The sequence below is a fragment of the Dasypus novemcinctus genome, chromosome 11, assembly GCF_030445035.2.
Source record: "Dasypus novemcinctus isolate mDasNov1 chromosome 11, mDasNov1.1.hap2, whole genome shotgun sequence".
Lineage (NCBI taxonomy): Eukaryota > Metazoa > Chordata > Mammalia > Cingulata > Dasypodidae > Dasypus > Dasypus novemcinctus.
Window position 1 is genome coordinate 7,234,846 of NC_080683.1, and position 113,672 is coordinate 7,348,517.

General features: G+C 50.6%; 1 protein-coding gene and 1 pseudogene across 5 annotated transcripts; one reads left to right on the plus strand and one right to left on the minus strand.

The window, feature by feature from the left end:
• Positions 1-1,618: 1,618 nt before the first annotated feature.
• On the plus strand, positions 1,619-97,854 carry PPARD (peroxisome proliferator activated receptor delta). 5 transcript variants are annotated; one of them, XM_058306614.1, is made up of 8 exons: positions 1,619-1,779; positions 5,490-5,573; positions 83,748-83,978; positions 91,963-92,117; positions 92,819-92,957; positions 94,257-94,459; positions 94,586-95,036; positions 95,737-97,854. In XM_058306614.1, exons 3-8 carry the CDS (start codon positions 83,849-83,851, stop codon positions 95,982-95,984), a joined length of 1,326 nt encoding a protein of 441 aa, XP_058162597.1. In that variant the 5' UTR covers positions 1,619-1,779; positions 5,490-5,573; positions 83,748-83,848; the 3' UTR covers positions 95,985-97,854. The 5 variants fall into 5 exon arrangements, with proteins under 5 accessions (XP_058162597.1, XP_058162598.1, XP_071074527.1 ...); XM_058306615.1 differs by lacking the exon at positions 5,490-5,573; XM_071218426.1 differs by lacking the exons at positions 1,619-1,779; positions 5,490-5,573 and adding an exon at positions 22,918-22,940.
• On the minus strand, positions 43,416-45,071 carry LOC101429023 (eukaryotic peptide chain release factor subunit 1-like; annotated as a pseudogene).
• Positions 97,855-113,672: the final 15,818 nt, after the last annotated feature.

The window sequence follows — 113,672 nt, forward strand, 5'->3', positions numbered from 1 at the left end:
TGTGTGTGGGAAGAGGGATGGGCAGGCCTCAGGCAGGGCTGAGCTTCCTCTCTGACCTTCTGAACTGTGGGATAGCAACAGCCCTGCAAAAGGAGGAGCCTCTAAGTATTTAGGAGAATAGAAATCCAGGGAACTTGGCAGAAATCCTAGGGAGGGCTTTGGGCTTCCACAAGCCATGGAAATTAGGGATTTGAACAATTCTTCAATCTCCAAGGGCAATGCGGTTGACATTTAGATTACAAGAGCAATGCAGGGAAGCGGACTTGGCCCAGTGGTTAGGGTGTCCGTCTACCACATGGGAGGTCCGCAGTTCAAACCCCGGGCCTCCTTAACCCGTGTGGAGCTGGCCCATGTGCAGTGCTGATGCGCGCAAAGGAGTGCCCTGCCACCCAGGGGTGTCCCCCGCATAGGGGAGCACCACGCGCAAGGAGTGTGCCCCGTAAGGAGAGCTGCCCAGTGTGAAAGAAAGTTCAGCCTGCCCAGGAGTGGCGCCGCACACATGGAGAGCTGACACACAATATGATGCAACAAAAAGAAACACAGATTCTCGGTGCCGCTGATAAGGATAGAAACGGTCAAAGAAGAACACACAGCGAATGGACACAGAGAACAGACAACTGGGGGGAGGGGGGAAGAGAGAAACAAAGAAACAAAAAACAAAAACAAAAGCAATGCACACTCGTTTCAAAAAGTAGGAAGAGCAGAGTAGGTGTAGCTCAGTGGTTGTGCACCAGCCTTGCATGTACAAGGTTCTGGGTTCAATCCCTGGTAGCTCCTTAAAAAAAAAAGGGAAAAAGAGAATTGGAAAGAAGAAAAGCATCACTCATAGCTCTGAGCATCCAGTTAGAGATGTGGCCTGAGGGTGCCTGCCAGAGGGGAGGGGTAACCTGCCCTTTATTGACGGTGGAAATGAGGGGGTTATCCACTGATTATATGCATGAGAGTGGAGTTTTGTTCATTGCCACATGACAAAGTCAATTTCTCCCAGCAGACTGCCTCCCAGTTGCTAGCTACCTTTTCAGTGCATATACTAAGGGACAAGCTGGGATGAAGAATTCCCTTTCAGGTCCTAAAGACCTTAGTTAAGAAATGAAAACGAACTTTTTACGACAGTAGGGAGGATGTTCCCCATTTAGATGGAGCATATGAAATCAGCACATGGGAAGATAGGTAAGAAGTTCAGATCAGCAGTTTCCAGTTGTAGAAGCCTCTGGAGAGAGGAAAGCCCTTTTATCAAAATTACAGGTAGCCTGGTCTTGTTTTCTCCTTTGGCTTAGAAGTATGGAGAAGCAGGGGCTAGTCCTAGCTGTGAGGCTATGCTTCTTCACTGGAAGAACGAGAAGCTTGTTCTAGACGACCTCAAATTCCCTTCCAGCTTTAAATTCCCTTTTGTGATCCTTGCCCAACTTGTTTCACCTGCGCAGGAGGTCCCCGGCCCCGCCTCCGGCTTCTCTCTCAGCCTGCTGCGCCCACAGCCGGCAACAGAGGGCGCCGCAGGCAGGCCCGGGGCAGCGTGAGTGGGCGGAGTCGAGAAGTCCGGGAAGTGGCCGGGAGGCGCGGTGATTGGCCGCGGCTGGGGCGGAAGGGGGCGTGGCGAGGGCGGGCCGAGGTGCGCGGTGATGTCACTCTGGCGGGGGCGGGGCGGGGCCGCGCAGCGTCTGACGCCGCGGCTGCCGAGCTGCTTGGGATTAATGGGAAAAGTTTTGGCAGGAGCTGGAGGTTCCTGCGGAGCCTGCGGGACGGCGGCGGCGGCGGCGGCGCGGGAGGCGGCCGGGACAGGTCAGTCCGGGCCGGGGGCAGCAGGCAGGCAGGCGGCGGAGGAGGGAGCAGCGGGGCCGGGCCGGGGGCACTCCAGGCTCGGGCGCAAGGCCCGGCGGGGGCTGGGGGAGCGGTGCGCGGACCCGAGGGCCCCCGGGCGCCCGCCGCGCTCCCCGCCGCCCGCCACCCTGCGCCCCCAGGCCTTGGACCTCGCATCCTGTTTGAGTCCGAGCCCCCTCCCTCCCACGCGACTGTCCCCCCCCCGCCCCGGGGCCTCGTGATTCCGTCTCCCCCCTCTGCGCTCCGGTAGCTCGGTCTTGCGGCCCGGGGTCCTCTCCCTGTCCCCACCCCTGCCTCTGACCCCTTCTTCCAGCCCTTCTCTGGTGCCCCCAAACCTCTGGACTTGGAGACCCAACTCCCCCACCTTTGCCCAGTGCTCCTTGGGGACCCTCTCCCCTTTCCCCCTCCTTATCCTTGTCTTCTGTCGTCGCCCTCCCATCCCCGCTCTCTCAGGCTTTGCTCTCTTTTCCCATCCGTGTCCTCCGTTGCCTGGCCCCTCCCCAGTATTGCGACCCCCATCCTTTCCTCGGGGTCTTCCTAGCCTATTTCAAGCCCTGTGCCTTCAAACCCTGCTTACCGAAGCCCCTCCTACCCTGGCTCCCTCCAGAGGCCCTGTTTTTGTCCCGCTCTGATTACTTTCCTATCAGTCCCTTCCCCTGCGTGCCTCCCCTTCCTTCCTCTTCCTTGCCTCTGCTTCAGGGAGAAGCATTAGCTGTTGACCTGCGGTGGAGGTGTCCCTGCAGTGGGGTGGGGGTCTTTAGTCCCTCAATGAAGCAAGAGGCTGAATGAATGTCTTGAGGTGGTAGCAGGTCTGTCTGTGTGTGGAGAGAACTTGCTGGGATGTTGCATGAGGGTTGATGTACAATTCGTAGGCAGCTCTTCTAATCTCAGCGTTGATACTTCCCCTCTGTGGGCCTGTGGACTTCCAGGAACCCTTGGGGAGAGCCTGCTGCTGAGCTGAGTGTGTGCCAGGAAACCGGAGGCCTCCTCCAATTCCTTTCCCCTTCCAGGAAACAGGGTTCCCTGCCCTTCCATCCTGTCTGTGTCCAGCATGTTTAAACCAGGGTACCCTAGCCCGTCTCTGCCATTCACTCCCACCCTCCACCCTATGCCCCATCTCAAACAGCTGAAGGAAGTCTCTAGGAGCTATGCCCCAGAGAACGCCTGTGGTCCTTAACCTTTTTCCTCTGTACCATCTCCAGAACATTTTTTTTCCTGTTTGAGTTTTGAAATCGATTGCTGGCCTGATAGCTCTGGGGCTGGCAGGCATCTGTCCCTTTTATTATTGGCAGTTTGGAACCAGCCGCTGATTTTTCTGTCACGCATCTCCGATCGAATGTGCCAGGGCCTCTGCTGTCGGGCATGAGCAGGTTTTCTTGCAGGCTCTTCCCCTTCTCTTGCTCCGGGAGCATAATTTCCTGTGGATTCAAGAGGGAGGTTGGCACTAGTGTTGTTTTCCTTTGCCCAGGTGTAGCATGGGTTGTCAGGTTGATATCTGCCTGGGCAGGTTTTGGGGCTGCATTATTTAGACCATGTCAGGAACTTGAGTTATCTGCATTCAGTCACACAGATATTCGTTTCTGGGGCTAGAGCACCTACCGCCTTCGTAGTGTGTCTGGGTGTTTAACCTTCTTGCCAGTCAGAAAGTACTCTTCAGGTGCCTTCAGTCTGAGCTCCTTTATTCTGCGTTAGTCCCCTAGAGAGAGCTTCAGGAAATAACATATCCTTTGTTTCTGAACAGTCTGATCCTGGAGGATTCTGAAAGCATGACCCACTCCCGTGTTAGGAAAGGAAGGCCCGTTGTTCCACCTGGCTCCGGGTTTCTAGGTCTTCTCTTTTGAGGATTGTGTACTCTTGTCTTTGTGCTAGAATTGGACGCAGAACTGGCAACCTTTGGGAGCTGTGGTGGCGAGCCAAGCGAGGCAGCTAGATTAGACACGGACGTTCTGGAATCCTCTTACGCACTGACCCTTTTCTGTGAACGGAGTAGGATCACAGTGGCTGAACTGGTCCTCTTCTCTAGTGACCCCTGAAGCCCCCTTCTATATAATACTTGGAAGGAAACTGGGTAGACTGGACCTGTAGGGGTCCCCTGTGCCTATGAAAGACATCCCTCCAGGGTTTTAATGGGTCTTCCTAGTGAGATTGAGGTTGAGTATTTGGCAGTAAATTAATCCAATCTCTGGCTCCCAAGAAAGACTTTGCTTGAGTCTTTTGAACAGTTTGCTACTCCTCTGTCTTTGCTTACTAGCCTCTTCCACCAGTGCTGAGAAGGACTTGAGAAGAGGGTAAGCCAGGAGCAGCTTGGGCACCAACAGCCCTGGCTGGATAGCTGCTTGCCATTTGGCCACTCCATGGTCTTCTTCTGAGTAGGTGGTCATGATGATCAATTACTAAGTCCCATTCAGTGATTTTTGTACGCCTGCGTCAGCCAGCCTCTCTGTTTCAAAGGCAGGGCAGATAGGCCCAAGGCATTATTTTACAGGTGGTGGTCCATCAGCTCCCTAGGTTAACAAACTGACGGCACTTTTGTTGGCTGCATTTTCCCTTTCCTCTCTGTCGCTGCTTTTTTCCCTCTCTGGTATATGCCTCAACCCCTCGGCCTTCCAGCCCCACCTGTGGTCCCTCCGAGTCCTTCCCCGAGGGCCTGGTGAGAGGACAGCCAGCACCGGGCCTGGCCTAGGAAGCTAGCAGGCCTCTGCTCTGGACAGAACGCAGCCATGGTGCAAGCTGTCCTCGGAACGTGCGGGCCCTGGCGTGACCTTCGAGAGCACGCCTCCTCTCTCAGGAAGAGTTGGACCTGTCACTTCTGAGCACTTCTGCTCATCCTGTGGCCAAGGCCCAGCTACCTGAGCACTCCCTGCCAACTGGAAGCGTAACTGTGGCGACCTCGTCCAGCAGCTCTGGAGGGCCTGGAGGAGCCAGCCCCTCTGTCCAGCATTGCTGTGCTGGAAGCACCCTCTTCTTCCTTCCTACCTGACCTGTCTGAGAACTTGGTCCTGCCAGGCCCTCACATGTATCTTGTTAGAAGGCCTCTGCCTGATGCCCTTGCCTGTGCCTTGCCATGCCAGATTGCCTGGTGGCTGCTCTTTCGAGATAACCTGGCACCCCTGAGCATTTTTCTCAGCCTCTGGAGCCAGGGAAAGGGGCTTTCGCAGCACTTGGCTTCCAGCGAGGCCAGGGAAAGCTGGGCATTTGGCTTGAGCCTGGCATGGAGGAAACGGCCCCTTGCATCAGATTTCAGACCTGTGGGTCTTCCTCCCAGGCAGCCGGTTCCTGGCTGTAGTAACTCAGCAGGCTGGTGATGAGGGCGTGACCTCAGGCCTGTCTCCACAGTCAAGCATGACTCAGGGCGTCGCCGCTCCCGCCCGTGGGGGGTGTCAAGCCCAGCTCCTTCCTTACCTTTGCCAGCTTCCTGTGCCCCGCCCGGGTAAAATCAGCAAAGCTGATAACTGCTTACTTGGAATTGAGCAGACTGTACTTACAGGAGTGAGAGAGATTTGCTGACTCAGGCTCAGAATAACAGCCTGTCAGGCTGGCGGAGCGAGGGACAGGGAGGAGCCGGCTTGCCTTGAGAGTACTCTCTGAGTGGTGTTTACTTAGATCAGGACTGTCCTTTTGACCCCTGGCACTTTTCCGCTGAAGATATTGGGTCTCTTTCTATCCCGCAGTGTCGCGTGGTGGTGTGGGCATGTGCGTGGTACTCACACAGTGGCTTCTGCTTACCAACAGATGAGGACAGATGCACCAAAGAGGTAATCCTGTTTCCTTAACTCTGGGTCCTCTGACAATTCACTGACACATCCCAGATTTAGGATCCTGGCCTAGAAGATGAAATAATTTTACAGGGGCTATGTCCCAGATCCCATAGCATCTAGTACTTAGCACTTGCACATAGTAGGCACTTATTAAATGATTACTGAATGCCTATGGCTTAAGTCGTTAGTTTTACTGGGACCATCAAGATTTTGTCCTTGCGCCCAGTGAGATAGAAACTTCACAAGGCCAGAGACTTACTTTGTTTCCTCTTGTGTCCGGGACAGTGCCAGCAACTGAGGAGACACTGAATAAGTATTTATTGAATGAATGAATGAATAAACTTTCTTCTCTGCCCATCTGAGTGTCTGGGGTGCCAGGCACAGAGATGGTATCCATCATTCTCTTTCATTTATGGAACACATGTTTTTGAGTGCCTACTGTGTGCCAGCTATAGTACTAGGTGCCAGCTCCAGTACTAGGCACTTGGAAAATGATACAGTCCCTGCCTCAGAGGTCAGTGAGAGCTGGGCCTAATACACAGAATTGAGTCTTCCATCGCTGCTGGGACAGTGGCTCCTCGCCAGAGTGTGAACAATGCTCCACGCTTCCCATTGCTGGGTCCCTGTTTGTTCTCAGGATGCCTGGCTCTCAACTCTGAGAAGGGCAGCTCCAGAGATGCTCATTGTCTCATGAGCTTGGGACGTGGGCTATGGTGGGGTCCCTGCTGGGGGACAGGGGAAGCTGGGACTCCTGTCTGGTTTCTTTTACTCTCTGAAGCTCAGTGGTTTCAGCAGCTGTTTATGGGCTTCACTTCCCTTGCTCTGCCTTTAACACCCTGTGGGTTTTCCTGTTGCCAAACAGGGTGCCGAGCCCATGTGTCTGTCAGTCTGTGGGGGTCAGATTGTTTGTGGATCTTTCCAGTAAAGTCTCAGGCAGGGGCCCCTCCTGTTCTCAAACCCCTACCAAGTCCTTTCCTCTGAAGGAAAGAGATGGAAGAGAGGAAGAAGGGGGCTGGAGAAGGCTTCTGAGGTCCCCTTAGCGGGGTGAAGTGGACGTTCCCCGGCAGCAGTTAGAGTTACTGAGTTGAGATGATCGGCTTGGTCATTTGCTGCAGCCGCAGCTAGCCACAGTGGCAGCAGTTGTTTATGTCCAGTCCATCTTTGAGCTTTCAGGTTTCAGCCCCAGCTAAGTGTTTTCTTTCTCAGTTTCTGCTACGAGGTGAGACTATAGCTTTATCAGATTTTTTCAGTGTTCATCTCAAAAAAGCCGTTGTTATCTTACTCTATTAGGGTTCTCCAGAGAAACGTAACCAATAGGATATGTATATTGTAAATATTATGAGATTTGTTACAGGAATTGGTTCATGCAGCCTTGGGGATTGGCAAAGCCCAATTCCGTAGGGAAGGTTGCAAGTTGGAAACTCGATAAAGGTGACATTGGATTCCCCAGGAGAAGCTGACTGTCTGGAGTAGACTTAGAAATTCATCTCCTTTTAAGGCCTCCAACTGAGTGGATGGGGAGACTTCTCTCATTGCTGAAGGCAGTTTTCTTTGTGGATTGTAGATGTGATCAGCCATAGATGCAGTCAACTGACTAATGATTTAAATCCACAGAATACCCTCACGGTAACCATCAGGCCAGGGCTTATTTGACCAAGCAGCTGGACACCATAACTAGCCAAGTTGACCCAGGTAATTAACCATCACAGTCCACCCCTTGTCAACTTGGCATCCACACATATCTTCTTAACCCATACATAATCTCTAAATAAAGACAACAGTGTAGTCTTACTTTGGCCTCATATAATATTCACTCTTTTTAAAAAATAATTAATTTTTTTTAGATTATTATTATTTTTTTATTTCTCTCCTCTTCGCCATACCTCCCCCCGCAGTTGTCTGCTCTCTCTGTCCATTTGCTGTGTGTTCTTCTGTGCCCATTTGTATTCTTGTCAGTGGCACCGAGAATCTGTGTTTCTTTTTGTTGTGTCATCTTGCTGTGTCAGCTCTCCATGTGTGCAGCACCACTCCTGGGCAGGCTGCACTTTTTTTTGTGCTGGGCGGCTCTCCTTTCGGGGTACACTCCTTGTGCGTGGGGCTCCCCTAACAGGAGCCTGTGTGGCACAGCACTCCTTGTGTGCATCAGCACTGCACATGGGCCAGCTCATCACACGGGTCAGGAGGCCCTGGGTTTGAATCTTGGACCTCCCATGTGGTAGGCGGACACCCTATTCGTTAGGCCAAATCTGCTTCCCTGACTTATTTTTTTATTTATTTTCGTTTATTTCTCTCCCTTTCCCCTGCCCCAGTTGTCTGCTTTCTGTGTCCATTCGCTGCATGTTCTTCTGTGTCTGCCTGTATTCTTGTCAGTGGCACTGGAAATCTGCATCTCTTTTTTTGTTGCGTCAGCTCTCCGTGTGTGCAGCACCACTCCTGGGCAGGCTGTGCTTTTATCACGTAGGGTGGCTCTCCTTACAGTGTGCATTCTTTGCGTGGGGGACACCTCTTCGTGGCATGGCACTCCTTGCATGTATCTGCACGTGGGCCAGCCTCACCACACGGGTCAGGAGGCCCAGGGTTTGAACCTTGGACCTCCCATGTGGTAGGTCCATAATTGATAGATTTGGCTCTGTCCATTGAGCCAAATCCGCTTCCCTAATATTCACTCTTAAACTTGATATTTTGTAACTTGTATTAACTTTTATGTTCTATGGGAGGGGTTAAGTGAGGGAAGAAAACAAAGATATTTGTTTTATGTATATATACATATAACAAAACAAGGAAGAAACACCCATAACCATTACAGTCCTCATTTCTGCAACTGGTCATGTGGTCAGAGCTCATATTTTTAACTACTCTTTTCCATGTTTCCTTTACCCTCCTCAAGCTCCTCAGCTGGTCATGGTTCTTTGCCTGGTTGGGTGACCCAAACCTTCATTCCTGAAGGGTCTGGCCATTAGTAGTCCTGCCTGGATTGGGTTGTTATAGTTTTCCATGGACTTTATTCACAGGGTATGGTAGTAAACAGAGGCCCAAGGGATCTCCTGTAGTCTAGGAAAACTCTTCTTTACCGCCACTGTGTGTCACAGGCCTGTTTCCCCTTGGTAGTCAGCATCAGTCATCCCAGTCACTACAATAACTCCCTTCTTTGCCTGTTGATTCAGAGGCATGAGAAACCCAAAAGTGGCCAGGTGGCAGTCTTAACTTCCAGTTCAGTGGAATCATTGTGTCTCCTGTGGAAGCACTCCTCCTTTTGGAACTGAGACCTCTAAACTAGCAGAATGAAAGTTGCAGGGACAGGAAGCAAAAGTTTTTCCAGTGATGCACTAGAGGCAATAGTGAGTGACGCCCCTTCCACTTGCACTCCGTGATTCCTGGATCCTTGAATTCTGGCCATGGGAGAAACAGCACCATAGGTGGGCACTGATTTAGAGCATACACAGCCTCCTGGAGAACTTTGCCCCAGCCCTGGAAGGTAGCGCCACTCAGTTGGTACCATAATTGAGTCTTCCACAGGCCATTCTGTGGTTCTGCCAGTCCAGCTTCTTCAGGTTGGCCTTAGTGAGTGGATGTCCATGTTGCTGAGCTCGTGCATAGCCTCCGTCTTTACCACCATGGCCACTTGGTTTATGAGCCTACTGGGCAATGACAGGAGTTGCTGGGAAAAGAGACTGATTGCTATCCACAGAACATATCATCATATCCACTTGATTATTAAAATCCTCCTCTGCTGAAGTCACTGTCTGGTGAACTTTCACATGGGACACATAAATCTTCATGTTTTTCACCCATTCAGAAAGGACTATCCATATTCTGTCCCCCAGACCTCTTTGTCACCAATTTTCCAATCATATTCCTTCCAAGTCCCGACCATGTAGCCACACCATCAGCCATCGCCCATGGATTGGTATATACACACACACCTCTGGCCACATAGCCTTCCAAGCAAAATGAAAAACTAGAAACACTGCTCCGAGTTCTGCTTACTAGTTGGATTTCCCTTTACCTTGTTTCAGGAATGTCCCAGAAAGAGCTTGTAGTGTTGCAGCTGTCTACTTTTGGGTGGTACCTGTATATTACACAGAGCTGTCTGTAAACCAGGCCTAAGTTTGCTCTTCTTCAGTCCCTCAGAGGGGACTTCTCAAGAAGCCGTAGCTGAGGGTGAGAAAGAGAAGGTAATGTGGCAGGAGTGGGGGCCGTGGGCATTTGGGCCCCTTCCTCGTGAAACTCAGTTGTTCCTTCAGGGCTGCCCAGCCTGATCTCGTATATACCACTTGGTTTGATGGAGTGCTGCTGTGCACATCCAACCTTATGGCTTGGTGGACCAGACAGTTCATGATGGGCTACTCAGGTCCTGGTAGCCTGGTGGACCATGGTTAAATGTTTGGTCTCTTAGAAGACTGAATAGCAGGCCAAGAGCTATTTCTCAAAAGGCGTGTGGTTATCTGCAGAGGACGGCAGGGCTTCGCTCTAAAATCCTAAGGGTCTGTGTTGTGATTCTCCTGTAGTGGCCTGCCAGAGGCTCCAAACATCTCTATCCTTGTTTGCCACCAACACTTCCTAAGCAATTGGATCTGCTGGATCATATGGCCCAGGTGGCAGCTTGCATGGCAGCCTGGACCTGTTGCAGCGCCTCCTTTTGTTCTGGTCCCCACTTAAAGCTAATCATCCTTACCAGCAATTGTTATTTTCTGTTTTTTGTTTGTTTGTTTTTGTTTTTAATAACATCCATTCTGGTGGGTGTGGAAGGGTATTGACCATCTCTTTTTAATGTCAGGTGTAGTAGAAGACAGTTGGGTTTTATTATCTGCTTCTGTATCCAGTCTCTGCTAATGTTTTGTTTTGGCTGAAGGATATTAGAAATACCTGGATTCAGACAGATATGGATTTCAGAAAGGGAGGTGTATTTTAATAGCCTTTTTAGATAATTATATATATTATTCTTTGAGACTATACCAAAACTTGACAATTGGTAGTTTCTTAAAAGGTGGTTGCAATGTGGGATCTGAAAGCGTATCAACAAACTTCTCATACTAAGTGACATTAAAATTCATTAGTTTTATTTTGCACTTAGAATGGATCTTTTACCCATTCATGATTTTTAAGACATGCATTGGTTATTAAGCAATATTGGCTTCACTGAGTAATGCAGATCTTCCAAATATTGGCATATTTCATACTGTATAGTATCAAAAAATCACATTCATTAATTCCACAACTGATCTCATTAGAAAAGTCTTCAAGTATTGGGAAGCTGTCAGGCTCACAGTGGTGGATACAAGTTTTCCGTAATTTGGATTTTCTCTTGCGAGCTTGGTATTTTTCATCGGTAACATGCTCTCAGTTCTTTTTCTTGTAGTGGCAGTCTTCATCCGTTTTCAAGAAAATGTCTGTCAAATGCCTGAGTCTAAGTTATCATGCTTTGTCTGTTAGTCTTTCAAGTGAAAAATGGTGTTCTGTGAGCTTTCCAGTTTAGCTTGCTACTCAGGCATACAAGTGCTTTTTCTGGAGACAATCATGTTAACTTTTTTGTTCGTTTGTTTGTTTGTTTTTGGTGGAAAATGTGGGCATCGATCCCTCTACCCCTCTCATGTCATGTTTACTTTTATCACACAGAATATTCAGAAGACATCCTCAGTGCTCAAGATTTAATAAAGTCAGTTTTAATTGGTCCATTTAGACATCCTGAAGTGAAATAGGCTTCTCTTCTTTTTCTTTTTCCATCTGCAAGTATATGTGGTGAAAAGTACCATGCTGACGACAGCCGTCTAGTGCCCCTGCCTTGATTTATGCCAAGGCATCAGCAGTCTTATCCACCAGTACTTTTGCACTGTCAGTGCCAATGTCAACACAGTTGTTGCAGGATAAACTGCCAGATTCAAAAACATTATTTAGCCCTTTGAATGTGTTTGTGTTTGTTTCCAAGGCCTTTGGTGATTAACTGGTGTAGGTACCAGGCAAATACAAGCAAAACAGCAAGTCTGTCCACATCTGTATAGCTGTCCATTTTAAAGCAAAAATATAGTTCTTTGTGTTTGCCATCAATTCCCTGGGAGTTATATCTCTCCATCGAGACCCACTGCCCTAAAACTTCTACCTTATAAAACTCTAGAAAACACAAAAATAATACAAGTACATGTTCCATTAGCTCTCAGAGTGATAGCACATCTGTCATACTTTAGCCTCTAAAAAACTGCGTTGGGTGAAAATGAGAATGATAAAGGCAAATAGCATCTTAGTATTTTTTAATTTATTTTTGAAAGTTTTGACTTTGTAGACCCCTCAAAAGAGGTCACTGGTTTGTACTTTAAGAATGGAAATTGCAAAACATTCACATTTTTTACCATTAATCCAACAATCCTGAGTTCAATTTTTTTTGTGTTTTGGAAAGGTATGATTCAGCTGGAACGGATTTTCCAGGTGGGTCTGCTCTTGCTGCCACATAACTGGTAGATGAGTTTGGCTAGGGGAATGGCTGGCTAAGACAGAAGGTTGGAGAATCGTAGGATGTTGGAATTAGGAGGGACCTTAGGGATTTGTTAGTTGAAGCTCCTGCCCAGAACATGAATGTGTTGAGTGGGTTGATTACCATGACAAACCATCCCAAAATTTAGTGTCCTAAAACAATACTTTATTATTATATTATTTTTTAGAGATTTATTTACTTACTCCCCCCGCCCTCCCCCCCACCCCCGTTGTCTGCTCTCCGTGTCCATTTGCTGTGTGTTCTTCTGTGTGTCTGCTTGTCTTCTCTTTAGGCGGCACTGGGAACCGATCCTGGGACCTTCCAGAGTACGAGAGAGGTGCTCAGTCTCTTGCTCGACCTCAGCTCCCTGGTCTGCTGTGTCTCTTACTGTCTTTCCTCGGTGTCTCTTTTTGTTGTGTCATCTTGCTGTGCTAGCTCTCTGCTCAGGTCAGCTTGCTGTGTGGGCCAGCTTGCCCTCACCAGGAGGCCCTGGGAATCAAACCCTGGACCCCCCATATGGTAGACGGGAGCCCAATTGTTTGAGCCACAGCCGCCTCCCAACACTTGATTCTTGTATTTCGTGGCTCTGTGGGTTGACTGGGCTCAGTCGGGCACTTCTGGCCTGGAGGCTGTCATGTTGCTGTAGGCAGATGGTGGCTGGGGCAGGGTCCCCTGAAGGCTCAGCTGGGCTGGACCTCGTGGTGGCTGGCAGTTGGTGTTGGCCGCTGACTCGAGTGCCTTTGTGTGGCCTCTCCCTGTGCGTGGGGCTTCTCACAGTGGAGGCTGGGTGCTGAGCAGAGGCCTCCCAAGAGCGCGTGTGTGGAATCAGCAGGAGCAGCAGGCTTTCTAAGGACCTAGCTACAGGAGTCACACAGTGCCACTGCCTCTCTATGCTCTTGGTCACAGGACAGCTCAGACTCAAGGAGAGGACTGCCCAAAGTGTAAAAAACCAGGAGACATGGTTCATTGGGGTGGAGGGAGAGGGCGGGAGGACCCTTCATGGAGACGAGATACTACCTCTCTTTAGCATCCCTTCTGGCTAGCATATGAATACTTCAAGGAGAATCAAGTGCGCCTTCTCACAGTTTCCATTCCTGGAGACCATTGTTGTTTGGGAACTTCCTACTAGATTGATAGAGACCATTGAATGCCTCGTGAGGGGGTTTGCACTTTGTCCTGTGGGCAGTGGGTAGCCGATGATGGTTCTGGAGCAAGGGTTAACATTAACACAGTATTGCAGAAAGGTGGATTGACTGGAGAAAGAGTGGAGGTAGAGAGGTTGGGTAGCAGACCACCGCACTGTTCTAAGTGTGAGGGAATTCTTCCTCTCGTTAAATCTAAGGCCCTCTCGTTCCCTCTCGTTGCAGTAAAGCCATTGCTTTTGATCTATCAGCTACACAAATTAAGGACTCAACACACCCCACCCCCTACTCAGGTCTATGGTTTCACAGGCGAGGTTAATTCAAGAGTTCACAAAAGTTACAAGACAACTAAATTTAGGCTTTATTGTCAAGACACATCAAAAGGTAAACATAAATTATTCAAAAAACAAAAAAGCAGGAAAGATAAACCCTTTACCACCGCTAACAGGCTTCAGGTGCACTTCAGTTTTGGTATCACAGACCGTTAAGAAGCCACGAGAGGAGCGGGAGGAAGAAAGGGGGCATGTTAGAGAATGTAGGGGAGGGACAGAGAGGAGAAGAGAAGGGGATCAAGAGGAGAAAACAGCTTGAAGGACGAAATCAGGGGCGCTGTTGGAGGAAGCCGGGAGGAGGCTCTGTATGGGCGGAAGTGTTAGAGCCAAGAAAGAGTTAGGTCCTTTCCGGTGGCTGCCTGGGCCCTGGCTCCTGGATTTTAGCCCCTGGCGCCCTTGCCTTTCTCTCCAGCCCTTTCACTGTCTGGGAAGAGGCCTTGGGAAGAGCCTGCATGGATTTGTTTGGTGGTGGTAGCAGGCCTGGGTGTGACTGTTAGCGCTAGGGTTAACTGGCAGTCTAACTCTGGGTTTGTGACTTAATGTCCTGAGCCTTTGCTTGCCTTTCTGTAAGAATGAAAATGAACCCCAGTCCGTGCTGGTTTGGCCCCTTCCTGCTGGGTTGGCTTCTGCGGCGGTGAGCTCAGGGAGAAATGACTTCCTGCGCCAGCTGAAGGCGTCCCTTCCCTGATTCACAGGGTATGGCCGGGAGCCCAGCCTCGAGGTGGGGGCAGGGGGTGGCCTCACGTCCTGGCATTCAGGGTAGTACATTGCGGCACCCTTTCTTGAGTCCAAAGCACCCAGTCTTCAAAATCTAACTTCCACCTAGCCTTGTTGTCATCTCCTGAGTCTTCACTCCTTCGAAAGACTTCTCTTATTGGGAGAATATTGAAGGAAGAGGCTCCCATGTGTTGTAAGAAAATCATCTCATGCTGAAGTTCTTTTCTGTGTCATTACATTAACACAGAGGTTCTTAGCTTTTTTTGTTCCTTTGCCAGTCAGGTGAAAACCACAGACCCTTTATCAGAATGTAGCGGCAGATAGTTTTGTGACAGTCAACTAGCGTCGGGTTTAACAGCTACTGTAATTTAGAAGTATGGATGAGCATAAGCAATTTTTTGAAATATGTAACAACTGTAATGTGATATGAAATGAATACTGCTGTAATTTATCGCATGCATTCCTAAATGAAGGAAATGCTAGATTTCAGTTAGAGGTCAGAGGAAGTAAAGATTATAGGGTGATTTTTTTTCAACTCAAGCTCACAGACCCCCGTCCGTGCACCTCTGGTTAAGAACCCCTGTACAATGGGCTCCACAACCAGAGTTGCATTGCTTTAGTTTGTGGCCCGCACTTTGCCCTTGATCCTTATCTTCTTCTCACTGCTCTTGGCACTTCTCTCATCCAGGAGTTGTGGTCTCAGAGGCACAGAGTTACTGGGCTACCGCTCCGACGGAAGTTCAAACCAACTTTGCTCTCCTGCAGTTTTAGCCGAGCAGGCTGTTCTGTGTACTCAGAGATCTGGGAACCCACCTTCTCCTCACAAGTTGGCTCATTCACCGTCCTTGAATTTGCCAGAATATGTAGTTCTACATTATCCCCCATCTCCCAAACAAGTGAGCAAGTTGTGTTTTTCCTCAGTTTCCCTTAATTGTCTAAAATATTTCCTTATTCTGAACTCTGATTTTACTTTCTTTGACTGCACTTCCATTTCCTCTAGCCCAGGGTTTCCCAGCCCAAGCACTATTGTCGTTTTGGGTCAGATGATTCTTCACTCTTAGGCACTGTCTAAATGTCGTAGGATATTCAGTGGCCTCCCTGGCTTCTGCCCACTAGATGCCAGTAGCACTCCCCTAGTCGTGACCCCCAAGAGTGTCTCCAGCATTGCCAGGGGTCCCCTACGGAGCAAAACCACCACTGGTTGACCCACTGCTCTGTCATTTCCCCACTGAATATTGCTGGGCACCTGGGCCAATAGGTGACTATCACATCAGTAAAACCAGCAGGATAAGCAGATTGTTCTTACATTGGAAATTAGCCCTCCTCAATTACCTCATATGGCACTTGAGGGCTTTGGGGAGAGTGAAATGGTTCACAATTAGCAACACGTGCCATCCAAGTAAGAGACCATATTACATCTATCACAGAGGGGCATGGCTCAAGACACAAAGCCATCTCCTGGAGGCTACGCTTCTCCAAGTCTTTCAGTGTCTGGGCTCCCAGAGATGCCATCTAGAGCATAGGTGGTGTATTAGTCAGCCAAAGGGATGCTGATGCAAAATACCAGAAATCTGCTGGCTTTTATAAAGGGGATTTATTTGGGGTAGAAGCTTACGGTTACCAGGGGCCATAAAGCACAGTTATCTCCCTCACCAAAGTCTATTTCCACATGTTGGAGCAAGATGGCTGCCGACGTCTGTGAGGGTTCAGGCTTCCTGGGTTCCTCTCTTCCCAGGGCTTGCCTCTCTCTGGGCTTAGCTGCTCTGTTATCTCTACAAGGCCAGCTGTAGACTCTTAGGTAAATAGCTTGTTTCTCTTCCTGGGCCCTTCTCTCTTTCCTCACGACCAAGCTATGTGCTTACTTCCCAGTGCTCCAGCTCAAGATTCTAACATCAAAACTCAAACTTCAAAACTCCAGCTAACGCCTCTACTCTGCCCTGTAATTTTATCTTGGTGAGCAGGGACTCAGCATCCAACTGGTGTGGCCCAATCAAAGCCCTAATCATAATTTAATAATGCCCAGGTACAGACCAGTTTACAGACGTAATCCAGTATCTATTTTTGGAATTCATAAACCATATCAGACTGCTTCAGTTGGTAACACACAGCATATGGACTGCCATTAACTCATCCATTCCTGATATCAGACATTGCCAAACCATCATGGCACTTTGATCACAGCACTTGGTCTTTTCTCCAAGCCCAGAGGGGTTTTCAGAATCCTCCACCCAGGCAGCTCTGCCAGGTGGCTCCTAAGAGGAAGCACATCTCCCGTCCCTGATCTAGAGGGTTGGGTCTAGACCACTCCTCTGTGCTCCCTCTCCTGTAAGAGCCTGTAGCACAGTTCAAGGATCCTGATGGGTTCCCCTTGACTGTCAGCACATGCATCCTGGAGATAGCCATTGGGGGCATTACGTGAGAAGAGGAAACTACCCTTTCCTTCGAAAGAGGCATTCCAAGAGTCCTGCTCCATACCTAATAGGTGATTAGAGCAAAAGAAAGACTCTGGTTTAGGTGTGCTGCAAAGACTCCCCATCGACGCTTCTCCCACGGACCAGAGATCTGAACTGTGTCTCCTCCAGAGTCTTTGAGATTATTTTCCTTGGTGGTAGGTTGAATAATGGTCCTGAAAGATATCCAGGTCCTAATCCCTGGAACTGTGCATGTCACCTTATATGGCAAAATGGATTTTGCAGATGTGATTAAGTTAAGGATCTTGCGATGGGGAGATTATCCTGGATTATCTGGGAGGGCCCTGCGTGCACTCACAAGCGTTGTCACAATAGGCAGAGAGAGATTTGACATGGAAGAAGCAGCAGTGAAGCAAGATGCTACCCTGCTGGCTTTCAGGATGGAGGACGGGGCCAAGAATGCAAGGCATGCAGTTCCAGAAGCTGGAAACCGCAAGGAAACAGATTCTTTCCTAGAACTTTGGAGGAAGTGCAGCCCTGCTGATGGCTTGATTTCAGCCCAGTGAAACTAATTTGGATTTCAAGCCTCCAGAGCTTTTAAGATAACAAATGTGCATCTTTTTTTTTTTTTTTGAGATACCGGGGCTGGAGATTGAACCCAGGACCTCTTATATGGGAATCCGGCGCTCAACTACTGAGCCACATCAGCTCCCCTGGGCGCTAGTTTTTTTTTTTTTAAGGCAGCACCGGGTCCAAACTGGGTACTCTATGTGGGAAGCAGGCACTCAACCACCTGAGCCACATCTGCTCTCCTCTATAGCATTTTATTTAGTTATTTATTTTCTCTCTCCTCCCCCTCCCCCGCTGTTTTTGCTGTCTGTGTCCTTATGCCGCGTGATCTGTGTTTGTTTCTTTTGGTCTTCTCTTCTCATTTTCTCCTCTAGGCTTCACTGGGATTTGATTCCGGGGAACTCCGATGTGGGAGAGAGGTTCCCTGTCATTTGAGCCACCTCAGTTCCTGGTTTCTCTTGTGTCTCGCCTTGACTCTTCCCTGCGTCTCTCTTGTTGTGTCGTCATCTTGCTGTGTCGCTTGCCGCGCGGCCCTGACTCACCACACAGCCCTGACTCTCCTTTACCAGGAGGCCCTGGGGATCAAACCTGGGTCCTCCCGTGTGGTAGATGGAAGCCCGACCACTTGAGCCACGTCTCCATGCCTGTGTATCATCCTAAACCACGGTATTTGTGGTTGTCTGTTACAGCAGCAATAGGAACCAGGCTCTTCTCCTTCCAGCACAGGTGGCTGATCCCTGTTCTTCCAAGGCAGTCTTAGAGCATCCCTTTCACAGCACTAGGAGGTTCTGGGCCCATCCCTATTCTGAGCTAAGATTTGAGACGATCTGCACTGTTGAGGGTGGCAGTCCTGAGGGGGTTCTTGGTAGGAAAAGAGCAGGTCTCAGATGATGTCTGACCGTTGCTTTTGGAGCTCCCCTGCACCTTTGATCGGAAAATTGATGAAGGGCTTCTTTCCAGAAATTAGTTTCAGGATTGGCTTCAGCTCTGATTCCATTTCCATCTCCCCCTTCCCTCTTCCTTGTTCCATTCAGTCAACACATACCAACTGGGTACTGTCTTCAGAGTGGTTGGGAGCTGGGGGAGGGGGACAGAAATAAGTAAAATAGCGTGTCACGTGATGTTAGATGCTAACAGAAAAATAAACCCGGAAGGGGCAGCAGTGGCAGTTTCAGATTGGGGCTTGGGGAAGGCTCTCTGAGGAGGTGTTATTTGAGCTTGAATGAGGAGAGTGAGCCAGTGAAGGAAAGCAGGTACAGAGATCCTGAGGTGGGAACATGCTGGCGTGTCTGACGCATAGGGGAGAGGGCAGTGTGGCTGGAGCAGAGTGAGGGAGAAGTGGGAGAGGAAGTCAGAGATGCGGCCAGGGCCAGGCCAGACAAGCCCTGAGTGCTCTGAAGTCTTTCACTTTGCTTAACCCTTGGCCCTTCCCCCTTTGCTCCCTCTTCTCACCTCTAGGTCTCTCTGGTTTGTATTCCTCGATTTCCTTCCATAGGCTCTTTGTCACACCACAGCCAGGGAACTTCAGCAGGTAAAAATAGTCAGCATAAACCATTCGGAGAGGGAAAGAGCAGCAGCCTCCTGTGTCTGAATGTTAAGAGCGGTTCTGCCTCCCCCTGGAAACACAAGGGCCACTCTTCCCTGGGCAGCTCTGAGGCCGTGTCCCGAGGTCCCTCCTCACTCCCGCCACGTCCTTCTCAGCCCCGCGAAGACTCCAAGGCTCCGAGCCTGCTGTTTCTTTCCACGTTGCCCCTCCTGGTCTGCCTAGTGTGGTCCCACAGTTGCCCACCTGACTTTTTTTAAACAAATCAGTTTTCTTGATACGTATTAATAAAGCATACAATTCATCCAAGCGTACAGCCGGTGGTATTTGGTGTAATCACATAGCTGTGCAGTCGTCACTTCAGTCTGAAATGCTTTAACAGCCCCGGCCGCTCCCTGTCCTTCCCCACTGGCCCACCAGAGGCACCTCCGCGGAGCAGCTCCACAGTGGCCTCCCCCGTGGCTCATCCCGGGCGACGTGGGGCTGCGGAGCAGGAGAGCACAAGTAGCCAGGCTGGTGCCACTGCTCAGTTCTGCTGGCATGTGGGCCCTCAGCTCTCACAGGTGCTTCCACACCCCGAGCAGCTAATCCCCCCGTTCCTGCTTGCGGCTGTGCCAAGCCTCGGGCCCCTTGTCTCCCAGCCTCATAGGTGCTCGGCTTCCAGGCTCATCCTTCCCTCCCCTCTGCCGCCACCGGTGAGTGGAGCCCTCCTCCGCGAGAGCTGCCCCTCTGCCCCCCCGGGTTCTCACAGTGGGGCTTGGGTTTGTTTCTAAGAATCGTATTCCAGAAGATGACAGAAGACCCTGGATGGTGGCTGCATGAGAGCTCTGGTGTCAGAATTCCCCGGTAAGCTCCGTGGTCATCTGGGACCGCGGTAGAGTTTGTCTTCCTGGATTAACTCCTCCGTGCCTGTCCCTGTGTCCCCAGTGACTGTGCCCCCAAACTGCTTCAAATGATAGAACCAAAAAAACTTTAGTTATAAACAACCGGTAATAGTTTCTAGGTCCCAAGTAAAAACTGCTAAATAAATAGAACCTCAAAGTATGGAATCGATACCATTAAGATAATACTAATCCAGCCTTGTTTATATTTCCATCGCAGCGTGTGATTTCTGTGACTTTTCTTTTGCAATGAAAAGTAATTTTATTGGCATTTAACTCTGGTGTACTTACAACATGTATCTACAATTTGCCTTTCATGTCTGTATTTGTCTCCTATGACTGTGGTAAAAAAAAAATGATCACAAACTTTGTGGCTTAAAACAACAGACATTTATTCTCTCACTGTTCCAAAGGTTAAATGTCCAAAATCAAGGTGTGGCCCGGCCATACTCCCCCCGAAATCTCTAGGAAAGAACCTGTTCCGCGCCTGTCTCCTGGCTCTGGGGGTGCTGGCAATCCCCGGCCTTCCTTGGCTAGTGGCGGGGAAACTCCACTCCTGCCTCCATCTTCACGTGGCTGTGCTTTCTGTCCCTCAGTCTCTTCCTAGAAGGATACTGTTCCTCTTGGATTACAGACCCAGCCTGCTCCAGTACGACCACGTCCTTTTTTTTGTTGTTGAGGTACTGGGGCTGGGGATTGAACCCAGGACCTCGTATGTGGGAAGCCGGTGCTCACCCACGGAGCCCCGTCAGCTCCCCTCAGTTGGTTTTCTCGTTTGTTTACTTGCTGTTTGTTTTTGTTTTTAAGGAAGCATCAGGAACTGAACCCGGGACCTCCCATGTGGGAATCAGATGTTCAACTGCTTGAGCCATATCTGCTCCCCTAACCTTACCTTCCACCCTCCCAGGTAGCTTCCTCGTGTTTGCTAGTTGTCGCTAGTTGTTTTTGCCGGTTGTTTGTGCTTGTGGTCTGCTTGTTTTTTCTTTAGGAGGCACCAGAAACCGAACCTGGTACCTTCCATGTGGGAGGCGGGCGCTCAGTGGCTTGAGTCACTCCATTCCCTGCTTGGTTTTTTTCTTTTTTTTTTTTTTTTGGTCTTTAACAATGGGAATTTATTAACTTACAAGCTCACAGTGTTGAGGCTGAGAGAAATATCCAAATCAAGGCATCATCAGCTGATAGTCTTTCCCTGAAGACTAGCTGCTAGCAATCCTGGCTCCTCTGTCACCTGGCAAGGCACGTAGTAGCATCTGTTGGTCTCTTCCTTCTCTTCCAGGTTTCACTGCTTTCCGCTTCTTGCTTCCATGACTTGCTCTTTTTCAGAATTTCCTTCTCTTATAAAGGACTCCAGTAAAAGGATTAAGCCCCACCCTTTTCTCCTAAAAACGCAGAGATCTCTTGGTGTTAAGTGTGGTCTTGAGGATGGGTTCTGGCTAATGGAATGCAGGTAAAAATGAGGTCCACTACTTCCAGCCATAGGACATGTGAATCCTCCAGTGCCATCCTCCATTCACTCTTCCTCTGCCTCTCAATCTCTCTGTGCTTCCCCCACAGGACACAGGTGCTGCTTCCAGCTGTTCCATCACTCACCAGTTCATTGTAACACAGAGAAAATCTTCATGCAAGAAGCAAACATTGCATTAAGTATGTGAGCTGCATGTGACTGTGGAGATGCACAAGTCCAGGTTCCACAGGCAGGCTGAAACCAGGGGCTCCAGTGAAAGTCCAATGAAGGTTCTTGATGAGTTCTGGGAGACATTAGCTGTCCAAAGATGAGCTGGGAAATTCTCCGGTTTTTTTCTTTTCTCACTCTTTTGCTCATTTTGCACTCAGCTGCTTGAGCTATATCCACATCCCCTCTGCCCTCCCTCCCGACCTCATCTTAATGGAACTAATTCCATCTGCAATCCTATTTCCAAGTAAGGTCTCATTCTGAGGTACTAGGTGTTAGGACTTCAATATATCTTTTGGGGGGACACACTTTAACCCATAAAAATGCCCTTGCAGGGAGCCACCTTTTTGAAGACAGCTGAGCCTGTTTGCTAACCCGTCCCTGACCCAGCAGGCGTGCCTGCACCCAGCCTAGCCCTGCCCCTGTCTCCCCGAGCCTTGTCTTGACCCTCACTCGCAGGCCCATCTGTGTCTGACTTGCTTTCGCACCCCCACTCGGGCACGTTGCAGATAACCAAGGAGCACGTTTCCAGGCCCGTCCCCGCCCTCGCGGAGCCCCTGCCCACGTGCTGCTCTCTCTCTGTGGGCTGCCGCCTGCACCTTGCCTCCACCTCCGGTGTCCCCTGCGAGTCTCCCAGGGCCCTCGTGGAGTCGCAGGTGGCAGCGTGCAGTGCACAGTCCCGCCTCCGTCTGAGGCCAACTCCTCCAAAACGGGACCCTCGGGAGGGCCCTCGAGTGCCCCGCACACAGGCGCTCTCCAAGCCCGTGTTGGCTGGACGGAAGCCTGGCTGGCCCCGGCCGGAGCGGGAGTGTCAGGGGCACTGGCTTATGCCAGAGCCCTGCCCGGAACCCGCTCCATGGGGGAGCAGTCAGGCTTCCTTAGACGACGCTTTTGCTCTGCAGGAGCCTCCAGACAACCTGTCCACCCCAGCATCCCTCTCCCGGCTGTCCCTCCCTTTAGTTTAAGGTCGGTGGAGACGGCTGAGGTATTTGACTTTGGCACGGCCCTTCCCAGGTTCAGCCGGGGCAGGGCTGGGGCTGTGGGGGGGGGCTCCCTGCCCCCTCCTCCGGCTTGGCACCTACCATGGTGTATGGGAGCTCGTGCTTGGGTTCTTGGCTCTGCTATTGGACTGAGATTCCGGAGCTGGGCCCCCTCGTGTGTCGTTCCCCGTATCCCCCCGTCTGGTCCTGTTTTCCACCCCCAGCAGAGGCCCTGCAGCACATGCTCAGTAACTGAGCTGAATCTGGCTCCCAGGTGCTGAGTACTGATCACTTTACATGCCTCCGCTTGCGCAGTCATGCCCGCTTTACAGAGGAGGAAGCTGAGGCTCCGACTGTTAGGAACATTCGCTTAAAGCTGCGCAGCAGCGTGGCAGAGCTGGGATGTGAACCCAGGTGACGACAGCCGGTGTCTCCAGCCACCACACAGCAGGGCTGGCCTCCCGACTGCAGAGGTACGGCTGGCTGAATCTAATCGTTCCAGTTTGGAAAATACCTGCTGGACTGGCCAGACTGGTATTGGCTTGAGAGAACACTCCCTGCTTTTCAGCACAGCAGAGCCCTTGTTGATCACTGAGCAGAGAAGCAAGACTTGGGCAGGCCTGGGGGCCCCCTGCAGAGTCGCGTCCCAGGTCAGTTTGGCAGAGGAAGCCCTGAGAATGGCCACGCTTGGCGACGCCCTGGATCTGCCCCAAGGCAGTGGGCAGCCCCCCAGGGCCATGAGAAAGGAATCCGCGGGCATGTGAGCCAGGCCTGGGGAAAAGGGAGCGGGCCATAGCAGGAGACAGCAGTCTCTCCTCCACGTGATTAAGCAGCCCGCTTGCAGTCTGACGAGGGGCTCGGAGAAGGAAAAGATAGCCCAAGTGTGCACAAAAGGACAGAGGGAAGGAAGAGAGATTGCCTTGATTTACTCCTCCCTTGGGCCAGGTTTTTGTTTCTCCCCGGATGGACCCACTTCGCCTTGCACCAGCCTGTAAGATGTGGGTATCGGTGTTCCCATTTTACAGATGAGGATGTGTAGGACCAGAGATATTAAGCAGCCTGATCAAATTGCACAGCCAGCAGGTGGGTGAGCTGGGGGTCAGGCCCTTGGAGCCTCTGTTCTCAGCTTAGCAGCTCTGCTCCTCCCGACGACGTCACCCGTAGCCTGGGCTTTCGGGCACGAGAGCGCGCGTGTGTGTGTCACAGGCTTGTGAGCGGAGACGGAGGGGAATCGGGGCTCTTGGGCACCTGTCCTCAGCATCACGGGTCCCACCCAGACTGGCAGGACATCCTGTGCTCGAACCAGCAGTTGGCATTATGTTTTTCTCCTTTCTTGCACCTTGCTGTCCCTGGTTTATTTTTAGAGCGCCTTTTCTATTTCTGTACCCACTTCCTGGCTGGAGGCAGGAGTAGGGGTGCAGGGTGGCAGGCTTCGGTGGCATCTTGGCGATTGCCTTGGCTGGGTCCTGGGGACTGCGCCCACTTTGCCGGCTCCTCCTCGGGCCAGCTGTAGGCACAGGGGATCCTGGGGCTCGGACACCCAGAGGCAAGGAGGGAAGCCGAGACGGACGTTAGCCAGGCTCCTCCTATCTGTGGCTCCTCGGAAGGAAACAAGCTTTCCCCCAAACAGAGCAGAAAGTAGCATCTTTTCATCCGTAGGTCTCTGCCTATTTCTGAGGGTAAAAACCGCGACGCAGTGTGGGGCAGTGGTTAAAAGCGTGGACTCAGGCGCCAGACTGCCTGGGACTAGATTCAGGCTCTTCTAGGTTGTGGCTGAGTGACCTTGGGCAAGCCTCTTTATCCCTGGGTGCCGCGGTTTCTCATCTGTAAAAGGGGGGCAATGACAATAGACTAACACTCAGGGATAAGGCGAGGGTTAAATAATGAGCTAACAGCTGTAAGGCATGGAGGGGGCACTCTCTGAGTGTTGACTGTTTTTATTAGTAACGTGCCTCTGAGTCCTTAGCATCCAGCACAGTAGTGGATGCGTAATTGTTGACCGGACTGAACAAAACTTCCCGTTTGTCCTGTTTGCATTTGTTTGTATGTCGGCTCAGTGTTGCAGACCCAAGTCAGTGATTGTGGGTCCCTACAGGCCGCTCACCAGTGGCAGCCTGCTTCCCCCTGGCCCCTCACGCCAGCCCCCGGGGGCCCTGGAAGGGGCAGGGAGGGAGGTGGGGAGTCCTCCAGCCTGAGCCCGGCGGGAGCCCGTCAGGCTGTGTTTCCTCCTTTGCACCTGGCTGAGGTGCTGGGTTTTGGACGTGAGCTCAGGAGGGGTGGGGGCCTGTGTCCCACGGGTGCAGACGCAGCCCAGGCGATCCTGGGCACAAGTAAGAAGCAGTGGAAGACGCCTTTGGAAACTTGTATTTGGGGGGTTAGATATTAATCAGATGCCACCAAAGGCCAGGATTGTGGGTATTTGGGAAGGAGTTCTTCAGGATTTAAAAACATTTAGCTGTATAAATCATGCTATTCATTGTAGATGATACAGATCAGCATCGAGAAGGAAAAAGTCACATAATCACACTGTCAAGTGTCTGTTCTGAATTTTGGTAAATTCAGATTTTACTATGTGTAGATCTATCTACTTTTCTTTTCTTTCTTTCTTTCAAAAATGGGGTATTGTTTAACACTGAGTTTGTGACTTGCCTGTCCCGTTTTTCAGGTGGTTTCATTGCCCTCTAAACTGATCTTCCCTTGTGGGCGAGCAAGGAAAGGCATCTGGCCCGTGGGGAGCGTTTGAGAGAACCGCCTGGCTCTTCGCTGGTGTTGGTGCTTGAAGGGGGGGGGGGACATGAAGTCTGAGCGTCTCCCCATCCTTGTCTGTCCCTGTGGCCCCCATTCCCTCTTCTTCCTCCGATTCCCCATCTCTTTGTTTCTCTATCTTTCTTTCTCTCTCCATCTCTCTCTCTCTTCCCCCCCATTCCCCCCTACCCCCCCCCCCCCGACTCTTTTCTGCTCTCCCTATCCTGCCTTTTGCCTTTTTCCACCTTCCATACAAACCTGGAAAAGGGCCCCACCTTCAGTCTGCAGTTTCTTTCCGTGGCAGACTGAAGAGATTTCCAGGGAGAAGTTTCTCAGGAGCCCAGAAAAGAAGTTGCCCAGAGAGGAGCTGGGAAGGGTGACGGCCTCAGCTGAGAGCGGGGTCTTGAGAAGAGAGCGAGGAGGGCGCAAGGCCCCTGGCTCTACCTGGAGGCAGTGAGAAGAGCCTGGGGGCAGGCTGAAGGGACAGGACCGGCAACAGTTGGCTCTTTTTGCTGAGTAACAACCCCTAACAGTTGGCTCTGGGAACTTTTTGCTGAGACAATGAGCAAGCTGGCCAAGTGGAGACCTGGAGAATAAAGGGGCCCAAGAAGAGGCCAAAGATAGGGAGACTAACATATCTCTTGATGGTATTAGGCTCCCCACTCAGGCCCTGCTCTTTTCATGAAAACTTCCCAGAGTTTTTCCCTGCTTCCGGCTGGCCTGTGTTCAGCCTCCCGGCCGTGCCCAGGCCAGGTGGTTTGACAGATCCCTGTGTAACCAGCCACTGTGCCCTGCCAGCACCTGTGTGCCAGCAGCTGCACGGCTCCTTGGCCCTCCCTGGGCAGTGGGCAGGGATCTGAGCATAGTGGTCACTGGCTAGCCTGCAGGCATGGGGAAAATGTTCCCAGGATCCGTAGGACCCAGAGCCTGGATTCCATTCCAGAAAGGTAGTTCAGAGCCAGGGAGGGAATGGAGGGGGGCGCATTTGGGGGGACAGGCTCTGCATCCTCCTCACTTCTTACAAAATGAAGATGGGGTCTCTGGCTTCCCTCCGCCCCGAGGGTGTATGAAGTTTGGCATCTTGCCTTTTTTCCTGGGCAGTTTGGGCCTACACAACAGGCTGGTGCGTGGCTGGGCCAGCGATCCACACCGAAGACCAGGCTGATCTCCACGAGCTGTGCGTTCCCGAGGGCCTGACTGGGTCACACTGGCTTCCCTGTAGATCCCAGTCCTGGCCAGAGCCGGCAGCCACCCTCCCAGAGCTGCGGAGCAGGACCGCTTCCTGCCTACCTCCTCCCAGCTCGCGCCACGCCCCTCCTCGCCTCCTGAGCTATAATTAAGGTCCTCTGTGAAACCGTATCCCTCAGCTGACACGCTGTAACCACAGGCCCGATCATTGGGCAGCTCGTCTGGGGTGACTCCTGGGGCTGGTGTCTCCAGACAACACTGGGTGGGGACCTGCCAGCAAAGGGCTGGGTGCAGCGAGGCAGGGCCAGGCCTTGCCCCAGAGCTGGGAGGTGGGAAGTCATGGGAGAGACAAAGGGGTGGGTGAGCAGCCAGGGAGTGTCAGGGGGCACGGAGACGGTGGAGACGGACAGGCAGACATGCGGGTGGGCGGGGGTACGCGGGTGTGGGCTGCAAGCTTGTGACTCACTGCTGAGGCAGAAGGTGCGCTGGGGACTTAAAAAAAAAATTTTTTTAAGGATGCACCTGGGATCGAACCCAGGACCTTGTACATGGGAAGCAGGTGCCCAACCACTGAGCCACATCCGCTCCCCTGAGCAGTTTTTTTTTTTCTTTTTTCTATTAAAAAATATATATATACTTTGGTTATACAAATGTCACATAAAAAGTATAGGGGATTCCCATATGCCCCACTCCCCACACCTCCCACGTCTTCCCACGTTAACAACATCCTTCATTAGTGAGGTGCGTTCATTGCAATTGAGGAACACATTTGGAGTCTTGCCACTAAGCGTGGATTAAAGTTTGCATTGTCGTTGACACTCTCCCATACAGTTCTGTAGGTTATGGCAAGATATAAATGCCTGCATCTGTCATTGTGCTGTCATTCAGGACACTCCCAAGTCCTGAAAATGCCCCCATATTACACCTTTTCTCCCTCCCTGCCCTCAGCACCTCCAGGGCCACTGCCTCCACATCAATGTTGTAATTTCTTCCATTTCTAGAATCACAGTGACTCTATAGTCGAATACCAGTAAGTCCACTCTAGTCCATAGTTCATTCCCCAGTGTTTCTTTTTACTAGTTTGTGACATGGTGAAAATTCAGTAGGCATTAACTCCTTCCCTCCCCAGGCCCTCGGGCCCCTGGCTCCCCGTCTCAGAGGCAGCCCTCTTAACCCTCGGTTTCTGAGCATGCATCTTCAGTAGTCTCTGTTTTTACATCGTTACTTTTCACATAGATGCCTGCTTCCTGCCTCGCTGAACTGTCCCTGCCTTCGCTTCTTGTATCCTGGCCATCTTTGCAGATCAGTACCCAGAGAGCATCCTTGTTGTTTTTCATGGCTAACTCATTTGTTGTATGGCTGTGCCATTCCCATAGTTACTGATGGATGTGTAGGTTATTTCCAGCCTTTTGCTGCATAACCTTGACCTGTCATTTCGCACACAGATGGACACATTGTTAATAAACAGTGTGGTGGCTGTAGCAGTGATGGAGATGTTGAGGAACATTGTGGGGAGGAAGGGGAAGACTTCCAAGGGAAACTCTCTACTTGGCAGAGCCTCAAGAAGCATTGGCATCTGAGCTGGGCCTTGCAGACTGGGCACAATTTCAGTAGGCCGAGACGTTACAGGAAGGGCAAGTGTAAGTAAACAAGCAACAGCTCAGATGTGATTAGGGAAATCAAGAGTATTAGTTACCTATTGCTGCATAAAAAAGTACTCCAAAACTTAGTGGCTTAAAATAATGTTATTGGGAAGTGGATTTGGCTCAACTGATAGGGCATCTGCCTACCACATGGGAGGTCCAGGGTTCAAACCCAGGGCCTCCTGACCCGTGTGATGAGCTGGCCCATGCACAGTGCTGATGCACACAAGGAATGCCTTGTCCCAGTGTAGGGGAGCCCCATGCACAAGGAGTGCACCCAGTTAGGAGAGCTGCCCCCAGTGAAAACAAGTGCAGCCTGCCCAAGAGTGGCGCCACACACACGGAGAGCTGATGCAGAAAGATGATGCGACAAAAAGAAACACCAATTCCTGGTGCCACTGACAAGAATACAAGTGGACACAGAAGAACACACAGTGAACGGACACAGAGAGCAGACAATGGGGGGGTGGGAGGGAAGGGAGAGAAATAAATGAAAAATCTTTAAAAAACAACAACCATGTTATTGGGAACAGCTGTAGCTCAAGCAGTTGAGCTCCTGCTTCCCACATACGAGTTCGATTTCCAGTACCTACTAACAAAAAAACAGCAAGCAAACAATGAAGAAAACAAACTCAGGGAGCTTCTGGAGCTCAGTGGTTGAGCTGGCTTCCCACATACGAGGTCCTGGGTTCAATCGCCAGCCCTGGTACCTCAAAAACAAAACAAACAAAGACACCCCACAATATTATCTTGCAGTTTCTCTGTGTCAGGGATCTGGGTGCAGCTTTGCTGGGTCCTCTGGCTCAGGAGGCTGCAGTCAGGGTGTTGGCCAGGGCCTCAAAATCTCAGGGTTCCTCGGGGGCAGGATCCACTTCCAAGCTCTCTCCGTGGGCGTTGGCAGTCGTCCTGGCTGTTGGCCCAAGGCCACTTTGCCACATGGTCCTCTTCGTGGGGCAGCTCTCAGCGTGGCCGCTGGTTTCATCCAAGTGAGCAAGCAAGAAAGGGTTCCCAAGGTGGAAGCCACAGGTTCCTAACCCTACCTTGAAAGTGACCCCTCATCACTCTCGATAGTCACTAAGTCCAGCCCATGCTCACAGGGAGGAGATGACGCAATGGTGTGCCCTTCGGGAGGTGAGGATTGTTAGGTGCCGTTTTAGAGGCTGTTTCCTACAGCAGGCTGCAGTACGGGCAGATTTGGCCCCAGAAGGCCAGGGCAGCAGGACAGAGCCATTACAATAGCTGTTCTTAAACTCTTGGCTGAGAAGTTGGGATTTATCTGAGAACAGTGGGAACCATGGAAGATCCTTGAGCAAGAGAATAACTTGATAACTTTCTCCTACGGCAGTTAGCCTGGAAGCATTCGGCTGGATGGGCACAGTGAATCTGTTTGTAGTAACCATAGCTATGGTTACTCCTTACTGAGCACTTCCTCTCTACGTAAGCACTTGAACTGAATTTTCTCTAATCTTCGTAACAACCTCAAAAAAGGTGGTATCGCTGATTGATATTCAGTTTGCAGCTGAGGAAATTTAGCCGTCGGGAAGTTAGGAGACTCAGTCACTCGGCTGGTAGGTTGCAGAGAGGCCTCAGGTCTGGCTGGTGGTGAAGACTGCCTTTTGCTGGCCCGGGGCATGGAGGGGGGCTGCCTGAGGGATGAGGTCTTGACCCTTCCCTCGTGCTGACGGGAGGCAGAGGGGCCTGAGAGGTCGGCCCTTTGAAGCTGGGTGGCTGGGAGAAAGGTGGGGGGACGGTCCATCATCCTGGACCGTGGGGAGCTGGTTGGCAGGGCCCTTCCCAGTTATAGGGAGAGGATAGATAGTTCCTGTCCTTTGTTTATGAAGATGCACCTTTGGCCCCTGGGAAAAGGGCTCTAAAAGTAAGTGTTTTGTGGGTTGTTGTTTGCTTGAACCTTGGCTTTGCTGGTTCCCTTGGCAGCCAGTACACCATGCGGCAGGGCCTTGGTGACACTTGGGGACAGCATAGGTCTGTGCAGGCAGCGACAGCATCTGGTATTTAACCCTGCTTTAGACTTTCAGATCCCTTTCTCTTCTCCTTTTGAGCCTCAAAACAACTCTGTGAGGTTATCTTCCCAATTCGATTGATAAGGAAACCAGAGCAGAGGAAAACGATTTCTCAAGGAAGACTGGTATTGCAGTTGCCTACAGCTGTGTAATATACCACCATAAAACCTAGCGGCTTACTCAATGATTTACCCTTTCTCTGATAAAGTGGGCTGCCTGGGCACAGGTGGCGCTTCTCCGTGTGGTCCAGGGGCCTCGCTTACTTGGCTCAGTGAGCTGGACTGAAATGGTGACGTGGCCTCTGAGCTCTGGTAGCTAGCCTGCACTTCCTGACAGCAAGGCAGATGGGGGCTCCGGAGGTTGGACCCGGAGCAGCCAGTCCTGTTAAGGCCTGGGCTCAAAAAATGTCACCTCAGCTTCATCCTATTGGTCCAAGCTGTCACAGCGCCCGCCCAGATTCAAGGAGGGGAACTAGACCCCACCGGCTCACACTGCATCCCTTTCTGCTTCTGACTCTGGGAGCTGCGAAGCTTGCTGGCTGGTGCATGTTGGCCGGTTCCTTTTGGCCTCCTAACGTGGAGGTCACACTGGTTGCCTCTTTTCACAGGTCAACATCCACGATCACTGGGCCTGAGGGCACAGAGCCCAGTGAGGCTCTGCCCGTGGATTTGCTAGCTGCGCCTCAGGCTTCAGCGCCCATAGCCAGACAAGCATGAAATTTCCCCATGGAGTTTCCCTTCCTGTGCTCAGTGGCCTTGGGATACCCAGGGCTGGCCGTGTGGGACACTCCCCGTGTTGCACCCAGATATGCAGGCTGGCCCTGTGTCATGTTGTCCCAAGTGATGTTCAGGCCAGTGATTCCCACACATGGCTGGCAGATAAACTGGGGAATTTTGGAAAAAAATTAGGTTTCTGGGTCTTACCCCAGGCCACTTGAGCTAGAATTTCCAGGAATGCAGCCTAGGAATTTGCGTTTTAAAGTTCCCTGTTGATACGGGATGCAGCCTGGTTGAGGAACTGCTGAATTCTTGTCAGTGTCGTTCTCCCTCTGCTTAGCTCTCTCAGAAGGATATTTTTGAGGCCACTGGGGACCTGGGAATGATTCTTCCCCAAGGGTTCACGCTTTAAAGCCAGAAAGTGACTGCTGAAAGTTTCCAGATTTCTGACTGAATCTGCCCAGATCTTTAATTTTTTTATTGAGGTACCTGCTGTCAGTGTTTGTATCACAGCAGGTGTGGCTTAAGCAGTTGTGCACCCGCCTCTCCCACGAGAGGTTCTGGGTTTGGTTCCCAGTGCCTCCTAAAAACAAACACAAACAAAAAGCAAAACAAATGAAAAAATCAATTCAGGGAAGCCAATGTGGCTCAGTGGTTGAGCACCTGCTTCCCACATACGAGGTCTCTGGTTCAATCCCCAGCCCCAATACCTCAAAAATATTTTTTATACCGCACGCCATTTGAATATAGCTTTCAAGAATGTGTTTCTGGGGAAGTGAACTTGGCTCAATGGATAGAGCATCCGCCTACCACATGGGAGGTCCACGGTTCTAACCCAGGGCTTCCTTGACCCTTGGGGAGCTGGCCTGCACGCAGTGCTGATGTGCGCGAAGGAGTGCCCTGCCACGCAGTGGTGTCCTCTGTGTAGGGGAGCCCCACGCGCAAGGAGTGTGCCCTGTAAGGAGAGCCGCCCAGCGCGAAAGAAAGTGCAGCCTGCCCAGGAATGGCGCCGCACGCATGGAGAGCTGACATAGCAAGATGACAAGATGACGCAACAAAAAAGAGACAGATTCCCGGTGCTGCTGACAAGAATATAAGCAGACACAGAAGAACACACAGTAAATGGACACAGAGAACAGACAACTGGGGCAGGCAGAGAGGGGAGAGAAATAAAAATCTTAAAAAAAAAAAAAAAATGTTTTTGCCCTGTATGTACAGTGGCAACACCTATTACAGTTTTGAAAAGCAAAACATGAGAAAATTTTTTTAATGATATTTTTCATTTTTTTAATACCCCAATTTATTTTTTGCTTCATTTTAGTTTTTCTAAATTATTATGTATTTTGTCTCTAATCTTTAAACCTATCATTACTATTTCATTTTCCTATTAATTGAAGTTGGCAATATGTTAGGCTTCATTTTTGAAGAAGTTTTGGATCACAGGAGTTCAGCTATGGCACAGGAGGAGCATTGGCGAGGGGTGTCATTGATGGGGGATGCACATATGGCAGGGAGCTCTCCAGGGTATGCATATAGGGTATAGATATGTTCAGGATATGCATATAGGGTATAGATATGTTCAGGATGCTCGTTGTGTATTGGCATAGTGGGTAGAGCTTCACACAACAACTGAGGGAGTGCTGGGGAGCTCTGTTGCATTCCCCAGTGGAACAGCAACAAGTGCAAGGGCAAAGACCAGTGAAGAGAATGGTCCACTGATGGGCCCTTGATACTGATGACTCTGCTTACAGCCTGTGTGCTTGAAACTTCAACTTGGCCTAGAGCTGCAGGGTGCCTAAGAGTTACCTCTTGAGAGCCTCCATGTTGCTCAAATGTGGCCACTCTGTAAGCCAAACTCAGCATATAAATGCATTACCTTCCCCCCAGTGTGGGGCATGATTCCTGGGGATGAGCCTCCCTGGCGCTGACTGATTACTACCATCACCAGCTGGTGATGCAACTAGAAAAAGACCTGAATAAAAGGGGGAAATGGGAAAGACAAATGAGTTTATATGTCTAAGAGACTTTAAAAAGAGTCAGGAGGTCATCAGAGGGGTAGCACTTATGCACGTCTCAGTAGGATCTCAGAGACAGCCAAAGTAGGTACAACTCTAGGTAGTGGTGCTCCTGAGGGCTACGGAGACACCCAGGTCCTATGGTCATGGCAGATGGCTCTGGAGTTCAGTGCCTTGCCAGTGGGCCGTGCTCTGGAATTTGTGCTCCTGAGTGGACTCACATGTGACTTCTCTACACATGCCTCTTCTGTCACTTTTACTGAACCTGTGGTTGGTTCTGGGGTTGGTATATGCCCAGGAAACTTGAATCTCTGGACTAGCCATGTGCCAGCTGGGCCCTGAGCCTCAGCAGAGTTGCAACACCTACTCTCCAGTTCATTGGATTTACCCAGGTCAGCTAACGAGGTGAGGATGGTCAACCACCACACCGAGGAACTGAGAGTCTACAACTACAAGCAGGAGAATCCCATCCACCAGCCATGTGGGATCTAAGTCCCTTCCCAATTTAGAGGTGGAGTGGATATCGCCATCCCAGGGTCCTCAGGAGGAGGAATCAAATATGGATTAGAGTGGGGGGAATAGTGTTTTTAATGACTGAATAGTATTCCATATTATGAATGTATTTGAGCTCATTTAACTGGTCCTGCTGATGGACATTTAGGTTATTTCTAATCTTTTGCTACTATATCTATTGTGAACATATTTATCTATGACTCTTTATGTACATCTCCAGTTGTTTCCTTACGCTCAGCAGTGGGTTACTCAGGGTCAAAGGGCATGTGCTTCCATCCTCTTTGCCAGCTCCTTCTCCCTCACTCAGCCTGTAAATTTCAGAGTGAGCACCTCAGGGCCATGTTCTCGGTGCCTCTTTCCCTTTTCCCTCGAGATTCCTCCCGTTTCCTGGCTTTGCCTGCGACTCCACAGTGCCTGTCTCCAGTGCCGTACCCTGTGCCCCACATCCGCTCATCCACTGGCTGCTGGAAGTCACTGGGAGCCATGTTAGTTTCCCTGCTGCTAAAATGAATACCGAACAATGGGGTGGCTTAACAACAGGAATTTATTGGCTCAGGGTTTCAGAGGCTAGAAGGCTTGCTTCCTCCCAGCATTTGTATTTCCTGGCTGGCCGGCCGTCTTAGGGTTCCTGGGCTTTTCTGTCACATGGCAACACACATGGTGGCGTCTTCTCCTTTCTCTTCTGGGTTCTGTTGAGCAGCTCCTGGCAGCTCCTCGTGGCTTCTCTCTCTACGTCCAATTTCCTTTTCTTATGAGGACTTCAGCCGTATCAGCTTAAGGCCCAGCTTCATTCAGTTTGGATGCCCCTTAACTAATAGCATCTTCCAAGCTCCTGTTTATGAAAGGGTTCACACCCGCGGGACCTGCGCTGGGGCTCTGAGCGTGCGTTTTGTGGGGGGCATGGTTCAGCTCCCAGCAGTACCTTAAGCATCATCTGTCCGCGCCTGCTCTTCCCTCTAAGGAGAGGAAGCTAGTTGCTCAAGAAGAAAGCTTAAGAGTCATTCCCATTGCTCCCTTCCCCTCACCTCCCACATCCAGCCTGTCAGCAAGGCCTGTTGTCTGTGTCCTCAACAAATATCCTCGTCTGTCCTCGTCCCTCTCCACCTCCATCTCTACTTCCTCCTTCGTGTCACCACCATCTCTCCCCTGGGCTCTGGCGAAAGTCTCCCTATTGTTCTTCCCCATCTTCTCTCTCTCTCTCTTTTTTTCTTTGCATCTATCTATCAATTCGTTTGTTTTTATTAGAGAAGTTGTAGGTGTGCATAAAAGTCATGCATAAAATAGATAAAATAGAGTTCCCATATACCATCCTATTATTTCCACCTTGCATCAGTGTAGTTTATGTGTTACAATTCACAAAAGGACGTTTTTATCATTGTAGTTCATCATTTACAATAGAGTTCACTGTATTGTACGGTACAATTTTTTTTCAAATTTTATTCTAGTAACATAACCTAAAATTTCCCCTTTTAACCATATTTGCATATGTAATTCGGTCCATTATTCACAATGTTATGCTACCATCACCACCATCTATTATGAAAATGTTACAGTTAACCCAAATAGAAACTCCACCTCACCTATTGATCACCCATCCCTCACCCGCATCACGGTCCCTGGTAACCTATAGATTGTGACTCTGCGAGTTTGCTTATTCTAATTATTTCATATCTGTGAGATCATACACCATTTGCCCTTTTGTGCCTGGCTTACTTCACTCAACATGATGTCTTCAAGGTTCAACATGTTGTTGGACGTATCAGAACTTCATTTCTTTTTACAGCTGAACAAAATTCTGTTGTACAGATAAACCGTATTTATCCATTCACCAGTTGATGGACACGCGAATTGCCTGCATCTTTGGGCATTTGTGAATAATGCTGCTCTGGACATCAGTGTGCAAATATCTGTTTGAGTCCCTGCTTTCAGTTCTTTTGAGTATGAATCTAGAAGTGGAATTGCTGGGTCGTGTGGTAATTCTGTCCTTAGCTTTCTGAGGAGCCCCCGGACTGTCCTACACAGTGGCTGCTAGGTGAATGTTGTTATTTCTCCACATCCTAACATTTGTACTTTTCTGTTTTTTTTTGTTTTTTTTTTTTTTAAAGATTTATTTATTTATTTAATTTCCCCCCCTCCCCTGGTTGTCTGTTCTTGGTGTCTATTTGTTGCGTCTTGTTTCTTTATCTGCTTTTGTTTCTTTGTCCGCTTCTGTTGTCGTCAGCGGCACAGGAAGTGTGGGCGGCGCCATTCCTGGGCAGGCTGCTCTTTCTTTTCACGCTGGGCGGCTCTCCTCACGGGCGCACTCCTTGCGCGTGGGGCTCCCCCACGTGGGGGACACCCTTGCGTGGCACGGCACTCCTTGCGCGCATCAGCACTGCACATGGGCCAGCTCCACACGGGTCAAGGAGGCCCGGGGTTTGAACCGCGGACCTCCCATATGGTAGACGGACGCCCTAACCACTGGGCCAAAGTCCGTTTCCCTTTTCTGTTTTTAATACTAGCCATTCTAGTGTGTGTGAAATGGTATCTCTTGGTGGTTTTTTTTTTTCCAAACTGTGCAATAATTGTATTTGGTATAATTACATAGTTGTGCTTTTATCACTTCAATCATTATTAGAGGATTTTCATTGTTCTAATAAAATCAATAGTAAAAAAAAAAATTGCCACCTCTCAATCTCCCTATGCTTCCCCTGCTGTACATTGCTGCTATTTCTGGCTATTCTTGCACATTTTTGAAAAAGCAGTTTTATTGAGATATATTCACATACCATACAACCTATGCAAAGTGTACAATCAACAGCTTTTAGTATAATCACAGTATTGTGCATTCATCACCACAAAAAATTTTAGAACAGGGAAACGGACTTTGGCCCAGTGGTTAGGGCGTCCGTCTACCATATGGGAGGTCCGCGGTTCAAACCCCGGGCCTCCTCGACCCGTGTGGAGCTGGCCCATGGACAGTGCTGATGCGCGCAAGGAGTGCCCTGCCACGCAGGGGTGTCCCCCGCATAGGGGAGCCCCACGCGCAAGGAGTGCACCCGTGAGGAGAGCCGCCCAGCGTGAAAAGAAAGAGCAGCCTGCCCAGGAATGGCGCCGCCCACACTTCCCGTGCTGCTGACGACAACAGAAGCGGACAAAGAAACAAGACGCAGCAAATAGACACCAAGAACAGACAACCAGGGGAGGGGGGGGGAATTAAATAAATAAATAAATCTTTAAAAAAAAAAAAATTTTAGAACAATTTCGTTACTCCAAAAAGAGAAACTCCACACCACTTAGCAGTCACCTCTCAATCCCACTGTCCTTCCCCAGCCCTACGTAACCACTAATCTAAGAGGATTTATATTTACATTTTATGTCAATGGAATCATACATCATGTAGTACTTTGTCTTTTTTTCTTTCACTTAGCATAATGTTATTTTTTTTGGCCTGATAATTAACATCTTGTAACATTAACATGCATTTGTTACAAAGAAAAAGTCTTATTATGCAACATTAGCCATATTCATAGTTCACATCTCATGGTGGTTTTGATTTTCATTTCCTTATTAGCTAATGATGTTGAACAGCTTTTCATGTGCTTTTTGGTCAATTGTATTTTTCTCATCGGAGAAATGTCTCTTCAAGTCATTTGCCCATTTTTTAATTGGGTTGTTTGTGTTTTTATTGTTGAGTTGTAGGCTTTCATTTTATATTCAGGATAGTAAATCCTTATTGGATATGTTGTCAAATATTTTCTCCCACTGAATAGGTTGTCCTTTAACTTTCATAATAAAGTCCTTTGATACACAAAATTTTTTAATATTGATGAGGTCCTATTTATCTGGTTTTTCTTTTGCTTTAGGTATAAAGTCTTAAGAAACCATTGTCTAACACAAGATCCTGAAGATGCTTCCCTGTGTTTTCTTCTAGAAGTTTTATAGTTCTGGTTCTTATATTTAGGTCTTTGGTGCATTTTGAGTTAGTTTTTGTATATGGTGTGAGATAGGGATTCCCCTTTATTCGTTTGCATATGGAAATCCAGTTCTCTCAGCACCATTTGTTGAGACTGTTCTTCCCCATTGAGTGGACTTGGCAGCCTTATAAAAAATCAGTTGACCAGGATGTGAAGGTCTATTTATGAGCTCTCAGTTTGATTCAATTGGTTTATATGTATCTATCCTCATGCTAGTACCATGCTATTTTGACCACAGTAGCTTTGAAGTTTTAAAGTCAGGAAGTATGAGTCCTCCAACTTCGTTCTACTTTTTCAAGATGTTTTTGGCTATTTGAGACCCCTTTCCCTTCCAAATTAATTTGATGATTGGCTTTTCCATTTCTACAAAGAAGGCTGTTGGAATTTTGATTGGGATTGCATTGAATCCGTAAATCATTTTGGGTGCAGTTGACATCTTAACGATACTTAGTCTTCCAATCCATGAGCATGAAAGTATCTTTCTATCTGTTTAGGTCTTCTTTGATTTCTTTTAGCAAAGTTCTCTTTTCCATGTATAAGTCCTATAGCAATCCTTGGTTAAATTTATTCCTAGATATTTGATTCTTTTAGTTGCTGTTTGGAATGGAATTTTTTTTTTTCTTGTTTTCTTCTTCCAGTTGTTCATCACTTGTATATAGAAACACTACTGATTTTTTGGTGTTGAGCCATGCCCTGCCACTTTGCTGAATTCATTTATTAGCTCTAGCTTTGTTGTGGATTTTTCAAGATTTTCAGTATATAGGATCATATCATCTGCAAATAGGGTAAGTTTTTCTTCTTCCTTTCCAATTTGGATGCTTTTTTTTTTTTTTTTTTAAATGCTCTGGCTAGAACTTCCAGTACCGTGTTGAATAACAGTGTGTGGCAGTGGGCTTCCTTGACTTCTTACAGATCGTAAATGGAAGTTTTACAGTCCTTCACCCCTATGTATGATGTTAGCAGTGGGTTTTTCACATACACCCTTTATCATGTTGAGGAATTTTCCTTCTATTCCTATTTTCTAAGTGTTTTTTTATCAAGAAAGGATGCTGGATTTTGTCATGTCCTTTTCTATGTCAATTGAGATGTCTGTTAATGTGGTGTATAACATTAATTGATTTTCTTATGTTAAACCATCCTTGCATACCTGGGATAAAAGCCACTCGATTATGATGTGTAATCCTTTTAATGTGCCGTTGGATTTGATTTGTAGTATTCTCTTGAGGATTTTTGTATATATATTCATTAGAGAAATTGGTTTGTAATTTTCTTTTCTTAGGGTGATTTTGGCCTCATAGAATGAGTTAGATAGTGTTCCCTCCTCTTCAGTTTTTTGGAAGACTTTGAGAAGGACTGGTATTAATTCTTCTAAAAAGGTTTGATGGAATTCATTTGTGAAGCCATCTATCTGGTCCTGGGCTTTTCTTTGTTGGGAGGTTTTTGATTACTGATTCAATCTCTTTACTTGTAAATTGGTCTTTGAGTTCTTCTGTTTCTTCTAGAATCAGTGTAGTTTCTTTGTGTGTTTCTAGGATGTGTCCATTTTATCTCAGTTGTCTAGTTTTTTGGCATACAGTTGTTCATAGTATCCTCCAATGATTGCTTTTTATTTCAGTGGTAATAAATCAGTAAGTAATGTGCATCGTCTCATTTTTGGTTTTATTTATTTGCATCCTCTTTCTTTCTTAGTCTAGCTAAAGGTTTTTCAATCTTAGTGATCTTTTCAAAGAGTCAGCATTTGTTTTTTTTAAAAAATATTTTCTATTGTTGATGTTTTTTATTTTCAATTTCATTTATTTATGCTCTAATCTTTGTTCTTGCTTTTTTTCTGTTTGCTTTGGGTTTTGTTTTGCTGTTATTTTTCTAGTTCGCCTGCTGAGTTCGGGTGCACTAATCTGTATATGTCTGTTAGGACTAGTTTATTTATCATGTAATTCAAGTTTTCTGTTTCCTTGTTTTTTTTTTAAGATTTATTTTTTTATTACCCCCTCCCCAAGTCGTCTGCTCTCTGTTCATTTGCTGTGTGTTCTTCTGTGACTGCTTCTATCCTTTTCAGTGGCACCGGGAATCTGTTTCTTTTTGTTGCGTCATCTTGTTGTGTCAGCTCTCCATGTGTACGGTGCCATTCCTGGGCAAGCTGCATTTTCTTTCGCGCTGGGCGGCTTTCCTTATGGAGTGCGCTCCTTGCGCGTGGGGCTCCCCTACACGAGGGACACCCCTGCGTGGCAGGGCACTCCTTGTGCACATCAGCACTGAGCGTGGGCCAGCTCCACACGGGTCAAGGAGGCCTGGGGTTTGAACCATTGACCTCCCATGTGGTAGACGGACGCCCTAACCACTGGGCCAAGTCCGCTTCCCTCTGTTTCCTGGTTGATCTTCTGCCTAGATGTCCTATCTATTGATGTGAGTGGTGTATTGAAGTCTCCAATGATTATTGTAGAGGTGTCTGCTTCTCCCTTCAGTTTTGACAGTTTGTATCCTGTATTTTGGGGCACCATGGTTAGGTGCATAAATATTTATGATTTATATCTTATTGGTGGGTTGACCCTTTTATTTAGTGTCCTTTTTTTGTCTCTTGTAGCAGATTTAACTTAAAGTCTATTTTGTCTGATATTAGTAAAGCTACCCTAGCTCTCTTTTGGTTACTATTTGACTATTTGCATGGACTGTCTTTTTCCATTCTTTTACTTTCAACCTATTTGTGTCTTTTGGTCCAAGGTGAGTCTCTTGTAAACAGCTTATGGTCGGATGGTACTTTTTTTTGGTACCGGGGTCCAGGGATTGAACCCTGGACCTCATATGTGGGAAGCCAGCACTCAACCACTGAGCCCCATCAGCTTCCTGGGATCGTGCTTTTTTATCCATTCTGCCACTGTGTCTTTTGACTGGGACATTAAAAATTCTTCGTTCAGTGTTATGACTGTAAAGGCAGTATTTACTTCAGCCATTTTGTCCTTTTTTTAAATGTCATATCTGTTTTGTCTCTCTTTTCCTTTTTTTCCAGCCTCCTCTTCTGTATAGTTGATCTTTTATGATGTATATGACTTGTCCCTTTCTCATTTCTGTTTCTGTATTTTTTTCTTAAAGATTTCTTTCTTTTCCCCCCTTCCCCTCCTCCCACCCTGCTGTTTGTGCTGTCTGTGTTGTCTTCTCTTCTCATTTTCTCTCCTCTAGGATTCACCAGGATTCGATCCTGGAGACCCCTGATGGGGAGAGAGGCTCCCTGTCAATTGCGCGACCTCAGTTCCTGGTCTCTGCTGTGCTTCACCTGGACTCTCCCCTTGTCTCTCTCATGATGTGTCACATGTTGCTGCGTGACTCACTTGCGCAGGGCACTGGCTCGCCAGGCGTGCACTCGCATGGGGACTGGCTCATCATGCAGGCACGCTTTCTCTTCTTCTGTTCACCAGGAGGCCCCAGGGATCGAACCCCAGTCCTCTCATGTGGTAGGTGGAAGCTCCATCACTTGAGCCACATCCGCTTCCCTCTGTATATTTTTTAAATACTTTCTTTGTGGTTATTACCCTGGGTTTGTATTACACATCCTACCTTATAAATTTGAAAGACACCAACTTAGCCTCAATAGCATGCATGTTCTCTTCTCCCATATCCCTTCATTTCCCTCTTTATATTGTCTTTCTCCTATATTGCCTCTATAGTTTGCCTCTCCATTATCAGGAAATATGACTTTTTCTTGTTCAATTGTATTCTGTACTTATACAGAAAAAGTAGAGTTCTATATTGAGGATACAATACTATCAGGCTTACATTTGCCCTTTTAGTTACTGTACTGAAGGTCTTCACTACTTTGCAGTACTCCAGTCTGTCTCTCCTGCCTTTTCTTTTCAACCTGAAGAATTCCCTTTTGTAATTCTTTTTTCTTCTTCTTCCTCTTCTTTTTTGAGGTACCAGAAGCAGGAATTGAACCCGGGATTGTGTATGAGGGAAGCTGGTGCTCAACCACTGAACTACATCAGCTTCCCTGAGTTGGTTTTTTTGTTGTTTGTTGTTTGTTTCATTTTTAGGAGGCACTGGGGATTGAACCTAGGACCTCTTACGTGAGAAGCAGGCACTCAACCACTGAGCTACATCAGCTTCCCTGAGTTGGTTTTTTTGTTGTTTGTTGTTTGTTTTGTTTTTAGGAGGCACTGGGGATTGAACCTGGGACCTCTCATGTGAGAAGCAGGCGCTCAACCGCTGAGCTACGTCTGCTCCCGTTTAATAGCTCTTGAAGGACAGGTGTTTGTTGACAAGCTCTCTCAGTCTCTATCTGTTAATATTTTAAATTCTCCCTCGTTTTTGAAGGACAGTTTTGCTGGACAAAGTATTTTTTGCTGGCAGTTTTTCTCTTTCAGTACCTCAAATATATCATACCACTGCCTTCTCACCCCCATGGTTTCTGCTGAGAAAACGGCACTTAGTCTTATTGAGGATTCCTTGTATGTGACAGATCTCTTTTCTCTTGCTGCTTTCAGAATTCTCTTTATTCTTAAATATTGTAGTCTTTTTTTAAAAAAATTTGTTTTACTTATTTCTCCCCACCCCCTTGTTGTTTTTCACTTGCTGTGTCTGTTTATCTTCCTTATTTCTTTAGGAGGTACCAGGAGCTGAACCCAGGGCCTCTGATATGGGAGGAAGGTGCCTAATCTCTTGAGCCACTTTAGCTCCCTGCTTTGTTGGGTCTCTCATTCTGTTTTTCCTCCGCATGTCACTTTTTGTGTCATCTATTTATGGCAGCTCACTGTGCCTGCCCATTGCACCAGCTCGCTGTCTTCTTTAGGAGGCACTGGGATCCAAACCAGCAACCTCTCTTGTGGCAGGTGGGAGCCCTGTCACCTAAGCCATATCTGCTTCCCACTTAAATAGTGCTTAATCCTCTTCTCCAATTCTAAACATCACAACACCAGATTTCACTGCTTAGGTTCTCATAGTGGCTATGGGGAATGCAAAGACTAAGTTCTTCACTTCCTTTTATTTATGTATTTGTGTGTGTAAGGTTTTTTTAAATTATTATTATTTTTTATTTTATTTTATTTATTTCTCTTCCCTTCCCCGCCCCAGTTATCTGCTCTGTGTAAGTTTAATACCTGTCAGTATATATTGATACACATCAATATATAATGCAACATGTATCAACAAAGAGAACACATTGGTTAAAGAAATTCAAAAATTTGGCATCATTTCCAAACTTTAATAGTAAAAAACTGCAAAAGGTGAAACAACAAGCATATTCAAATTTCCAGCTTCTCTGGTCTTGTCATATCACATTAGACCTATTTACAATGGCCAAACCTTAAGGTACTGCTATGGAGAAAGCATGTTTGCTTGCTCTTGGGTTTTCTGCAAACAAACATCAGAGCCCAAAACAGCAGAGCGCAAAGGAAAAGCCTGCCCCGGTAAAGCCTCCCGCATTGGTAAACACCAAAGAATGGACTCTTCTCTCTTGGGGTTGAGACAGCATATTACATGTCGACAGACAGTCATTTGGACCTCAGAAACAGAGAGCAAGAGAGAAACGGTTCCAATATTTCACCACATGCATTTCTTCTTATGCTATCTAAACTGAGAATGACATGCAAATGGGTCACTGCGAAATGCAGCAATTTAATTTTTCTCTTTTAATTATAAGAAACAAATCAGTTTGCTCTCACTTCTGTTAATTTAAAGGTTTATAGTAGTTAAAGTATTTTTCCTTCTTTGAATGAAGGTTAAAAAAATTACTTTTTTCCCATAAATACAAGAGCTACCAATTTCACCCTCGAGTAAAAGTAAAAATTGGCATTCTTTTTAAAATTAGTCCCAAGTAGCATTTAGGAATTCCGTTGTAGGCTGCCGTGCTGACATGACAAACCAAAATGTAGGATTGGGTCTGATTTTGTTTTGGTTTTCTTTTCGCTGTTGAGAGCTCATGGATTGAGTTCTGGAAATGTTCCAGTAGTAAGGCGAGGATCTTTTTGGATTCCACCGTGAGTGTGCTCCTTGGGTTGAGACATAGGCCCATGATGACTACCTCATAGTTATCAGGGTGAAAAAAATCATCATCAGGAGAGGATGTGGCTCAAGCAGTTGAGCACCCACCTCCCACACGGGAGGTCCCAGGTTCACTTCCCAGTGCCTCTTAAAGAAGACAAACAAACAATGAGCAGACATCGAGCAAAAACAACAAGAAAAAAAAAAGAGCAGACAACAAGCAAAAAACCAAGCAGATAACATACAAAGAAAAACAAGGAGCAAGACAACGGGTCAACAGACAACAAGCAAAAGCAAGCAGGAAGCAAAAGTGACTCAAGCAGTTGGGCTCCTGCCTCCCACATGGGAGGTTCTGGGTTCAGTTCTCAGTGCCTCCTGAAATAAAAACAGACAACAAGCAGACAATGAGCAAAAACAACGAGCAGACAAGAAGTGCTAACAGCAAAAACAGCAAGTGAACAGATGAGGGAACCACCTCATGGGTGGGGCAGAATTCATGATCTCCTTGGCATTCCATTCCCTGGAAATCTACTTGGTACTGCAAGATACCTCCAATTCCACCAAATCCTCTCACAAACTGGGATCCTTCTTGTGACTTATCTGTGACAATTTCCCATGTAGCTCCAAATTTTTTATGGTTGTTAGCACACCATTCCAGCAGGGGCGTGCTCTCAATGACCTCATGTTCCCGTCCCGCCTCTCTGTCTGTGAAATGAGGTGTTCCCTTCTCTTGTTCTGGAGTTAGAGAATTTTCTCCTCTTCTGTGCCTTGGCGATGAGGAACATCTCTCATTATATCCAGATTTTCATAGGCTGTTAGAATTTCTGCAGCTCCCATTTCTAAAGCCTTTAGTGTATCTTCAGCTGCAAAACAGTACTTGCCCATGTCCTGGTTAATTTAATCAAAATATCGTCCTTTTAATTCTTTTCAATAAATTTTACGTCAGAGAGAGCTTCAGTAGATAACACAGTAGCTTGGATGAATTCATTTTCACTGCCACAGGAGATTCCAACTAATTTTAAAATTTTTGATTGCAACCTCTGATCAAACATATCAGATTGACTTAGTTCCGTTTTAAAGTCAGCTGATCAGCTAAAATGAGACCAGCCACATTCACTGTGTCCCCAGAAATGAACAGCTACACAGCAGCCCCAGCTACTTTCTGAACAAGTACGTCGTTTTTCCATTCTTAAACGGGCAAAACGCAAGGCAGTCTGCCCTCCTCTGCCGTGTTTGTTTGGGAGATCCACAGTGAATGTGTGCAGGACTTGTCTTGTGCTTCCTTGGAGTGTGCCGAAAAGCGCACCGCTACCATCTATTACATTGAAGCCAAATTTGCTGTCGTACAAAAGTAGTGTTGTAAGAACCTCGGTATGGAATTTGTTGTCACACAAATACAACGCTGTAGTAATTGGTTTGAGAGGCTCAAAGTCAATGTTGACTTTCTTTTCCTTTCCTTCTTCTGTTATATTTGTTGCACAGTGAACAATCAGACCATTTGGAGGTACTTTGTTATAAAGTTCGCTCTAACGGCTCCCAGCAAAAGTGGTTTACTCATGACGTAATATTAGATGCGATTGCTAACATTTTTGCCACGTGTGAAATCTGGTCTTTGGGAGAAATGATGAATGAAATGATGTTTGTGCCATTGCTTGGAAGGTCATTCTGGGTGGTTCCTTTTCAAAAAAGGCGGCTCTGAGCTGCTTAAGTCCCTAAGCACTGTCGTAAGTGCTTTCCTCATCCAGCTCTCTTCTGGGTTTAGAAAATGCAAGTGTAGTGAACTCTTGCTGATACCCAGGGGTCCGGTAGGTGGGAGTTGGCTAGTGCCTGCTTCTGCTCACAGGCCGTGCAGCACAGGGGTGGCCCTCCTGCGGGGCCCAGGAACCAGGAGGACGCTGGGGGTGGGGGCGGGGGAGCGTGGGGCTCACCTGCTGGCTGCCCCCAAGCTCTTGGGGAGCCTCTTGCTCTTCCAGAGCGCCACGTTCCAGTTGGCAGCTCTGGTGTCGTCTGCCATCTTTGCGTCCTCCTCCCTAGGGACCCAGTCCTGGGTGGCAGTGGTTGCTTCTCCCTGGCGGTGGCAGCTTTTGTAGGACACCAGCTCCCTCTCTCCAGCAGCTACATGTGTTGCAGTCCACTCACATGGAGCCTGTGACATCACTTTCTCTGCTAGGGGCAGAGTGTCATGATTCTCTTTTTTTTTTTTAATTTCTTTTCCTTCCCTGTCCCCCCCCAATTGTCTGCTCTCTGTGTCCATTTGCTGTGTGTTCTTCTATCTGTTGAGCCAAATTTGCTTCCCAATAATTCTCTATCTTTGGTGTTTGACATTCTGATTAGTATGTGTCTTAGAGTAGTTCTATAAGGGTTTATTCTGTTTGCAGTATGTTGAGCTTCTTGGACGTGTATATTTATATCTTTCATAAAAATTGGGAAATCTTGGGCCATTATTTCCTCAAATATTCTTTCTGTCCCCTTTCCCCTCTTCTTTTCTGACACTCATGATGCATATGTTTGTGTGCTTCATGCTGTCACTCAGGTGACAGTGCTCTTTTTCTTTTTCTTTTTTTTTTCCTCTTCTTTTTTCTAACTATATGATTTTGATTTTTCTGTCTTCTAGTTCACTGATTCTTTCTTCTGGCTGTTCAGATCTGCTGTTGTATGTATCTAGTATATTTTTAATCTTCATTATTGTACCTTTCATCCCCTTAATTTGTTATGTTTCTTTTTAAGCTTTCTAATTACTTTATGCTCACACATTGTGATATTGTCTTCTTAATATCTTTTTTAAAAAGTATTTATTTCTTCTCCCCACCCTCGTTGTTTTGCACTCACTGTCTGCTCTCTGTGTCCATTCACTGTGTGTTCTTCTGTTTCTGCTTGTCTTTTCTTTAGGGGGCACCAGGAACCAAACCTGGGACCTTCTGGAGTGGGAGAGAGGCACTCACTCTCTCGCGCCACCTCAGCTCCCTGGTCTGCTGAGTCTCTTATTGTCTCTCCTCTGTGTCTCTTTTTGTTGCGTCATCCTGCTGAGCCAGCATGCCATGCGGTTCAGCACTCCACGTGGGTCAGCTCATGGTGTGAGGCAACTCTCCGCCCAGACCAGCTTGCTGTGTGGACCAGCTCGCCTTCACCAGGAGGCCCCAGGAATTGAACCCTGGACCTCCTAAATGGTAAACGGGAGCCCAATCGCTTGAGCCACATCCGCTTCCTTTCTTATTATCTTTTAGCTCTATATCCACCATTAGTTTATGGCTATCCATAGTTTCCTTTATCTCTCTGAATTAATTTAAGAGATTCATTTGAACTTCTTTGATTAGTTGTTCCAAATCTGTGTCTCCTCTGAAGCTTTAATTTGTAATTTGCTCCTTGCCTGATCCATATCTTCCTGTTTCTTAGCATGACTGGTAATTTTTGCTGATGTCTAGTTTCTCCCTCTTGCCTAGGGTTTTATTGTGGTTTGGCTGTGGGTTAGGGCTCTTCTTTGGTGCTTGTTCCAGCTTACACTGGACCTTTAGAGTAGCCCGTGTTTAACTGTTCAGATTTTCTCAGGTCTTCGGCACCTGTGTCGTGCCCTGGATACGTGATACAACTTTTAGGATTGCCCTTTCATATGCAGTTGTTTCGCCTCCAGGAGAAGGCTCCCTTTCTTCTCTTCTCTGGGAATCCTGATCTGTTCTGTTTTTGTATAGAATTTTCTCCTCAGTTGCTATAATTTATATAATTTCTCTCCCTTACTCAGTGCCCCCTTTTTATTACTTTTCAGTTCTGGACCCGTCGTGCCTTATAGCAGTTGAGCCCCCTTCCCCTTTTTTTTCTTTGAGACTTTTCTGCTTCTGACTCAATTTATGAAGGAAGGCCTGCGGTCCTTTGGAATTACACCACTCTCTGGACTAAGCAGTTAGTTTGGAATCGATGCTGACAGCCCCTTTCCGTGGGCCGCCAAAGGCCTTCCTGCTGGGTAAGATAGTGTGTCTGGAGCTCGGACCCCCCGGGGACACGCCGTGGCCCTTGGTGTGGCATCACTTCCTCTTTCCCTAAGGGAGACTGTGTGTTGTTTTCTCACCACTTCCTCTATTATATGTCGATCTGTCGGGAAGTAAGTAAAGTTGGGTTGGTAGAGTACGTCTGAGATGCTGGTTCCTGCCCCCCATCGAAACGCCTTCTGAAGTTGTCGGGAGCACTGCCGCTCTGGAAGCTGTGTAGCTCCAAAAACAGAAATGAAGAAATCCTTCCAGGAAGTCTGCTGTGATCAGCCCACTCTGCCCCCTCTAGAGATGGTGGGCACCCAGACCCTTGGCACACGCAGCCTGAGTCACCCGCTGGCCGCAGTCCCTTCCCCTTTCCACACACTTCCTGTCTAAGAAAGCTGCCACGCGCCCGCGATGAAGAGCCGCCCCAGAGAGCTTCCAGGAATTGGAGCAGGTCTCTCCAGGTCACGGGAGCAGCCTCTTGCTGCTGGGTTTCACCACAGTTCTTCTTTCCAAAAACGAATAGTTGTGGCATCTGCTTGGTTTTTTAGGTAAATACGTGGGTTATTGCACTTGGGAACTGAAGGAAGAGCTGGCTGGCTGAGGAGCTCTCTGTGCCCGAGCACGCGTGTGCCCTGTGGGAAGGTTCTAGAAATCCACCTTCTCCAAAAGCAGTGCCCTGTGGTGATGGGTCCCCCTTCTCCCATGGTCTTCCTGTAACATTCCCCTTGGGGTTCGCCCCGAGCCTTCCCGACTCGCCCCCGTCCCTCTCAGAAGGTGATGCCTCTTGTAGCTTCGCCGAGGCTGCAAGCATTACGTATGCCCTTGTCTTCTTTTCCTTGCATCTCAGAATTCTCCCACACGTTTGTGCTCTCTCACGGTGTTTCTATTTCAGCGGTTCCCGGCGCCCGCTCTGCGCCTCGTACCTCCTTAGATGAACACGTGTAGAGGAAAGGGCCCGGCGGGGGCCTGGGGGCCTGAGCCTCTGTTCTCCCCGCCTCCCTCTCCCTCTCTCAGACCGTGCTTTTGCCGGGCTGGCTCCTCTTCTCTCTCCGCCGCCCGCGTGCCCTCCCTCCCCTTCTCTCTTGACTCCCTCGCCACGCGTGACCCCCGCTGCGGCCGTGGCCGTCTCCTCGTACACTGAGCGCCGAGCTTCGTGCCCCAGATCCTCTCGTCCTGGACACCAGATCCACCTGATCCCTGCCTCCAAGGCAGAGCTCACCCGTCCCGCTCCTCGTTCTGTTCATCGTGTGCTGTCCGTCAGTCCTGGGGAGCCTGACGCAGCGTAGCCCGTCCTCCCCTCGGCCGTCCACAGGTTGTCCCCCCTGCTCTCAGTGCCTGTCCCCGCTCTCCTGATTTTACTGCGTGTAGCGAGCTGAATGGTAGTTCCCCCAAAGATAGGCCTGCGTCCTAATCCCAGAGTTCACGACGGTGACCTTGTTTGGAATAAAGGGTCTTTGCAATATGATTAAGTTAAGGATCTTGAGGTGAGATCATCCTGGATTATCTGAGGGGTCCCCAAGTCCAGGGAGAAGAGATGCACAGACCCATGGAAGAGGCGGGGGCGAGTCGACCCCAGGGACAGAGGTTGGAGCGACGCAGCCGCAAGTCCAAGAGTGCCGAGCGCCTCCAGCAGCTGGCAGGGCAGGCCGGGGTCTCCCCAGAGCCTCCAGAGGGAGTGGGTTCTGCCAGCACCGCGACTGCCGGCCGCCGGCCCCCGGCACGCGAGCGAGCACTTTTCACCGTCTGCAGCCACCTAGGGAGGGGTAGCCCTGGGAAGCTAAACCACGGCCCTGCCCGAGGTCAGGCCTGTTCGCCTTTCTCCTGGGCGGTCACCTGCGCCCTCGTGCTGGTCGGGCTGAGGCTTGACGCAAACCCCCAAGCGTCTGCCTTAAGCAGGGTAGCCCAGGCGGCACTCAGGCTGGCAGTCCAGGGCGGCCCCGTGCTCTGCAGGACTGGGAGGGCGCCGCCCCCCCTGCCTGCTCAGCTGTGCGTTCTCCACGTAGCTCCATCTGGAGTCCTTTTGCTTCCTTGCTGACTGTGTCATCTGTGCCCCAGGACGTTAGCCTGGGAGATTAGCCTTGCTGCAGTATCCCTGGCGCCTAGAACAGTGCCTGGCACACACAGATACTAAATATGGTATTTGTTAAGATGATTGAGGAATTGGGGTAGTGGAGAGTTTTGAATGCCTACTGAAATGGAACCGGCAGCTTGCTGGAGCCCCGCAGGGGTTCTTCCCTGAACTGCTGCTGTGCACAGCCCTGTGTTCCCTGTCCCTGGTATCCTCTCCAGCCTGCAGTCGTGGCAGTGCTTTCAGCCTGCGCGGTGATTGCAGGCTTATGACTCTGACGCGTCTTCCTCCGTGTGGAGGCAGGTGAGGAGGCGGGAAGGCTGTCCCAGCAGCTAAGGCTGTGGCCCGCAGTGTGCATCTGGGTCTTCTCCCTCCGCTTAGCACTAGGCACAGGGGACCTCAGTGGGCGACGGAGCTGATGACCTAGGAGGCGCCTTCGAGTCACGTGCCCATGGGAGGCAGGGTGATGAAGGGCTTAGGCCTGGGCTCAAGTTCAGGCTCTAACCCCGCCTCACTGGCCTTGGGAAAGCTGACCTCTCTGAACCTCGGTTTCCTCTTCTGTAAAATGGGAATAACAGTGGTACACACGTTAGAGCAGGGGTTCTTAACCCTTTTTGTTCCATGGACACCTTTGTCAGGTGAAAACCATGGACTCCTTACTAAGTCCACACTATGCTGTGTATTATTTAATAAATATATCACACGCACACCAACACGTCCCCACAAGAATAATGTGGGGTTTTTTTGCATTTCACTTCAAGCTCACGGACCCTGTATTAGTCAGCCGAAGGGGTGCTGATGCAAAATACCAGAAATTGGTTGGTTTTTATAAAGGGTATTTACTTGGGGTAGAAGCTTACAGATACCAGCCATAAAGCATAAGTTACTTCCCAAAGTCTATTTCCACGTGTTGGAGCAAGACGGCTGCCGACGGCTGCGAGGGCTCAGGCTTCCTGGGTTCCTCTGGGCTCAGCTCCTCTGTTTCCTCCAGGCCAGCTATAGACAATGAGGCTCTCTAGGCTTTGCCTCTCTCCACAAGGCCAGCTGTAGACTACCAGGTGAACGGCTCTGCCTCTCTGCCTGGAGTTCCAGCTTCAGCATCAAACTCCAGCATAGCCCTCAGCTCTGTCCTTTGCCGTGCCTGTTATCTGCACCCTAATGACGTGCCCCCGTCAAGGCCCTAATCATAACTTAATCATGCCCAGGTACAGACCAGATTACACACATAACCCAGTGTCTATTTTTGGAATTCATAACCATATCAAACTGCTACAGACCCCTGCCTTAAAGGGTGATAATTAAATGAAAGCATGCCCATAAAGCATTTAGCACAGGCCTGACTTTTTGAAATCACTTAAAACGTTAGGTTTCATTGTAAACCACCAGCTTCTGCTGTGCAGAGTGGTGTGTGCATTGAGGCCCCAAGCCACTGGGCTGCTCAACTGCAGGGCTCGTGGAATTCCTGGCACCCGTGGAATTATGTAACAAGGGGGCATAGAGAAAGGACATTTCTAGTGTTGCCTCCTCCGTGAAATCGTGATTCTTCCCCTGAACCACACTTGGGATCTTTCCCTTCTTTGAACCCCACAGCCCTTTGTCTTTCTCTTGTGGTATTTGTCAGTCTTGTGTTGTGGTTACCCTTCGCTCAGAGCAGGACTGGCCGCTGGGTAACTCTTAGATTACCTGACTTGAACCCTGGAATTCAGCCCGGTGGAGTGGCCAGCTCACTGGTAGTGAGCTGTAAGGACCCCTTGCTCCTGGCCTTGTGCTCTGGTGCGTCTGCTTCTCCCGTGGCTGCTGGATGCAGGGTTCTTCCATCCGAGAAGAGCTCTGCCCTGCTTTATGCACGGGGCCCGAGTGCCTTGGGGAACCCAGGGTGCCACTGCCCTTGGAGTCTGGCCCGTCTCCTCTCCCCTGGCCCCGCGGGAGCAGAGTTCACATGGCCGGCCCTTGACGGGAAGCCGGGGTCACTGCTCAGGTCATGGTTAGGCCTGAGGTTTGGGTTTGGGGTTTGTTCGCTCTTTCAGTTTTTTTTAAGAAGGAAAAAACGACGTACATTTTTATTATAATGTGTTGTAAAGAATCTTCTGGGAAATCCCAGAAGAGCCCACTGATTAAGCGACTGTATCTTTAACTTGTTAAAGATTTTTATCAGGGGTCTCCAGAGCTTCTGAAACTCCAATGCCCTAAAAGGACCCCTTACATTTTCCCTCCACTGCTGCTCTTCTCACATAGTCCCCTTGATGGGAGCGTCACCAGACGCCGTGTCCCCTGAGCATTACCCTCCGTTTCTTGCTCTGCAGTGCCTCTTTTAATCAGTCCCAGGTCTTGCTGATTCTTCCTCCTTAATACAGCTACTGCCTTTTGCCTTCAAGTCTGGTGATAACACTGCTGGCCCGGCTTTTCATTGTTGTTTCTGTTTGCCTCATATTTTCTAACTTTCTGTGTCATCATGTTTTAGGAGTTTCTTTCTTAAACATAATGTGTCTAGATTCAAAAATTTTAAATCAAATCTGAAAATGTGTCTTAAGTGAGTTTATTTCAGTTTTAGGGCTTAAGTATATTATGATTTTTTGTACTTTCCACATATCTTCCTTTTGCCATATTTTTTCCTTTCCTGCCTTCAGTTAAATTGATTGAGCTTTTTTTTTCCCCCTCTTTTCCCCTTTTCTGGTTTGAAAATTATGCATTTTATTTCTTCTTTAACTTCTACATTTTTTTCTCCCCCCATTTTTTTTTTTTTTTTTTTTTTTGAGGTACTGGGACCTTGTATGTGGGAGGCCAGCACTCAACCGCTGAGTCATATCAGCTCTCTTTTGTTTGCTTGTTGTTTTTGTTTCTCTCTAGGAGTCATAGAGAACAGAACCCCGAACCTCCCATATGGGAGGCAGGCACACAACACACCGCTTCATATGTGGGTTCAAAAGCCCGTGGGTCATTGTGGTGTCAGTTCCACTACTCCTCATGTTTTGATTTTTCTGGCACATTTCTTTCAAATTTGACTGTATGTTTAAGGATATCATTAGTTTTATTTCATCTGGTGTTTTTATGTGATTGTTGTAGTGGGAAGGGGCAGCTCTTTTACTAATTCAGTTTACTGTATTGCTGCAAGTCCTTGTCCAAGTCCTTAGCATAGCGTACCGGACCCTTTATGATCCCCGTCTGCCTCTCCTGCAGAAACTTTTGAACTATTGAACTATTTTGAACATTGAACTATTAGGTTGGTGGAAAAGTAATTGCAGTTTTGCATTGTTGAAATCTGCCATTTGATATTGGCATACATTCTTAAATAAATGTGGTTATGTTATACATCATTTAATGTGCATTTCTCACTTTATGTTTTTTTGATAATGACATTATTTTTAGACTGTGGAAATCATGTTAGACAAAAAGCAAATTTGAGTGGTTTTCTTATTTGAGTTCAAAATGAGTCATAAAGCAGCAGAGACAACTCACAACATCAACATTTGTCCAGGAACTGCTAATGGGCATACAGTACAGTAGTGGGTCAAGAAGTTTTGCAAAGGAGACGAGAGCCTTGAAGATGAGGAGTGTAGTAGCCGGCCATTGGAGGCTGACAGTGACCAGCTGAGAGCAGCCGTCAAAGCTGATCCTCCTACAACTACACGAGAAGGTGCCGAAGAACTCCATGTCAGCCGTCCTATGGTCATTCGGCATTTGAAGCAAATTGGAGAGGTGAAGAAGCCGATAAGTGGGTGCCTCATGAGCTGACGGAAAATAAAAAAAACTGTTGTTTTGAAATGTCATCTTCTCTTACTCTACACAACAATGAGCCATTTCTCGATCGGATTGTGACGTGTGATGAAAAGTGGGTTTTATATGACAGCCAGCGATGACCAGCTCAGTGGCTGGACTGAGAAGAAGCTCCAAAGCACTTCCCAAAGCCAAACTTGTACCAGGAAAAGGCCTGGCCACTGCGGCCACTGTGTGGTGTCTGCTGCCGGTCTATCCACTGCAGCTTTCTGAATCCCAGCAAACCATCGCATCTGAGACGTAGGCTCAGCAAATCGATGAGACGCACCCAGAACTGCAACAGACGCAGCCAGCGTCGGTCAACAGAAAGGGCCCGGTTCTTCTCCATGCAGTGCCTGACCCCACATCACACAGCCAGCACTTTCAAAAGTTGAGCGAATTGGCTATCAAGTTTTGCTTTATCTACCATATTCACCTGCCATCTCGCCTACTATGACTCCTTCAAGCATCTCGACAACTTTTTGCCGGGAAAACGCCTCCACAACCAGCAATGTGCAGAAAGTGCTTTCCAAGAGTTTGTCGAATCCCAAAGCACAGATTTTTACGCTGTGGGAATAAACAGATCTATTTCACTTTGGCAAAAATGAGTTGATTGTAATGGCTCCTATTTTAATTAATAGAGATGTGTTTGAGTCTACTTATAATGATTTAAAATTCACAGTCCAAAACCGCAGTTCCTTTTGCACCAACCTAATATTTGCATACCATGTACTATAAGGTTTAAAGTTCAGGCTTTGAGTCTGGCTCGGAACCCATCTCTATCCTTTAGTAACTTAAGATGTTGGGCAAGTATAAAATGGTAGTGATTTTAGCTCCTGCCTTTTAGGTTTGTTGTGGGGAATAAATCCGATTGTCTGTGAAGTCTTTAGGGAGTGACTGACACAGAGGAAAGCCAATCCCTGCCCGTGTGCCTCAGCGGTGGCTGTCTCCAGTAGACCTCCCTCCTTTGTACACGCTTCTCCCTCCCGGGGAGTGCCCAGTTCCCCTTGGCTGCTTGCCTCGATCCCTCTAGACACAGCAGCCTTTCCTGTTTCTAGGCTCGGGGTTCTCTTTCTACAGTAACTACCACTCCATGGGTTGCAGCTTGGTTGCACATGTCTTTCCTTACCAGACTCTGAGCCCCTTGAGAGCAGGGTCTTGTTTTTCTTGGTACTTGAACCTCCTGGCATTTGTTGGCTACCCGGTGTTGCCTGTTAAATTGAATTGCATTGATTTTCCCTGGTTGAATGGAAGCAAAAGCTAGGTGTGGTGTGGGACACGGCAGAGCAAGTTTGGTTTTTTTGTGGATAGGTGGAATGGAAGTGTGAATCCAGTGTGGCCAGGAATGAAAGCAACAATTCTCAGGCTAGCTGAGGGTGCCCAAGACTTAAAGAAGCCAGTGCCAGGAGGAGCCACTAAATCCTGCAGATTAAAGGGGCCGCTAGCCTTCAGGACGCAAGTCCAGGATTCCCTGCCAAATTCATCTTCTCTGAGTACCAGGCAGAGGAACACAAGCTCACGATGATCCCTAGTAGGCAGTGAGAACGCTTAATTTTAGAGTAAGGTTGCTCTTCTGAAAGGGGCAGTTGCTTTGGGAATGGATGATTCTATGTGTTGGGGCCCTCCAAGAAAACCGGGTATGAAAGCTCAGTACCCTGGTATTTATAGCTGAATGCTGTCTGTATCAGTCAGCCAAAGGGGTGCTGATGCAAAATACCAGAAATTGGTTGGTTTTTAAAAGGGGTATTTATTTGGGGTAAGAGCTTACAGATACCAGGCCATAAAGTATAAGTAACTTCCCTCACCAGAGTCTATTTTCACGTGTTGGAGCAAGATGGCTGCCGACGTCTGCAAGGGTTCAGGCTTCCTGGGTTCCTCCTTCCAGGGTCTTGCTTCTCTCTGGGTTCAAGTTTCCTTTCTTCCTGGGTCTTGCTTCTCTTTCCTCTGTGTGCTTACTTCCTAGGGCTCCAGCATAAGACTTTAGCATCAAACTTCATCATCAAACTCCAAGATCAAAACTCCAACCTTAAGAACCCTCAACTCTGTCCTCTGCCATGCCTTTTATCTGTGAGTCCTCACCCACCAAGGGGCAGGGACTCAACACCCTAACGACGTGGCCCAAACAAAGCCCTAATCATAACTCAATCACGCCCAGGTACAGACCAGATCACAAACATAATCCAATATCTATTTTTGGGCAGCGGACTTGGCCCAGTGGTTAGGGCGTCCGCCTACCACATGGGAGGTCCACGGTTCAAACCCTGGGCCTCCTTGACCCGTGTGGAGCTGGCCCATGCGCAGTGCTGATGCGTACAAGGAGTGCCCTGCCACGCAGGGGTGTCCCCTGTGAAGGGGAGCCCCACACACAAGGAGTGTACCCCGTAAGGAGAGCCGCCCAGCGCAAAAGAAAGTGCAGCCTGCCCAGGAATGGTGCCTCACACACGGAGAGCTGACGCAGCAAGATGACACAACAAAAAGAAACAGATTCCTGTGCCGCTGACAACAACAGAAGCTGACAAAGAAGACACAGCAAATAGACACAGAGAACAGACAACCCGGGGTGGGGAGGAGAGAAATAAATAAACAAATCTTTAAAAAAAAAGAAAATATCTATTTTTGGAATTCATAACCCTGTCAAACTGCTACGCTCTCATACCCGTGGCTGCCCATCACTTCCCAACCCGGTAAAAGTTTCCACTCCACTGAGATTTCATCAGCTAAAAAGGGAGGATTGGATAAACCTTGGGCAGAGCCAGACTGGACCTGTACCATCCCTTCTCTGCTGTGCCTGAATTCTGTGGACTTGGAATATCCTCAGCAGAGAAGGAAGTTCGACCTTTAAAGATCACCCAGGAGTGTCATCACACAGCAGTCTGCTGGGAGTGGTGAACGCTGTCAGCACCGACTCTCAGCCCCCTCCCCTGGGGTTTCAGCAGTCTTGAGCTCAGGAGTTGGCACAGGGCTAGGGGGTGGCGGATGCTTCAGCCAACACACACGATTCCTGCTTGTTCTTTCCTGATGTCTCTCAGACTGTGGTCATCTACGAAGGACCTGTGTGGTTGGTACTTTTCTGGGTGCTGTTGCTGAAGATATTGAAATAGTAGTGTCACAGTTCCTCTCATCTGAGAACCCGCAGTCTTGTTGGAGAGAATTCCTAGTACACAGGAAGTGACAGCCAGTGGTGCAAGACAGTATTTCTGTGTGATGCTGTTTGCAAATGGGCCCCTCTGACACTTCGGTGCTTTTGCTCAAAAGAAACTCTATTCTCTTTCTGAGGATTGGGCCATCAAGTTGTTTTCTCTTGGATGATTTGCTAACACCTAGTAAGCTGGTCTATTACTAGAATTACCTTTTTTCTAAAGAATGTCCTAAATATGTTCACTCTTGGCCTTTATGAACATTTCCTTTCTCCCGTTTCCATAAATAAAGTTAGGGTAATTCTACAGTGTCATCTGCTGATCAGCAAGGTCACCAGCAGTTTGTCCTGTGGACCTTCAGACTGGTTTTTTTGCCTTTTCAAGTCTGACTTTCCATTTTTCTAGCACAGTGCATCTCCAAGCGATTGCTGCATCAGAATCTGTGGGAGTGGGCCCTGAAATCTGTTATTGAAGACCAGAGGAAAATGGAGCAAACTGAGGTCCAAAGCAGTTATGGGTGGACTCCTGGGTGGGAACTCCAGCTGGGTTAGGTCGCCTGTAGTCCCAGGCTGGTGTGCAAGCGCCGTTAGGTCATGCGCGACCAGCTGCCTTTCAGTTCCCTGGTCTGCCATCGTTAGTGTGTGGTGGTTGTTCTCATGGTCCAAAGCAACTACTGTGGTTCCAGCTATCTCATTTCCAGGCCAGGGAGAAGCATGGAGGAAGAGAGAAGGATGATGTCCTCCCTCCCTTTTTAAAAAATTCTTTAAATGTTTTATTTTGAAATAATTTCAAATGTATAGGACAATAGCAAAAATAATACAAACCCCAGATACAGAGTATTAGGGTTTTCTAGGGAAACAGAACTGACAGGAGATATCTGTAAATAGTATGAGATTTTATAAAATTATCTCCTGTGTCTGTGGGGATGTGCAAGTCCAAATTCTGCAGGGAAACCTGCAAACCAGGGGCTCCTATGAGTCTTTGATGACTTCCTAGGAGACACTGGCTGTCCAAAGTAGACTGGGAATTCTCTCTGAATGCTGAAATAACTTCCCCTTTTAAAGCCTTCAACTGATTGGCTAAGACTTCACTCATTGCTGATGGCAGTCTCCTTGGTTGATTGTAAATGCAATCAGCCATCTCTCTGCAGTCAACTCACTGATGATTAAAGTCTGTGGAATGTCCTTGTATTAAGTTAGCCCAGTGCTTGCTGCTCGCTTGACCAAACAACTGGGCACCATTACCTGGCCAAGTTGGCATGGCCTAACCATCACATACAGAACTCCAACATACCTCCATCCAGATACCCAGATCTGTCAATTTTAAATTTTACCACATTTGCCATATCATTCTATCCATCCATTCGTCTATCATTCCACCCAGCCATCTGTCTGTTACTCTCTGAATACTTGTATCTACTACATCATGATCCTCAAACACTTAATATTTCCATGTACATTTTCTAAGAACAAGGATATGAAACCACACTAAGTGTACTTACAAAGTTTAAAAAATTAACATTGATATAAAGCTCGTAGTCTATATCCCAATAATGGCTTTTTGAGCCTTTTCTCCTCCATTATTGGATTACAGTCCAGGATCACATATTGCATTAGGTTGTCATTGTCTCTAGTTTATCTTTCTTCCTTTTTTTAAAAAGTTATGGAAACATATATACAACATGAATTTTCCCATCTCAGTCCCTCCCAAGCATACCATTGTGGGCCTAATCACATATACAATGTTGCAGTAACTTTACCACCATCCATTTCTAAAACTGTCCCTTCACCCCCAACAGAAACCCTACACCTTTTACTTTGACTCCCTTTGCCTTTGCCCCCCACCTCACCCCTGGTAACCTGTACTCTACTTTCCATCTCTGTGAGTTTGCATATTCTCTGATAGTTTCTTTGTGGTTACCATGGGACTTAAATATATTTAAAAATCTCATTTGCTTTGATATCAACTTAACTTCAACAGCAAACACAAATTATGTTCCTTTACCCTTCTATCCCCCCCACCTTTGTGTGGATCTTGTCACAAATTACATGTTTATACATCCTAAGTCCAAAACCATTAATTTATCATTACAGTAACTTTATGCATTTGCCTTTTAGATCCTGTAGGAAATAAAAAAGTAGAATTACAAATTAAAAAATACAATAGTATTGGTATTTATATTTACCTATGTTATTATCTTTACTGGAGATCTTTATTTCTTCATGTGGCTTCAGTCAGGTGTCTTAGTAGTCTTGCCTTTCAACCTACAGAACTCGTTTTAGCATTTTTTGTAGACCAGTCCAATGGTGACAGAGTCCTTCCATCTTTATCTATCTGGGAATATTGTAATCCCACACTGAGTTTTGAATGAGAGTTTTGGTGGATGTAGAATTCTTGATTGGTGATTTTTTTTTCCTTTCAGCACTTTAAATATATCATTCTCCCATCCAAGTACTAACCAGGCCCGACCCTGCTTAGCTTCCGAGATCAGGCGAGATCAGGCATATTCAGGGTGGTATGGCCGTAGACTAAAAATATCATTCTACTGCCTTCTTGCCTCCATGATTTTTTATAGAAAATCAACAGTCTTATTGAGACTCCCTTTTATGTGACTTAATAGCTCTCTCTTGCAGCTCTCAGAATTCTCTCTTCACCTTTGGCCTTTAACAGTTTGATGATAATGTACCGTGGTGTGGTTCTATTTGGGTTTGGAATTTATTGAGCATCATGGATGTGTGTATTCATGCTTTGTTAAATTTGGGAAGTTGTCAGCTTTTATTTCTTTGAGGACTCTCTGCCACTTTGTCATTTCTTTCTGGAACTCCCACACTGAATGTATGGCACACTTGGTGCCTGCAAAGGTTCTTCAGGCTCCGTTCACTTTTCTTCAGGCTTTCTTTCTTCTGCTGTTGAACCCCTCTAGGGAATTCTTAATTTCTATTACTGTGGTCCTCAGCTCTGTTTGGTTCCTTTACATAGTTTCCATCTCTCTACTGATACTTTCTTTGTGTTAATCTGTCATTTTCCTGATTTGTTTTGGTTCTTTGTCCATGTTTTCCTTTAGCTCTTTCAGCAGATTTAGGATTTTTTTTTAAGTCTGTCTGGAATATCCCCAGTCTGATCCCCCTTACTGATGGTTCTAATGCTTTAATCTTATTTGCCTGGGGCATTGCTTCCTGTTTCTCTGTATGTTTTGTAATCTTTTGTTGTATTTTAATATGTTATCCCTGGAATTTAGACTCTCAGGCATCTGTTCTTTAAGCTTATATGCAACTAGTGTTATGACAGAGCATTCTTTGAATGCCAGGAACTAACCGAAAAACAAATAAATAAATAAATAAAGAGGAGGAGGAGGAGAAGGAAGAGGAAGAGAAAGAGAAAAGAAAACCCTTTTGTCAGTCTTTGCAGATTGCCCTGTATAAGTGCTTTTCTTGAGGACTTATCCACACAGTGAACTTGGAGACAAGCTCCAGGCCAGTGCAAGGCTGCCTGGCCCTTCACGTGTGTTCTGTCTCGGGCATGTGTGCCCGGCCATAGGAACTCCCCTGTGGATGTGGATATGAATGTTCCCTTCCCCCTGGGTCCCAGGCACTGCACTGTATGTCCCACGGGCAGCAATCCCTTGTCCAGGCATCCACTAGACTGTTGTCCCACAGTGTTCTGTAGGCAGTTCTGGGACAGCAAGTCCTTCAGGCCACCACCAGTCAGACTGGGCCAGATGTACATGCTCCCAGTATGTACACAAGGGTCACTTCGCTGTCTCTGGAGCTGGGACCAAGGGTTTGCAGGCACTGGGAGCCTGGGCTGGCTTCCTGAGCTTAGCCAGTAAGGGGTGGAAGAAGGGCCAGCCAGGGCAGCAGATCCTACTGCTGTTTTTGTTTTTTTTTTTAAAGAAGAGTTCAATTTTTATTTGCTGCTTTTGCTTTTGTCTGCACTATTACACATTCAAAGATGTCTTTTATTTTTGTGCTCTTTTTTTTAAAGATGATATTCTTTTTTTTTTTTTTTATCCCCACCCCCTTCTGGTCTGTGTGTCCATTTGCTGTGTGTTCTTCTTTGTCTGCTTGCATTCTTGTCAGCAGCACAGGGAATCTGTGTCTTTTTGTTGTTGTTGAGTCATCTTGCTGCATCAGCTCTCCATGCTGTGCGTCACCATTCCTGGGCAGGCTGCACTTTTGGGGCGGCTCTCCTTACAGGGTGCACTCCTTGTGCACGGGGCTTCCCACCGTGGGGGACACCCCTGCGTGACACGGCACTCTTTGCACGCGTCAGCACTGCACGTGGGCCAGCTCATTACACGGGTCAGGAGGCCCTGGGTTTGAACCCTGGACCTTCCATGTGGTAGGCGGAAGCTCTATCATTTCAGCCTAATCCACTTCCCAATCCTACTGCTTTTAAGTAGAATGTGTCTTTTTTTGTACTTGCCCTGCTTCTGCAGTCCTTTGACTGTTTTCTAGAGCTTTGAGAGAGATGGTTCTGGAAGTTATTGCTGGTTGTTTAAAGTTTCTCTGCGGGTTCAGAGTCCTGAAACTTCTCACTCCACCATTTTGATCAGGGTGGGCACATAAACTCTTGTGCATATGTGTTTTATCCTCTTTCTTATCTTGTTTCCTGTGGCAGTGGGAATCATACTACATAGTTTTGACACCTAGCTTTTTTCACTTAGGTATAGCTTGGCTATGTCTTTCCACTTCAGCACATACAGATCTACTGCATTCTTTTTTTAAACTTTCTTATATATATACAATTTTCAAGCTAACATTTATATAACGCTACTCAGTTACTCCATTTTTTAAAGGCTGCAACCTTTCCATTATATAAATGTACTTCCATTTATTTAGCCTGTTTCAGTTTGCTAAATGCTGCCAAAGCAATATACTAGAAATGAGTTGGCTTTAACAATAGGGATTTATTAGGTTGAAAACTTACAATTCTGAGACCATGAAAGTGTCCGTATCAAGGCATCGTCAGAGGTGCTCCCGCCCGAGCTGCAGCTGTGGGCAGTCAGGCACACGGCTGCATCCTCTTTCTCTCTGCTCTCCTCTGGGTGTTCAGCGTCTGGCTAAAGTGGCCGCCTCTCAGCCACTTGGTTCCATTGATTCCAGCTTCTGGTTCCCAGGGCCTTCTTGCTCAGCTTCTGGGTTCTTCTCTTTCTCTGCAGCTTTATTCTGTATCTGTGACTTTTTATTCCTCTGTTCATAAAGGACTCCAGTAAGAGGATTAAGACCCACCCTGGATTGCGCTGTCTAATCAGAGGCCTTAAGTGGTTTAATCAAAAGGACCCACCTACAACAGGTTTGCACACACAGGAATGGATTAGCCCTATGAACAGGATTTTCTGGAGTCCACAAAGGCTTCAAATTGCCACATAGTAAAACTCAGTAGACTCACATTTAGGTTTTTTTTTTCACTAGTTCTTTGCCCAGGAAAAAAAAAAAGGAACATGCCCAAAATGCATGTCTAGTTACTCGGATAACAGAGTGTCTAAGAGCAACTGCCTGTGGTTGAGTTTCAGCTCTTCACGTGAGTGTTGCAGGACAGTCCCTCAGGGGTCTCTCGTGTGTACACACCTTGTGAGCAGAGGCACTGCCTGCCTTTCTTTCATATCATCTTTTCGGCAAGATCCGTATAGCAGCAGCCTTGGAAGATGTAGTGTCTCTGTCCAGGGTACAGAGCAGGCATGCCCCTTGCCTGTTATGAAAGACTCAGGTTCACTAAGCTCCCTATGTCCCACTCCTTTAACACAGCCTACTACATGTGATGGTATCAGCTGGCCATCTGCGCTTTGCCCTGTTGGAGCTGGTGCTTGGGAGCATGGCACAGAGTTTGGTAGTCTAGCTACTGCTTTTGCTATCAGTAATAAATTGTCCTTTGTCTCTGACCCAAGAATCTCATGCCTTCTGCCAGCATCCATGATGTGATAATAGGCAAACTTGTTAGTTTGAAAGTAGGGGGAAGCAGATTTGGCTCAATGGATAGAGCGTCCACCTACCAAATGGGAGGTCCAGGGTTCAAACCCAGGGCCTCCTGACCCATGTGGTGAGCTGGCCCACACGCGGTGCTGATGCACGCAAGGAGTGCTGAGCCATGCAGGGGTGTCCCCTGCCTAGGGGAGCCCCACATGCAAGGAGTGTGCCCTGCAAGGAGAGCTGCCTAACACAAAAAAAGCACAATCTGCCCAGGAGTGGTGCTGCACACATGGAGAGCTGATGCAGCAAGATGATGCAACAAAAAGAGACACAGATTCCCGGTGCCACTGATGAGAATAGAAGCAGACACAGAAGAACACACAGAGAATTGACACAGAGAGCAGACCACGGGGTGGGGGGGAGAGAAATAAATTAAATTAAAATCTTAAAAAAAAAAAAAAGAAAGTAGGGTAAAACCTCAGAGCCTTCAAGTTCTTAACACTGGACAGCATTTATCTTTGGTCAAGTCACATTACTACTCTGTGCCTTCAGTTTCCCTTCTGTAAAATGGAGATAATAAGTCTCTATCTCATGAAGTTGATAAGATACTTAAATTAGTCAATATGTGGAAAGTGTTTATATCCATGTCTGGCCTATAGGCATGGTACACAATAGATGTTAGCTGATATATATATATATATTTTTTTTTTTAAGATTTATTTTTTATTTATTTCTCTCTCCTTCCCCGCCACCCCCCAGTTGTCTGCTCTCTGTGTCCATTCGCTGTGTGTTCTTCTGTAACCGCTTGTATTCTTGTCAGCACCATAAGGAATCTGTGTTTCTTTTTGTTGTATCATCTTCCTGTGTCAGCTCTCCGTGTGTGCGGCGCCACTCCTGAGAGGTTGCGCTTTTTATGCGCGGGGCGGCTCTTCTTGCAGGGCACACTCCTTCCACGTGGGACTCCCCTACGCGGGGGACACCCCTGCGTGGCAGGGCACTCCTTGTGCACATCAGCACTGTGCGTGGGCCAGCTCCACATGGGTTAGGAGGCCCTGGGTTTGAACCCTGGACCTCCCATGTGGTAGGTGACGCTCTATCAGTTGAGCCAAATTTGATTCCCTGATAAATATATATATTTCAAATATTTTTATTTTTTTATTAATTTTTTAAAAAATTTCTCTCCCCTTCCCCCGCCACCCCAGTAGTTATCTGTTCTCTGTGTCTATTTGCTGCGTGTTCTTCATTGTCTGCTTCTTTTGTTGTTAGCAGCATGGGAATCTGTGTTTCTTTTTGTTGCATCACCTTGTGTGTCAGTTCTCCGTGTGGGCAGCACCATTCCTGGGCAGGCTGCACTTTCTTTCACACTGGGCAGCTCTCCTTACGGGTGCACTCCTTGCGCGTGGGGCTCCCCTACGCGGGGGACACCCCTGCATGGCAGGGCACTCCTTGCACGCATCAGCACTGCGCGTGGGCCAGCTCCACACGGGTCAAGGAGGCCCGGGGTTTGAACCGCAGACCTCCCATGTGGTAGACGGACGCCCTAACCACTGGGCCGAGTCTGCTTCCTATATATATATTTTTTTAACTCAATAGTTGAGTACCTTTCCCACAGCACATCCTACGTTCTGTTGCATAAATATCAAGGTCAGTACAAATATAAGGTGTTGTTATTTGTCAGGCTGGACCATCTATTGTTTTTTTCACTCATTCATTCAGCAGTTACTGAGACGCTCGTGTGTGCTTAGCACCACACTTAGTTCTTTGGGAGGTACATAGTAATCGACTTGGTCCTTGTTTAATAGGGGAGACCAGAGACCCTCATAAAGCCAAGGAACATCCCAGGCTATCCAGGTGGGAGCGGTACCACCCTCTGCACTCATCGATTGTGCCTCAGTGGTTAGGATATCAGGTTCTTCAATGGACAGACCAGAGTTTCAGTCCCAGCTCCCTCCCGTTCTAACTGTCTGACTTTCAGCAAGTACTCAAACTCTGTAAGCTCAGTCTCTGCATCTGTAAAATGGGGATAGTGTTATGGACCTTCTCTGGAATTTGTGAGAATTAAATGAAACACCACAAGTAAACTGCCTATGCCCCTCCTTAAAGATGTTTTCTGGTGTGATCCTTGTAGCCCTGTGAGGAAGACAGAACAGCAAACACTTTTGCAGCTCAGGAGTTTCTGTGAACAGTGAGGAAGTAAGAGAAGTTGGTGCTCATTTAATAAAGGTGAAAACCGGTCTCTCCTTTGAGAGGCCGAGACAGGTTGTCTGGGGAGTGGGATCTAGCTGTGCACACACATCTACTCAGAGACCATGTGCAGGCAGCCCCTGCCACACGGCAGGCAGGCAGCTGATGGCGGGGAGCTGCAGGGGGAGAGCTTCCCAAAGGGGATGGAACTTAAGCCAAATCTTTAAAAAAAGGGTGGGGAGGAATAGATATGAGATGAATGGGGAGGGGTGCATTTCAGGCAGGAGAGCAGCATGGGAACGCACCGAGATGCAAACACCTGGCAGGGGTCAGGGCCCACGGGCACTCTGCCATCCCCTTCGCCACCACCCGGGCTCACCATTCAGTCAGCAGGCGCTGAAGTGCCTGCTCTGTGCCCACTCTGTGCTAGGCCCTGGGCACACAGAGGGCAGCAGGCGCAGCTCAGGGCCTGCCTCGGGGGCACTCTCCAACTGTAGCATAAGCAGCTCTAGACACGCAAGAGACCAAACTAAGTGACGGTCTTAGACGTCAGAGTCGCGGTTTCCTCACTGACTGGGAAGGGGCATGAGGAACTTTCTAGGGGCTGAAAATGTTTGCTCTCTTGACCTGCATATGATTTTGTGGAGGTGTATAACTGTAAGACTTCACCAGCTGTGTACCTGAGTTTATACAGACTTCATCCTCTACTGTAGGTGTGTGCCTCAGTTATAAAGAAAGCAAGTAAGGAATACATTTAATAGGCACCAGATAAATAAAATGCAACTGGAGGAGGGTGTGGGAAGGGCTGTAACTAGGGAAGTACAGGGACTTTAGGAGCACGTTGCAGAAAGCGTCTCTGAGGAAGTGGTATTTCAGCTGAGACCTGAAAGATGAAGAGGCTTGGGTCAGGTTTAGAGGGGGGTGAGGAGTCCCAGGTGGAGGAGCAGTCTGTCCCAGGGCCCAGAGGTAGGGGCAGCCTGCTGTGCTGGCAAGGTCAAGGTGAACAGAGTGTAGAATTTTGAAGGCGTGAGAGGCGAGATTTCCAACCCTCACCCTGAATTACTATGTCATTTCAGAAGTCCACTAGCAGGTCTCTCTGCTTCTACTCCTTCTCACGGGCACACCTCCAATTCTGCTCTCTTCCTTGCCTTAGAAATAAGTCCGCACTCCTTAGTGAATAGGCAGCCAAGGCCGCCGTGTCCTGGCCCCTTTTTTCCCATCCCTGTCCTTCAGAGAATGGACACCCAGCAGAGGGGGCAGCTTACCTGTCCCAGATGTGCTGCGTGTTCTTCGCCGCCTTGCCTGGCTCACGTGGCCTTCCCTGAGAAGCCTTCCCCACCCCTCCAGCCCAGCTAAAAGAAGTACTACCTGCCCCGTCCCACCCCTAAAATTATCCCTGCTTCTCCCAAGTTGGAAATAGTTCTTTCTCTGCAGTGTCTGCCTGCCTCTTGCGTGCCTTCCTGCCCCCCTCTTCAAGGGCAGGCTCTGTCTTACTCCTTTTGGTATCTTTGTGCCATCGTGTCTCTGTCCAGTCAGTACCCAGATCAATCCCAGAAATGCTTTTTTAATTGAATGGAACTGGGTAGGTGGAAGGTGCCGCTGCAGTTCGTAGTCAAGGCTGGCTGAGAAAGCGTCAAGACTGTGGTGTTTCCAAATTCCTCAGAGTTAATAACTTCTAGGATTTGGGAATGAGAAATAGGAATTGCTGGGAATTTCCAAAATCATAAGTTATTCTGCATCTTTCGTGATACTTTATTTATGAGTCTTTAAATAAGAATGGATGACCATAAGAGTAAACTGTGAATTATTTTTTCTGTGATAAGGTTATACAGAAGTTTCAGAGGTTTTCTGTTACAAAACAAAAGATGTAATATTAAATTCATGGCTTCTTACTTTATGAACCAATATATTGTGGCAAGATTATATATTCCAGTGACACGTAAGAATGATCTAGACCTGGTGCTTAGTATTGTCAGTTTTTATTTTACTTCATTTTGTGTTGTTTTAGCTATTCCAATAGGTGTGTAGTGATATTTCATTGTGGTTTTATTTGCATTTCCCCAATGACTGATACTGAGCATCTTTTCATGTGCTTATTTACCATCTGAATATCTTTGGTGAAGTGTCGTTTCAAATCTTTTACCTTTTTAATTGGGTTGTTGGTTTTCTTGTTGAATTTTGGGAGTTCTTTGTATATTATGAATGTAAGTCCTTTGTCAGGTGTGTGCTTTGCAAATATATATATATATGTTTATTTTTTTAATGAAGGTATAGGTCGAGATTCTTCTTTTTCTTTTTGCATTTGGATTGTTTCAATTGTCTTAACACTATTTGTGAAATTCTCTCCTTTGAATTGCTTTTTACTTTTGTCAAAAATCAATTGGCCAGGAGCGGATATAGCTCAAGTGGTTGAGTGCCTGCTTCCCATATACAAGGTCCTGGGTTCTATCCCCAAAACCTCTTAAAAACAAACGAACAAAAAAAACAACTCTTGTTGGCGTGTGGATGCAGCTCAGTGGCTGAGCGCCTGCGTCCCATGTGCAAGGTCCTGGGTTCAATCCCTGGTACCTCCTTAAAAAAAAAATCAATTGGTCATATTTGTGTGGGTCTGAAATAAAAATTTTAAATCCACAAAGCATTAATTGTCCTTTCTGATACCTTTGATCCTTGTCACAACAAATATTCCAAATGTAGAAGAATTTCTTTCATTCTGTATTGATGCTGGTCCAATTGTGAGCATGAATCCAAAAATATCTTCAAATTAGACATTGTAATAACATGTTGCTTAGTATAAGCTCATTTTCTTTTTTAGTGATGAAAACATTTTGACTACTTGCCCCAGTTTTTTGGCTTTGCTGTTGCAATCAATACTGGTTTTGCTAATTCAGAGTTTTTGTGTGTTACAGTAAAACTTTATTATACTGAAATTTGGATTTTATATAATTTTCATGTGTCATGAAATATTCTTCCTCTGATTATTTTTTAACCATTTTAAAATGTAAAAAAAACATTCTTAGCTCATAGGTCATACAGAAAGAGGCAGTGGGCTGAACTTGATTCATAGGCCATGGTTTGCCAACCCCTGGTCTAAACTACAAGAGACCTATTTTTTTTTTTAATAAAGATTTATTTTTATTTATTTCTCTCCCCTTTCCCCCGCCCCCCCACCAGTTGTCTGCTCTCTTTGTCCATTCACTGTGTGTTCTTCTGTGTCCGCTTGTATTCTTGTCAGTGGCACTGGGAAACTGTGTCTCTTTTTGTTGCATCATCTTGCTGCATCAGCTCTCCACGTGTGCGGTGCCACTCCTGGGCAGGCTGCACTTTTTTCAGGCAGGGCAGCTCTCCTTATGGGGCTCATTCCTTGCACGTGGGCCAGCTCCACACGGGTCAGGAGGCCCTGGGTTTGAATCCTGGACCTCCCATGTGGTAGGCGGATGCTCTATCAGGTGAGCCAAATCCACTTCCCAAGAGACCTATTCTTTAATCAAAGAAAGAATATTGAAAATCAGAAGCGTACAACTAAATTATCACTCTCCTAATACCTTGCTCACTCTTTGGTTGATGCAGCCCTCACTAGAGTGTTCCAGCCTGGGTGGCCTATTCTGTAATATCATCTTGACAGATTTTAATGGTCCCAGCCCTTTCTAAATAAAAATCTATTTAATGCCTTTTAAAGAAAGAGGGCCAGTGCCAACTTTTAAAAAACCCAAAACATTAGCAGAATGTTTTAAAACATTTGTGTATATGTATTCAACAATTTCCACTACCCAGCTAAATAAGTAATCTTAGCATCCTAAAACTGAAAAAGTACACACACACACACAAAGCATAAATCCTTTAAGATAAAGTATTATTTGCAGATAAAATCCCTTAAGAATAAAGTAGATAAACAAGAATCACTTTTGCTGTGAAATATGTAATTCTTTCTCTGTATTGAAACTTATTTTTTAAAATAATATTCCATTAGGTCATGTCTGCTGCTATGAGTTACATCCATATAGAATTTCTCACGGACATGTACCGCATAGTACATTTGCAATAACTTCTACCTTATTTAAAGTGATCAGAACTTAGGAGGAAAATAACCTTTATTCCAGGGGTTTTAGTAACAGTAATGGGCATGAAAGCCTCATAAGGCCACACATAAATAACCCCAGACTTACTCAGCAAGTTCAAAGCCATAGGCACAGCAGCTGTGAATACCGGGCTGATAGACAGCAGGCACTGCGCTGGCCACCGAAAAGGAGACAGACAAGGAAAAACTGAGTGAAACCAGCCAAGTCCTTTGGCTCCCTCAGAGCCGGGGTTAGAGGACCAGGTGCACCAGAGACGTCATCACTATGGCTTGAGTGATCACAGCCTTAGTTCAGATTTTAGATCAGTTTCTGATTTTGTGTCTTAGAATTCCATCACATGCGCATCCTCTCTCTGCATTTTTTTTTCTGTAGCAAATAATCGAACACTAGAAAATGCCAGTGAAGATTATAGCCTAACATTCAGATCTCCTAACAAAGTTTTAACAGTGCTTTGCAGAATTGTGTGTCGAAATGATCAGTTAAAGACTTGTTTTGTTTCCAAATTTGTTATTTCTTAGAATACCACTTATAGGATTTATGTATACCGTATGTATAAACTTATTAGTATTTATTTCATTTACAAGAATGACTCCCTGGGAAACGGACTTGGCCCAGTGGTTAGGGCGTCCGCCTACCACATGGGAGGTCTGCGGTTCAAACCCCGGGCCTCCTTGACCTGTGTGCAGCCGGCCCATGCGCAGTGCTGATGTGCGCAAGGAGTGCCCTGCCACGCAGGGGTGTCCCCCGCGTAGGGGAGCCCCACGCACAAGGAGTGCACCCGTAAGGAGAGCCGCCCAGCACGAAAGAGAGTGCAGCCTGCCCAGGCATGGCGCTGCCCACACTTCCCGTGCCGCTGACAACAACAGAAGCGGACAAAGAAACAAGACGCAGCAAATAGACACAGAGAACAGACAACCAGGGGAGGGAGGGGGGAACTAAATAAATAAATAAATCTTTAAAAAAAAAAAAAAAAGAATGACTCCGCAGCAGCAGCAGCCAGGGACGTGAACATAAACGTATACATGACAGTCACTGCTCGTCTCCTTCGCTGTCCTGTCCTAGTTCCTGGAACTGTCGGCCTTAACCTTCAACTCTGCACGTTAGAGTTCTTTGCTCTTGCTTTGACTTGACATCAATGGATTCCTTCTAGCCAGTACATCTCTAGTCTTATTGCTAAGCTTTAATTCTCACAGGAGGATTATAATACTTTTTCCATTTTCCCAGTTTCTCAATTGATGTTTCTAAGGATTTTGTATTCAGTAAAAGATATAATTTCCCCAAGGAAATATTAAAATGAATTCTTGCACAGAAATACTAGTCAAGAGGCGTCCTTAGGCGAGGTGTGAGGAAAGCCCAGTGTTGCAGTGTTCCCTGTCTATCACAGTGTCTTTGGGAGCTCCATAAAAGTGGCTGGGTAAACAGTGAATGAATGGCATTCCAACCAGTGGCTGTTGGGAAACAACTTTGGTTGTAAACACCATTGGCCGATGAAGATGATTTGGACTGTAGAGTTTTGTGGAAGGTAAGGGTTGTTGAATGACAAGCAGGAAAGCTTAGATTTTGATCTTCTAGACACTGGGAAGAGAATCAAACTCAGTCCAGTTGTGTCTTCTCTGGTTTAGAGCCATGGGGCGAGCTGAAGGTGGAACAGCATTGGTCCTCACTGTCTTTTATATAATAAAAAAAAGCCAAAGCTACAGACAAGTTGAAAGAATAGTCCCATGAATTCTGTATTTCCTTCACCAACACCCACTAATTAAGTTTGCTGTGTTGGCTCGGCGTGGGTGGTAGGTCGCCCCCATTCCGTGTTTGTTGGCTTTTCCCTTGTGATTAGGCTTGGGTTAACCTTTTTGGTGGGAACCCGCATGGGTGATGGGAACTTCTCGTTGCTTCACGTCATCAGGAGGCGTGATGATTCCCCAGTAAAGGTGATGCTGGCTTTGTGCACTGGTTGAAGTGGTGTCTGTGAAGTGCTACTTCTTTGTTTTAAGGCAGAGAACTTTGGAAAGAACTTTTCAATAACTTTTTGGGAATAGCTGACAACCATTTTAGAAAAGGGAGCACTTCTCTGTTGGTTGTTACATTTGAGAAACATCCTGGTATAGTTTTTAAAAAAGCCCGGGACTGAGACCCCAAGCTCTACAACCACCTCTTCCTATGATTGTAGACAAGTTACTTCGTATCTCTGAGCTGCATAAATGTACACATAAGGAAATGGACGCTCAGAGAGGTGAAGCAGTTTGCCCAAGGCCACTCAGCTTGGGAGTGGCAGAGTTAGAATTCAAACCCAGGTCTGCTTGGGGCCAAAACCCTGCCCCTGTCCTCATGCCAAGCCCTAGAGGGAGCTGGTTGTCATTATGGTGGCCCCACATTCCGGGTGCATCAGGAGCCACATCCCTCCTCGCCGCCCTTACAGGAGCTGTAGACAGAGGGAAGGAGGAGGCTGTGTCGCCGCTCCTCGCCTGTGAGGAAGCTGGTGGGAGGGCTGCTGGACGCTCCCCAGCCACCTCTGGAACGCGTGCCTTAGCGCTTGTGTTACAAAGGTGAGCTGGCTGCTGGCACCCTTCCAGCTGCACCCGCCCGAGGGGGAGGTGCAGGCCACACATACCGGGCACCCTGGCCCTGCCCACGGTAAGAGTCGGTGCCCAGGATCCCCAGATTGGCTCATAAATCCCAAGGGCAGTCTGGGTGGATGGATAAAGCACTGCCTCGGCCTGCCTGGGTTCCCTGGGGAAGGGAGGGACCCAGGAAGCATTAACGGGGGAGAGGCGTGCAGAGCCCACCAGGCTGGTGGCCGCGGGGGCAGAAACCCTGCCTGCCCCCGATGCCCTGGGACTTGGGCGGAGGTTCTCGAGGAGGCAGCCAGAAAGGAGGCCTGTGTCGGGGACTCCGGGGCCCCCAGGGCTGCTCTGGCCAGCTGTGGCCTACCTACCAGTCCCCAAACTGCCCTCCTCCCCCAGGCAGCTCTCTCCCAGGCACTTGGTGAGTAGAAAGACCGGTGTTTGCTCCTCCTCTGCCCTGCTGGCCTTCCCTGGAGCAGTTGTTTTGGAGAACACAGTGGCCCAGGCAGAGTCAGGAAGTGGCTCTTTGTCAAGGCCGCATGGTCAGAGTCGCTGTGGAGGGGAGAGGCGGGCGGCCAGAGCTGCAGCGCCTCTCCCTGCACTGTTCATCCCTCGGCCTCCAGGGGAGCAGCCGTTCAGGGCCAGGGCTGGAGCCGCCCGGTGCCCCGCAGGCTGTGCTGGGTGGGCACCGTGCTCGGGAAGTCAGGCGGCCCCCTGGGCGCTGGAGAGGACTCTGGGAACCATGCAGGCAGGGCCGGGGGCTCCCTGGAGAGAGCGCACCCCCGAGGCAGTGGCATTCCCCGACAGACCCTCCTCATCACTGGCTCTGAAGGCGGCAGCGCTGCCTTGGTTCCTTCCAGGGAGCCCCTTCTCCCTCCGCCAGTGGGCCCGAGATCTCTGGGGAATGACGGGCGGGCGGTGAGGCCTTCCACACCCTGCGTGAGTTCCCCGAGTCACCGCTAAGTCACCTGCCTCTGGCATTTCCCGGTTCCCACACACTCCTCCTCGTGGCTCTTGGAGTCCTGAGGAGCAAAATTGCAGTTTTTTGACCCAGTTTCTTACCGAGAGCTCCCAGGCTGTCAGGGAGGCGTAAAATCCAGAAGCTGCTGGCAGAACAGTATGGAAATTGGGAGGTGAGGGCATGGGTCGGCTCTGGACTCTTCAGGGCGCTTTGATGTTTTAAAAGCCTCTTCTGAGCTCCCTGAGATTTGAATCCTCTTGTTTTATTTGTCCTTGCACCCCCTCACCTCTAGTTCTCCCTTTCTTCTTAGAGACTTGATGTTTTAAAAATATTTGTTAACGAGGCTCTTCTCTGAGACTTTAAAAGACAGTTGAGCACTAGGAAAGGGAAGGGAAACCAAAAAGCAAATACTAAAACGTCTTTGAGATTCGACACCAGCAGAGCCTTGTTTTTTACCTAATGACAATATTTGCCCTAAGTTCCTGAGCTGCTTTCACTCAAGCAAGATCCAGAAGTTTTTGTTAGGGAGAAAACAAGTTTTAGCACAAGGACTCCTGGATCTTCTCCTGTTTAATTTTATTACAAAAAGTATAGATAGATGCTGATTTTAAAAACAAAACTATAAACTTGTATAAAGGTAAAAATATTAATCTCCTCACTGCCCCGCTCCTCCTCTCCTACCTCCTGTTCCCAAGCTGTCCTCTTTTCACAATTGTTTTTATTGTTAGGCAATTGTGTAGAGCTTTGTGTTGTTCTCAACAAAATGAGCACGTGGCAGACGTGCTGCTCAGCCGCCTGCTGCTCTCCTCTGGCCCTGTGTCACTGCTGTCCTGCCATGGTGTGACATCCATGTCACCTGCTATCCTCGAGGGTGTGCGGAGAATTCCATGACTCCGATGTGCCTAAACTGTTGCATCTGGAGGTAGACATCTTCACCTTTTTTTGTTTCAATTTGCTACTCTATGATAATAATGATGCCTCTCATTTGTACCATGTTTTTAAAACTTTTTGTTTGTTTGCTAAATAGCACCTGTTCATTAGAGAAAATTTAGAAATGGAAAAAAAAATTACCCCTAAGGGATAGCCATCATTAACATTTTGGTATGTAAATCGTATAATACTAATGTTTTTCACAATATCTCATCGGAGCCTTCCTGCCTCCATTAGGGAAAGAAGGGAGGTATTTGTCCCATTTTACAGCTAGGAAAACGAAGGCACAGAGCGGTTAGAAGGCTGCCCAGGGGTACACAGCACAGTAAAGACAGAGCTGGGGGCAAACTTGTCATATTGTCCAGCACTGATGTTCTCGTCGTTGTGCTCCACCGTGTTCTCACCTCCACGCAGGGAATGGGAACGCCGGATATCTGATTTCAGAAAGGCCTGGGCAGTCTCTATGACTTGTGGAATTGCCTTATCCAGAAGTTAATAGACAGCGCCTAGGGAAAAGCACCTCGTGACACTTTGACCCCTCATTGCCTTGACAGAGGTGGAAGACATGCTCCTCAGGTTGCCAGGTGATCTGGGATGAGGGACGCTTGTGTCCTGGAGAACTGGATCAAGGCTTAGAAGACGTCAGAGGGGTCTACTGACAGGGTAGAGGCGGCAGGATAGAATTGGAGGGGGTGGCCGTAAAGGGCAACCTGCTCTTTCTGGGAGCATGGGACAGGGGGACCTGACTTGATGGCCAGGTGGATGACAGCTGGCCTATCTGGGAGTCTTGGTAGACCACAAGCCAGTTTCATCTTGAGAATGGGGGCCTTCGAAGCCGCACATTGAGAGGGTGTGATAGACTAAGGAAGGGGAAGTGTCCAGAAAATGCCAAGTAACCGACGCTGCAATAACTGAGTGGGTTTCACCTGAAGAAGAGAGCTTTGGGGAGGAAGCAGGGACAGGCTGAGACTTGGTGACAGCAGAGGGCAGGCCTGACGGGGACCAGGAATGGAAGTTAGTTGAAGGGAGGGTCCACTGGGTTAGAAAATGGACGACCTTCTGAGCATTAGAGGTCAGCAGTGGAAGACAGTGGCAGTGTGGTGACGTGGTGAGGAGCTCCCGCCCTGAGGCAGACTGGCTCCACCAGGCTTGGAACCCCGGGCGGTGGTCTTGGAAGTTACTTCACTCTTTCATACCTTGGTTTTCTTCTCTGTAACTGGGGATAATAATAGTACTTGCCTCATAGTCCTCACTTGTGAGGCCTGAGCGAGTGAGTCACTACACAGAAGGAGCTTAGAAGGATGCCCGGCACATAGACGCTTTTGATTTGAGCAGAAGTTGGGTAGGCTCGGCCAGGCAAGGGTGCAGAAGGTTCTCTACGGGTGTGTGGCTGTGACCTGCTTTCCCAGCCTTTCTGCCTCGCCTCTTCCCTCCCACTCTGGTCTGCTTGTGTCTCTCCACCTCCATCTCTCTGGCCTGGGATTCTGGAGTTCCCCACCTGCACCACTGTACCCCTCAATCTGTATACATAAAGAAAGCTGCCCGCCTGGGTTTTCTTCCCTCATGAGCTTTGAGCCTCCTGTGAGGGCTGCGGGCAGAGCTGATTTCCTCCCTCCCCACTTGCGTACAGCCTTCCACATGGATAGTTGCAAACACTGGTCTTATCTCCTTCCCGACGGGAGTGCAAACATTTTAAGGGCACCTGAGGATTTGTCACCATCTCCCCACCCTGAGCTGAGGCCTGGGAGTGACCTCTGCCTGGCTCTGTTGAGTACTACCCTCCCACTCTGCTCAAGGAGAGGATTCCAGAGGCACCAGGGATAGGAGCACCCAGCTTTTAGGATGGGGGAAACGAAGCCCAGAAAAGGCAATCACCTTCCCCAAGGTCATCTGATTAGCAAAAGAGCTGGCCTGGGGGTGTGGGTGCCCCTCAAGGGTTGAGTACCTGCTGCTTCCCACATATGAGGGTCCTGGGTTTGATCTCCCGTACCTTGTAAAAGCAAAAAACACACAAGCCAACAAATGAAAAAACCAACTCGGGGAGCCGGTGTAGCTCAGTGGTTGAGTGCCGGCTTCCCGCATACAAGGGCCGGCGTTCAACACCCTGACCCTGGTACTCAGAATAAAGAAAGAAAGAGCTGGCCTGGCCCACAGCCAAGCCCCCTTGGCAGCCGTTTCTGGACTGCTCTCCAGGGCATTTCCACCAATTTACTGTAATCCTAATGAACTCCCCTTTTGAAAGGTCTGGAATGGTCTGGAGAGCAGGCTCCGAGGCCCCAGGAGAACTGAAGCCCAGGGGTGAATGATCTTCTACTGGACTACCTACGGCTGAGCCATCAACTTAACTCTTTTCCATTTATAAGAAGTTATTCATTTACTCAGCAAATATTTATTGAGCAATTACAGTCTGCCAGGCACTCTAAGATTTGAGGATCCAGTGGTCAACCTAACAGATAAAAATCTTTGCCTTGTGGGGTTTTTGAGAAGAGACAGGTGGTGAACAAATGAATAAATATATATGCTGTGCCAGATAGTGAGGAGAGCTGTGGAGAAACTTGAAGCAGGGAAGGGGGATGGAAGTGCCTGAGGATAGGTCGGGGCTGGTCTCTGAAAGGGTGATGAGGGAAAGCCTGCTTGCAAAGGTCTATTCCAGCAAAGACCTGAAGGAGCTGAGGAAGGGAGCCAGGGAGCTAGCTGTCTGGGAGAAAAACATTTTCAGCTGGAGGGAACAGCAGCTGCAGCTGTCCCCAGGCAGGGCGTGTGCTGTGGCCAGACAAGTGAGGAGGTGGTGGGCCTGGTGCATCGGATAACGGGGATAACAGGGAGAGCAGTAGGAGAGGTCAAAGGGTGAGGCGGGGGCACCTGTTCCAGAAGGCCTGGTAGGGCGGGCGTAAAGATGAGCTCTTCCTGAGGGTTTGATTCTAGGAGGGACAGCATCTGACTCCCCTTTTTCAAAAGAATCCCTCTGACTGCCATGTGGAGAAGAGGTGGGTGTGCGGGTGCAAGCAGGGAAGCCAGTTAGGAGCCTGTGAAATAACCCAGCTAAGAAACGGTGTTGGCTCGGGCCAGGGCTGTGGCCACGGAGGTTGTGTCAGACTCTGAGCATTTATTAAAGGCAGAGCCAACAAGACTTGCCAACTTCAGCGTTTTGGCCTGAGCAGCTAGAAAGTTGGCATTGCCCTTTACTGAGATGGGAAAGACCACGTGGAGGGCGCAGGGCTTGGATTGGGACGTGTTAGGTTCGTGATGGCATCTGATGTCAGAGAGGCCAGGGTTGGAGAAATAAGTATGGTGGTATCAGCAGATGGAAGGTCTTGAAAGTCATGAGCCACTGTAAGATCATGAAGGGAGGGAGTGTAGGTGGAGAAGGAGAGACCTTTAGAGATTGGGAAGAAAATGGACACCAGCAGGGCAGACTGATCAGGGGCAGCCAGTGAGGTCGGAGGAAAACCTGGGAGCCATGGGAAGAAAATGACTCAAGGAAGAGGGGTTGGTCATTCCTATCACCTGCTGTTGCTGGGTGGAGTAAGGTGAAGGTGGTACATGTTCACTACAGAAAGTCTAGATAAACCAAGTAAATCACCCAGCGCCCTATTTCTCTAGCTTTTATGGGAATCATGCTGCCTCTATAGCTTTTTTTCTTTTTCTTTTTAAACTTTATTTTGTACACTTAATAATTAAAAATATAAAGAAAAACTAAAAAGAAAACGCAGTTTAATAAAAACATCCATTTCTCAATTGTACTAGATACATATAAAAAATTTCTTCGACTCATTCAATATGTTACGCAGTATATTTGGTTCATAGTAATGCAGTCATACAGGATTTGTCCTTTAGTGTCTGGCTTGCTTCACTCAACAGAATGTCCTCCAGGTTCATCCATGTTGTTGTCGTATGCTTTACATCTTCATTTCTTCTTACAGCTGCATAATATTCCATTGTGTGACTACACCACAGTTTATCCATTCATTGGTTGGTGGACGCCTGGTGGTTTCCCACTTCTGGCAATTGTGCATATTGCCACTGTGAACATCGTGTGCGAATTCTGTTCGTGTAAGCTCTCAGTTCTTCTGGGAATATATCCAGTAGTGGTATTATAGGGTCATGTGGCAATCCTACATGCAACTTCTTTAGGAACTGCCAAACAGTCCTCCACAGTGGCTGTACCATTCTGCATTCCCACCAACAGTGAATAAGTGTTCCTATCTCTCCACATCCTCTCCAACACTTGTAGTTCTCTGTTGTTTTAACAGTGGCCATTCTAATAAGTGTGAAATGAGATCTCATTGTAGTTCTGATTTGCATTTCCTTAATCATTAGTAATGCTGAGCATGTCTTCATGTGTTTTTTTGCCATTTGTATTTCTTCTTTGGACAAATGTCTATTCAAGTCATTCACCCATTTTTTAATTGGGTCATTTGTCTTTTTATTGTTGAGTTGTAATATCTCTCTTTATATCCTGGATGTTAAACCCTTATTGGATATGTTATTTCCAAATATTTTCTCCCATTGACTGAGCTCCTTTTTCACCCTTTTGACAGAGTCCTGGAGGTACAAAAGTGTTTAATTTTGAGGAGGTCCCATGTATTTTTTCTTTTGTTGCACGTGCTTTGAGTGTAAGGTTTAAGAAACTACCACCTACCACAATAAGAAACTACCACCTACTACGGGGTCTTGAAGATGTTTCCCTCCATTTTCTTCTAGTAGTTTTATGGTCCAGGCTTTTATATTTAGGTCTTTGATCTACTTTGAGTTGATGCTTGTATAGGGAGTAAGATAGGGGTCCTCTTTCATTTTTTTGGTTGTAGATATTCAGTTGTCCCAGCACCATTTGTTGAAGAGACTGTTTGATCCCGTTAACATGAACTTGGCAGTGTGGGCTATGATGTGGACCATTGACCATGAGGTGCAGCAGTGCTCAGAGATGTATTCACCAAATGCAATGAATATCTCATGATGATGGAGGAGGTTGTTGTTATGGGGGGAAGAGTGGGGTGGGAGGGTGGGGGTAAATGGGGACCTCATATTTTTTTAATGTAACATTAAATAAAGACAAAAAAATAAAATAAAATTTTTAAAAAACCAGTTGACTGTATAGGTGAAGGCTGTCTCTATAGTTTTGCATTCAGCTATTTTTACTTAAGTAAATAAATACTCTTTGAAAAGACAAGTTTGATGGCTGGATAATGCTCCATTTTGAGGGCATATCCTGATTTATTTGACCCTTCCTCTATTACTGGGCACTAAGTCATTTCTCATTTTTTCAGCATTATAAATAACCCTGCAGTGAACATCCTGGGACTTTTTCTTACAAGTAGAAGTACAGAATGAAAGGACATTTGAGTGCTTGCCTCAGCAGCACATGTGCTAAAATGGACGTGACATTTTTAGGCGAATCTCGAACTTGGGAGCCACAGTTTCTCCTGGACAGGACTGACTGGTCACGACCTGCCCGTAAGGGCCTTCCCCTAGAGGTTGCTCGGCCTGCTGGTGCCATGCCTGCCTGTCCCCCTCAGCTCCTGGGCTGTTCTGACTGTCACCCCTCTCATTAAGGCCGGCCGCCTGCTCACGGCCCTGTCCCTTTCCTTGCCACAGCCTCGCTCCCCTTGCCCAGTTTGTTCATGTGGCCAGGAGGAGTTAGAGCTTCCCACGGACAGTCGTTGTAGTGTCCCAGTGAAATAACCTATGGCAGGTTCTTGACGCAGCCTGCCTGCCCTCATCTTGCTGGGTTGATTAAATGAGATTTTTGTACACGAAAGTGCTTTGTGAACTCTGAAGGGCCATGGCCTCGTCCTACTTGTCATTTAAGAGGTAAAGGGGGTGAGTAGCAGTGCATAGTCCATAGTCCGGGCCCTGTGCTGCACAGCCGGGAGCAGGCTGGGGTGCTGCTGGCGAGCTCGGTGTGGGAGGGTCAGGGCCCTGGAATGCGGCTCTTGGGTCACTTGGCCTCCTGCCAAGCAGGGCCAGGTGCCACACCTGCTCCCCAGATAGGTGTGCATCACAGCCTGGAGTCACCAAGACGGCACCCGGGGAGCCGAGCCCAAGAAAGGTCAGAGCGGGAAGGGGAAGGGGCTGGAGACCCCGTACCCTGCCGGAGGGGGGGGGGAGGGGGGTGGGATGCGGGGAGTGCTCCCGAGAAGCACTGGCTGCTCAGCCTGCATCTTTCCAGGAACAGACAGGCGGCTGCTCCCCCACGGAGCCTTCCAGGACTCCTGTGGTGCCTCCAGCCCAGGAGGCCCCTCTTCCGCCCTCTGACTCCCACACTGCGTCTGTGGGAACCCTCACCCTGCAGAGCCGGCTGGAACCATTTCCGGTCTGTCTGCCACAGCAGGCAGAGGGGCCTAAATGCAGTCTGACCTTCCCAGGCCCTGCACTGCTCTTCGGGTAAACACCCACATCTCTGCTCCTTTGTCATTCCTGCAACCCCAACCTCACGCAGCCTGACTCTCAGTTGACCTCCCCTGGCCGCCCACCCCGGGGTGCACTTGCGGGCGCCCCGACTGCTCTCTGCACTTGCCCTTCAGAGTCCCGGGTGTGGGTCATAGTTAGGAGTTGGTCGCTGGCTTGATTAGTGTGGCCTGGCCTGTGGTGGCAGGTGCTTAACAAATATTGGTTGAAGGAGTGAGGGAAAGCAGCTGCAGGGTGGAGAAGAAGGGTGCAGGGGCAGCGAGGGCGGCAGGAGCCGCAGCGTGGGGCCGGGTCCCTGGCTCCTAGCTGCGAGGCGTCCCTTGGCGGGCTGGTGGAACCGCCCTTACCCCCGAAGCCGTCTCCCGGGGTCCCCGGCTCCGTCAAGCCCCCGCAGGAGTGCTGCGGCTCTCTCCTGGAACCTGGGCGGGACTTTCCTTCACCGGCATAGTATTTGGTTTTCTTTGTTCAAAACACTTTTTTAAATGTCTCCTCCTCTCCCCACAATTATAAAAGTGGTCCATGGTCATTGGAAAATACAGAAAAAGGTAAGTAAGAACCACCTACAACTCTCCCCTCAGAGGAGGCTGCAGTTAACCTTTGGAGCCATGGCCAGTTCCGTTTCTACGCGTTGTGTACCTGTTTTTTACGTCACTGAGATGTTTGTGAAAGCCGTTTTAAAAGTGCAGGGGTCAGCCCACCCGCCCTCAGAGCTCAGACACGGCTCCCCACCCCAATCCCACCCCACACCCCCACACCCCCACTGCAGGCGGCCGCCCTCACTGCAGCAGCCTTCCCGGGTCCAGGTGAAGACGGCGCCCTTTCCACTCAGGTCTTTCCTTCAGACATATTCTCGGGAGCTCCCTCAGGCCGGCTTGCCCTTTTATTTTAGTTGAGCAACTCTTTATGGCACTTAGGGCTGACTCTTGGTGTAATTGGAAGAGTTGTGGGGAGCAGCGGGGTAGCCTCCGGGTCACCTTTGTTCCAATTGCAGCAATCTCGGAACAAAGCCAGCTCCCAGGCCACTCCCGGGCCGCTGACTTCAGGTAACCTTCTGGCATGCTTCCTGGGCGCTGCGGGGGGCGGGTGACCTGGATCTGCCCCGGAGAAGAAGCAGAGAGCGCGGTGAAGCCGCTGGCCTGGAAAAGCAGGGCACTGGGTCAGCACCCAGATTAATGATTGACAGGAAAGGTGGCAGAGAAGTAGCCAGCCCCATTCTCCCACGGGCTCTTAACCTCTTGGGCCCAAAGCACTGACTTGCCAGGGGCTCGGGGCAACCTCTGCCCTTAGTCCAGAGGCTGCTGGCCCTCACGCCCCAGCAACAGAGGGCAGGAGGAAGCAGCAGCCCCGGGACAGCCGCAGCAGGCCTGAGAAGTGGGGGCGGGCCTGGGCCCTTCTCCCTGAAGGAAGAAGCCTGTGCCCTGAGAAGGGAGCTCAAGTGGGAAGGTGGGGAATTGGGAGGTCCTTTGTCTGCTTAGGTCTCAGGGTTCCAACAGGCCGGCACGTTTCTGGGCCGGGAGTATCACTTTCTCCCTATAATCCCTTAACGCCAGTAATAACAGCAGTAGCAGCCGCCACCATCCCGGTTACATAGCCAGCATTATTAAGCAGTGTGCCGCAAGGTCACTTAGTCTTCACAAAGGCCTCAGATTAAATGGTAGTATCCCAGTTTTAGGACCAAGAAACCATAAGGGATTCGTGCCTTCCCCCAAGTTACACAGAGAGGGAGGGGGAGCTCCAGGGCTGGAACTCAGCGCTGACTTGAAGAACGCTGTGGAATTCGTGGCTGTGGAATATCGCCTCTCAGGGACGCACTAACACTGCTCCAGGGGCAAGCGCTGCTACTGAAAACAGTGTTTTCAGTCTGTTTATTCATTCAACAAACGTATTTTGAGCACTCACTAAATGCCAGGCACCCAGTAAATGCCGGGGACTGTCTGAACAAGATAGAGGACGCTCCAGCCGGCCTCAGGGAGCTGAGAGCCGGGTGGGGTAGAGCAGGTGACAGACACTGCGGTCTAAGGCAGTCATCGCAGGTCTGGGGTCGGTCTACTGTGAGAAGGAGCAGAATGAGGCTGGTGGAGGAGTTTCCTCCAAGAGGAGGCGCGGGCAGCCTTGAAAGAAGAAGGCCTCAGCCAGCGGAGGGGGCAGCCTCCAGGCTGGGCCAGTGCGCGCCTCCGTGTGCAGGGAGTGATGCTGGAGCACGGGGGAGCGGGGCGGGCAAGAGGACAGGGCTGGGGAGGGAGGCGGGGCCCCGAGCCCGTGGCCGGCTGTGGCTCACAGCCGCCTTTTCTGGCAGGGAGTAGCTAGAGGTGGACTTTTGTTTTGTTTTATCATTTTTTGGATAATCAGCTGTTAGTTTCCTACCTGCACCGACTGTAAGTTTTCGAAAGTGGTGGCAGGTGCCTAGGTGACCAGTGCTTAGAGCTGTCTGGGGCATCTTCGTCCTCATTCTGTTTCCTGGACACCTGTGCCGGGACACGGCCGTGGCAGCCTCCTCCCTGTGGCCCAGGCGGCCTCCTTGAGCCTGGCATCCGTGCCCACAGCTGGCGCTACCGCCTCCTTCCTGGCACGTTCCTGGATCTCTCTGAGATCTCTCTGAGAGGGGCGCGTGTCTCGAAGCCCGCGCCGTGGGTGCGCGCGTGAATGTGGATGGCGCGTTCCCTGCTCACGGCCTCGTCGACGGCAGACCGGGCCCCGCTCGCCACCCTTCCTGGCGGGAGCCGCTCTGTCTCGGCCAGGTTGGAAAGGATGTGTGTTATCTCGTCAGAAACCACCTGAGGCCAACAGCCAGACCGAGGATTCAGGGCTGGGGGCCCCAGGCTGAGCTCGAGCACAGCTGGCAGACCCCTGGGGCCCCAGCTGGGCGAGGACACGCACAGCAGGCACGCGTCACCGGTTAAGACCACAGACTCAGTCAGCACGCCTGGGTTAAAGCCTGCCTCTCCAGGAACTGTGTGGCCCCGGGCTGGTCACTTTCCTCCTCTGTGCCTGTTTACTCAACATGTAAATAGATGGGATGGAAGTACTAGCAGGCCCTTTGGGTCATTGTGAGGGTCGGGGCTGCTGTGTGGCACCCCCGGGAGAATGGAACCTGGGGCCTCAGTATCTGCAAATTGTGCAGGGTGGAAGGGACTCTCAGGCTGCGCCCGCCCCGTGACTGGCCCTGCTCCTCCTGGGCGGGCGGGAGGGTTCCCGCTTGGAACACACAGCCAGGCTGCCAGCGGGCATCAGGGAAGCGCCACGCCTGGGTCAGGAAGAGCCGCAGGCACTTGGGGTTGTCCGCCAGCAGGCCCGGCTGGCCTGAGGGCAGGGGGCTCCCCTGAAGCCACAGAGCCCCTCCCTGCTCGTGGGTGGGGTGGGGCTGCTGGAGGAATGACTCTCTCGGCAGGAAAGATGAGGGCCCTGGCAGCTCGGGGCTCTGACCCCACATCAGGCCTCTCCAGAGTTCTGGGTCATTTGGGTCACTCTCCTTACCACCTTCTCTCATGAAATTCACCTGCCTAATGGGAATGGATGGAGGCGTGTCCTCACTGCCTCACCCTCTCCATCCGCAAAACCCAGAACTGAGTTTTTTTCCTACAGCAAGAGAGAGAGGAAGACATCGCCGACGGCTCCGGGGTTTCTGGCTTTGATGAGTGGGGAGGCGGGCCTGCGGTCACTGAGGCAGGGATTACCAGGGGAAGGATGGTTTGGGGGAATTCGATGGGTTCTGTTGAAATAAGTTGAGTCCAAATGTGCCATGGGACAGCCAAGAGAAGGGGTTCCACAGCGGCTTGCCTCTTCCTAAAGCAGGTTCTTTTTCCTAGTCCTCTACCAGGTCCCCACTGCTGTGGCACAGTCTATCCCCTGCCCCAGGGAGGTGGAGGCCTCCGTCTGGATACAGCCCACTCTTGCTGTCCCTCCCCTCTTGCCTGGGAAAGTGCAGTGTGTATCCTCCTTGACTGCTCTCCCAGCATTCCGTATGAGGGCTCGATGAGCTGCCTTCTGGTGCACCCCATGTAACGGGACAGCAAGTCCTTCAGGCCACCAGACAGACTGGGTCAGACACACATACTCCTAGTATGTGCACAGGGGTTACTCAGCTCTCTCTGGAACAGGATCCAGGGACCCCACAGAGGTGGCGGAAGGGCCTTTTTTTTTTTTTTAAGGATTTATTTCTTTCTCTCCCATTCCCCTTTTCCCCCCCCGTTGTCTGCTCTGTGTCCATTCACTGTGTGTTCTTCTGTGACTGCTTCTGTCCTTATCAGTGACACTGGGAATCTGTGTCTCTTTTTGTTGCATCTCTTGTTGTGTCAGCTCTCCGTGTGTGCGGCACCACTCCTGGGCAGGCTCTGGAGAGTTGCTGGGTGGCTCTCCTTACGGGGCACACTCCTTGCGCGTGGGGCTCCCCTTCGCAGGGGACACCCCTGCGTGGCAGGGCACACCTTGTGCACATCAGCACTGCGCATGGGCCAGCTCCACACGGGTCAGGAGGCCCGGGGTTTGAACTTTGGGCCTCCCACGTGACAGGCGGATACCCTATCTGTTGGACCAGATCTGCTTCCCGGAAGAGCCTTTTCAGTGGCTGTTTTCTTAATTAGCGCTCAGCCTGTTACTACAGTCCTTTAACTATTTTCTGGAGCTTTGGGAAAGAAGTTTCTGCCACTTCTTGCTGGTTGTTCAACGCTTCTGTGGGGTACAGAGCCCTGAAGCGTGTCCCGTTGCCCCAACCCCCTTCTGTCTTCTGCTCTGCCAGGCTGACGGGATCTGCCCTCCAGAGGTCCATCTGCGCTCAGACCCAGATGATGCCAGAGCTATGACCGGGCCTGCAGGCGTGGCGCCGAGGGGAAATCCACCATGGAGCAACCACGGGAGGAAGCCCCTGAGGTCCGGGAAGAGGAGGAGAAAGAGGAAGTGGCAGAGGCAGAAGGAGCCCCAGAGCTCAATGGGGGACCAGAGCGTTTGCTTCCTTCAAGCAGCTACACAGGTGAGGAGGGGGCCAGGAGGCAAGAGGGGAACCTGGCCCTCTGCGAGCAGCATCATGTGGGTACAGAGTAGCAGCGTGTAGCCAGACAGCCTGAGTCTGCGCCCCGTCACTCACCAGCTACAGGATATTGGGCAAGTTGCACATCCTCCTGTAAAACAGACGGGGATGACAGTTAATGTAGACGTGGACTCCTCTCCCCACCTCCCCTGGGGTGACTTCCTTGTCTGTCTGCTCGTTGTTTGTGTTTATTGTCTGCTCGTTGTTTTTGCTCATTGTGCTCGTTCCATGCTCGTTGTCTGTTTTTTCTTTAAGAGATACTGGGAACTGAACCCAGGACCTTCCATGTGGGAGGCAGGCTCTCAACTTCTTGAGCACACCCACTCCTCCCAACATGGGAGAATTTAATGACTTGGCATTTGTAATGCATGTTGTCATTATTATTATTTTTTAATTATTATTTCCTCCACTACCACCACAAGGGATCTGGGACCATGCTGCATTAACGCACTGTAAGAAACAACTGTACCCGTATGGTTATAGTCAGTCAAAATACACTCCTCAATTGATCTGGTCCTAATTCTACTTATTGTCGTGGAGCTCCACTGTAATTAGGCATAAATGCTAAGCAGTGAGTATGAATGACTGCAGTTAATATTATTTTTGTGCAACCAAACGGTTTTTTAGCCGCTCTCTCTCACTTGGGTTCCCTTTTCTTTCTCCACCGTGAGAAGCAGCGTAGACGTTTTTCTCTGGTGTATGTATTGTGCTGCTTGTCAGCATCTTCAGCAGCGGCGGCGGCAGCGTGACGGCTCCAGACCCTACCCCAGCCCCTGGCTTTCCCCGGCTGCCCCGCCTGCCCCCCCTTCCCTGTGACTCCTTCCCCGTCTCCCCTCCCCTGCTGTGGACCAGCACACCCAGCTGACCCCACGTCCACCTGCACTCCTGGCCCTCGCTGGGAGCTCGGCCAGGAGAGGGTGTGCTGCCGCGGAGGGGCATCCTGCCCTCGCTGCTGGGTCAGCTGAGGGAGATCCTGGCCGCAGTGGTGGTTCAGGGCAGAGGGTGGCCTTTCACCCTCTCTCTGCCTGGAGCCAGAAGGTCGTGAGAAGGTGTCAGCGCTAAGGCAGGCAGGGGGCGCTGAGGCCGGACAGGCTCCTTCCTGGGCCTTGCAGCTCGGAGGGCATGAATCCGGGAGACCCCCCCTCTGAGCCTGCAACACAAGTCAGGGTTTCGCGGAGGTTCTTCCACTTCAGGGCCCTGGGGGGGGCGGGTGAGGGGAGAACCGTCCATCCAGCTTCTAATTCCACCAGGGCATCCTGAAATGACCCAGGCATCCCCCTGTGCCCCAGAAAAACCTCCTCCCTGTTGTTGGGCTGGTGGTCAGGATGCCTTCAGAGACCAGCGGTTGTCAGAAGAGAGGAATGACTCATCAGGAATGAATCTAAGTCACTCAGCTCCAGTGGCCTTGCTTTTCTGAAATAGAGAAAGGCAAGGAGGGCTAGAGAGCAGAGGGAAGATAGTGGGGGCTTGGAATGAGCCAAGGATGTCCCTAAGGACACCAGGGGAGAAGGAAAGGGGAAGGGTCCATGGGGTTTGTGGCCTCACTGCCGGGCCCGGCCCAGCTCGCCAGCATGTCTAGACCCAGGCGGGTAGAAGCTGCCCGCAGGGTAACGTCTTGTCCTGGCGATTCCGACACATCCCTCATTGGAATCAGTGCCCTTTTCCTAAGCCTTAATAAATTATCATGCTATTCACATGTGGTGCCTGGGAGCAGAGGCCAGGGTGAGGCAGAGATGGCACTGGCATCTCAGGGAACTTTTTGGGTGGGATTTAGGGCACCCTGGAAAATGTCTGGTCTAGAGTTTCTTTTCCTTCCTGCCCATCCATTCTTACAGTGCTGTGTATGGTACAGTGTTCAATAGATACAGTTTATCAATAAACCCATGAAGAGGGGATAGAAACACTTCCTTGTTCAGGAATTGAAACAGAGAAACTGTTTAACGTAATTACTGTGTGTTAAAGAGTTAATAGCCATACTATTATATATAAAGTTCCCACAAATTCTTCAAGACAAGCCACCTGATAGAAAAATAAAACAGGCAATTCACAGTAGGACAAATACAAATGGCTAGAAACTTGAAGAGCTTTTTAATTTAATCAGCCATCAAAGAGGCACATCTGAAGATGAGATAGTATTTAGCATGTCGTTTTGGCAGAGAGGGGCAGCTTGGCGTTGTGGGTGGGTGCGTTCTCACATGCATTCCTCTTACACTGCTGTTCCCTTCCAGGAATGCATCCTGTGTAAATACTTGCTCCTCATGCACACGACTTCCCACACCAGCTTGTTTACTGCAGCACTGCTTATAAGAGCAAGAACTTGGAAGTGCTTCTGTAAATGGTGATAGGGCCCTACACTGAATACCCTGTGGCCATTAAAAAGAGTAAGGTAGATCCGTATATATGGACTGCAAAGTAAATTCCTGACATATCGAGGACCCCATTGTTTAAAACTCCTTACGTGTCATAGAAGGCACTAGAAGAGCATATACCGGGGCCTCGTGGGCTAACTCCAGAGGAGCACAGTTGTGGGTGAGGAAGATCTGTCACGGCACGTTACACACCCTGATGTATTTTCCTCTGTAAGCCTGCACTACTTGATCATTTAAAAAGCAATTGCACTGCTGTGTTAGAAGTTTATAATAATTTTTTAGAAAGGTAGGTGAGATCCCTAGAGACAGAGCCTCGTCCTGTGCAGGTCTCTCAACTCATCGGTTTCTGACACCAGCAGCACCTCCCTCCCCAGCCCAAGTCTGTAACTCTGGAATCCCCGCAGGGCCGCCCAAGCGCAGGGCCCAGCCCCGAGCCTGGAATAGCAGGGTGCCACTTCTGAGAGGTTCTGCCCTGCTCTGCTCGCCTCCGTGCCAAGCTCGCTGGGAGCGGGCACTTCCTCTCACCCCCAGGAAGGCAGCGGGACAAGCCTCAGCGCCAGCACTCGGCAGCAAGGAGCCTGTGCATCAGAAACCCACCTGCCGAGGCTCCTTAGCGAGGTTGGAGCAGGGGCAGCTCGAGCCAGTGCTCCCCCCACTCCAGGCCTCTTCTCCAGAGCCGAAGCCACACTGGCCTTGCTCCCGGCCCCAGCACCTCCTCGTGTCTGTCCAGGCTGGTGGGCCCGGCTGCGCCAGGGGCTGGTGGTTCAGCGGTGGACAAGGACCACCGCTCGTTCAAGCAGGAGAGCAGGAAGGAAGCCGCTGGGAAAGCCAGCCCCAGCTCCCCGCAGCCTTGGGCCTGATGTCGGAGGCTGGAAGGCGCTGGAAGGTGCTGGAAGGCGCTGGAAGGCGCTGGAAGGCACTGGACCTGTTTGCCTGCAGAGCTGATCGACAGGGCTGGGCCCTCCCGGCCCTGCTCTCAGCTGTGGCAAGAGCACACCTGCAGCGATGGAGTCCAGATAAGCAGGGGAACACCCCCGCGCACATGAATTATGCAAGTAAGGGCAATAGTGTCCGCTTGATCAATTTACAATCAAAAGTGGCATGCCCGACAGCTCGCTCTCTGGTGACAGGGCTCCAGATGCGTCCACACAAAGGCATCGGTGCTTCCGGGTGGCAGTGTCACCCTCAGCAGTGACCACGTCTCACTGCTGGTTATTCTAGGAACGAGTTATTGATGAGGAGTGACAAACGTGTGTGTGTGGGAATGGTGTGGTGAGAGGCTCAGCTCCAAGCGCCGATGGTTCCAGGCGATAGCTCTCACTGTCGCTGTCAAGAAGTCCCTTAACCTCTCTGAGCCTCAGTTCCCCCGTATGTAAAATGGGCTAAGAGGACCTACTTGAAGGGTTGTTTTGAGGTTTCCGTGAGCGGATGGGAGTGAAGTGCGCAGTGGAGTGCCCGGCACACAGCAGGCAAGCAATAAAGAGGAGGCAGGACGGTCCCCAGGGCCTCTGCGGTCCCCGCGCAGTCCCGCCGTGCGTTAGGCCCTTGACCTTGGACACACGTCAAGACTGCAGTGCCTGGCACTCAGTAGGGGCTGATAAATGCTGGCGCCTGTGCCCTTCGTTCCTGGTGGCTGTTGGGGCGGTCGGGTAGGCAGGCCAGGCGGGCTGTGGCTCAGGGAGAGAGCTCCTGGGCAGGGCTCCGGCCCAGGCACGGGCGGCCGGCGGGTCAGCGCGCCTCCTGCGCGCAGTTCCTGCAGGCAGCCGAGCTGAGGCCCAGGGCGGGGGCCAGGGAAGGGACCCGGTGCCGGGCGGGCCTGAGAACAGCTGTGCGCGGCGGCCTCGGGAGGCAGGCCAGGGGGGTCTGAGGGACCCGGGGGGGGGGGGGGGCCTCAGCCTCAGGCTCTGCTTGATGGTGATGCCCGCCGGCCCCCATCTTGGCCCAGGAGCTCAGGGGGAGTCGGTGGGACCTCCAGAACCTGGTCCCCAATGGAGAGCATTCTGCCCTCTCTACTTTGGGGTACGTTCTGATGGTGATTGGGGATAACGCTTAAGCCAGGTGGTCAACCAAGAAGAAAGAAATCCGTTTATCTTTGGAAAGGCCCCTAAAACTGCTACCACCTCAGTACCCCCCACACCCGTGCACCGCGCAGTGAAACCTGAGCCCTATGGTGTGAAGTCTCGTGGCCAAACACGCATTTGGGTTTGCGTGTTTATTCCTCCCAAATCGGGGGTGCCCTTGGCCGTTACCCTGCCCCCATCGGACCTCAGCAGGCAGCCCTGACCACCTCAAGGTGGGCAGGGTGTGCCTGCTCACTGCCTGCGGGCAGGACGTCCCCAGGGCATCGAGTCTCTCAGGATATCCAGAGCTCTGGGTGTCTTGAGCAGCCAGTGGGGCCCGCAGGCATCTCGGTTCCTTCCAGGGGCCCCCGTGGTTCTGACGCCCCGGCAGGACAGGGGAGCAGGAGGAGCGTAGGTTCTGTCCCAGGGGCTCCCGGGCCTCATATGGAGAAGTCTCCCCTCCCCATGGGGCGCTGGGGGCTGGGGGGAGGGGCGGTAAACAACCAAACGGAAGCAGCGCGCTTCCTGTCTGCGTGGAACTGAGCTTGGAAACCACAAATGCGCCTTTTCCCATAAGCAGCAGCATTCCAGCAGCTGACAGCGCAGTCATCTCCATCTTACAGAGGACGGAACCAAGGCCTAGGGAGCCAGGCTGGGATTTGCCCCCAGGGCACCGGCTCTAACCTCAGCACCACCAGCTAGGACGTGGTGGACCAGGCCTTGAACTGGGGCCTCGTGGCTCCTGCGTCTGTGCTCTTAGCCACCGTGCCCCTGCTGCTGGCCCCTGCCGGTGCCACCTCGGAGGGCGCCGCGCCTCACCTCTGAGCCAAGGAGGGGTCCCTCCAGCACCATGCCCGCAGCTGCCGCCGCAGCGCGCTCTCTCGCACTGGAGTTTGCTCACCCCTCCCTCCTGTGTGGCCGGCTGTTTGAGGGCAGCATGCCCTGCGCTCAGCAGGTGCTCTGCAGTGTCTGTTGAATGAACTGAGAGCCACGTGCCCTGCCAGCTGCCACCGGGTGATCAGGCACCTGCTGAGCATCCAGGACCCCGAGGGAGGACGAGGAAGGCAGCCCCGAGAGCTGGGACTAATCCGAGGGGCCTGGTTTCTGCGCACAGGACTCGGTGGTGGGGGTGGGCCTGGAAGCCAGAGGGCAGGACTAGAGACATGCTGAGTCCAGCGAAGGAGACAGACCTAAAAGCCACAGGACCCTGATTCCGGGAAGCACCGCACAGCAAGTGTGCGCACGGGTGACGCAGATCAGAGCAGGAAGTGCCGGAAACCCTCTGCCCCTGCATCTGCGCGGGCCTCTGCAGAGGGTTCTTACCCTTTATCTCGTTTTCTCCCAGTAACTGGTAATGCATTTTTTTTTTTTTTCAAGATAAAATGGACAAGTTTATTTAATCAGAAGCAGCTCTCATACTTCATGTAAAATTTTAGTAGAAACTTACAAGTTGGCCTCAGTCTCAAGTACAATTTAGGTCCAGTGCCTCTTTGCAAGAAAGAATGGTATACAAGGCTCTATCATACAGCAGAAAGTTTAGTAAACAGATTTGAAAACAGTACTGGTGTAATACTACTTAACTTGCATGAAAACATGGTTTGGGTAATGCGTTTTATTGGCCCTGTTAGACCACCCCCAGCAGTGACGAGTCCTGCCCAGCCACCAGCCAGGTGACACTGAGGACGCGGAGCCAGGTGACGCTGAGGACTGGCTCAGGCCTCAGGAGCTCCCGCAATCAGCACGGCTGACTGTGCGGTGACAGCAGTGGCCTGATGGCTGCGCTCTGGCCCTTGTGTTCTAGGAGGGGCACCTGACGCTGAGTAAACATGTGTAGACCATGTCAGCTGGGGCAACACCGCTGGAAAAACAGCGCAGGCCTTGCCCTCCCAGAACTCTCCCCCCAGCACCCTGCCCGAGGGATTGGGGAGCCCCACTGCCCCCCATCTGTGGACCGAGGACATTACATTCCTAGGAATGCCTGGAGGCAGCAAGCTCAGGCCCTGGGACAGACCTGGCCATTTTTAGGAAGCAGAGACTGGGCTCGCCCCAGCCCCTCTCCAGCCTGGGAGGGCAGCAGGCTGCTGGGCGCTCGCCCTGCCTGGGTCCTGCTGCTTTTCGTGCTGCTTCCCATGGCCAGGGTGGGGCCGGGGCCCGCGGGAGAGCTGGGAGGGGAGGAGGGCATGGGCTGGAGAGGCGCACGCTCTGGCTCGGAGCGGGCTTGTGCCGTGGCAGGGACCGCAGTGTCACCTGCCGGTGTGTCCTGTGCTGCAGCAGGAGGGACGCAGGCCGGGAAGATGTTCCGTCCTGTCCTGGTCCAGATGGAGCGTTGCCACGGCCTGGGTCTCCCGAGGCGCCCTCCGTGATCCTCGGTGCTCTGGTTTGAGCGTGCCCTCGAGGAGGTGGCCTGGTCCTCCAAAGCGAGCAGAGGCCACAGAGAAGGCCAGCACGGCCCGGGCAGGACGTATGTCACACGACCAGGGCCAGGCTGGGGTCAGCAGACAAGGGCTGAGTCAGTTCCCCTTTCCACGGGGAAGACCGCTCGTTCCTGAGTTCCCAGGGCAGGGGCTTAGAAGGGGCTCCGGCAGGTCCTGCCAAGGCACTGGCAGCACGCCCCCCCCCCCCGGAGGCGGCACCACAGCTAGCTGCTGGCCTGGCTATCCACACCGAGGTTCAGGCGGGCACATTCGGGTGAAGGAATTCGGTGTGTTTGGCTCAGTCAATGCGACTGACTCCCCGACTTTCTCCTGAAGCCACGTGGTTTTGTGGGAACGAACTTGAGCTTCTCAAGAGAAGCTTCACAGCGCTTTTGGAGCTGACCTAAGATGGAAATCCCTCCGGGGGCCTCCGTGGGGGTCTCCTGTGGTCCCTCGGTGCCTCTCCTGTAAGCTGAGGGAGCTGGACGCCCTGAGCCCTGACCACCGCTCCACCCCCCGGTGTGGCCACTGACAGAGTGGTCTTTGGGGGACTGGGGGGGCGAGGCGGCGGTGATTAGACCAAGGGCAGGTGGGCTCCAGTGTCCAGGCAGCAGGAGGCCAGGCCGCCTCCTGGTCCCCACCTCTGCAGTTTCCACCACGTCTGTCTCCCACAAGCCCACGTGAGCCTGTGCCAGAGCAGCCTCCCGGCCAGGAGTCACCCCGGGCGGGCGAAGGAGTCTGCATGCGCCCCCGAGGCGGCGGTCCCCAGGCACCCTCTGCTGCAAGGTGAAGTCGCCCGGGCGGGCGACGGCCACCTTTACTGAGCCCCTGCTGTGTGTCCAGCTCCAGGGAATACGCTTTTGCCACTTTCTGCTCCTCCTCCCAGGAGCAAAACCCCTGTCGTTAACCCCGTTTTCCAGAAACAGATCCTCAGAAAAGTTAAGTGGCTCCCCGAAGCCACACAGCTCTCAGGTGGCTGAGCGGGGCCCCGGGCGGGTCCGCAGCGCCGCGCTGCCCCCCGGGGCTCTGGGGGCCCCCGGCCCAGCCCGGCGGAGCCCGAGCCGCCTGCCCGTTGTGCCCGCAGACCTGTCGCGGAGCGCCTCTCCGCCGTCGCTGCTGGACCAGCTGCAGATGGGCTGCGACGGGGCCCCGGGCGGCAGCCTCAGCATGGAGTGCCGCGTGTGCGGCGACAAGGCGTCGGGCTTCCACTACGGCGTCCACGCCTGCGAGGGGTGCAAGGTACGGAGGCGGGGGCCGCGGCTGCACGGGGTGGGGGCCGGACGCCCACGGCGGAGTCCGCCCGCGCGAGGCCGCCCAGCCCCGGCCCGCCGGAGAGGAGGGCTTTCCCGCCCCGGGGCCGACCCCGCCGCGCCCGGCTCTCTGGGCGGCTGGCGCCCCCTGGTGGCTGGCTGCAGAAAGCAGGACAAGTGGGGCTCGGGCTGAGCCAACTCCAAGTTCAGGGTGTCCTGAACCCCAAGGTCTGAAAGGAAGCTCTTTAAGGAAAGAAGGGGCAGGTGGCATTTCTTTTTCCAGGAATAATAGTTTTGGCTTCTTCCTCCTAACTGCATGCACAACCCATCAAAATTGCACAAACTCTTAAAATTAAACTGCCACCTAGAAAATACATAGAATCAGATAGATTTATGAATGAAACAAGTTGGCCGTGATACGCTTTTATGCTACCAAACTAACAAAGAGGCCTTAAGAATTCTTAGAGCATTTAAAATAAATATGGCACATTATTTTTTAAATTATTTCAAATGTTTTAGAATTGTTTCCTTTCCTTTTGCCTCCCCCCCCCCCCCCCAAACCTCCCCCCATGACTACCAAATTTCCGGCCTTTCTACACCTTTGTGCCTCACTGGGCCCTTTGGCTCGCCCCTGAAGGTAGAGCAGGACTCTCGCCCGTGGCCTCTCGCCACCTGTGCCCTTTCCCGCAGGGCTTCTTCCGCCGCACCATCCGCATGAAGCTGGAGTACGAGAAGTGCGAGCGGAGCTGCAAGATCCAGAAGAAGAATCGCAACAAGTGCCAGTACTGCCGCTTCCAGAAATGCCTGGCCCTGGGCATGTCACACAATGGTGAGCCTGACCCAGCCAGGCTCAGGGGCTGCTGGCTCCACACAGCCTGCCCGAAGTGGGGTTTCAGGGAGCACCCGGGCAGCCCAGCACAGGGGCGCCTGAGAGCAGTGCCCAAGTGTCGGCTGCGACTCTGCTCAACTGGCCTCGGAGCCTGGGCGCTTTTATTTAGTGCAAGCTGGTCTAACAGCTGCCACTTCCCCAGATGGCCCAGCATGCATCGTGGATGCTCCAGGACCCCAGCCTGGGGCAGGCGCCCCTTCTCTGTGCCCGAGGTTCACCCTCTCTAACCCAGAAGGGAACTAGAATTTGACTCCAGCTTGAATGGTGTTGGGAGTGTCACTCTCAGAGCCTGCAGCCTGTCTCAGATGTCCTGACAGTGTGACAAGCTGCTGCGAAGGCCAGGGGTCCCCTCGGCCCTTCTTGGTTATTGAGGGCAGGCAGGAGCCAGTAACTGACCACGTGCCAGCCCCCAGGAGCCAGGCTAGGCGTCTGCGGAGACCATTCTCGGGAAACAGCCTTCCCTGCCCTGTGCGCCAGGCCTCCTGCAGACCTGTCTTCCGACCCTGGGCTGGGATGTTACAGAGCCCACCCGTGCCTCCTTCGCCCCTCTGGGTCATACGTGCAGAGGACAGGAGCGGGCCTCTTGTTTAAGTCTCTAGGGCCTGGCCAGCTTTTACCCACGGAGCCCCTAACTCTTGCACCTTAGAGGATAGAAGGACCAGAGCCCTCCCTCTGGACTGGGGACTGGCAGGCCCAGGGTTTGACCTGTCCCCTCAGTGTGTCCCTGCTCCTGGCTCTTACCTGTGGGTGGCGTGAGGGGATTCCCTAGAAAATCTCAGGGGTGACTGAATCCTTCTCTGAGATGAGCCAGATTCGTGTCTGCCCTACTGCCAGCGGCGACAGCTGTTGCGTGCTTACTGTGTGAGTATTCTTGGTGAGAAGGGAGGCGCACTAGGCTGCCCGGTCCCACAGCAAGTCATTGCCAAGCTGGAACTCAGGCCCTGGCCTGTGACACCACACGCTGTCCTGACCGCCGCGCCATGGCACCTCCCAGCCCGGGTCCTTGTGTGCAGGCGCTGTGAACCAGACAGAGAAAGCCTGCCCTCGGGGAGCTTACGTTCTGTAGCCGCTACCCCAGGATTCCCAACTTGCTCCCTCTAGAGTCTTCTAACGGCCCTGGTCTCCTAAATGGGGAGCCTCCTTCTTAGGCCCGTGCAGCCTGTGGCTGGCGACACGAGTCGGCTGGAGAGGCCGGCCCTGCCCGGGTGCCTCACGACCGTCTCCCCCCGCCTCGTGCAGCCATCCGCTTCGGCCGGATGCCGGAGGCCGAGAAGAGGAAGCTGGCTGCAGGGCTGACGGCCAGCGAGGGGAGCCGGCACAACCCGCAGGTGGCCGACCTGAAGGCCTTCTCCAAGCACCTGTACAGTGCCTACCTGAAGAACTTCAACATGACCAAGAAGAAGGCCCGCGGCATCCTCACCGGCAAGGCCAGCCACACGGCGGTGAGTCCCTGCGCCCCGCCCCGCTCCCCGGGGAACCAGGCTTCCCCCCGCCGGCGGGGGGTGTGGGAAGCCCCTGGGGCGGGGGGTCCCCCGAGGCCCGGCCTCTCACCGGGCCTGGGTTCTCAGCCCTTCGTGATCCACGACATCGAGACGCTGTGGCAGGCGGAGAAGGGCCTGGTGTGGAAGCAGCTGGTGAATGGCCTGCCGCCCTACAAGGAGATCAGCGTGCACGTCTTCTACCGCTGCCAGTGCACCACGGTGGAGACGGTGCGCGAGCTCACCGAGTTCGCCAAGAGCATCCCCAGCTTCGGCAGCCTCTTCCTCAACGACCAGGTGACCCTGCTCAAGTACGGCGTGCACGAGGCCATCTTCGCCATGCTGGCCTCCATCGTCAACAAGGACGGGCTGCTGGTGGGCAACGGCAGCGGCTTCGTCACCCGCGAGTTCCTGCGCAGCCTCCGCAAGCCCTTCAGCGACATCATCGAGCCCAAGTTCGAGTTCGCCGTCAAGTTCAACGCCTTGGAGCTCGACGACAGCGACCTGGCGCTCTTCATCGCGGCCATCATCCTGTGCGGAGGTGGGTGAGCCCGGGCAGGGGGGCCGACCTCACGCAGCCCTCCCTGCGGGTGCCAGGCCTGAGCTGGGGCGGGGGGTGCGGTGTGGCCGCGGAACGTGCCAGGCACCAGCCGAGGCTGCAGCGTCAGCTCGGGCTTCTTACGTAGCGGTTGCTGTAGGTAGAAAAAGGACTGAGAGGGCCTGTACCACCAGGAGGTGCAGACGTTTTTGCCTTTGATCTGCTCTTTTCAAATTCTAAGGCGTAACCGTAACAGCATGATAACCGGCAGTTCCTTTTCCTAGATGACAACTCATTTGATACCCAGAACAACCCTGCATGGGAAGTACTTTATTATCCCCTTGGTACAGATGAGGACACTGGAGCCCAGAGAGGCCGAGTGGCCCGTCCGTAGCCTCACAGCTAGGAAGAGGTGGAGATGGGGCTTGGATCCAGGCAGTGGCTCTTAACCCCAGCGCTGCACTGCGGAACGGGGCAGGGGGAGCTTTATTGACACACACACACAAAAGAAGGGGGCCGAGGCCAGGGCGGGGGCCTGGAGCACGCAGTGGGCCAGTTACGGATGGGACGGAATCACACTAAGGAGGCGCGCTGCCCGCCTGGGCCGAGTCAGCCCCACGGCGCGGGGCCGGGGGGGCTGGCCGGCCCTCCTGGGGGCCCCCGCGCGCCCACCCCCTCCTGCACGTCCCCCGTGTCCCCGCAGACCGGCCGGGCCTCATGAACGTGCGGCAGGTGGAGGCCATCCAGGACACCATCCTGCGCGCACTCGAGTTCCACCTGCAGGCCAACCACCCCGACGCGCAGTACCTCTTCCCCAAGCTGCTGCAGAAGATGGCCGACCTGCGGCAGCTGGTCACCGAGCACGCCCAGATGATGCAGCGCATCAAGAAGACCGAGACCGAGACCTCGCTGCACCCCCTGCTCCAGGAGATCTACAAGGACATGTACTGAGGGCCGGGCCGGGCCTCCCCGCAGCCAGCCAGGAGGGGCGCCCCCCCCACCCCCCACCTTCCGTTGAGCGGCCCTGCGCTGTGAAATTGCACTCTGTTACGTCCTCGGCAGCCCCTCGCTCCCTGGGCTCCTCCCTCCGCCTCTCCTCTCGCCCACGTCCTCACTCTTGCCTTCCCCGTCGTCTCCCTCCTTCTCATTCCCCTTACTGTAATTTTTCCCGCTCATTTCTTTCCTTCCTCTCGATGCGTCTCCTCCTCCCTCCCCGCCCCCACATCTGTCCCCCTTTCTGGGAAACAGTTTGTTATTTCACCAGCAGCAGAGACCAGGGCCTGCTTTTGCCCGCCCCTTCCCCAGGAGCAGGATGGAGCCGGCCCGTCTGCACCTGCAGGTCGGGAAGTCTCGCTTCTGTCCCCGGCCTTCAGAGCGAAAGGCTGGAGCCAGCCAAAGAAACACTAAGCTGCCTGGGCCTGGCCCCCAGGAGCCGCGTGGCCGTTGCCCACCAGCAACGCGGCGCTGTGCCTCCCCGGCCCCTCTGCCAAGGACACCCGGCCGAAGGGTCAGGGCCAAGAGATTGTTCCCTCCCTCCCTGGGCCGATGCTGGCGACCCCTCGCCCAACCAGCCCCACTGCGCAGCGCGCCCCGGCTCCACTGACACCCCACACCCAGCCTGAAGGAGGGGGGTTCTTGCCAAGCAAGGGCCCCTGCCCCCCAGTGAAGAAGAGCAAGGCGCAGGGGAGGCGAGGGCCGGTGGAGAAAGCAGAGAGCAGTACCCGTCATTCCAGCCCCAGGCTCGGGCGCGAGCCCTCCGTCGGCACCCACCGTCTCCCGCCACCCTGGAGCAGCCGCCCAGGCCTCCTGTACCAGGTCAGCGCCAAAACGCCCCTTGTCCTTTCTTCAGCCAGGAGATGCTGGCCCTGGCTCCAGCCCAGCTGGCCCTGCTGCCCTCCACACACACACACCCGAGCTACGGCTCCAGCACACGAGCACTGAAATCACTTTACCTGCAGGTTTGGCACCCGCCACCCTGCCCTCCTCGAGGCAGGCGAGTGCCCGAAGGGGCCTGCAGGTGAGCGGGCAGAGATGTCCTCAGGGCTGGCCGGAGTCGCCCGTGGGCAGGGGGTCCTGCTGTCAGCCCAGCCCCTGCTCACGGAGGCGGTGCCGGGGATAAACTGGCCCTGTTCGTCCTGACGTCCGTTTGTCCCAGCACCTCTGCTGCCATCGCCCCGCCTCCCCAGTTTTCAGCCACGGTCTCTGGTGACCAGGGCCCTTGCCAAGCCCACTCCTCTGGCTCCTGCCCCTGCCTGCCCCCCTCTCGCAGGCGGAGGAGGGCTGCAGCACAGCTTGGAGTGCACTCTCTGAGCAGGAGGGCAGAGTGCCATTCGGGCCCCTTGTCCCAGGGGAATCTGGCCTGGAGGGGTGAAGGACTGCCGGGCCCGTGCGAGTGGGAGAGCTGGGGATAGAGCTGGACTTCCTGGCCCTTGTCCGGTCCTCCTTCCCGAGGGCCCTTCAGGCTGACCACAGCCCCGGGCAGGAGATGCCCTGGAGAGCAAGCAGAGGCCAGCGCCTGCCCTGCCCGGCGCTGTGGATCCCTGTCCACCCCCTCCCCGAGCCGACCAGGGATCTGGGCTGGGGGCGCTCCCTTCCGCCCCAGCGCTGTGCCTGCCCTGCCCTGCCCACCCTGCCCCCTGCGCCCTGTCCCTGCCCCCCCACCCCGCCCAGGTCTGGTGCTGAGGATACAGCTCTTCTCAGTGTCTGAACAATCTCCAAAATTGAAATGTATATTTTTGCTAGGAGCCCCAGCTTCCTGTGTTTTTAATATAAATAGTGTACACAGACTGACAGAACTTTAAATAAATGGGAATTAAATATTTAAGAGTTTCCCTGAGTTTCCAACTTGCAGCCTGCCCAACAAAATTCAGGCTTGCCTCTGTCCACGGTCACTTGAGCCAGTTTCTGTAATAAATCTTTTAATATTTACATATGTATAAAAAAAGTAAGAATTTACTTTCCCCTTGCTTGTAATAGAGTTTTGTGGTTTGGTTGGTTGGTTTTTTCCAACTTCCCTGTCCTTTCCCACGTCATCAGGTGGGAGAAAAATAGCCCAAGACTGTGTGTCAGTTGTTAAAAGCCAGTCATCTTCACAGCCCTGAAATAACCAGATATAACTCAGTACCAGCTTTCTACTGTACCTGGCTCTGGCGCCGATACATCATGTCACTCTGGCATCCTGCTATTGGTGCCACTAACTGCTGGTCTCTCTTAAGCACCTTGTGTGTGCCAGGCGTTATACATATATCACCTCTAAGGTAAGTATTATCACCTGACATTAGACAGGTGAGGAAGTGCAGGGAGAGTGATTAGGGAGCATGCTAAGAGGAGGCCAGCCAGAATCTGAAGCCAGAACCTTAGACTCCCAGCACTTCCGTGAGCAAAACCTCAGGGACGATAGTTGGCCCCTGGTCTCTTAAAGATGCGCAGTGCAAATGAATCAAACATTTAGACTGAAAAAGAAGAAGAAAGAGACTTTACAAGAACCAGAAGACACTACCTGCCATAATTCTATAAATCTAAAATAAGGTTTATTTAGAAAAAAAAGAAATGAGGTAATATCCCATTTCTGGTAATATTCCTGTTCCTGTGTGCCTGGCAGAAGCAGATACAAAATCTTTTTGGAAGAATAAAATAGAAACAAATAGAATACTTATTTATATGAATATATCATTTATAATAATATAATCATAGCTAGATCTTTTTGGTACACACAAAACATAGACCCTATAAAGTGAAAAAATGAAAAGTTTTACTACCTACACATTTAAAAAATTCTGCCTGGGGTAAAAACTCAACTGTGCAAAAATTTTGTGGCACGATCAAAGGGCTGATTTCCTTAATATATAAAGAGCCCCTACATATCAGTGAGTGGGCTAGCAGCCCAATGGAAAAATGGGAAAAGGATATAAGTAGAAAAGCAAATGGCTCTTAAACATATGAAAAAATGTCCAACCTCCCTCATAAGAGAATGTACATTAAAACTACAATGAGATGCTGTTTATTTACCAGATTAACAAATCCCAAAAAAATTTGCCTTGGCAAAGGTATGCAGAAGCAGGCACTCTAATCCCCTGTCTATGGAAGTATCAACTGGTACAAGCCTCCAAGCAGAACAGATTAGCAGGGCCGGACACATTTTAAGAAATCATTTGGACCCGGCAGAAGTAGAACAAGTCAGCAAACACGTCCAGGACTACTGGTCTCCCAAATCCAGTGTTTCCGTTTGCTACTAGACATAGGAAATTCAATTTAGAAAACCTCTCCTTTAACTGTCAAGTGAATATTTAGTATTTTTTTTTTAATAGCTTTCCTAATTTATCTCCCACCGAGGGCAGTCCTGTCTAGTGGAGAGAGCATGAGCTCTGGGGGAACAGGATGGGAATCGCAGAGGCCTTAGAACTAGAGCTGGAAGGGCTCTCGGGTCAGGGTGCCCTCCCCCCGCCCCTTCCCTCAGACACTTACTGCACAGTAGAAACTGAGGCCAAGGACGGGAAAGTACCTTGCCCAAGGTCTCATCAGGTCCCGGGGCTCCCACGCTCGCTCTTTGCCCTGCAGAGATCTGTGGTTGAGCGGCTGTCAGGGCCTCATCCCTGACCTGGTTTCGCCCTCACAACTCTTATCAGATCATCAGGCCTCTGAGCTGCAAACCACTTCAGACACGAGCTGGTTTACCTGGAAAAGGGGTCATTGGAGGCCATCATCAACTCCCAGACCCTCCCGGCAGCCAGTCAGCAAGCTCGGGGCTCCTCAGCCAGGAGCAGTGTCCCTGTGACCCCACTGGCCTGCCCAGCGACTCCCTTCCAATGAAGAGGGAAAACAACCAAGATCCGCACCCATGGGGGGCCAACCCAGGGCCGGGCCACTCAGAGCTGGCTGTGGGGGCGGGTACCCTGAGCAGGGAGGGAAGCTGCCCCCCGGGGGCTTGGGTACTCTGGGAGGGTACGTGTTCTTCCTTCTGCACCCTTTCCTGGGGCTGGTGCGTCTCCAGGCGCACCGGCCGCCTCCAGCCACTGCCAGGCCCCGGCAGGCTACCAGGGAGAGTCGTGCCTCGCGGGCCCTATCTGAGGAGCCACAGGCAGGTGGGGCCAGGGTCATTCCCAGGCCTAGACGACAGGCCCCTAGAGAGCCAGGGCACCGGCTCAGAGTCACCTGAGGCTCAGCCTCAGGCCAAGTGAGCTGCCTGACTGTGCAGAGCCTTTACACTGCCGAGAGGCTCTAGTTGGCTGTTTTGCCGCCGCCCCATTTGGGCGTCCTCCGGGGCCAGGGCCTCAGCTGAGCCCCTCCTGGCCGCCCCTCATGGAGGCCCTTGCTGGAGCGTCATCGCAATTCTCATTTCTTGTGACCAGAATAGCCAGCTGGCTTCCTTAACAAACAGACGAGGCCGAAGTACATTCCTGTCGGAAAAACATCTTGGGCCTCAGGGCCGGTCTCGGCCCCCTGGACTCTGTTACCTGCCAGGCCCCAGGCCGGGGTCAGGCCTCCTCGGGCTCCCGCAGGCCTGGAGGCTCCGAGGCTCCCGCCCACCCCCGCGCTCCCCACCCAGCTCCCCGCCCAGCGGGGGCTCCGCAGGTCAGGCAGCCCTGGAGCTGGGGTGGGGGTGGCTCCCGTCTGGCCTCCTCAGAAATCCCTGTCAGCACCGCCAGGGACTTCTCCAGCTCCAGGTTCTCTTGCCTTCCCAGACCCTTAAAATCCTTCCGCCATCCTCCAGGTTCCTCCAGTCATCACCCCAGGACCCCAGAAGGCCTCACGCCCCACCCCACCCACACCCCGGAGCCTGGCGGGGGCCTCTCCAGCCCTGCGCCTTCCAGCCTCCACCGCCCACCCGCACCCGCAGGTGCGGGGCCTGGGAAGGGGTGGGCCTGGCCACGGAGCCCTCCTCCCGCGGGGAGAGGGTTGAGGAGCGACAGGCGCCCTGCCTGCCTCTCGCTAGTGGCTGCAGCTGGGATGGGTCTTGCTGGGCCCGGTGGCGGTGGCCGTGGCGGGGAGAGCAGCCTCCACTCCCAGCTGCCACGGGGTAGGGGGCCCCGTCTCAGGGAACCTGGGGAAGGTGGGAGAAAAGAGAATTCTTTGGGTTTGGTCCAGCCACTGAAAGCGCAGTTTCAGATTTGGGGGTGCAGCTGGGAAGGAGGGGCTTCCTTGCCACCTACCCCAAGGGTGGAAGGATCTAGAAAGCATTTTCTACTCGCTCAGGGTACAGAGGAAGAAACAGACCAGAGAGGGGGAAAATGTCCCAGGGCCACACAGCCGATTCGGGACTAGCTCCGAGTCTGGCCATTGAAGGCAGGAGTGCCCCCTTGCCTGCTTTCTCTTCCAGCCACCAAAGGCAACACCCAACAGCCTCGTGAGGGGGGACCGGGGCCCTAGTCCCCTTTGTAAGCCCGCGCTTTGCACGGTGCTGGTGCCATTCCTAAGTGTCAGAGGGAAGCCCCTTGGGTTGGACATTATGCCACCTGCGTGTCACTTGGGGGCGTGCCAGCTCCATCTCAGGGCACGCTGAGCTGGCCATAGAAGCACAGCTTAATTTTGTCAACAACTGTAAGAGATCAGGGACCCAGAGGGAACTGGGATTGGAGTGAAGGAGGGGTATTGGGGATCGTGGGGCGCCCGTGTGAGCTGGTTTTCCCGGGCAGGGAAGAAAGGCAGCTGGATAGCAAGAGAGGATGGTGGCCCAAGGGGACTTCAGGTGCTCCTTCCCGAGCTCCGGGCCGGCCACAGAGCTGGCAGCCCCGGCTGGGCCGGGCCCCGCGTCGGAAGGCCCCTGTGGGGGGCCCAGTCGACGGGCACTGCCTCTGCCAGCCTCAACCCTTCCCTTCCCCCCCACAGGCCGGGCCTGGCTCCGGCTCCCTGCCCCAGCTCCCGCCCCGCCCCAGGCCTGGATTCCTGCGGCCTCTGGGGCTCGTCCCCACCCTGTGGCCCCAGAGTTTAGCCTAGAACCCCCCAGCCCAGCGGCCAGAACCCCTGGCTAACGGGAAGTCCTGGGCTGCCGGAGGCACCCGGCTTCTAGGCCTCGCTCCCAGCCTCTGGCCGTTACTCTACCTCTCAGAGCTCAGGCTTTGAAAATAGGAAAACACACAACGAGAAAAAAACCAACAACCTCCCAAAAGCCTCCTGGTTCTTTTTTTAATATGTAAGATTTGATTGTATAAGATGCCTTTTTTTTAAAGATTTATTTTATTTCTCCACCCTCCTCTTTATTTGTGCTCACCTGCATCTGCTCGCCTTTTTAGGCAGCACCAGGAACCAAACTGGGACCTCCCGTGTGGGAGGGAGGCAGGCACCCAAACTCTTGAGCCACCCCCACTCCTGCTTGTTGTGTCTCTCGTTGTGTTTCCGGCTTGTGTCATCTTGTCGCGTCGTCTCACTACACCAGGTCCCTGTCTTGCTTGTCTTCTTTAGGAGGCGCTGGGAACCGAACCTGGGACCTCCCTGTGGTAGGCAGGAGCTCAATCACTTGAGCCACATCCACTTCCCCCTCCTGATTCTTAAGCCTTGTTTTGAAGATTCAATGAACTAATTTTGCATTTCCCCAGAACAAAATGTATTTTCTTGGTAGGTTAAGAGGTGTTTGGGGCAAGGCCTCTGTAGTCTAAACAACAAAAAGAGACAAGTAACGTTGACTTAAATTGAATTAAACAGGTTTCTTTATGGGACTTACGTTCCTGTACAACAAACAATATACAAGGTAACTCCAAAGGAAATAGAGAATGACGAGTTTCTCAAAGCGATTTGATCAAAAAGCCCCACCTCCCTTTTTTTGCAGCTCATCTAATACTGGGCACAGGGCCTCTCTGGAAACGCTGGGAGAGCTCTGTGGCTTGGGTACTTCTGCCTGCGAGGAGCGGAGCGTGTGTGGGGCCTCTCTAGGCAGTCCTGGAGGTCTGCCTCACTGTGGTCTTTGGACGGAGGGAAAGCTCCCCTTTTCCCTGCTCCTGGAGACTTCCCTTTGGTGGGCTAGGGGCATGGGACCTTGGGCAGTCCCCTTCCTCTGAGGCTCCAGGCTCCTCCCCTGGTAAATGAGAGGTTCCTCTTCTCAGGACTCCCCACAGGACTCACCACCCCTTCCATGGTAACTCTTCCCCCAGCCTCTCCAGCCCCTTAATGTGCACAGCCCCTCACCAGCCCGGGATCGCCAATGTTTTTACGTGTAAGCCTCCTAAACAACTTTTGAAAAACGCTGTATGCCCTTCACGTGCTCTATTACCTAATGCTTTTCATCATAAACTTAAATTGTTGCAAAGGATATTATTTCTAATGCCCTCATTCTATAATAAAATAACTCTTTTTCTTTTTTTTAAGCTTTTGAGAGATTTGTTTAAAGTCCTCGGTCCATAAGAATTTGGCCTCCATTTTTTTCCTCCAGGGGCTACTCAACTTTCCAAGCCAGGCAGTGAGAAAGGTTACAAGGCTGGGGAGAGCCATGGGGTCCCTGGGGGTACCTGGCTGCTTGCCTCGTGCCCAGGCGTGAGCTTGCTGTGTGGGTTCGGGCAGACTTGAATGGATACATTACTCTTAACTGTAACCAGTGGCATCGACATACCATACAGGGTTTTGTGGGGGTGTTTTTTTTTTTAATTGAGGTACCAGGGTGGGGATTGAACCCCAGATCTCATGTGAGAAGCTGGCGCTCAACCACTGAGCCACATCAGCTCCCCTGAGTTGGTTTTTTCGTTTGTTTGCTTGGTTTTTGTTATTTTGTTTTTAGGAGACACCGGGGACCAAACCCGGGACCTCCCTGGTGGGAAGCGGGCGCTCAACTGCTTGAGCCACATCCACTCCTCTACCATAGGGATTTAACACAGCATCATCCATTTAAAAGTATAGGAACGGGCTCTTAGCGTTTTACATAAGGCCTTTTTCTCTATTAATGCCTACTCTATTCCACTTCCTCCACAGAATTTTATCCCAATGGACACAATTTTATTTTTGTCTTTTCTTGATCGCATTATCATGTTTCTGCAACAACAAATTTGCAAAACAGAAATTTAATTTTTTCTCTAGATTTACTTACTGTTAGTACTCAACTGATCAAAACAACTTACATATTAATAACAGTTATTAAATAAAATAATTTTAAGAAATTTTCTTATTAAGATAGATGGGACTATTGTTAGTTTTTTTCCCACAAAAGAGTTCATGCATCCATGAATACAAAATTACTTATTGCTAGAATGACAGAGGGTTCAGCATCAATATTTCTAGTTTAAAGTTTTATAGATGCATGCTTAAGGAAGCTTGTTTGCAAAAATAAGTGGATGGAATGAAAGGTGCTTTGCTGTAGTAGTGGGATTCAAATCTTTTAATTTCTTCTGAATCAAAACCTAAAATTACACAGTGGTCTATCATTAAAAATTACTGATAGAAGGGGAGCTGATGTGGCTCAATGGTTGTGCGCTGGTTTCCTACATATGAGATCTGGGGTTCAATCCCCCACCCCAGTACCTCAGAAAAAAAAAATTTACTGATAAGGATCTTATATTTGCAGTCTTGGCCCTTAGCGGCTCCTGTGACAATATCAGCAGCCAGTGTCGTCTGCTGTTATCAGGAGCCCCTGCCCAGCGGCTGCCCGGCCACCTGGTCGAACGTGGGGTCACCAGCACCCCCCCCAGCTGCCCTCTGGCCCTTTTCTTTCCCACGGACTCTTCCTTTGTCTTGCTGACGGGTGCCCTTGTGTGCCCTTGCTGCAGGGTGGGGACTAGGGCGAGGCCTGGAAGGGAATCATGCAAATGCAGGGTCTGATCCTCTATTTCAAAGTTTGACATTTTGTTTGCCATGGATTTGGGGGCATTAATTTGGATATTTTCCAATTATTAGCTTGACCACTGCATTTTCTTCTTAAATTCTGTGTCCACGGGCAAGTGCCCCGCTCACCGCTCCCTGGTCCCAGCCCAGGCCATGTCGGCTTTCTGCCCCAGCCAGGGTGAGAGTCCCGTCCGCAGCTTCCGCATCCCACGGGGCTCAGCGTTTTGTTGTGAGCAAACGGCCAAGTGATCAACGTTCTCTGGGGAAGAAGCACAGCCCTTCTCAAGCAGATCCTCGGCTTGTGCTGGGCCCGTGCTTCTCTTAATTCTAGAATTCGCCCCATCTCTACTGCCCCACCATTTCCTGCGTGGGTGCAATCTCCCTCCAGGCAAGGGCAGAACTCCTCTCTACCTGTACCTGGCCCAGACCCCTGGCCAAGCTTGACCACTTAGTGCTTTTTTTTTTTTAAGATGTATTTGATTTATTTCTATCTGCCCCTTGTTTTTAGGCTCGCTATCTGCTCTCTGTGTCTGTTAGTTGTGCTCTCTGTGTCTGCTTGTTGTCTTTTTAGGAGGCACTGGGAATCAAACCTGGGACCTCTCATGTGGGAGAAAGGTGCCTAATTGCTTGAGCCATCTCCACTTCTTCTTGTTGTGTCTCTCATTGGGTTTCTTTGTTGCGTTACCTCATTGTGTCATCTTGTTGTGTCAGCTTGCTGTCTTGCTTGTCTTCTTTAGGGGCACTCGGAATTGAACCCGGGACCTCCCATGTGGTAGGTGGGTGCCCAGCTGCTTGAGCCACATCTATTTCCCAGTGTAGTCTTTTTTCAAAAAGATTTATTTATTTCTCTCCCCTTCCCCCCCCCACCCCAGTTTATTCTTAACATACACTTGTTGAACTCCTATTCCTCCCAACCTTTTCTGCTTCACACATAGACTCTCCAACGGCCTATAGCGACGACAATAATATTAATGGTAATAATAGCAGTGGTGACGACAGCTAATACTGAGTGAGGGCTTGCCATGCGCCAGGTATTTTACATACATTTTCTCATTTGGTGTTGACAACACCCATGAGGTGGGCACTATTATTATCCCCATTTTACAAACGCGGGAACTCTGAGTTAAGGAAGGGTAAAAGACCTGTCCAAGGCCATATAACCATATAGCCAGCCAGGCCTGGCAATGTAATTTGTGGGGTCCAGGGTGAAGTGAAAATGCAGGCCCCTAGTTTAAAAAGTATTAATTAAAAAAAAAAGCAACAGCAGAGCATTAAAGCAAGTGCAGGCCCTTTGTGATGATGGCACGGGCCCCACACAGGAAGCCTGGCATCAGAATTTGAACCTGGACAGTCTAATTGCAGAGTCTACACGACTCTGAGCTGTAGAGGAAGTGATAGAAATCACTGGGGTTTCCTGAACATCTATAAAACATCCTCATAATGACGTTGGGAGGGGTGGGCGCCGTCACCCCACTTCTAAGGATGAGGAAACCAAACTTGAGAGCAATTGAGTTACACAGGGTTACCCAGCGGGACCAGGATTCGAACTCAGGACCAACTCCAGAGCGTGGGTTCCTCTCGTCACACCACACAGACTCTCTGCCTAAGGATCACAGAGGCAGGAGCTAAAACGGGGCTGGGCTTGACTGAGACAATCTCTTAGGAACTCTGCCCGCGGGGTCCGTCGCTGGGGGTCCCGCTGCTGCTTTGCTCACAGTGGAAAGTTGTCCCAGATCTGCAGGTGCTTCCAGCGGGGCTCTGCTTCCAGCGCCTCCTCTCCCCAGCGGGGAGTGGGATGAGGGACCCTGGACGTGTCGGCCCCCAAGGGGCCTCTTCCCAGAGCCGCCTCACCCGCCCCAGCTCCAGCTCTGAGGCTGGGCTAGCCCCAAGTCCTGGAGGGGCTTTCCCTGTCTCCTCCCTCTCCCCCACTACAGCTATCAGCACCCACAGCCCCCGGTCCCTGGGAGTGGAGCCGCCGCCATTGGGAGCCACAGCTCGCCCTGCCGGGCCCCGGCTGGGCTGAACGGCAGGGGCTCTGAGCCCACCGCCTGCCCTCTCTGGCTATGACCTGGGCAGGGCGAGGCCCGGGTGGGGCCGGGAGCTGAGCCTGGGGACCTGGCCAGCAAGGCAGACGAGGTCGGTGGCAGTTCCTGGAGACCCCTGTCTCGGGCGCATGAGTCTTGAGGGCTCGCCTCAAGTCCCAGCTGGGGGGGTGTGGAATTTTCCTCTGGCCCTATTGCTCTCTGTTTGCTTTTTTGTTTGAGGTATGGGGGCCAGGGATTGAAACTGGGACCTCATATTTGGGAAGCTGGCGCTCAACCGCTGAGCCGCATCAGCATCCGCTATTGCTCTCTGTTCTAGAAGCAGATTGCCAGGTGCCTGTGGAGAGGCATCCCTGCTCCTCCACTTAGCAGCTGTGTGATCTTGGACAAGTCACTCAATCTCTCTGGGCCTCAGTTTCCTCATCTACAAAAAGGGATTGAGATAGAACCGACCTCACAGGGTTATTGTGAGCTTATGAGGAGCTAATCCTATGAAGGGTGTAGCATTGTATCTGCACAGAGTAAATGATAAGTAAATGTTAGCAGTTTTTTTTTTTAATTATTGCTCTAAATCAGAACTGATCCAACAGACATAGAATGCAAGTCACAAATAGAACTTTCAATAACCGCTTTATTGAGATATAATCCATAAACCATAAGTCTTTACTGATTTTTAGCATACAGTTCAATGGTTTTTATATATGCATCCATCACCACTACCCAATTTTAGGACATTTTTATCATCCAGAAATAAGCCCCACCCCCTCCCCCCAGCCCCTGCCAACTGCTTTCCCACTTTCTTTTTTTTTTTTTTTAAAGATTTTATTTTTATTTATTTAATTCCCCTCCCCTCCCCCGGTTGTCTGTTTTCTGTGTCTTTTTGCTGCGTCTTGTTTCTTTGTTTGTTTCTTTGTCTGCTTCTGTTGTCGTCATTGGCACGGGAAGTGTGGGCGGCGCCATTCCTGGGCAGGCTGCACTTTCTTTCGCGCTGGGTGGCTCTCCTTATGGCACACGCTCCTTGCGCGTGGGGCTCCCCTACACGGGGGACACCACTGCGTGGCAGGGCACTCCTTGCACGCATCAGCACTGCGCATGGGCCAGCTCCACACGGGTCAAGGAGGCCCAGGGTTTGAACCGCGGACCTCCCATGTGGTAGACGGACGCCCTAACCACTGGGCCAAGTCCACTTCCCCGCACTTTCTGTCTCTATGGATTTGCTTATTCTGGGCCCTTCATAGAAAGGGAGTCACACTACGTGGCCTTTTGTGACTGACTGCTTTCACTTTGCCTAATACTTTCAAGCTTCGTCTGTGTTTTAGCATTATCAGAACTTATGACTTTTTATGGCAAAAGAGAATTCCATCTTATGGATGCATCACGTTCTGTTGATCCAGTCATCAGTTGACGGACGTTTGAATTGTTCCCACTTTTTGGTTCTTGTGAATAATGTTTTTCTGAGCATTTGTGTTCAAGTTTATAGGTGGATAAATGTTTTCAATTCCCTTGGTTATATACCTTGGAGAAGAATTGCTGGATCACACTCTATGTTTACTATTTTTGAGGAACTGCTTGGATGTACCATTTTATAATCTGCGTACATAATTTTCAATTTTCTAATAGTCACACCAAAAAAGTAAAAAGAGGCAGATGAAATTAATTTTAATATTTAACCAAAAATGTCAAAGTATATATCCAATATGACCTCTTCAGCACAATCTAAAAAATTGTTGATGGAGTATTTCAGTCTTTTTTATACTAAGCCTCCAAACCCCACGTGTCGTTGACACTTACAGCTCACCTCATCTTGGACTAGTCACATTTCAGGTACTCAACAGTCACTTATTTCCATCGACTACTGTATAGGACAGTGCCATTTTTAGTAATTATCTTAGAGACTGAAAATTCTGACTGGACTCTGAGCTCCTGGGGGACAGGACTTCATTGCCGTCACAGAGTCTTGCATGCAGCAGGTGCTCAATAGATGCCCACATGAATAAGTGAATGAATGAATGGATCCCGTTCTCCCCAACAGTGCTGTGGACGGGCAGCGCCCAAAGGCGCGTGGGCCGGGAGGCTGGCCTGTGGCCCACCACGGTTCTTGCCCACCTCCCACCCCCACCCACTGCCTGGGGCCTGTCCCCGGTGCCGTGCCCATTCCAGCCACATCATCCCCCACAAACTCCGGGTGAGCAAGGGGGCTGAGAAGGAGCAGCTCATCCGGGTGAGGCTGGCAGGGGACGCAGTGGCTCCGGTTAGAAAGGAGAGGAGGGGAGGGCGCTGCTGGACCCGGTCCTGCTTGGCCGTGGTTCCCAGCCCCAGAGCTCCAGAACCCTGGAAGTCTGGAGCGATGGAGATGGCAGGTGAGGATGTGAACTATTCTCACCACTTCAGAAAGCCCGGCAGGTGACACGCGCGACCGAGCCAAGCTCAGGACCGACTCAGGCGGCTCTGGTTCTCTTAGCCTGATCAGAAGCCCACGTTGTCTTTGATCTCTGATTTTGTTTTGGGTCTTTATCTTAAAGCAGGAAGGCAAATGGCTATGAATTGTCTAGATGATCTTCCAAAATATGGGCTCTGTGAGGAGGGGCTGGAAGGCAGCCCTCTGTGAAGGGGGAAAGTTGGGTAACTGCTATTCCAGTTTTCTAATTCCACCTTCCCAAAGGACTTATTACACTTGATATATGTAAAGTATATATATATATATTTCCAAATCGATTTTACTGATCCTTATTAATAAATCATACAATTCATCCAAAGAGTATCTGGTATAACCACATCGCTGTGTGCTCCTCACGTCCATCAGTGGTCGAGCGTTTTCATTGTTTCAGGACTGCTACTGCCACTAGACAACAGAGAGCAAGACCCCCTCACCCCTCAGTCTGTAACGCGAGTGTTAGTAATGGGACAGAGAAGCCTGTCTCCCTGTGAGACGTTCTTCCTCCCCGGGAGAACCTGAACTTCACCTGGGACCTGAGAGCCGCAGCAAGAGTTACTGAGGAAAGACTAGCTTGCTTGGGACGGGGAGCTGTTGGAGCTGGTGTTGGGAGAGGAGAAGGGGCTCCAACGGGGAGGAAAGGGAGAGCACTCCAGGCAGAGAGGGGTCGGCACAGGGACACCGGTGGGCGTGGGGGACACTGGTGCAGGGTGGTGGGGACACCGATCGGCGTGGGGGACACCGATCGGCGTGGGGGACACTGGTTGGCGCGGGGGACACCGGTCAGCGCGGGGGACACTGGTGGGGGTGGTGGGCAGCTCCTGTGGGTCGAGGGCCCATGAGGCGGCGGCAGCATGGTGGAGGGCGTGTTCGTGAGGACAGACCTGACCCGCATACACTGCCCAGCGCAGGGACTCTGACTGGCCTCAGGCTACAGAGGCGGAGTCCATGTTCAAGTGCGGGATTTGAACCCAGGCGTTCCGCCCTAGAGCTGACTCCAGAAGGAATGGTGGGAAGGAGATGGACTCGAGAAGAAGAGGGGCCAGACCTGAGTGACCCGCTGACCGGGGCAGAAAGGAAACGTTAGAAATGACCACCTGGGGTGGCCCTGGGGTGGAGCTGTTGGGGACGAGAGCCGGCAGGGAAGCTGACGAGGAGCTTGCACAGGCTGCGTGTGGGGGTTTCAGCGGCCACGGATGCAGGGGTGCTGGCCCTCGTTTGGGTCAGAGCTGGGGAGGGAGGAGGGGGTGCGAGAGCCATCGAGGGCATTCCCAGGCCCCCGGTTTGGGTGATCAGTGGGTCCTGCGCCAGCCATGGGACGGCAGCAAGTGGAGAAGGCACTGAGCAGAACGGGAGAACGCAGGAAAAAGTTTACACTCGCTCACTCTCCTTCCTTCCCTTTTGGCTGGGTCTGCAAGAAGCAAGCTCCTCTAACTTAAGCAGATCACAGGTTGCCTCTAAGCCCCTCCTGTATCTGACCTTTCACAATGAACCTTGACATCTCAGACCGGGTAACCACTTCTTAGCAACCAAATGTATTAGTCAGCAACTAGCACATTATAAGATCACCCCCTCGGAACAGCATCATGCTCTAGCTTGATCCCTAGGGGATGAGTGGGTGGGGGGGTTTGGGTGGGCGGTGACAAGGAGGGGCCACCTGGCAGAAAGGAGAAGCTGAGAATTAGAGAAAGCCGCCCCTGAAGACACGTCACTGCCACCTGCTGGAAGAAAACCATAACAACTGTAAAAAAGGGAGCGGTGCCTGCTTAGATGGACGGATACGCTGCACACAACTTACTCAGCCTTACGTTTCAGCCTTGATTGCTCCTTGTTCCCGGAGCAACGGGGCTTAAAGACGATGGTTTTCTCTCCTGCCCTCTCTTAGCCAGGTCCGCTGCCGGGTCTTCGTGCGAGGGAACGGCTACCGCCCCTTCAAGTCTGATGGCATCCACTTGCACCAGCTCCCTGCTGAGGGCCCACCTGTGGCCCTGCCTGGCCCGAGCGTGTACAGCTGGCCTCTGGGAACGAGGGGTAACAGCAGGCTTCTGGCTGTGATGAGTGTAAAGCCCACGTGTCTTGTCCAGGACAGGCATGGAGCCTGCTTAGACGTGGCACCTTTGTGCTCTGTGCCGACAACCTGTCTGACCTCACACGTCGGCTTGCGTTCCCCCGTTTCTGGGGCACCTGGGGTTGAATGATGGGGTTACATCATTCAGAGATGGAATTCTCTGCTTCCAGGTACTGAGCCCAGCAGGGTTGCCAGTGGGCTCCGAGCCGGAGACAACGTGGCCTTCCCAGACTGTGCCTGGTCATGAACTTCTGGGGCTCAGAGCTGCTCCTGGAGCCCAGCATTTCTTCCCACAGCCTCCCGGAACCAGGCTCACCTCGAGGGGGGCGGGGAGAAGGGGGCGAGGGGCAGAGCTGCTAGGTGGAAGGTCTTTCCCTTAGTGGGTACGGGGGCGGGCGGCAGAAGAAGTGAGCCCTGCGCCCCCACTAACTCTAGCAGCGACGCAGCTGGGGGCCTGGGCGGGTGGAGGGCTCTGGGGAACCAGGACGCGCTCGCACTCTCTTTCCAGGGCTTTGGTTTTTAACTTTGCTCCTTTGTAGAAGGATTCTGAAAGGCAACCAATAAAGATGCACCTAAGCCACCACTGCTGGCATCTGAAGAGTGGTGGGCCCGGGGTCGGGCCAGCCCAAGGGGATAAGGCTGCCTCTGCATTCGGCCTGTTGCCGTGTCACATGTCATGTGGTTTCTGGAAATCTTCACTGTATGCTCACGGGAGAGCAAGAGTAGAAAGGGCAAACAATACCTCAATGTTATAAAAATAGTAATGACCTCACAGATCCCAGGGAGGGTCCCCAGGACCCCCAGGCTCTTTGAACCACACTCTGAGAACCCTCACCTTAGACTTCCTGTCCCGCCCCCTTTCCCGACTTCCGGGAATGCAGATCTTGATGGCAGGGGTCAGGGCGACCAGCAAAGCTTGTGGTTGAGGAAGGGCAGGGCGGGCAGGCTGCCCAGCATTCTCAGCCCTGCCCACTACTTGCCAGTGGCCTCTCCCCTGCAGCCGCTAGTCTCTGAAGACCAAAAACATCCTCTCTGAACTGGACAGCTAACCTGAGATAGCAGTTGTTTGGAAGAAACTTCTTTCCTGCTATTTTGGCCTTTGCAAAGAAGCTCTGTTTGTAAGAAATATTCCTCGGTCTTTCCCAACAGTATCCTAAGAAAATAAAAATGTTGGCTCAAATGAAATTCAAATCAAGGTCAAACTTCCCCTTTTATTTACAATGAAGGCCAAAGTCCTCTATCTGAGTGACCCAAAGGCCCCCTGTGATCTTGCACTATTACCTCTTTCACTTTATCTTCTATTACTTCCCCTCGAGCACCTTCTGTACCAGTCACACTTCTGTCCCAGGGCCTTTGCACTTGCTGTTCCCTCTACCTGGGTTGGTCTCCCCCAAAGAGCTGTCTGGCTTGCTCCTTTATCGTTTTCAGGTTCATCATTCCCGACCGCCCTTTTTTTTTAAAGATTTATTTATTTCTTTCCCTCCCCCCCACCCTGTTGTCTGCTCTCTTGTGTCCATTTGCTGTGTGTTCTACTGTGTCCACTTGCATCATCCAGGTGGCACGGGAATCTATCTTTTTTTTGTTGCATCAGCTCTTTGTGTGTGTGGCACCACTCCTGGGTAGGCTGCACTTTTCACACAGGGCAGCTCTCCTTACGGGGTGCACTCCTTGTGTGTGGGGCTCCCCTAACAAGGGACACCCCTGCGCGGGATGGCACTTGTTGTGCATGGCAGCACTGCATGTGGACCAGCTCACCACACGGCCCAGGAGGGTTTGAACCCTGGACCTCCTATATTGTAGGCGGATGCTCTACCAGTGGAGCCACATCTACTTCCCATGACCATCCTCTTTAAAATGGCCTCATTCTACCTGTTTCCCTGCTCTCTTCTTGAGAGCACTTACCACAATCAGACCTTGTATTAGTTACCTATTTAGCTGCCTGTCTTCCCTCTTAGAGTGTTAGCAACATGAAAGCAAGGGTCTTTGTTTTGGTCCCTGTACCCCCAGTCCCTAGAATAGCGACTGGCAGGCAGTAGACACAGCAAACATTCAATGAGGGGAAGTGTGTGACGAGAGGTACAAGCTGGCCCTCCAAAAAGGGTTTATGGGGCTCTAGGGAGCTGACCTGCCCTCTTTTCCTACCCTCTGCTTTACTGGAGGCTGGTCTTCTCCAGACTTCCATAAACTCTCCAAGACTGAGGCCACTCCCGTGTCCTGTAAGAAACCAGGGCAAGGCTTCTCCTCGGACCTTGGAAGACAGTTCACAGCAAAGGCTTTGGCTCTCTCCATGGCGTTAGGTTTCCCTACGACCTCATTCTCAGGGATATTTATGCATCAGATATTTCTGGAGAGGA

Excerpts from the sequence above, each read along its gene's own strand:
- PPARD (XM_058306614.1), top strand. The coding sequence starts at position 83,849 with ATGGAGCAACCACGGGAGGAAGCCCCTGAGGTCCGGGAAGAGGAGGAG. Across the intron at positions 92,958-94,256 it reads CCTGGGCATGTCACACAATG|CCATCCGCTTCGGCCGGATG; the intron begins GTGAGCCTGACC and ends CGCCTCGTGCAG. Across the intron at positions 94,460-94,585 it reads GCAAGGCCAGCCACACGGCG|CCCTTCGTGATCCACGACAT; the intron begins GTGAGTCCCTGC and ends CTGGGTTCTCAG.